Source organism: Amblyomma mixtum, chromosome 4, assembly GCF_055824585.1.
Source record: "Amblyomma mixtum isolate Tamu chromosome 4, ASM5582458v1, whole genome shotgun sequence".
Taxonomy (NCBI): Eukaryota; Metazoa; Arthropoda; class Arachnida; order Ixodida; family Ixodidae; genus Amblyomma; species Amblyomma mixtum.
The window spans coordinates 138,821,689-138,964,916 of record NC_143015.1 but is presented as its reverse complement, the minus strand read 5'-3'; the positions used below and the strand labels follow the sequence as shown (position 1 = coordinate 138,964,916).

The 143,228-nt window shown below is 48.4% G+C and overlaps 4 protein-coding genes, 3 long non-coding RNA genes and 1 other non-coding gene across 8 annotated transcripts in view; 3 read left to right on the top strand and 5 right to left on the bottom strand.

Moving 5' to 3' along the window:
• Positions 1-464, top strand: part of LOC149348455 (uncharacterized) — a 1,451-nt gene extending 987 nt beyond the window's left edge. The window contains exon 2 of the long non-coding RNA XR_016292253.1: positions 288-464. This is a non-coding gene — a long non-coding RNA (uncharacterized LOC149348455). The remainder of the gene's footprint in view (positions 1-287) is intronic.
• A 20,304-nt stretch (positions 465-20,768) lies between these two features.
• On the bottom strand, positions 20,769-24,828 carry LOC149348454 (uncharacterized). Its single transcript, XM_089588108.1, has 3 exons — positions 24,702-24,828; positions 22,641-22,853; positions 20,769-20,890 (listed from the first exon to the last, which is right to left on the bottom strand). Exons 1-3 carry the CDS (start codon positions 24,763-24,765, stop codon positions 20,769-20,771), a joined length of 399 nt encoding a protein of 132 aa, XP_089444234.1. The 5' UTR covers positions 24,766-24,828.
• A 5,545-nt stretch (positions 24,829-30,373) lies between these two features.
• On the bottom strand, positions 30,374-40,919 carry LOC149348453 (uncharacterized). Its single transcript, XM_089588107.1, has 4 exons — positions 40,732-40,919; positions 34,999-35,199; positions 33,392-33,580; positions 30,374-30,570 (listed from the first exon to the last, which is right to left on the bottom strand). The coding sequence occupies exons 1-4, from the start codon at positions 40,793-40,795 to the stop codon at positions 30,422-30,424; spliced, it is 603 nt and encodes a 200-aa protein (XP_089444233.1). The 5' UTR covers positions 40,796-40,919; the 3' UTR covers positions 30,374-30,421.
• A 19,912-nt stretch (positions 40,920-60,831) lies between these two features.
• Positions 60,832-65,478, bottom strand: LOC149348452 (uncharacterized). Its single transcript, XR_016292748.1, has 3 exons — positions 65,319-65,478; positions 63,009-63,326; positions 60,832-61,055 (listed from the first exon to the last, which is right to left on the bottom strand). It is a non-coding gene; the product is annotated as an uncharacterized LOC149348452 (long non-coding RNA).
• Positions 63,180-109,564, top strand: LOC149348449 (uncharacterized). The gene is made up of 7 exons (XM_089541765.1): positions 63,180-63,206; positions 67,717-67,819; positions 77,286-77,327; positions 78,798-78,818; positions 106,677-107,585; positions 108,301-108,411; positions 109,286-109,564. Exons 1-7 carry the CDS (start codon positions 63,180-63,182, stop codon positions 109,315-109,317), a joined length of 1,245 nt encoding a protein of 414 aa, XP_089397891.1. The 3' UTR covers positions 109,318-109,564.
• LOC149348451 (uncharacterized) lies at positions 81,818-89,460 on the top strand. The gene is made up of 3 exons (XR_016292747.1): positions 81,818-82,360; positions 83,621-83,728; positions 89,334-89,460. It is a non-coding gene; the product is annotated as an uncharacterized LOC149348451 (long non-coding RNA).
• On the bottom strand, positions 95,097-97,287 carry LOC149348450 (uncharacterized). Its single transcript, XM_089585829.1, has 2 exons — positions 97,205-97,287; positions 95,097-95,743 (listed from the first exon to the last, which is right to left on the bottom strand). The coding sequence occupies exons 1-2, from the start codon at positions 97,266-97,268 to the stop codon at positions 95,118-95,120; spliced, it is 690 nt and encodes a 229-aa protein (XP_089441955.1). The 5' UTR covers positions 97,269-97,287; the 3' UTR covers positions 95,097-95,117.
• Positions 109,565-119,209: 9,645 nt separating the features above from the next.
• LOC149348448 (U1 spliceosomal RNA) lies at positions 119,210-119,372 on the bottom strand. The gene has a single exon (XR_016282617.1). It is a non-coding gene; the product is annotated as a U1 spliceosomal RNA (small nuclear RNA).
• Between the last annotated feature and the right edge of the window lie 23,856 nt (positions 119,373-143,228).

Here is a 143,228-nt window from a genome sequence, read left to right as displayed (position 1 = left end):
TCTGATCGCAGTAATGAGGTATGTGATGTGGTCACCCACGGACGCCTTACGCCCCCTGTTGGAGCGGACGACAACTGTTTTATTAGTTGTCGTGTGCTCCAAAAGGGGGCCCGTCAAGCATCCTGGGTGACCTCATTACTTCGGCCAGTCTGACGCCATAACCATTTCGACGAACCGAAAAGCGTGACAACTCTTCTGGCAACCTTCCGTCGACAACGATGGGGCATTAAAGGCTCTCGCCTTAATAAACGAGCGCTTTCACAACCACACCTCTTCTCTTTCCACAGATGAACCGTACGCGTTGAGCTCTGTCAGCGGACTGCAAGTCGGCCTCAGAGTGCCCACATGGCCGCCGCACCATCCCTTGCCTGCTCCCCACCACCGCAGTCAAGGGTGGCTGTGGGTTGACAGAAGCCTCTGAGATACTTTCAGACATCAAATAAACGTCATGTGAAACCAGAAAATGTATCGCGCATTCTGTTTCTCTTATCATACCCAACGATTCCGGGCAAAAGCATTTTTGAATGGGAAGGAGCATGAGCGCAATTTTTTTTCCTAGTTCCGCAGATTTTACCATAAAAATCAATATATCAGATCGTCCGTCGGCAGGCTTGCTTTGTTTTTGCTATGAATGTTTTTTGCTATCGTCAAAAACCGTTAACCAATGGATTTCTATGGCAGTATCAAGTGCTCGATGCGAGGGATGGAAAAACGTTAAAAGAAAAATTTTGCTACGTATCGGAAGAGTGGGCCACTAACTTTAATATGTCCTAAAGTACCTTGCAATTTTCCAGTATTCAAGATTTTCGACCAGGAATGTTGGATGTTCTGGCTAAAAAGGAAATACGAACTTGACAGGCACGGCAGCTAAGTTGTCTGCGGACGATGTGTTTTTATGCTTGATGATGATGAAAACGTTTATTTAAAGCCACAATGACTTAGATTAAGGGAAGGCTGATCGGGTCCCTAGTCCGGGACACCGTTTGTACAAGCCGCTGCCCGTACTCTGGCGCAGCATCTTTTTTGTTGTCTGAGACTAGAGGCTTTTGCATTTGTTGGCGTTTTTTCGTTGAACGCTTGGTCGATGGCGTATGTTGAGCATTCATAACATTCCGACTCGGCTGCACCGGGTACAGGTGGGTGATGGGAGGTGGCGGGACCGGTGAAGGTTGCAGATGCATCTTTAGCAGTCAGTGCCCGGATGTGCGCTCACCAGTGTGTGCATCTAGAGTGGAGGCTGCAAGAACGCACGCACGCACGCACGCGCGCACACACACACACACACACACACACACACACACACACACACACACACACACACACACACACACACACACACACACACACACACACACACGCACGCACGCACGCACGCACGCACGCACACGCACGCACGCACGCACGCACGCACACACACACACACACACACACACACACACACACACACACACACACACACACACACACACACACACCAGATCTGTCTTCTGTAACGAGGAACTGTCATGTTTTTTGCAATGCCAAAGACAGTGTCAGCGATCTTAATTCCCGTAGCCAGAAGCGTAGCGTAGACAGTATAATGTGCCCGCAAGATTTAAATAAATGCTTGACAGAGCACTCAACAACTGCAAGCGTTTTGCACTGTTAAATCGGCACGCGTAAGGACGCTACGTAAACGTGGAGCGGGTGCCTAGACGTTTTAAAGTCACCGCCGTAGACCACATCCGAACAGAAGCTACACAATTAGGGATTCGGAAAGACTCTATTCAGACAAATGCAAACAGTGCGATAGCAAAGCCGATCTAAATCATATGATCTGGAACTGCCCACAGTCCCTACCCGCGAGTCAATTCATTACCGACTCTTGGTTGGTTGGTTTATGGGGTTTAACGTCCCAAAGCGACTCAGGCTATGAGAGACGCCGTAGTGGAGGGCTCCGGAAATTTCGACCACCTGGGGTTCTTTAACGTGCACTGACATCGCACAGTACACGGGCCTCTGACCATTGGGAGGCTCTAATGCTCAGATCCGACCCGGGGCGCCGATCAACCTCCCCCAGCTAGCTGGCTGAAGAAGTCGCCGATGCCCAAGGGATAGCGGCCGTCGGTTAAGTGGTGGGCGGCTTCAGGTCCCTCCTCTGTATCCGTTGGTAATGAAGTTTCACCAGCTCCACCGCCATGCACCACACTGAACTCGTGAGGCTACAAGATCTCGTAGCCACTTTCCTTGTCCCATATGCACTGCTGCCAACTAAAGAGATTGACATATTTACTGCAAGAATTTCTGTTCCACAGAAATTTAGTTTTCTTCCAGCAGAGATCGCGATATGCGGTTTTGTGAAATTGCAAAGGCGGACTTTTCGACTTCCTGTGACGTACCATTTTTTCCCCAAGAATACGCAGCTTTTCATGCGCAGTCAAGGCCTATTCCCTTGTGCCTACACTTTTGCCCATCGCAAGAAAACTTAGCTGAAAAAAAAGTACACTTGTGTCATCAGCATACAGCAACACCTCTCCCGCTGAGGAAATGTTAACGCCCTCGCGCATGCGTAGTAACCGTGGTAAACAAGCGGCTGCAGGAATGAACAAAGGCGCTTCTAGTGAATACGGTGCTGTCTTAGAACGGTGCTTTGTAGACATGTACTGGGGTGTCCATTCCTTTCGGATGTACACCAAGATATGAGAGACAGGCATTTCCCTTCCTTAAAACCAATTTTCATTTCATTTCATTTTCCTTAAGGCCCTTACGGCGCGGTTCGGGTGTCTACCGAGATATGAGAGATCGTCGTTTCCTTAAAAGCAATTTTCATTTCATTTTCCTTCCCTTACGGCGCGGTTCGGGTGTCCACTGAGACATGAGAGAGAGCTGTCGTTTCCTTTCCGTGACGTCATTCGGTCGCGGCATACGGCAAACGTGAAGCTGGGCTCCGACCGTCGTAGTCAAGCTTTTCGCTTGAAAACTACAATCAAAAAGCGACCGCAGTCGCCAAACACGCAAGAAAAATTCAAGGGGCACTTTGGCTGCCTAAAGTGCGTAGAGGTGAAAGCGTTTTCCGCACCACTTCGATTGCCTTTGTGGCACTGGTGACGTCAACACTCAACGACGCCACACCTGATTACTGGCTAATTACTCAGTAATGACTAATTACTAATTAATGACGCTTAAGCTTCGCCTTTAGGAGTGGTACGCGCCAGCGTGTTCCGAGGCTGCTTCCAGGGAGTCCACGGAACGCCACCACCCATTCGGCGCGATGCCTTGCCCGTTGGAAATACCATTGAACGCAACACATTTGTGAGGAAAGCAAACGGCGCAATAATTCTCTGTCATCTCGGTGGACACCCGAACAGCGCCATAGAGGAAGGGAGGAAGTGGGAGTGAGTAACTGTCTCACATATCTCGGTGGACACCCGTCAGCTGCGTTCGCTGATGAGACTACCTAGACACTGGATGTAACGCCGGCGGATGGACGGGAAATTAGCCATGAAAGTCTTTCGCCTTAAAAAAAAAGCTGAGGCTTAACTTGGTTAAGCCTGGAGAATGCGAAGCATCATCGTGTCGCGTAATTTGGAGGTGCACAACCACAGCGACGGCGCGAGGTGGGCCCCCGTTTCTCCACTGTCGTGACGTCATCGTGTCACGTGGTGTGACGTCATGTATCACGCGATTTGGAGGCGCACAACCACAGCGACGGTGTGAGGTGGGCCCCCGTTTCTCTACTGTCGTGACGTCATCGTGTCACGTGGTGTGACGTCATGTATCACGTGATTTGGAGGCGCATAACCACGGTGAAGGGCTGAAGTGGTAGCTAAAGTAGTATGCTGCGCATAAAAATGGCTGAGGCTTAACTTGGTTAAGCCTGGAGAATGCGAAGCATCATCGTGTCGCGTAATTTGGAGGCGCACAACCACAGCGACGGCGCGAGGTGGGCCCCCGTTTCTCCACTGTCGTGACGTCATCGTGTCACGTGGTGTGACGTCATGTATCACGTGATTTGGAGGCGCACAACCACAGCGACGGCGCGAGGTGGGCCCCCGTTTCTGCACTGTCGTGACGTCATCGTGTCACGTGGTGTGACGTCATGTATCACGTGATTTGGAGGCGCACAGCCACAGCGACGGCGCGAGGTGGGCCCCCGTTCCTCCACTGCCGTGACGTCATCGTGTCACGTGGTGTGACGTCATGCATCACGTGATTTGGAGGCGCATAACCACGGTGAAGGGCTGAAGTGGTAGCTAAAGCAGTATGCTTCGCATACAAAAAGGCACGCGCAAAGCAGTCTTCCAGTTCAGCGCAGCATTGACAACTGTACAGCGACCTGCCGTGCCGGTTGGCTTGGAGAGACGCTCACACCATCAAACGGTTAGGACGCAGATGCCTGTCCAGGTGGGCGCAGGTTCGTGCTGGAAGTACCTAGAGAAGGGCACTTTAATTCAGTTAATAACGTGACGACAAGGAGTCAAATGTTAACGCTAGGGATGCTTTTATTCAAGCTTTTCTTGTTTTTCTAGGGTTGTCAGAGATCAAGCTATATGCTTGCTGAAAAAAAATTCTCTGCCTCTCCCGTAACCGAGAGTAGAGTAAGCATGAAATGTTTACGGGCATAAAGCGTACGCAGACACGACGAGACATAGGCCTGACAAGAATGCATATGCAGCGCGTTCGAAACTGTCTAAAAGTACGTAGAGGCGAAAGCGTTTTCAGCTCCACTTTGCCTATGTGACACTGGTGACGTCACCACTGGATTACATCATACATAATTGATGAAGAAGTAATGACAAATTACTAATTAGTGACTAACTACTGATTAATGACTGAATAGTCATTAACTGCTAATTAATGACGCTTAAGCTTCGCCTTTAGGAGTGGAACGCGACAGCGTGTTGTAGCGCTGCCAGGCAGTCCACGGAACACCACCACCCGATCGGCGCGACGCCTTGCCCTTTGAGCGCGACGCTTTTTGAGGAAAGGAAATTACGCAGTAATTCTCTGTCATCTCGGTGGATACCCGAACCGCATCGTACAGGAAGGGAGGAACGCCACCAACCGTTCGGCGCGATGCCTTGCCCTTTGTACGCAAGGTTTTTTTTGAGGAAAGGAAAGGGAGCAGTAATTCTCTGTCATCTCGGTGGACACCCGAACCGCACCGTACAGGAAGCGAGGAACGCCACCACCCGCTCGGCGCGAAGCCGCGAAGCTACCGGCGCTTGTATGCTGGTCCTGTAGGAGGGCTTAGAGAGTCTCCTTAAATCTCGTACGGTGCCCGGATGCTCTCGTTTCAGTGCCCGGATGAGTGGAATTCAGTGCCCGGATATTGGCTCCCGGTCTCGGCGTGACGTCACCACACTGCCGACAACGGGAGCTAAAAGCATTTCATGGTTAAAAAGGGTCATGGCGCCTCGATTTGCCTTCCTATCTGAACACAGTACACAACAGCCGCGCTGCATGTCCAGTGACGTACTGGGTTCGGGCGAAATTCTCTGAGAACTGCGAATATCCTTAAGTAGGCGATAATTACTGGATTCTTCGTGAGTATGATTTTAAAACTGTGCTCTAAATAACTGCGGGCCTTAGAGGTTAAGCAGATTCCCGCATTACACAGGTACATCAACCTTGCTTTTCAACATGCAGCCACCTTAGTCTATTTTAGTGAAGGCGGCGAACCGAATTATAAGTATGGCAGTATCCTTTCATGGGGAATCACTGATAATCATCAAGTGCCAATCACTGCGGTGACCTCTACACGCCTCCTTACAAACCCCAGCTAAAAAGACGATATGACTCCATCAGCATATGAGACATCCATTGAATTGCATTAATTATCATTCTTATGAATGTCCGCTTGCATACAGTGCCCATCATTAATAAACTTTTATCTCCTACTCGCGTAGCTGGTATTATATTCGCCGCAAACTATTTGAAGTTAATGTCGTGACTGTCACATCCCGCAGTTCGTCAGGCTAATAAGGGACCCTGACTGGGAGATGACAATGGCGCTATTGTAGTGAAAAGTTGTGAGCGAAGCGATAGCAAGAAAACAGATGCCGCGCCGCGAAATAGCCCTCCGTGGACTTTAGATCCCGCCAGTTCATTCTAGACACGTGCATCCTCACCCGTACACGGCAGTAAAATTTCTTGCTTATCTGAACACGCGTCTGGAAGGAGCGATCACTGGCGGCGGGTTTCCGTCAATTCCAGACAGAATTAGACCTGCGAAACAATGGGCGCTATCGCCGAAGACGATACCAACGTCGGCATTTATGGGAGCAGAGCGTCCTTTTTTTTTTGGTTTTGATTTTTTCTCCAGAATCACCGGTCATTACAACAAGAAGATCCCTCAGGCGGCTGGAGACCTTAACTACAGACCCCGACCCCGTTTTTCCGAGAGCCTTCATCCTTCTGAGGAAATAGCAAGTTTTTCAATCAATCAGTCTGTCGTCGCTTACTGCGCCAGTGCAAATCGATAGCAGGGTTGTATTTAAGGACAGTCAACGTCAAATGCTCGCGCTGGTGTCTCCATCAATGCAGTAGGAGAGGAGCCAACATGAAAGTCCTCGCCGTCACTGCCGCTTTGGCCCTGTTTGCCCACTGCTGCTTCGCCCAGGAAGGTGAGCTTTTTTTTAATAGGTTCGCTTCTTACGGAATCGTTCTCAACTTATCAAGATTTGCTTTGTCGACCCACGGCGTTTCGATAACTGGGGCTGGCCAACATCGCGTTCTTGGGGTATTTATTAGCATGGAGCGCTACAGGGCATAATGAGAATTGAGTTCTGCGACGTATTCAAAGGGCAGCAGTAACAAGGCTTTAAGTCCAAGAAGGAGCGACGCATTCAAACGCGTCCCCGAAGGTCGCATTAAAGATAGGCATGAACCTTACATACGCCCAGGTCCATGGAATCGAAAACCGCCGAACATTTGGACACGGCAGACGTCTCTGCGGGTTTATTAGAATGCACTTGAAGGCATATGCAAGCGCTTCCAGAATACTCGTCTTGCACAGACCAAGTCCGGTCGCCGCCTCTTGGACCGGCTACACATCAAACACGACTACCACATTGAGGAAAGGGAGAGAGTGCCAGAACCCTGGAGACGCGCTCTCCGGGTCCGACCCCTTCCCCGCAACATGTCCAGAGAAGACCATAGCGGTCGTCGCCAGGCGCGCGCGGAAGCGTTGGCGCAATACTATGGTAACCAAGAACATGTGTATTACTTAGACGTTGCCGGCCCACACCGCGGGGGGTGGTACACGGCCGCAGTCGCACACAAGACAAACACAGTTAACGGGCTCACTTTCAAAGCCTACAGCGCAACACACGCGGAGCAGATTGCCATTGCTCTGGCGCTCACGAATCCCAAGCAAAACACATCATCACCGACTGGCGAGGGGCCTGTCGGAACTACGAGTTGGGCTGGGCTCCGCGGCTTGCCTGGCGCATACTGGAATATAGCTGTCGATCTGAAGATCCAACTCCACGCAACCTGATTTGGGCCCCCGGTCACCGGGGACTCCAGGGAAACGAACAGGCCGATCAGGCCGCCCGCGCACTCTCTCCCCGGGCTATCTCCCTTTCCTTGGAAGGGTACTCCCAATCAGACAATCTGGCCCTTACATTCAAACAAATCACCGATTACTACAAGGAGGAGCACCGGCGCTACCCGGACCCTTGTAAGGGTCTGGATCGCGCTGACGAGCGCCTCCTCATCAAAATTCTCACTAACACTGTACTGTGCACGTGCCCGGCGGTGCTTAAACATTTCAACACATCCTTTGATGGCGCGTGCCAGTTCTGTGGGGAGGTGGCTGACACCTTCCACATGGTTTGGGCGTGTCAATCTAACCCATCTATCCTCCCCAACCCCAACCCCACCAGAGAGGACTGGGAGGCGGCGCTGCTCGGCTGTCAAGACCTAAAGAGCCAAAAGGCCTTGGTTCAACGGACGCGGGCGGCGTTGCTTGCCAATGGGGCCCGGGAATAGGGGCTCCACCTAGTACTGTGCGGGGAAAGGGCCAATAGGGTCCTATCCCAATCACCTTTCTGTAAAAAAATTTAATTGCCCATAAATGTTTTTCACTACCACCACCAGAATACTCCGCTGTGAGCGCCCCTACGCAGTGAAAAAGCCCTTGACAATGACAAAGGGGATCGTCCTAGGCGCAGACTTTCGATGCAGCGCTGGCGATTCCTAGCGGAAAGCCCTGCACACATCTTGCCTGGTTTAAACTAGTGACGTTTGTCAAGAGAGACATATTTGAAGCTGTGCCAATGTCACCATTCGCCACATGGATGTAGGGACTGCGCGTGGCCATTAGATAACTAGATGCCCTCAGCACTGCACTTTTTCTGCCTTCAGTGGTGGCCACGCTGCCATGATGAAGGGTTTTTGGTGCGGGGAAAAGTTATCCACGCAGTTTTTCGAAGCGTTCTTGCTTGCTAGCAGTGTAGTTGAAGCTGTATGGGGCCGTATGAATGTCTGCAGTGTGCAGAAGCATTTGGAGTTCTAGCAACACCGTGCCGACCATACTACGTTGCTTGCAGAGAGGCGCAAGTGTCGATTGCAAAGCGACTATTTCCAGAAATGCGCGGATGGCTGGCGAGCACTTACGAAGAGCACACTTATGAAAACCGTGCTCTAGCTCTCACAGCTTACTCACAGAAAGAGGAGGAGGAATAACATTTATTTCCGCCGAATATGGCGCGGCAGCCACCTCCGGGTCCGCACGCAGGCGTCCGGGGAGGCAGTCTGTCGCACCGCGGCCGGAGGACATCCGATCCCGTCTAGGAGAAGAGGTCTTCAGCCTCGGCCGGCAGGCGAACGGCGAAGCGCTGAGTTTTTTCGTCGGAGCTTCTCAGCGTGGTCTCCCATTCATCGCTAGTTTTAATTGCGTTGTGCCCTGGGGCACGAACGCATCTCCAAAGTATGTGATCTAATGTTGCCACGTGGCCGCAAAATTTACAAATTTCGGTTTCTGCACCGTCCCTCTTCCGCCCTCTGGCACCCGTCCAACTCCTCCACAGGTGCGAGAAGAAATTTCGAGCTTGGAGTCTTCTCCAGTCGTACGGCTCCTTTTTACTCAGGGATCTATCCGGTGGCGGATATATCCTCCGGTCTTTCTTTAGATTTTCGGTTACATCCCTAAACGTACCAATACTTTCCTTGCTTTTAGATGATGTTGTGGAGGCGTCCGCAGCACCCCGAGGCAATGAGGAGCGGGCGAGCACGTGGGCAGCCTCGTTGCCGGCGAGACCGGCGTTTGCTGGGGTCCAGATTATAGACACGCTTTCGGTGAGAGACGACTCGTTCAGAATTTTGGCAGCACGATTGCTGATTCTACCCTTTCTAAAATTCCTAACCGCCGCTTTGCTATCTCTGACGACGTGTTTCACGCTTGGTCGTGCAATTGCAATGGCTATTGCAATCTCCTCCGCCTCTACCGGCGGTAGATCTCGGTTTCTTTCGATTCCTATGGTGATCCCGGTGTCTAATAGGGCGACTGAGGTTACGTCGCCTTCTTTCCCGATCGCTGCATCGGTGTAGGCGACCGATCCCGGCTGGAGTTTGTCCAATTTGTTAGCGAGGTGCTTAGCTCTGCTTTTCCTCCTCTCCTCGTCGTGTACGGGGTGCATGTTCTTCGGTATGGGGCAGACGTATATATGCTTTCTGATTTCTCGATCTATGCTTTCCCTGACACTTCCGCCTTCCCCGGGCGCTAGTAGGTTTACCCAGTTGAGGATTTGTCTACCTGACGTCGTTCCTACGAGTCGCTCTCTCTGGGATATCCTGACCGCCTCAGCCAGCTCTTTCCACTCATTATGCAACCCCATGCTCTCTAGAATGTCGTTAGAAGTAGTTATGGGGAGCCCTAGAGCGCACTTCGTGCATCTCTTAATTATGATGTTTATTTCCCGTTCTTCGCTCTTGTTGATATTTAGGAATGGAGTCGCGTAGGAGATTCAGCTCGTGACAAAAGCTTGTACGAGTCTGAGTCTACTAGCCTCCGTGAGGCCACACCTTCTGTTGGACGTCTTCTTAAAAACTCTGACCACGAGCTCCGCCTAGTCCTTTAATTTCTTAATCAGGCTTTTGTTACTACCCCTGCGGTTGATAATCATACATAATATTCTAATAACAGTGGCAAAAGTCAGAGCGGAGCTGCACGGCCTAAAGAGACGATCGGCCGCCGGGCCGGACCTCGTTAATAACAAGATGCTCGGCAATCTAGACGACGAATCGATCAGAGCCCTAACCGGATAACTAAATCAGGTGTGGGAAAGTGGTCAAGTACCCCAAGAGTGGAAGAGGGCAGAGATCACCCTAATCCACAAGCAGGGAAAACCACCGGGCTTAGAGAATCTCCGCCCAATATCACTAACCTCCTGCGTAGGCAAACTACTAGAGAAAGTCATTCAGAGGAGGCTAATCACATACACCGAAGAGAATGATGCGTGGCCGGCTGAATTGGTCGGATTGATGCATGGCCTCACAGCAAGAACTTGTGAGATGGAGTACTTTAGACCATCGTAATGCTTAACTGCACTCTTTCCGTCTCCGTTCTTGTACCTCCTTTTAACCTTACCTCGCTGCAAAAGCCAGGCTTCGGGAAACAGAATGATTCTTCTATTTTATTCATTCTATTTTATTCTATTTTATTCATGCCAGCTGAAAACGCAGTACGACATGATACATGGTTATGACATGAATTATTGGCTATAAAGGCATATCGCGAGCATTCCTCCTCATGATTGATTTAGCAATTAATCAATCAATTACAGTCATTTCATTAACTCGTCATCGCCTATCACACACGAATCAATCATCAATCACTAGAACTACAAATTATCATGATGCGATTTCTTTACGCAGCCCCTGATTATTTCCGACACACGGTGCCGACTACTATTACGCCGACGGCTTTTCGACCGAACGAGCTGTATACGCTGCCGCGTAATAATAAGCAACTTTTTCGGTCAGGGCGACTTTTTTCCGACGTAAGCGCCGTAGTGGAATTTTACGCAAGTTGTGACTAGAGTTCCTAATCGTCTTTTGTTGAAGAATGGGCGCGCATATCTATGAACTGAGCTCTTGTTTTTGTTGGTTGCATCTTTCCTATCGAGTAGATATCACTTATAACTGGTGCTTTTCATTTTCTCTCAGAAATTAAACCTCTGTGAGACAGTACAAGTAAGACACAGAGACAAAACAAGTCAGAACGAAAGTTTGGACATTAGGGGCTTTTATTTCAGCGCAGTAAGGGTAATATTTTGATTTTTTCTCCTATCATGCATGTCCATTGGAACTTTCCCTATTGGCTAAGATATTTCTTCATAAGGTTACGACTGAGCTTGGTTTACCATCAACAGTTACTGCGCCACGGCAGCCATTGATCCGATGGTACAGTCTTCTGTCGCAGAAGGTCAGAGATAACCAAGTCTTGTAGAAAACCATTGCGAAAGCGTAGAACTTGTACTATTGCCTGAATAAAAATAAATTATTATCTGCATTACATATTTTCGTTTCATTTCAAGCAAACTCTAATGAAGTTAACGCTTTCGTTTGGATAGTCTTAGCAGAGTGATCTCTCTTTATGTCCGATGATTTTTCTGCGGCAGAACGGCAGAGCTCGACATCCTCGTTCCTATGCTTGCGTCGCTCACTATTATTCATTCTCTGTGTTACAACATTCTTGCGCTCTAAAACAACGAGCCGACGGATTGACCTACAACGCGAGTTTCTATGGGGAAAATAAATGTTCTTTCTCTCTCTCTTCGTGCAGATGTAGTTGAATTTCTGCCATGGGCTCCCGGGTCATGGGTTTCCGTGTCCGGACGCACCCTGCCACCATTGTTTCCTCCGTGGCCAAGGCCACCACACCATCTCGTTACCCTGCCACCAATGTGGACTCCAAAGCCACCACACCAGCTCATTACCCTGCCACCAATGTGGACTCCAAAGCCACCACACCAGCTCATTACCCTGCCACCAATGTGGACTCCAAAGCCACCACACCAGCTCATTACCCTGCCACCAATGTGGACTCCAAAGCCACCACACCAGCTCATTACCCTGCCACCAGTGTGGATTCCAAAGCCACCACACCAGCTCATTACCCTGCCCCCAATGTGGACTCCAAAGCCACCACACCAGCTCATTACCCTGCCACCAATGTGGACTCCAAAGCCACCACACCAGCTCATTACCCTGCCACCAATGTGGACTCCAAAGCCACCACACCAGCTCATTACCCTGCCCCCAATGTGGACTCCAAAGCCACCACACCAGCTCATTACCCTGCCACCAATGTGGACTCCAAAGCCACCACACCAGCTCATTACCCTGCCCCCAATGTGGACTCCAAAGCCACCACACCAGCTCATTACCCTGCCACCAGTGTGGATTCCAAAACCACCACACCACCTCATTAACAGGCCTGAACCAGTTCGCTCTGTGCGCCCGCCTACTCCCTGGCCTTATCCAATTGAATCCTGGGCCAAAGGTAGGTGGTTCGCTTGTGTGGATCTGTTACGCGTACCAGGAGTAGATTAAGGCCTTTAACGAGAATGTGAATCCTGAAACGAAAACAAATGCACTCAGTACCGTAAGGACTGAGAGGAAGGAAAAGGTTACATGTGCTTTGGCTATAGGTCTCATCCGCGAACAGCTAGCTGTTCAACAGGCTTGTTGACAACGTCGCGGATGACAGCAATTGTCAAAAGGGCAAAGAGAGAACCATTATGCATGTGGTCAGGTCAGTCTTGAAGCAATGCAGGGGAGATTACATCACGCCTACATCTCACTCCTGTCACGCTTGGATCGAAAAAAGTTTGAGATCACTGTGGCGACCCGCATTGGAGCAATGGAAAAGGAAAACGTCCACATACAATATCTACGCCTGTGGCTGTTCTGACGTAAATGTACTATATCGACGACCGTGGCTATTTTGACGTCTAATTGTACTTTTTCGAGTTTTTTCGCGTTTAATTAATTAGATAACTACACCTCATCAACCGAATTTTTCTTGCCCCGCCGCGGTGGCTCACTGGTTACGGCGCTCGGCTGCTGACCCGAAAGACGCGGGTTCGATCCCGGCCGCGTCGGCCGAATTTAGATGAAGGCGAAATTCTAGAGGCCCGTGTACTGTGCGATGTCAGTGCACGTTAAAGAACCCCAGGTGGTCGAAATCTACGGAGCCCTTCACTACGGCGTCTCTCGTAGCCTTAGTCGCTTTGCGATGTTAAACCCCAATAAACCAAACCAAACCAAACCTAATTTTTCCCACGGCAACATTTTATGACACAGTATCTGTCCCAATCACACTTTCACACATTTATCTTCACAGAATGATGTAATCGTGTGAACAAAATTTGCGTACCCATTCTGCGGGAACTTTTTGCTAACGCGAAGCCATATAATGATTTCGCATTAAAAGAAAGAAGAGCCAAGGCCACTTATAAGAAGTTATTCTTCAGAGTGGTAGCAGCGCCAAGTCAGCTGGACTGCGTAGTTGGCAGGACCATCTGCTCTTGCTGGTTGGTTGGTTGGTTGGTTTATGGGGTTTAACGTCCCAAAGCGACTCAGGCTTTGAGGGACGCCGTGGTGGAGGGCTCCGGAAATTTCGACCACCTGGGGTTCTTTAACGTGCACTGACATCGCACAGTACACTGGCCTCTAGAATTTCTCCTCCAAAGAAATTCAACCGCCGCGGCCGGGATCGAACCCGCGTCTTTCGGGTCAGCAGCTGAGCACCATAACCACTGAGCCACCGCGGCGGCCCATCTGCTGTTGCGTAGACTAGCATGCGTAGACTAGCATGAAAAGAAGAGCGAAGCGAATACTCTCCGCCATGGAGAAGTTGGTGAAAGGACGCTCACGCGTGTACCCCTCAGCTCCACACGGTGATGTTCAAACGAACAAGCTTACAGCGAAAGCTACACTACTATAGCTGGGAGGCATTTCGATGAGAGCCTACGAATGACCTTGAAACGACCTTGAGATAAGTCATGGATTGTGTTGCCAGGCACATACGAGGTCTGTTAGAAAAGTATCCGACCTTTGGCCGAAGAAAAAAAAATGGCATAACTGGAGCGTTGGAAACCTAATTACCTTCAAAGTAGTCTCCTTGGGACTCCACACACTTCTCCCAGATGTGCTGCCACTGTTGGAAGTATTCCGAAAAGGCCTTTTTCGGAATGGAGTTTAGCTCAGCTGTCGTTGCAGCCATAATGTCCTCTCTTGTCTGAAATCGCGCTCCTTTCAATGGCCTCTTGATTTTCGGAAACAACCAGAAGTCGCAGGGGGCCATATCGAGAGAGTAAGGAGTCTGCCGAATTACAGGAGTCTGGTTTTTCGCCCAAAAATCTGAATCAAATGCGAGGAATGTGCAGGAGCATTGTCATGATGGATGCGCCAATTTCCTGTTGACCTCAACTCCGGTCTCTTGCGCCGCGCAGCATCGCGTAGGCGACGGAGGACACCCCTGTAGTACTCTTTGGTCATTGTTTGACCCTGGGGCGTGCGTACTCGTGGTTTGCCACTCAGCGAGAGTCCAATAAAGCAGTCAGCATCACTTTGACGTTGCTGAGCATTTGGCAGGCTTTCTTTGGTCTTGGGGACGTGGAATGCTTCTACTGTGACGACTGGGATTTGGTTTCCGGGTCGTACCCGTACACCCAAGTCTCGTCACCAGTGATTGGGGTGTTGATGAAGTCGGGGTCACTGTTTGTGGAGTCCAGCGTGTCCTTTGAGACTTCAACACGAAGCTGCTTTTGCTCCACCGTGAGCAGCTTCGGCGCGAATTTCGCCGCAACTCTCTTCATGGCCAAATCTTCGGTGATAATGGGATATGCAGAAAAACTACTGATGTTCACCTCTTCCGCAATTTCTCGGATAGTCACACGACGGTCCCGCATCACCAGAGCGTTCACTTCGGCAATGACCTGGCCATTTCGGCATGTTGATGGCCGACTGGAGCGTGGCTCGCTCTCCACCGATGTGCGGCCATCTTTAAACCAGTTGTACTATTGCTTAATTTGTGTGCTGCTCTAAGCATCATCCCCGAAAACCGTCTGAATATTCCGAATGGTTTCCACTTGGCTGTCGCCCCGTTTTTGGCAAAATTTGATGCATTAGCGCTGCTCCTGTCGGACCGCCATTTTGCTTGCACTAAAAAACCGACGAGAGCACTGCGCACTACCTCACTCAAACGCTGCCTCCCAGCGACTGACGCTATCGGCAGGGGGAAAAAATTCGTGCATGCGCACGACGGTTCAAGGTCTGCTGGTGCAAGCGCGCGTATTTCATATCCATCAGGTGTTCGCAAAAAAAAATAAGGTCGGATACTTTTCTAACAGACCTCGTATACCTAACCATGTGTGGTCCACTTAACGGACCACCTTTGACCTTGAACGTTGACCTTCAACTTTGACCTAGATCTTTGACCGTGAACTTTGGCATTGAATTTTGACCCCGAAGCCGGCAGACGCAGTAAGAAAGCCACGTGGTATTCACGTTGTGTCACGTGATTTAATTCACAGCTGTAACGTCAGGTGTGGGGTATATATAACCAGAGCTGTGCGCTTGACTTAGACGCTATGGAGGAAGGAGAGCGCGTTGAGGGGCGCGCGTATTGTTAACTACATCTTGGAACATTGTGGCAAGCCGCTTCTGACCATGCGGCAGACATCGCTCGCTTATGTAGCTTTCGCTACGTGAAGCTAGGTTCGGCAGCGTTGAACCACTGCCTAACTTTTACAGCGATAGCCGTTAAAGGCGCGCTTCCAAGTTCTGCAGCGTTGCCGTAAAACTGCGCCGCACTGATTGGGCGGTGTGTATACTGACGTCACGTATGACACCTCTGCAACGCGACATAACGCGCAGTGCTGAGCGATCTGAAAACTGAGAATGTAATGACGACTACGCACTCTATTCTAGAAGGAGGCAAATCAAAATCATGTTACACTTGTTTCACTAGCCACAAACAGCGATCGTCGAAGACCACGTCATACGGTGGTAACAATCCTGTGAGGTTTTTTATTGGTGTTCACTTATGTGTCGCGGTATCATTTCACTCTGACGGTCGTTGCTTGGAATGGCCTCGACTTCAGGAACGCCAGCAGAGACAAGAGATAACATTCCCCATAAATAGTATCCCTCCAGGCTATGTGAAAGTAAACAAGTGCATTTCGGCCAAACAGTTTTTCCGTGTGTAGTTCTAAGCTGAAAGTAGATGTCAACTTTAACAAGAAGAAAAGAAGAGCACCATGAGCACATAGCTATAGTTTTCTTTCAAAGTTAAGTAGTGCTTCTTTTGGCAGTCGTGGTGGCTCAGTGGTTATGGTGCTCGGCTGCTGACCCGAAAGACGTGGGTTCGATTCCGGCCGCGGCGGCTGAATTTCTTTGGAGGAGAAATTCTAGAGGCCCGTGTACTGTGCGATGTCAGTGCACGTTAAAGAACCCCAGGTGGTCGAAATTTCCGGAGCCCTCCACTACGGCGTCTCTCATAGCTTTAGTCGCTTTGGGACGTTAAACCGCATAAACCAAACTAAACCATCTTTTGGCAGTGATTGGAAAGAACGTCATTATGTTTTTAACAATAATCAGGGATACCGACCTGGCAATATAGGCCTAGTATGCCACTCATTATTTATGGAGACTCAAAAGCATATTATGTTTGCTTTGATTGCATTCAGTGGTTGATTCGAGCCCTATCAGCTCTACGAACTAAAGGTGACAGACGGAAGTGATGGAATGGGCAGACCAGAGTCGGTTGCGCACGCGCACATATTTAAACATGCAATTTCACAACAGCACATATTCTGTTTCCACAGGTAAATCGGATGCGAAGAAGACCGCCGAACAACAGCAGCAGCAACAACAACAGCAACAACAACAACAGCAGACAAGTCAAAGAAAAGTCCCTTACTTTCGGCCCCAGCGCCTTGCGGACCGCGAAAAATTTAATTGGGTTTACGCTAAGTGACGCTTGTTTCCTTTCCCTAACTTGTCCCCCACCTTTACCCTCTCTCTAGGCCGTGGAGTTAGAGCCCCGAGCAACGCTGAATTAAAAGCCACGTAAAACCACAAAATGTCTCAGGCATTCCATTGCTCTTATGGTTTAACCGGGAATACGAACTTCACAGCTACGGTAGGTAAGGCGATCGTGGTTGCTGTCTTTTGACACTAAAAAAAATAACAGCTTCTCGTGAATAGTGAAGGATTAGTGTGCACGCCTCCGAGGTGATGGATAGGTGTGTGTTCGAGTGCATGTGCGTGTTTAGTGGAGGAATGTTTTGGGGGAGGGATGTTTGTGCCTTGAGGGAAAGGATAACGGTAGTGCAAAGGGAAAGAGGCAGCTCTGAACTTTAGGGCGCCTGTGCTGAAATTTTTGGGCCTATCACAGCGCTAAGACCCACAGCCTAGTGAGCGGAGGAACAAACAATGTTCCACTTTTACGGCGACATTGGCCGCGCATTTTTTCGGGGTTAAAGCGACAGCCATCTACCGTGCGCGCCGTCCAAACTGGAAGAAAAGCGGCTTATAGCGTTGGCTTCTAAATTTGTGAAAGGAGCTAGGGGAACCAAGAGTACTACCCAGACCAAATTAGCGAAGGAAACGGCACATCCGGCGGGCCAAGGACGAGGCCAAAGCCGTAGTGCTATTGCCGCCATCTATGAGCTGTCCTAGAATACGCAACACTTTTCCTATAACGCGGTTCAAGCTTACACCTACTCTAGACAGAGACAAGGACTGAATTTTTTTACAGTACCAGCCATGATGGGGGAGTTATTGAGGCGTTCCGCTACTGAGCCGGAATACCCTGGTCCGAACCCGGCCGCGGCGGTGGCGTATCGATGGATCGATGTGCGTGCGTGTGAAAGCGGCATGCTCATTAATAAAGACAACTTTACCAGTAACTAAATCTGAGTCCTGTAATTGTAAACATTCTCCAACACAGATATGCTAATAAATCCAGTTGATTCGAAGTCTAGAGTGAACTGCACTTTTATCCCGAATTAGACACCATACACCTGAAACCGTCGAACAAATGATAATCAGCTGAAGTATCCAACAGTGTAATTTACAGTAAAAGCAAGAAATACGCTCCTTTTAAAAACCTAACAAAACTATGCCATTACCACATTCACCAACGGAAACAGCCTTCAAACTCTTAGACCATCTTGGGAGGGGGGGGGGGGGGGGTCGTTTATATCACAACCGCCGCTTCAAATCTTTCTCAAAACTACGAGGAGCCACATAGACAATAAGACAAGGAACAGTCACTCGAAGTTAACAGCCAAGTAATTTCCAGCCAAAAAACTGGTTTCTCATAGCACTCATTATTACACAAAGTGATGGGGACACATAATCTTCCTTAATTTTTCAGATCAAACTCCAGTCGTGTGCTACCAGTGACGCAAGAGACGGAAGCAACACTCAAGATTCTCAACTATCATTTTCCCTCCATCTTTTTGAAATTTGAAATTCTTTCGCGTGTGCCCACCAAGAGCAAGCATACCGAAGCGCGGGCTTCTCATCATGCTTATTATATCTCTTAATTATCATTAGCTATGCCATCCCCGCAAAAAGTAATTACTTGCCTTTTCAATAACCCTCCTTTTCAACAACCATTCCAATGGCTTTACATCTGAGAGTACCAGTAATTTTTAAAATCTTTTTTCCTGTTTCTTTTATTTTCTGCTATGCAAAATTATCTTTATTATTTGTTATTTTTCTACATCGTATTGAATTAATCCAGTTATACCTAATGGCACGGTCCAGAAAACTTTTTAAACCATTTTTCTTACTCCCATGCACTGCAGTATTGGACTTGCACGGGACGTACCTTACTCTTTAGGCTGGAGTACCAGGACAGTACCCGCAAGTTTAAGGAAATCCTTAACGTTCCTAATCATCTACGAGTGACATACACCGTCTCACTCATCACGCGGCACATTCATCCATAACTCCACCAAGGGAGTCGTGAGACACGAGTCCGAACCACGAGAATACGTAGCGCTGGCGGCCTAGGCTACACCTACGTAGATGTGGCCAGCTACCCCAACCACGGTGCGATGGTGGAAACGGTCATCGACTGCGCTTCTCAGGAGCTCACCAGTGCCACCCTAAAGGACCGCAGCGGTGGTCTAATGGTTTGAGCATTCGCCTCGCAAGCGGGAGGTGCGGGGTTCGATCCCCAGCGCCACCAGGTACCCACCGGTGATACAATGGGTACAAGATTTCCCCTGGTCTGGTGCTGGGCTTCTTTGGGGTGAAATGCTTGGGAAGTGGGTCTTTGATCCCACCTTGTGCAATGGAAACTACCTTGTGTGATGGCGCTGTTTGGCACACACACACAAAGCTGCCCTTGGGCCATAAAAATGCATCATCATCATCATCATCATCATCATCATCATCAAGGAGTGTACCATGACTGAAACCGAGGAGGTGACCATCGCTCTCGCAATCACTGGCAGCAAAATACGGCACATATCTTTGACAATGATCAGGGATTTGCAGAGAGCCTGTCGTAATTGAACAAGCGGTCATCTCAGCAGGAAAATTTTCCAAAGATTGAACCAAGAAGGCAGGAACTGATAGCAAAATACCATCACATATCCGCCATGACCGGCAGGGCTTGACAGAGAACCAAATCGCAGACGCCGCAGCTTGCTGCCACAATAACCCAGCGGCGGTCGACGAAATGGGAACCGATCCGGCATCGCAAACGTATGGCGGCATATCGGACCACCTGAGGGCAGCAGCAAGCGTTTTCCTACCTTAACAGCATACATAGGGTTGTTCGTTTTCGGGTAAAACTCGATTTTACCCGATTTTTGCACCCCGAACGTGTTCCTAAAATATCGGTAAAACCTGATTTTTCCCGATTTGTGAAACAATTGTGCCCATGGAATTGTGGAAACTGGGAGCCGTACTCGATCCGTTCCAGAAGCGGCTGCTGAGTCAGTCGTTTGATGACTACCGACCTCTCTTTATTTCCGTGATGGACGATGCAGGCTCGCTTCGCGAGGAATTTAACCCGTAGTTGCTGGAAGCAAGCCACACAAATGAAGGTGTTGAAGTGATGGACTATTGGAACGACGCAACTGGGCGTTACCCAAGGCTAGCAAATGCAGCATTGTCATTGTTGTGCATAGCTAATGGCAGCTGTGACGTTGAGCGAATGTTCTCTCAGCTAAGGTACCTGCAGAGACTAGACAGGTCTCGGATGGGAACCGAGATGTTGCGCATGCAGATGATTATGTATGTTAATAAGGACGTGTAGAACGTCGATGGCCAGCCCTCGTGAATAAAATGTTTATTTTCTCAAAACTGACCGTTGCCTCTCACTGCGAGTAATAATTACTTACCAAAGAAACGCCAAATTTCGCTATACTTTCTTGAAAGCAGCCCAAGATATAGCCCTAAGTGTTATCCACCGGTTAGAGCAAATCGAATGAATTATTAGTTTGCAAATTTAAGTCTATAAAACCTGAATTTGGGAGTTTTTCCACGAAAAACCCTATTTCTCCCCTATAATCAAGCCGAAAAATAACACCCGATTTTTACCCCCCGAATTTGGAAAAATATAAAACCCGGAAACGAATAACCCTAAGCATACAGCATTCTTAACTTAACACCATGCTGTAGCTGTTGAGTTTTTATTTGCTTTTAAACGGAATAGAAGCCAGGGTGTCATAATAGAAATGAAATGCCTGATACATTTCGTTGTTTTACGTGATTTTTATTTTACTTTCTTAAAGTAGCGGGGGCCCTTTCTAAGCCCACGGCCTGGGAAAAGGGTTGGGGAAGGGTCTGGGCCAGGGTTTGGGCCAAGGAAGAATGGAGCGGCGTTGCCTTGTCTTCTGTTCTTCACGGGCGCCCTTCGTGTCCGAATGACCTGCGGGAAGAGAACGTGTGTTGCGAAAGCGCAAGTTTGTTCCGCCGGTCCGTTTTAGTGTCTTGAGCTAATAGGCCTCGAATAAGTCATTAAAGGCACTCAGCAGAAATATCAGTGCTTCCGTTTCGCCCCAAGTAAGCGGGAGCGTACTATATCTACATTGCCTGGTTGGTGCCTCCGGTTATTGTTAAAAAGCCTCTGATGTTCTTTCCATTTACTGCGAAAAGAAGCATTGCTAGCTGCCATTAACTTTAAAAGAAAACGAGTATATCTACGTTCTCAGAGTGCCCTTGTCTCATTCTCGTTAAAGCTTTTCGGCATGGTACAGCTAAAACCTGATATCTACTTGCCGCTTAAAACTGTACTCACGGAAAAACAGTTGAGCCGTGATACAATGGCTTGATTTTAATTGGTGAAGTAGCCTGTAGTGAAGCTGTTTACGATGCACGTTATTTCTTGGCTCGGCGGTTGGCGCCACCGTTATCGCTTGTCCTGAAGTAAGGACAATGTTTAAGCCACAAAGGTCTGAATGAAAAACTTCGGGCCTTCTTAACGACATTATTGAGGAGGAAAATGCTGTATCATTTAGGTTGCCTGCTATTGTGTCTAAGAAAAGTGTCAAAAGATTCTCTTCCAATTTTCATTCCAGAGCTCCTTTTGGAACCTGTTGTACTGCCCTTTTTTGGTATGCATGAATGATCACCTTGTAGAATGTTGGAGTTACTTGTATTGGATTATCATACGGGATTATACTTATTCCAGCCCACTAATCCACGATAATCCACCCACTAAATTCCACTAAACAACCTTAATTCATTTTCTGGGTGTGCCTACGTCCAAAATTTTTGGGAGTCCTTTGGAATTTTTGGATTCCTCAGGTTTTCAAAGTTTTCCGATTTTCAGACTCAGATTTTCATAGTGTTCCTCGCTAGCTGCAGGCCTGTATGTTTGCCATTTTCTGTGAGGTTAAGCAGGGTCAAGAACTCTGAAAACACGACTGTTACCCAAAGTGCGACTTACGACCAAAAAGGCGCAAGGCATCTACATGTGGCTGATATGCTATAATTAGTGAAAGAGCCTGCTCAGGTTCTTGCCTGAGGATAATTTACAGGACGTTTATAGTATACAGCCACCCAAATTATGCCTTATGCCACGTGTTATAATTAAGAAAAAACGTCACTGAATCTCTACTGCATGGCTTCAAGGCTGGTGCTATCGCATGCATAACGGTGGCCTTCTTGCCTTTAGACAACGGCTGTCGTCCCCGAATCGTCAACAACCTGATTTAACGGCTGTTCAAGGACCAGAGCTAATCGCCGAAGCAAGCGTAAAATTTTTAGTTCTGTCAGTCTTTATACGGCAGTGCGCTTATTTGCCTTCTTTACAGCTGCTTTCTATGTGTCCAGCCTCTTGGTGTTCTCGCTCAGTGCCACAATATCCTCCTGGTACACATAATAGACACATGCAACTGAACCAGAGCACAGCGCAGCTTATGTCTTTTGATCACAAACACAGGGCACTCACATAGAGGTGAAGATCATCGGTCCGTGACCACAACAATCGACTGCCATCAAGGCTTACAAGGCCTTGATTCACAGATTGTGACTGTGTTTCCAGTTCCTTCTCTCTTCCCTCTTTAATCCCCTCATTCCCTTCCCCTGTGCAGGGTAGCCAACCGGAATCCTTTCCGGTTAACGTCTCTGCCTTTCCCCTCTCTCTGTATCTATCTATCTACAACTGAACCACCAACCTCTGAGTGCAAAGCCAATTGGTTCAGGCCAAGGACGAGGAGGGAAAGGCTGAGGCCATGGCTCAGGCATGGGTTGAGGCCAGGGTTGAGGCCAGGGTTGAGGCCAGGGCTGAGGCCAAGGTCGAGGCCACGGTCGGGGCCGGGGATCCCATGGGATTGAGTTTAGTTCACGAATCAGCTGGGCATTTTCTAATGGCCTGGCTTCGAATTCGTCTGTGGAAAAAGAGAATAACAGCGTTTGTATTCCACATAAGAAATCATGTTTGAGGTCCAACTTGTGTTCGTAGTTTTAAGGGCCATTACGAGTGGCGTCATCTAGGAATGGAGGATGACAAGATGCCGTTATGTCATGGAAACGATCTTTGTAAGAAAACGCTAACTTAAGAAAGTTCAGCTTCAAATTATATGCAGATTTGTAACGCAGTTATTTATTTTCAATTTAGACGAGATGTACAGTCTTTGTCAAAAGTTTAGAGCACAGGGGGTTTGCTTCTAAGCCTTGTAGTGGGACTCCTGAAGCATTCTGGGAAGTCCTACCCATTGGAGGAGGCAGTACCAGAATCTTTTTACCTTCAGGAAATTTGGAGCGCTGGAGATGCATTGCGAACCAGACAGTGTGCTTCAGAAGAAAAGTCCCTGGGCTCCAAACTTTTGACAAAGGCTGTACAATAATAATAATGCTTTTATTAACTAAAACCTTCGAACATATGCAGGCATGTTGAAGCCACATGTGGGCTTGAAGGGCAATGTCCGTCAGCGGAGAGCATCAATTAGCAGTCATGATAAATGATCACTGATCAGGAATATACGAGCATAATTAAACGAAAATTAACTTGCAGTAAACCATGAAGAAAAGGTTGAGAAAGCAGGCAGAAAACGAAAAGGCGGCCAGAGATAAAAATACTAAGCGTAAGCTGTTTCTTCTTAGCCACAGAAAAAGTAGCATCTGGCAGTCTGTTTAATGTCATATGGAAACATTGCCCGGGAAGACTTGGCTTTAGAAAAATAGCATTTTTGTATCGTTTGTGAACTGCCGGCTCTGTGATGTTACTGAAACAATTGAACACTGCTCAATCAATTGTAAGGATACAATTATGTTCAGGGATGTGTTGCAACAGACCTCGAAAGAGCGAATTTATTTGACCTCACACCAAACGATACCTCACCGGTGTGCAATATGCTGATGAACCGCTTTATATGTTTTCGCAGTTGGACTACACAGCTTATGGAAACTTACCATGATGTACCGGCACTGTGAATCAGTTATTTTGACGAAACCCCATTTCTGCCAAATGATAGTTGATCTGAAGCCAGTGTATGGACAGGCAGACTTTAAACCGTAGTGGCACTCCCTTTTGGTGGCATGCTCACCCTCACCTCCCGTCTAGTGCTCTGCTGCTCTGCCTTTTCGAGATCTCTTTCGTGCCGTTTCTTAACAGGTTGGTTGGTTGGTTTATGGGGTTTAACGTCCCAAAGCAACTCAGGCTATGAGGGACGCCGTAGTGAAGGGCTCCGGAAATTTCGACCACCTGGGGATCTTTAATGTGCACTGACATCGCACAGTACACGGGCCTCCAGAATTTCTCCTCCGAAGAAATTCCTTATGCAAAAAAAAAAACAGCGCGAACAAACGGGGACGAGACGAAGAATACACAGGAACAAGCGCTGTGTATTCTTCGTCTCGTCCCCGTTTGTTCGCGCTGTTTTTTTGCATAATGTATCACCAACTCGCCCGCTTATCTATCCTGTTGAAAGAAATTCCGCCGCCGCTGCCAGGATCGAACCCGCGTCTTTCGGGTCAGTAGGCGAGCACCATAACCACTGAACCACCGCGGCGGCCGTTTCTCAAAAGGTTTATAAATAGTTCATGCAGATGGAACAATATTTCAGTGTTATAAAACCATGGTTAAAAAAAAAACGGTTTTGTGACCTACAGGTTCTGAGCTCGCCCCACAGTGTGAAAGTCCTGGGTTCCAATTCCCAGCACTTTCGGAAGAAATAATCTGGCTACGCTAACTGAGAACGATTTCAGGAGAACCGAATCGTTTCAAGAACGCTCACCTTCTTCGCCGAAGCCGGAGTGGGCAAAAAGGACCAATGTGGCTATGACCACGAGGACCTTCATATTCGCTCCTGTCCTCCTGCGCTGGAGGAGGTGTGAGTACGACAAGCGTTTTCTCCTCTTAAATACAACCCTATTAGCGATTTGCACTGATGCGATAACGGTTCTGCTGAGGCAGCAGACGCGACGACTGAGTTATTCAAGTGCCGTAATAAGCTGCGTTCCTGGAAAAAAAGATTTGCAAAAACAAAGAAAGGCCGCTCTGAGCACATACGTGCCTTACGCTGGTATCGTTGTAGGGCGACAATGGGTATTGTTTTGCAAATCGAATTTTATCTGAAATCGACAGAAGCCCGTCGCCAGCGATAAGGGCCTTCGAGGCACTTTTTGAGTTGAGCAAGAAATTTTATGGGCGTGTACAGACGAGGAAGTACTTGTCTGGAACAAATTGCCGACGATCTGAATTAACGTATCCTTTTTTTTTTTCGACATGACAGCCATGTTCTTGATGCCATGGCTTTCACTTTTTTCTTTACTGGCACGGCGACGTTGCCAAAGTGTCACTGAGGGTCCCTTTGACTTGACGAATTATGGGACATGGATAGCGTCACGTTAACCTGCGGAGATATGCGTTGATTGTAATGCGAACTACGCGAATAGGAGATAAAAGCTGAATAAGGAGTGCACTGTATGCAAGCGGACATCGACCTGGAATTGGACGAATGGAATGCGATGGAGGCACGGGGCACTCCACTTTTATCTTGAACACGCGAGAGGTGTGGCTGCGCTATTCGGATGGCCAGTGAGTCCAACATGGCCACGCATCACAGCAAACTGGCTCAGGCGTAGGCGTCTTTGCCAAAAGTAACCGGGGAACGGGGTTTGTTTCACAGTCACGTATCGAAGTACTTACGGCAGCCCTTAAGCTATGAATATGTGTAAAGCAAGGTGAATCCTTGTTCCCACGTTTTGGCACCTTTCGGTGTTTAAGGGTGGCTAAAGGCTCCGTTGTGCTGCTGGGAAGCGAAAACCTGTTGCTTGGTTATTTTTGGTAAAGGGGATACCTAGAGCTGGTGCTTGTCGTCGTCTGCCGCTTCGCTTTGATTCACAAATGCAACGGACATACATGCAACGCGTGTTCCAGCTAGATATGGACGACTCTGTACCAAATGCTCATGGAGTGATGCTGTCTTTTAAGCAGTACTTCTGCTACGAGAGTCAGGGGTAGCCAGAGCACCCTGCACTTGCTGGAGGGCCTTGGACATTGTTAAGATTTTTTAATACTTGAGTCAGGAAAGGACTTCGTCATATTTATATTTAGTTTTCCCAGTTTCTATAAAATGCATTCGAAGGATGCATGTCTAGAAACGAGACCACTTTTCCGTGTCTAATGCGTTTGAGGAGCTTAACGGTTTAAGCGTGCAATCCTTTCGTGGGCAGAGTTAAACAGTATTCAAGCACACTCACATAATATCTACGAGTTACCGCTTACTCTCGGACAAAAACATTCTCAGAAAATTCGTCCGAACATAATAGACCGCTTGGTTAGGAGCGCGACTGTAGTTGATATTTTTTCTCTTGAATGACGGACCGGAAGTGTGGGAAGTTTGGCTCTGATCATATGAGCACAACAGAATGGCGTGATGGGCAGTGTAGGTTCTCTAACGGGTAAGGCAATGAGTCTGTGTTGGCCTCTCTTCTTGTATTCTTTGCCTGCACACTTTTAGCGTTTGATATAGAGGAGCAACTTGTGTGAGTACGATATCCGTATTTCTCATCTCGCGGAACTTTGACTTTGAGCCGCTTAGCAACAGCCTTAAGTTAAACGTCAGATGCCGAACCAAAATTGAGCGTGCCCGATAAGATGGCGACCTCCGAATTTAGCCGGAGTCATTTCCAAAATTTGGCCCGGGCCACCTCCAAAATTTGAACTTAGCCGATTTGGACCAAACTCGATGTCCAGCCATAATAGACGATATGCGAAATATGCTTCGCCATATCTTGGCATTCCGAGAACTAGGTCCGCCATACTGGTTTTGTTAAGGAACCAATCCAACATGTTTTGACCCAGCGTTGGGTCAAAACAGCTACGCTTCGTTTGAAACTTGAATTGCTGTGCATTTTTGCGTCGCGCTGTGCACTCTGGGAGGATACTAAGATGCTCGCGGGAACAAGGTACGTTTCAGTTTCATCATCATCATTATCAACCTGACTACGCCTACTGCAGGGCAATTTTAATAACACCAAGTGCCACGTGAGGTATCGTGTCAGCAAGCCGACCAGTGCACAGCTTCAGTTTTTTTGTGCGTTTTTTTTCACAAAGCTTTAGAGGAGATTTGCGTTTAAATTAGGATACGAATCAGAGTCCTAGTTGTTCCTAATCAAAATTAGGAGCCGACTTCGTGCATTTATCAACTCTCCGATAGCGGATGGCTCGTCGGACGTGAACATATCGACGCGTACTTGAACAACGAAGTAGAGGAGGCGATGTTTTCCAGCCAGGCTATGCCTGTGTTACTCAGGCATGTAGTCCAGTCGCAAAAAAGCGCTTTCATTAATTTGCCGGCAAATCATGGCCATGGGCACTGAGTGGGCTCCATATCCAAACCTAGATCTCTCGTGCTGTGGCGAACTAAGTATACGTACGGAGCGATGCGTCGATTGCTGCTTAGGGTTCTACGTGTTCAGTTGAGTGTTTCTTGTGTTCGGTAGTTTTATGACATGTTTTGACCGTCGAGTTGTTGCAATGTACCATGCACTGTTTTGCTCTAATAGCGCACGATCGCGTCCGCATGTTATCCACGTTAACGCTTCTTTGTGATGTAATACACACTATGTATGAAAACAGTGGAGCGGATAATTTATTTTTCAGGATTGCTACAGCGGATAATGTAGCGGATAATGCAGCTCTTTTATTGCGAAGGAGGGATGCATTTCATAGTTACCAATTCCGATAGTGTGCTGAAAACTCTTCCGTCCATCTGATTTTATTATCGCTGTGGCAAGCTGCGATAGTTTGCTCGTTGACAACAGATTTACCCAGGTTTACGAGCAAGCCAGTTAAGTGCCGGAAGCAGCCAAAGCGTGTGAGTTGCAAACCTTCACATTTAGCTTGACCAGCGCATCGAGTCCATGCATGCACCTACTGGTGTGGTCGCTTTCTTTAATCAAGCGCGCCCTTCGTGGCAGCAGCGCTAGCGTCAATGCTGCTGTGTACAGAGGAGTTCGGGACCTCTCAAGATGTTTACACAACTTTTTTCCTGGCTTTCTTCCTAACACCATGTTGCAAAATAAAAATACAATTCAATGTAATGTCGAAAGTAGGAAATCTAAAAAAATTGCGTCGAACTGGCTTTAGGGCCTGAGACTCGGAGAAGCATCAATTTTAATGCGAAACCATTACTAACCCCATTACGAGAAAACTCGGCGGTGTATGTGTTAGGCTACTCGCAGATGGTACAGAAAATCCCAGCGAGGGCAAGAAAAATAGAGTGAAGGCATCAAGCCATCGTATCACGCACACAACAAGTTGAGCACCGCCTCTCCAAAACAATCCTATACATTGGTTGGTTGCGACTGAGAGAAGGATGAAAAGGAAAGTGCACGGGCCTGCCTAGTGGGTCAAGCCGAGCCACCACCGCTGCCACGTGCAGATAGGAGAGAGAGTAAAGACGCGCGTCGCAACAACCGCCTCCGCCGGGACGGACACTGGCTGAAAAAACAGATACACGGCCGCAGCAATGCCATGCCCTTCATCTCTATATACTCCTCCCTCGCCGACCTCCATGTGGCGCTAGTTTTCCCGACATTCGCACTCAAAATTCTGGCGCAGCCATTGGTTGTAAAGCGTTGCGGCTGGTGTCATACAATTCCTCAGTGCATACCGCTTACATGTGCCAGTCACGTTGGAGGCAAGCTTGCGACAAGGATTCCAACCAACGACATATGCACCTTCCATTGCATGCCTTCCCAAACTTTCGTATCAAAACTGTGATGCAACCGTTCGTCGTACAGCGCCTGTGTGTCGGTGGTGTGACACATCGTGCTACCAATAGGCAAACACAAAGAAAAGAATTTTAACGCATGCTCAAAGGTTACGCGCAAACAATGCACCCAGGGACAGTAGCGGTTTCGCATTCCCCTACCTAAGCAGTCTTAATTGTCTCTGTCAATTTTTTATTTAATTGGGACGATTCTCAAAAACCCGCAGGAGTTTTTAGCCGCATGGCTTCACTCTGTTGGATCATCATCCTGACAAAGCCCACTGCAAAAATCAGGATCTTCCATATCTTACCAAATAACTCGGCCCTATGCCAGCTGCAGCCACCGTATCCGCACAAACTACTAATCTCAAACGACTACCTATCTTTCTGCCGCCCCCTGCAAAGCTTGCCTTCTCTTGGAATCCAGTCCGCTGCCCTTAGCTAGCATCGCTTATCATGCCTTCGCACCAGCCCATTTCTTCCTCTTGATGTCGATTAGGATGTCATGGACATCGTTTCTTCCCTGACCTGCTTTAGATGTGATTTCTTCCTGCATCTTAACGTCAAACCTGTCATCTTCTTTCCAAGATGGCTGCGTTGTCCTCAATCTAAGTCGAATACAAGTGGTCGACACCTTTGAGTTAGCCTTCGTGTTTCGGTCTCATGTGTGAGCACCACTATAATACAGCTCAGGAATATTTTGATGAGTTTCACTCTCCTAACTGTAATCAACTGCACCTTGAGGAGTTTGTTTAAACACAATAGATTCGCGTTTGTCTATATAGAATGGATTATGGATGGCGAGGAAAGGGGACATCTTCAACTCTCCTTAACGACAGAAGGCAGCGGTAACGTTCCCCGTGGCTTTTTGGCTTTTCTTGCGTTTGCTGTTAAACTCGCATTGCTTTGCAATACATGGAGCTTTAACAAGCTGGTATGGCATGAGCCAAGCGGAGTGCTTGGCTCACGGCGTACGTGACGTTTCATTTACTGTCTCAAATTAGCCAGTGGCCTCTACTATGCCAACGGCCTATCGGGGTTGGGAAGTGTCTCATTGGTCAGGGTTTTGTGGACCAGTGAAATCGCCGAGCAAAGGACGACATTACTGCGGGCCGCGCCGGTTTTTTACGAGCTTTATGACAGACTACGACGCCAAATTTGTTCTGTGATGATGCTTCTAAAGCTAATGTATTAATATGCACTGTGGAGAGAAGAAGTGGTGCATAACACAAGCTCTTCGATTAGATCTGATTGCCGTGCCAATTTCCAGCAGCGGCTACTGTCCAGATAGACTAAGAGATCACTGTTTTCATCCAGAAGCATGTCACTGCGCTCATTTTGGCCCATGACACGTCAGTTTGACGTAAACGCTGAATGGAGCCACAAGAACCAGGAGCCATGCAACTGGAAGTGTACACCACTTTTGCACCCGACAGTACAACCACACCAGCAGAACAACTAATGACAAATGGGAGTCGAGGACCGTTCTTCGTAAGGAACGTAGAAACGGCCGTGTTCTAAACACATCAGAAGAGGACTTTTTTTTTTTTTGCAAACAAGAAAAGACGGCGTCCGCGTCACCTTAGCTTTCCTCGATGTTAAGCTCTCCTTGCTTTCAAATGGCTTGGAAGTTCAGCAAGCTGGGTGGGATATCATGAGACAAAAGGAGTGTCTGAGGCATTCTGTAGTTCTAAATGAGGTTTAATTTATTATCTGAAAGCAGTTCGTGGTAGTTCTTAAGCCCACGGCCTGGGAATAGGGTTGGGGAAGGGCCTGGGCCAGGGCATGGGCCAGGGCCTGGGCCAGGGTTTGCCCCAGGGAAGAATGGAGCGACGTTGCCTTGTCTTGGGCTCCTCATCGGCAGAGTGCTTAGCTTCTGGTTGACCTGTGGAAAGAAACACGTATATTAAGAACGCGCGCGTATATTTCGTTTGCGCGGACCGGACAGCCGCTGTTTGCTTTTTTGTTTCGTCGGTTGTTGTGTTATTAGCTGAGCTGCTAGGCCTCGAAGAAGTTATAAATTAGCACCCAGTCGAAACATTTCAGATTATAATTTATCCTAAATAAGGAGGGGCACACTCAGCCAATGTTGCCAAAATGCCATCTAATTTCACTGTTGAAGTCCTTTCTAGTTCTCCAGATTCACTGCTAAAGAAAGCATTTCTGGGTGCTGTGAGATTTGAAGGGAACTTCTATATCTGTGCGCTTCTGGAGCTCTTCTTTTTTTCTCGTTAAAGCATGTCGTTGCAATGCTTAAAAAAATGGCGGACGGTTTAGCGTGGTTAGGCCAAATACGAATTAATTGCACTAGCACTTCGGTTTCGGTACGAGACTCAGTTTTGAAGGTTACGCAGGCTTCAGACGTAGTAAACGCGTACGAAGGTCTGCGAAATCGCACTTAAGATTCGTATTAGTGGATGATGCACTAGCTTTAATGAGTTAACGCCCATATATGCGGAATCGGCCATTCTTTAGTTTAAATTAATAGACCGCTGGGAGACCGCCGGGAGTCTTTATACCATACCTGGCGCATTGTTTAAGCGGTTAAGCGATTCGTTGCGGTGGGCACGTTATGATTACCCACAAGGTCACGTAGGAAGGCTTCGGACAGGCAAACATCTGCAAAATCTGAGATTGAGTGTTTTAGTGCAAGCGCACTGAAAAATATATCATTATCCTTCAGAATAAAAATGTCGCTAGTTTACATTCACTTTGTGAAGTGCTTGTAAGGATACTGCTGATGATGGAGGTTATCTCTCGTCCTAACTTTGGAGCCAGCGTTTTTGCATGTTCGGAGATGGAGGCCATGCTTAATACCTTTGTCGAGTCCTAACATATTCGTACTTACAGCCACAGATTGACTTTACGAATACCGACATAATATCCGGTTGTATATTAAGCTAAGTTGCAAACATCCTTTCCCTCCTAATTGCAAGCAACGATTTTTCTCTCCTCAACATAATCTTCATGCTTTGTCTCGCTAGTCTGAGCATGACCGGAGTAGTTTCTGGATCATTAACTTGGACTTTAAAGGCTCTGCTGCTGTTTTGGAGGAACAAAAAGTGGGGTAGGCTGTTCTATTTACTGTTTATATCTGCTATGGGCTACGTCATCTTCATTACCCTGACTGTACCCATTGCAGGGCAAAGATCTCTCCCATATCTCCACAATTAACCCACCCTGTTCTGAGCCAGCTGCGGCCAACCTATCCACGCAAACTTCTTAATAAGTGCCTTATAGATGATTGGGCTGCAATTTTTCAGGTCCTTGAAAACTGTCGGGACGTAAATGTCAGGAAGACTCCACTCTGTGGCTCGAAGCCTTCTCTGATCACATGAAGAGTGGCAGTGTATTTTGGCTTTCAACAACGGCTGTCTATCCCGACTTCGCTAACAGTCTTGCTTAAAGGCTGCTCGTAGATCAAATAAAACAAAATAAAATTTATTCATCTTCATTTAGTAGATGAGTTTTCCCGTCCAACCTAAGCACAGCGTGCTTGTTGGTTGTTCAGGCAGTATGGTGAATCACCGAATGTGTACAAAAAATTACCCACAAAACAATAAATTTAAGAACACTAGTACATGCGTATTGTACAAAAATTATGTATGGATATTGAGCAAATAGGAATGCAACTCGAGAAAAACGAAAACAAACATGAACAGACGTCATCATAACTTGAAATGAGCCATATCTAAACAACTCTAAAATCTGAAGCAAAAACAGGGAAAGTAGATTATAGTAGATTATAGATGAACGCTTAATATCCGTACTGCATACAACGTTGTCTTCTGGTCAGTTCGTACGACCGTGGACTCATTTACGCTGAGCGTAGCAGCAGCTTATATCTGCGGTCTACTTGCCTTTTCAGTAGGGGTGTGCGAATATCAAATTTTTCGAATACGAATCGAATACGAATACTTAGTTGCGAATATCGAATCGAATATCGAATAATCAAGGACATACGCGTTTAATCACTGAAAAACATTTGTTTGGGCACCCAAGAACATCACAGTTCAACTATCGATGATTAAATGAACACAAAAGGTGTGTGTGGCGGCACAAAAAGTATCAAAGTCTCGAACATTATTCTTAGAAGAGTGGAAATATCAGAAAAGATGGCTAGTACACAGCATTGATTAAGGCTAGCTTGCCATCAGCACAAAATCGCGTTGCTGGGATGACGTAAAAGGTTGTCGTGAAGGAAAACCAGCTGCACCACATGGTCAGGCAGAAGTAGTTCCCTTCTAACTGAAACGACTCCTCCAGCCACAGAAAATGCCCTCTCACTTGGCACTGACCTGGCACGTATTCCAAGGTACTTCGTGCACAGCTCTGACTATACCAGCTTCGCAGGTATAGCCACAAAAAAGCTGACCAGCGCAGTCAGCTACGGCATGGCCCTTAGAGGAAGAAAGAATTTTTCTTCAGTGTAGGCGCCGCCATGTTGTTATGTATCTGTCGATAGGGCTTACGGATCGAAATGAACGCCGGTGCTCGCAATGAATATTCGGCTAGATACGAATATTCGCGTCGGGTCGAATATCCGAAACAACACGAATACTTGTATTTCGAATCGAATTCGAATACTAAAAATATTATATTCGAAATATATTCGAAAATTTCGAATATTCGCACACCCCACTTTTCAGTCATGGACCGCATATCTTCTACTATGCGTAATAGGTCGATGCGAGCGAATCACTTACCACTGAATGCAACGACCCTAGGTTCAGGCCAGGGACGTGGCGGCAAGGGCCCAGGCACGGGCCATGGCTGGGGCCACGGCTGAGGCCAGGGCTGGGGCCACGGCTGAGGCCAAGGCTGAGGAATCCATGGGTTCGGGTCTAGTTCTCGAAGCAGCGGGGCATTTTCTAGCGGCCTGGCTTCAACTTCGCCTGCACAAAAAGAAGGCCATGCTCTTAGTCAGGCTCTGGGGGTCGTGGTTTTAATGTGCCCGAATGTTGGTACAGACAGAACCAGCCACACGAGAAACGCCGGCGGTGGACTAAAGGGCGGCAAGCTGCCATTCTAGACGAACTGTTTTGTCAGGATAGTCAGGAATAAAAAGTCAGTTTAATAAAGTTCAGCTTACTGTAAAATGCAAGTACCTAACAAAATTACGAATTTTTTTACAGGCAGATAAGGTATAATTTAGACGCAAGCTCTAGGCTTTCGCAGTGATTCCGCGCTTGGTGCATCGGGCAATAAAAAACTGGCTACCTCTGAGGCTCCTTTGAAGCTACGTGTGTGTTGAATGGTGTCGACGTTTCTCCGAATAGAACGCTGTGTCCTGGGATCAGTGTGGCACCGTGACTAGGTCACCGTTGGCGCCTTACCAAGTTATCTCATAGAGTTGCACAAAGCTTTCGTTACTAGTATGAAAACATTAAAAGAGCCTCATAAGGGGAAAAAAATATATTAACGCCATGGCGTTAAAGGCTCCGTTCCCCAAAATATCCGGTGTCGGCGTTGTGAGCGAGAAATCACGGACATGTATCTGGCAGGTGGAGCCCAGAGAGCAACCTAGGAGGAGGCAGGAGGGCCACCTAGGTCACGTGACCTTGTGACGTCATCACAAACGGCCAACCGTACAGTGAGAAAACTGCCCACCGTGGCAGGTGGCAGTTATATTTAATGATTGGTCGCTCGGGAAGAGCGACCTGGGCCGCACAAGGCCCATCGATGGGAGCACCTGCCATCGCAGGAGAGTGGCGCATCGCTGAACCGCTGCACAACTGCGCCAGGAGGTGTATGAGCGCTCTCAGGGGTCTATGAATGTAAATTCGAGAAAGACCTGCATATTTGGGAATTAACGCATCACGCTGTTGCGTCACACTCTTAAGGCGGAGCTTAAGTGTCCACTCAAGACTTTCACACTGTACTGCAAAGAAATAAGATAAAATGCCCTTATACAAAATTGCGAGGACATTCTCTCTGGCTAGTTGGTGCATAGTTTTGCGGACTGTTAGCGAAGAGTGACAAGGACAACATAAACGAAGGATGTCCCATCCTGTGTCTGTCTCCTTCTTCAGCAGCTTCTGGCAGAGCAAGTGTAAGTTACGAGAGTGAGGCGACGTCTTCCAGAAATGCACACCGGCGCTGGTTGTTGGCGAGCGTGTGAGAGCATGACACTTGTAGAAGCAGTGTACTCGCACTCTTAGCTTCAACTCCACTGTGAACAACGTATGAGATGTAGCGTAGACCCGAGCGGTGCATATAGCCGTGGTCAAAGGTCTCTGAGCAAGAATCTACATGCCTAGCGTACAATGCAGAACTTATGGCCGTAATAGGTGGATGCGAGCGAATCACTTACCACTGAATGCAAGGTCCCTAGGTTCAGGCCATGGACGTGGTGGCAAGGGCCCAGGCACGGGCCATGGTTGAGGCCAGGGCTGGGGCCAAGGATGAGGCCATGGCCTGGGCCACGGCTGCGGCAGAGGCCGAGGAACCCATGGGTTCGGGTCTAGTTCTCGAAGCAGCGGGGCATTTTCTAGCGGCCGGGCTTCAACTTCGCCTGCATAAAGAAGGCCATGGTGTAAGTCAAGTCCTGGGGTCATGGTTTTAATATTCCCGAATGCTGGTACGGATAGAACCAGCCATACGAGAAACGCCGGCTGTGGACTGAAGGGCGGCAAGCTGTAATTCTAGACGAACTGTTTTGTAACGACAGGCAGGAACAAAAGGTTAGCTTAACAAAGTTCAGCTTAATCTAAAATGCAAGTACCTAACATAACTATGAACTTTTTTGTTACAGACAGATAAGGTAAAATTTAGACGCAAACTCTATGCTTTAGCACTGATTCCGCGCTTGGTGTATCGGACAATAAAAAAGGCTGAGGCTTAACTTGGTTAAGCCTGGAGAATGCGAAGCATCATCGTGTCGCGTAATTTGGAGGCGCACAACCACAGCGACGGCGCGAGGTGGGCCCCCGTTTCCCCACTGTCGTGACGTCATCGTGTCACGTGGTGTGACGTCATATATCACGTGATTTGGAGGCGCACAACCACAGCGACGGCGCGAGGTGGGCCCCCGTTTCTCCACTGTCGTGACGTCATCGTGTCACGTGGTGTGACGTCATGTATCACGTGATTTGGAGGCGCATAACCACAGCGACGGCGCGAGGTGGGCCCCCGTTTCTCCACTGTCGTGACGTCATCGTGTCACGTGGTGTGACGTCATGTATCACGTGATTTGGAGGCGCATAACCACGGTGAAGGGCTGAAGTGGTAGCTAAAGTAGTATGCTTCGCATAAAAACTGGCTACCCCTAAGGTTCCTTTGAAGCTACATGCGTGTTGAATGGTGTCGACGTTTCTCCCAACAGAACGCTATCCTGCGATCAGCGTGGTGGTGGTGAAAACTTTTATTTTGTGAAATAGAGTTTGGGAGCCACAGAGTGGCCCCGCTACATGGTCGGCGTCCCTAGTCCGGGACACCGCATGACGAGGCCCCGTCTCTCGCCCGTTTCACCAGAGCCCTTTGGGACTAAAGCGAGGAGCAGTTGAGGAGGGCAGTCTCGCAGCCTCTCTGGAAGGGGTAGGGGAAGGGGGGAGGTGGGGATTTTGAGTACATGCCCACACCATGTGGAAGATATCACAGGTCCCCCCACAGTGTGGGCATCGTCCATCCGTGTTAGGATCGTAATGTTTTATGATTGAAGGACAGAGTAGAGTACCTGTCTGCAGGCGCCTTAAAGTTCGCTCCTCCGTCTTGCTCAGCCCTTTTGCAGGGGCCGCGAAAAGGCGGTGGTTGTAGCTATAATGTGTTAATATTTCCCTGAATCGCAGCAGCGGCTGGTTAGTCTCCGAGCCAGAAGAGCTGGGATGAGGAGCCCGGTGAGTAAGCGCTCGGGCAGCCGCGTCAGCGGCCTCATTACCTCGTAAGCCCTGGTGGCCAGGAGCCCAAATGATTCGTTTGGGTGTTGGATCAGTGGCAGTCCGTCGTAGAATACAAGCAGCTAAGGGGGAGATCTCCCCTGCCAAGTAATGTTCACATGCTTTTCGGGAGTCCGTGATGATTATTCTCGAATTGGCGTGGGCGGCAGCAAGCGCTTTCGCTACTTCCTCGGCTCGCATTGAATTCGGGGCTAGAAAGGAGAGTCCATCAACGTGCATTTCCTGGTGAACGACAGCGGCCTAGTAAAATCCCGTGGGCGATGGTGGCACCATGACGAGGTCATATAGTTCACGTCTTATCAAGTTATTTCATAGAGTTGCGTTGAGCTTTCATTACCTGTATGAAAGCACCAAAAGAGCCGTATAAAAGAAAAAAAGACATACTAACACGACTGCGCTAAAGGCCCCGTTTTAAAAAAATACGGTGTCAGAGTTGCGAGGTTGGTTGGTTGGTTGCGACTGAGAGAAGGATGAAAACGAAAGTGCACGGGCCTGCCCACTGGCTCCAGCTGAGCCACCACTGCTGCCACGTGCAGATAGAGGAGAGAAAGATATGAGGAAGGATAAAAAGAGAGAGAGAAAAAGACGCGCGTCGCAACAACCGCGTCCTCCGGAGCGGACGCTGGCTGAAAAAAAAAAAAATACGCGGCCGAAGCCGCGCTCGCTCTACCTCCTCAAAAAATCATGGACATGTATCTGACAGGTGGCACCTCCTGTCCCTGCTTAATAAATGATTTCACCAACCCCCGAGAACAACCTGGGAGGCAGGTGGGATACCTGTTGCCTGCAGGGTTCAGAGGTGGAATAATTAACAAATATTTCAATTCGATTCTAGTTCATTGGTTTCGTCCCTTCCCGTGTCGACTAATTCATGAAGGCGGAGCGAAGGCGTTTAGGCACTTGAGGACTGATGAGGCACCAAAAAGAATAAAATTATAATCGAATCGTCAAATTATTCCACCCTAGGTGTACACCCAGGGTGAGGCAGTCACCACACTTCACCTCAAAACTTTACCGCTACGCACAAATTGTCACAACACAGTAGCGGGAGCAGCAATCGACCCCGAAGTGGGGATAGCGTCTACAGCAGCTATTGAAAACGGCCGAGGGGGTTATTCTACTTAAAATGTTTCGAAATCTTCTCAGTATAACGCCACTAGGGTCCGTTTGCCGGCGTTCGTCGAGAACTGAACCGAATATTTTGACACAGCGTGCATTAAAAATCACGGGTGTTTAGCGTGTTGCACACGAAAGCGTGGGAGCATGATCGGATAGTGGTGCAGACATGTTAGCAGTCGACGTGGTAATCTTGACGGTAGTGGCTAGCGCCCGCCCATGCGCGTGGGAAGACGGAGGAGCGCGCGAGCGACGGTCTCCGTTTTTCCCGCCCAGAAAAAACTGCCACAGAGAGTGGCCAAGCGGCGCGTAAAGGTTCGCGGCGGACAAGCGACGCGAGCTATATAATATAGCGGCGCGCACACCGATGACCTGATGATAAACGCGCGTTCCGACAGCGACAGGCGGAAACGCGCTGCTACCGTCAGGCGTCGCTCAGCGGTCGCTCTCAACTCGGTCCACGAGTCGCGGGCTACCTCCCCCGAGGAGAGGAACACGACTCCAAGCACCTTACAAGCAGTCGCCGTCGTGTTCTTGTTTCATAGCTTGTTTGTACCGAGCGACACTAGTCGCTGCCTTGTTGTTTTTGTCTTTGTGGGGGACTATGGTCCCTTTGTATGAATAATCAGTCCAATAAACTTCTCTTCATGGCTAGCGATTGCGGTATCGGTACGGAAAAAAATGCACCTGCGAAACACTGCCTGGGGGAATACCGGCTATACTTCAGGTGGGTTCTTTATGTCACACAGATGCTGGCTTAAAAAGAATTACAGGAATCGATGCACAGGAACGGGAGTTATTCAGTGAAGAAATTTCAAAATACAAGCAAACAAAACGCTGCCCTCAACTCGATTTTGGCGGGGCTTCCCACTCCTATTTCGCTCTCCCAATGACGGCACGTGGCGCAACCAATCAAAACAGCCAGCCAGAGCACGTCGCGGAAGTTTGTACTCCATGGTTGCCTGCTCTCTGTGAGACTGGCAGCGTTGTTTCCATGCCAGAGCGCCCCTGGTGGTGTATTTTTATTTTACTTGCCTTGCAGGGCTTTTATCTAAGACAAACAAATTGTCTTTGTTGATATAATATAAAACGCAGACAGGTGACAAAATGTTTCTCTATTTATTCACACAATTTGCAGTATATTTACTGTTTGTCCGGTCATCAAGCTCGCGCCAGGTGATGTCATATCCGCTGCTAAAAACCCGCCACTGTGTGGCGACACCATCAGAGCCATGAAGTTGTTTTTGGGGGGACATTAAAATATTAAAAAACGGAATATACGCGGTGTTACCGACGCTAATAGCACCATTATAACTCACTGTATGCAATCAACAGGCAAAACAGTTAACTAAGATTGTGTTTATGGGCCCCTTTAAAGCCTAACAGATTTCTCTACGAGAAACGACAAGCGTATTTGGAACATTGCGCTCGCGGAACTGCGGCCATTGCATTTTCGGAACCACACTGTGAGTGTGTGTACTCTTTCCTTTTGTTTTTTTTTTCGTTGACTGTTGAAGATGATATATTTGCACCTTTTTTGCCCACCAGAAAAAAAAAATCGAATGAGCCCGCAGAGACGTTCGCAGCCCAGGCATTCGGTGGTTTGCGAGCACAGACTCGCCCTATATATGTCAGAAGAACGCCAACTAATATATATATATATATATATATATATATATATATATATATATATATATATATACACACACACACAGAGAGAGAGAGAGAGAGAGAACATATATTAAGGCGGAAGCCTTTAATGCCTCATCGTTGTAAGCAGGAGTTGTCGACAGAAAATGTCACGCTTTTCAATTGGTCGAAATGCTCGTGACGTCACAGTGCGCGAATTTCAAATCGGGCCAATTGTACTTTGGCTAGTAACCATGCAACCAATCAAAGGGATCGTATAGTGATGCTGCAACTAAGTTGGACTGAGTTTAGTTAATTGCTTAATTAATCAATTAGCCTAATTAATCTAGAGGAAAATGAAGAGGTCAGAAGAAAAGAAACGAAAGACGCGCGCCGCAGCGACAACAGCATCCGCGGAAGGAGACGCTGCTGAAAAAAAAACATAAGTACGAAGCCGCGTTCGCTCCACCACCACGCATTTCCCCACTCAGTTCGACGTTGCTCGTTTCATATACGTTGTGTCGAACATCCTAGACAGTTCCAAAAATTGACAGGTGAATGACAGAACACGATGGATAGAAATACAATAATATAAATATGAAATGGCCTAATTAACCTTTCTAGTTAGACCGCATAAATCAATAAAACCGAGAACGAAATTGGTCGAGTTGGGGAATCGAACCAGGGTCTCCGGAGTGCGATACGAGCACGCTAGCCACTCCGTAATGCCAGCTGAATGGTTTGGAATGAACAAAGGCGTGTCTAGCTAATACGGCGTCTTCGTTCACTCCCATCTTCCCCCTTTCCCTTACGGCGAGGTGCAGGTGTCCACCCAGATATGCGAGAGAGATACATTTCCTTTCCTGAAAAAATAAATTTACCGTCCAGCAAGGCGTACAGCCGAATTGGCGATGGCGTTCTGTGGACTCCCTGGCAGCGTTGCAAGACGCTGTCGCGTTCCACTCTTACAGGCGAAGCTTAACATGTTAACCACACATCAGTAACACACGCAGACAGCCAATGGACGCGTCATTCGCTGGCAGCACTTGAATCAAAATTCACAACCACATTCGTGACAGAATGCTGTACTAAGGCTTTCGCCTTGCACCACTTTAGTCGCCAAAGTGACTCCTAATTTTTGGGATATTAGGTCGCATATATTCGAACGAGAGCTCAGGTAATATTTTCAAATCAGCCGCGCGTTCTTGTGTTGGATGCAAGGCAACTGCTGGCTTTTCAACACATCACTAAAAGCAACTGTAATTAAGTGCGATAACATTCCAGGCCAATAAATACCGCAAGTGCGCCACGGTTCTCAGCACGGCGCACAGCGTCAGGTGTCAACACAAAAAAGTGTTGAAAACCAACTCCAGCAGAAGCCAACATCTATAGCAATGCTCACTCACCTTCTTCGGCGAAGACGCACTGAGCGGCAAGTGCCAATGCGGCAATGACCGCGAGGAGCTTCATGTTCCCTCCTGTCTTCCTGCGGTGAAGAAAACGCTGGACGAGCAACTTTTCCACCCTATAAATGCAGTCCTGCTATCGGTTCGCACCGAAGAGATAACGCTTTTGCTCAGATAGCAGAGACGACGACTGGATGCCCTTCGTGTTGTAATAATTGGCGTTTGTGAACAAAAAAAAAGGGAAAAAAGAGCGGCCGTTCTGTGAACACGTGTCCGAGGCTGTTATCGTCCTTGGCTGCACTGTGCATTGTTTTATCGATAGAATTCAGTTTGTAACCGATGGAAGTCCGCCGCCAGCGATCGGACAATCGGGACGCGTGTCGAGATAAGCATGGCATGCTATGGGCGTGTACGGCAAGGAAAACACTTGTATAGAATGAATTGCCGGGATCTAAAGTCAACATAAGGTTTTTCCGAGGCATTAAATGTGTTTTCCCAATACCAAGATTTTTCGCTCTTTCTTTATTGCGGAAGCGCCATTGTCGAATGCCCTTTGACGTGGCGAACTGGTGGGCGTGATAGGAGACGCGTTAGCTGTGGAAATACGCTGTGAATACAATACTACCTACGTGAATAGGGCAGTTCAACCAGATAAAACTTGATTAATAGGACACTGTATGCAAGTGGGCATTGGCCGCAATGCCGATGAATGGAATACAATGGGTGTGCCACGTGTTGATGAAACGATTAGGGCTTTTTAGCGGGGCCTTTTCTAGGAGGACCAAAGGTCGCCAGAGTGTTTTGCACTTGTTAGAGCGTCTCACGCAATGTTAAGGTTGTTAAATACTTGATTCAAGGGAGTACTTTGCGATAACAACATTTCGTTTTGGCAACTCCTATAAAATAGATTATGGGAGCTACATGTCCAAAAGCGAGATCATTTACTGTCTAATGCAGGCGGACTGAGAAACCTTGTAAGCACACAATTCTTTTGTGTGCGAAGTTTTCAAGTTTTCGCCAGCTGTCAATAGACAGGAGGCCGTCAACAGTTTTCAAGCATGCTAACTAAGAATCCAGGAGTTATTGCTTAATCTCGAAGACGGTGGCTGTTGCCACAACATCTAGCCCGAACACCGCCCGTCAGCGAACAAGGGCCGCGACTATATTTGTTATTTGTTGCCTTGAAGACAGTATAGAAGCATGGGAGGTATGGCTTTAGCTGTATGAGAACAACATGGCAGCGCAATGCGCAGTGTTCGATTGCAAAGGATTGCACTATGGTCTGTAGCGGCCTCTCTACTAACATTAGCTACCTGTGTACTATTTTAGCGCTGAATTTAATTTAATATTTCTTTAACCTTCCGAAACTCTAGCCGTTTTCAGATAAGTTCAGCATTTTACAGTTGCCCTCTGAAAGCGTGCATAAAAGAAAGGAACTGTTCTCAGTATACGCTGACAAAAGCTTCTTCGGGCATATTAGGTAGCGCAAAAGGATACAAGGACATGTGAGAGGCCGACGGAACTCAAGCTCCCGTCCCGTTGCTTCGCTTTTTTACCGTTCTTAATACGCCAGAATTGTCGACGACCAACTAGTAGAGGTAAATGCAAAAGATCCTTCATTTATTTTCGCATTAGTAAAAGGTGCCAAGATTTCCTGATACGTCTACATCCCAGTGAACAGTTTTATTCATGTGCAGCAGAGTGCCGCTAGCTGTTCACTGCTCTTCAGACCAGGGCCTTGGCAAAGGACCAGGCCTGATCCGGTTCCATAACCTCCGTCTCGGCTCTTTCCAGGGGAAGACGGAACGATGCAGCCTGGTCTTTGCCTGTTCGCCGGCAGTGATGCCCTCTTCCAGCAAGTCTACGTGAACAGAACAATGGCGATGCAATCAAGTCTAAGTCAAGAATATGCATGCACCCTCCACTCTTCCATGGAACCCGCCCCCCTTTCATTGTCCCATGCATGTTTAATACTGTTCTGTTGAAGTCAGGTAGTCCATGCAAGCTGCAAAGAACATTGTGTGACGTCATAATGAGAGCCAAAAAGCTCAGGATCAGCTGGGCTGTACGTACCCTGCAACGGGCGAACAGAATTTCTGAAGCGCTCTTTCACACGTTTTGTTTGCCGTGCTGTTTCCAAGTCTCCGAACCCTTTGTGCTTTCCACACAACTGCATTGCTAGAAGTCAGGGGGCAGGCCTCACGTAAGCGCTGGCAGTGCAAGCACTCATTGTTCAACCATGTCCAATTGTTCAGCGTACTTTGCGGTCTTCCTTTTTCGAAGGTACTCTGGTAAGTGTGCAGTATTTTTCTCTTTCACAAGGAAATCAAACGATGACGGTGCGTTTCTTCACTAGCGCAACAGAAGGAACGGAAGGTGGTGATTCATTTAAAGAAGCGCTCGTAACGGGCTGAGAAGAGTGCCTCAGGGGCCGGACAATTATGGGACTGTACTTGAGAAGTGGAGCAATCATTGTCGACTGTGTCAACCCTTTAATGTCTGAGGAATGAATATATCGTAATAAATATCTCAACTAGGCGCATATTGTAGTTACTGGCCACTACCGCAACGGAGGAAATGGTGGTAGATTTAATAAAAAAGAGCTTAATCGGACAGCTCTAATTCCACGAGCGCAAGCGTGGATGAGAATGCACCCCGGCAACCTGGTGACGCGTACAGCAAAGTGCCCTTTGAAAAGTATAATAATTCATGCACTCCCATGTTCCGGAAAACAATTGCAGTCGAAAAATCGTGATGGAGCTCTTGGAGCATAATCTTACCCATCGCTTCACCCAACTTCAAACCCCCTCCACTCCCCCCATCCTACCTCCACAAGCACAAAACACCTTCCCTGAGCCACACATACCAATTGACACCCGTCTTAATACCCTCCTCAATCCCCCCACCATCCAATATGGCGGGTGGGAACACTAATTATCTTCCCATTATAACTTGGAACTGCCGCGGCTTCCGGGCAAAGCGCGCACCTCTGCAACTTCTCCTTCCCACCATCACACCCACGCCCCACATACTTCTTCTCCAGGAGACTGCACACCGAGCAACCCTCCCCAGCTACACATCTACACACTCGGATACCACTAACACGCCCAGGGCGTCCACACTCATCCACCGCAGCCTCACCTACAAAACTCATCACATTACGTCTGAGACGCCCTGCGTGATCACGGAAATAATACATCACACACATTCACTTCCTTCTATATTTATAGCAAACATATACCACCCCCCGTCCCTGCCGATGGCCCCGCTAGAATCACTTCTGCGAAAGCTACACCATCTAGCAGGGAAACATCCCCTACTCATCGGTGGGGACTTCAACAGTCAGCATACTGACTGGGGATACACAACCACGACACATCGAGGTCGCAGGCTCTGGCTGCTCCTGCAGAACCTCCAACTCACTGTGCACAACACGTTTCAGACGCCTACGCGGATCGGCAACAGTGTCAGCATGGACACCAGTCCGGACCTGACGCTGAGCCGCTGTATCCGCGGCGTTACCTGGAACAGAACACAACATACACTGGGCAGTGATCATTACATTACACAAATCACTGTCCCATACAAACCACCCCGTCACGCAAATATGACACACGAACTCATTAACTGGGATGCCTTTCGCGCTGCACGCACCGCCCTCCCAGACACTCCCATCGCAGACATCGATGCATGGGTGCAATCACTCAAGCATGACGTTCACCACAACACACGACACATTGAAACTACAACCGAAACACCGACCCTTGACACACGCCTAGCCCACCTCTGGGAGGCTTATCACAGCATCCTGGAACGCTGGAAAGGCAACAAACACAACAGAACGCTTAAAAAGCGGCTGGCCCCGCTGCAGACACAAATCCAACAGCACTCTGAGGAGCTCTGTCGATCCAACTGGGGACAGATATGTGACGGCATCGCCGGAAACCTGTCCAGCAAACGAGCATGGCAACTCCTCCGACACCTCATTGACCCCACACGCACCAAATCAGCAGCACAGCACCACGTGACACGCCTCACACATGAACACATTGACGATCCCGACACCCTTCTAGACACACTTCAAACCATGTACACATCTCCAGGCGGCCCCATACCCCTACCGCACTACACAGGACAAGCAAATCCAACACTCGACACCGACATCACGGAGACGGAAGTCAGAGCGGCCCTCCTGACTTTCCGCGCCAACTCCGCACCTGGTGCAGACCAAATCACAAACTCCATGCTCCGTAATCTGGATGACCAATCGATCACCCACATTACGAAATACTTCAACCAGTGCTGGAGGGAGGGTAACCTCCCGCAGTCCTGGCGCCACGCGACGGTAATATTTATACCAAAACCCAACAAACCACTCACCATTCAAAACCTTCGCCCGATTTCGCTAACCTCATGCCTCGGGAAGCTCCTCGAGCATGTTGTGTTAGCGAGACTCACAAGTCACATGGCGGACAACAATCTCTACCCGCATAGCATGGTGGGATTCCGCCCTCATCTATCCGCACAGGATGCCATGCTGCAACTCACACACGACCTTTTTGACCCGCTTCTTCCAGGTCACACCAAGGCAGTCTTAGCTTTGGATCTCTCCAAAGCTTTTGATCGCATTGAACATCAGGCGATCATGACTGCTCTATCCCCATTGAATGTGGGTGTGCGCACGTATGCCTACATTCAAGCATTCCTGACTGACCGCACGGCTGAGATACACTTCGGGCCTCTGTCTTCCACCTCCTACACACTTCAGAGTATCGGCACCCCTCAAGGGTCCGTCCTTTCCCCCTTTCTCTTTAACATAACCCTCATACCCCTCGCCCGGAAATTGGCAACTATTCCCCACCTCAAGCACACTCTTTATGCCGACGATATCACCCTGTGGACCACCCACGGCAGTGACGGCGACATAGAGAACACCTTACAGGAAGCAGCCACCCTCACCCAAAATTACGCACGGACCATCGGACTGTCTTGCTCCCCAGAGAAGTCCGAACTGCTCCTCATCCGGCCTAAGAACCACCGCTGTCCCCGCTCCCCCATTGCCATTGAATTGAATGGTTACCCGGTACCTGAGGTTGGCACCCTCCGTGTATTGGGCTTGCACATCCAGAACGATGGCAAAAACACCACTACCCTCAAGAAACTCAAGCAGGTTGCAGGCGCGATATCGCACCTCATCCGCAGGGTTTCGGGACATCATAGAGGCATGAAGGAGCGCGACCTATGTCGCCTCCTTTAAGGCTTTTGTCCTCAGCCGTGTACTGTACACTGCCCCATACTTACAACTGTCCAAACATGGCATAAACGCTTTGGATGCTTTGATTCGCAAGGCATTCAAGGTAGCACTTCATCTTCCCCTCAACACACCCACAGACAGATTACTAGGCCTGGGCCTCCACAACACGATCGGGGAACTGGTGGAGGCCCACCGACAGGCCCAATACATCAGGCTCAGAAAAACTTCCACAGGTCGGTATATCCTGGACTCCCTGGGAATCAAAATACCGGCCAACGACCCAACCCTTCTCGCCATCCCACGATCCCTTCACCGAGAGCTTCTCATCAGGCCGCTCCCGAGGAATATGCACCCGTCCCACCATGAGCAGCGCCGCAGAGCCCGTGCGAAGGCACTCCATCGAGCGTACGGCCCCCAGCCGGACGCCGTATGGGTGGACGCTGCCTGCACGGGTGATGAAGCGACAGCAGCTGCGGTGGACTCCTCTTCATCCACCCTCCTCACACTACCTTTCCCTCCAGATACGTCCCCAGAGGCTGCAGAGGAAGCCGCCATTGCACTTGCTATAACCCGCACGGAAGCCCGGTATATTTTAACTGACTCTAAAACTGCGATTCTAAATTTTGCTCGAGGCCGAGTTCATGTCCCTGCTTTTGGCATACTGGACTCGCCCGATGCACCCTCGCCCCGCCAAGTGGAGCGGATATGGGTGCCTGCGCACTCCGGGAATCCCGGAAACGAGGCCGCCAACCTTTTAGCCCGAGGTTCTTTAAACCGGGCTCAGGTGGCCTCGGATCGGGGATTCACGAAGGATCGCATGCACTCATTCAGTGAGCTGACCCAGGCATACAGAGCCTCTCGCCAGCTCTACCCCCCGCCCCACCCCTCAGTAGATAACAGACACGCAACACTCTGGCGCAGATTACAAACACATACTCTCCCCTCGCCCCTTACCCTAACCCACTATCATCCCTCCTTCCCCACTCCTGCTTGCGCCCTATGCCCAGAACCCTTCGCTTCTTCCCTCCACATCCTTTCCCTCTGCCCGGCTGACCCTCCCCCGCGGGACCTAGAGAACCTCAAGACCTGGGAGGACTGGGAGACCCTGCTGCATTCGGAGGACCCGGCCGTGCAGACCATCGCCACCGGCCGTGCTGCCAGTGTTATGGACCTCAGGAACATAAACACTTGAGTGCAGTGGGGTCGTGCGGGGACCCTGGGGCGTGCCCCGAATTCCTTTGTAAATAAAGTTTTCTCTCTCTCTCTCTCTCTAAAAATCGTAAAACAGGAAAGTCAAAGAAGCAATTGAAGCCGTTTACATGCTGACAATGAAAGAAGAGAAATATGAGAGCAGCCTGTCTATCTCACTGACCAAAGAACAATCCTGTTATCTGAAATCAAACAGCCAAGACACCAGAGATAATATTTCCAACAGTCCGCCCACGTTATTAATGGAAGAAAAGCGATTATGTGTGCACCTTCCTATCAAAGCATAGTTACTAGCATGAAGCAAGCGCACACACTGTTAGTCTCTGTCATTCGCCCAAATTTGTCAAAGCCAGTGCTGACCTCTTGGACTTGACGTACCGGCTAGCCCTAGTCATTAGACTTGAGAGTAAAATGTGATTGCTGCGTAGTTAGAACAGCACATTGGACTAATTTCCGAACGTCTAAAAACAATGAAAGTGCGCACATGTTCACGAGCATTACAACAAATCTCTAGAAGAATTAAAAATCATTACACCCGTTTGAAGTTGTAGGTTGCCTTGCCGGTTGGGTTAGCTGTTGTAGTCAGTGAGCTTTGAGTAAAAAATCTGTCCTCCCGAGTGACTATTCCTTGCCGGGAGGACAGTGTTCGTGTGAAAGGTGCAAGTTTCATCAGCACCATCAACAGCATTAAGCCCATGACTGAGCAAAAGAATGTACTGTGGTCTTCATCTACTCTGTCCTGTTGATGCCGCGGCCTAGAAGATTTCCAAAAGCTGTCATTCCGTCCGGGTCTCTGCTGACCTCGACTGTTTCCTCTACTTCAGTGTCTAATTTGTCATTCCTTGGTAACCTTTGGTTGTCTGTCCCGCGCGCTATATATCCTGCTAACAGAGCTGACAGTCGAGCTGGCTGTGAAATCGAATGGTTTATTGGACGAACTTATGCCCATAAAGAGAAGACAAGTTGGCGACGACGACAGGAGAATTGCACACACCGGTCATCGAGAAGTGATCAACCGGCACTCCCAGCAGCGTTGAATTCAAAAGTGACGATGAACTTTGGAGATAAGGGAGCTAAAACACTGACAACCATTTCGAACATTATGAAAAGAGTTAAATTCAGAGATATCTGGTTGTCTCTGGGTCGCCAGAGTGATAAGGCTGTGTGCCGGTGGCCTCGGACAAAGAACATCGAGAATGAAACATGACAACGCTTCGCGGTAAGAAATTTTTGACGGCCGCAAAGCTAAGGGTGTTATTTATAACTTCACCTTTCTAACAAAAGTTTTGAAGACAAAATCAGCTGGAAGTAATTCCCTTCGCCGCTATACCCAAAAAGTTTAGCATGCAAAAGCAACTGGTTATAGTGTTACAGATACTAACCTTTGTCAGCGTATACGCCCTGTGCGATGATTGCGAAAGCAATAACGAGCTGCATAACATGCATGATTACTTCATGCGCCTTCCAGGCCTTGAATACTGCGAGGATAGGCAGAAACGCAAGCCGTTGCGATACTCCAGCGAGCTCTATCCTCGGCAGGGTTCACTGACGGAACGCTTATTTAGATGGGACAGATAGTGACAGGCTGAGCGCTGGATGTGTCATACGGTAGCTTCGCAAAAAGCGCAGAAGATTAATTCTGGTTCCGTTTTCTATGCAGGCACGCGAGGGGAGCTTTAGCCGGTAACCGCGATATGTTATCGCCAGTGATGGTATTCCAGTTAACACAATCAGCGTAAACACGTAGCCCGCCAGCCCAGCACGCAGGGACCCACATACAGAAAGACCTCCCCTCACGCACCCACGGATGTGTACCTAAATGCCTTTCAGGAAGTGCTGGGCCAAAAACAAGTCGGTTAGCCTCGTTGAATTGAGCAACATAGTGTAACGCTCGCTGAAGGGAGAGATTGCACTGATTCTAACTAATGCGGGTCTCTGAAGCACCGCTTATTGAAATTGCGCACTACCCGACTTTCCGACGGAGTGTCACTAAAGTGATGAAAAACGTCCACACATTTATTAAAGCACTTTCACGCGGGTTTTTGAAGCGTTGTTAAATTAACGTCGTGGATAGTTGTTAAAGTTGTTGAAGCACACGTTGATATTGTTACGGATGGGATGGGTTTATTTACCGATAAAAAGAAGTGCATGCTTGTGAGGGGGACCGTACGGAAACAAGCTGATGTCCCTCACACGTACTCCACCTCTTTTTCGCCCGATACAATCACTAATTGGCGTGACAATTTGGTCGTTGAATTTGCATTCCTTTTTCTCTTAACGTACAGACTTGACATCTAAAGCGTCCTTTTGCCGGCTCTCTCGAGCAGTTATGCGAAACTCGTCTGCACACTTCTTAGTGTATTCACTTTCTGGCGTTCATAATGGTTATTTTGATAACCTGTTTTTTTTTTTTTGGTCTACTGCGGACGGAAATGAGTATCCCATAATTGTCCAGGTGACTAAAAGTCTGTTGCAAGCCTCAACTAGTGCCTTTCAACTATTCTTTCGGAAAACTCATGTCCATGTGCAAATTACGCAGAAGTACATAACTGAGTGCTTTTCGGCGAAATAAGTACGTAAGCCATTCACGACACGGATGTTCCGTTTTCAAGAATGATAACATATATCTTAGTTATATTTTAATAGTTTAGGGGAATGGTTTGATGTGGCCTAATGTTTGTGCATTAAACACAGCATGCATTGTTGGCGGAAGAGCACTTTTCAGATTGATTGAAGCATATTTATTTCGTCATTCCGTTGCCACTAAGATACTGGGACTAATCATAGCTTAATAGAAGAAAATTCAAGTGCAATATCATACCTTGGGATCAATGTAAAGTTACTGAAAACGCTATGTTTCTTTCTCTACCAATTTCCTTATCTGCGGGTTTTCTAAGATACCATAGGTCACCGTTATTATGCTCCCTACAATAGTAATTATTTGCCACCTCTAAATTCGTGTCCTTGTAATGATAGCGCATAAGCGAAGCTTCAGCGCGTTGACACGAGCGAGTAATGAGCTTACGCCGCTATCAATACATCGCCAGACATCAATAAGGCGCGTCTCTCTAAAGCAGAACGGGGAAAAGGGCATATAAGCGCCGCCTAGAGTTCAGGATGTGCATCGTCTACACAGATGGCGGTAGTTGCTATCTCACTCATATCTTAAGACTCGGCACACGTTATTCTTGCTCAGCATCATGGCGTCACTCTCGCGGCACTCAAACGCCGAAGCGAACCGTGGGTCATGGCGCAACACAAGGTTTACACGGTATTCGGCTGGCAGCCGGTACCCCTGGTGACGCCGGTACACCTCGTCGCTCTTCTCGCAATTGTCCAGCGCGTAGTACACGTAGAAGAGTTGGCGGAAGGAGAGCTGCGGCAAGGACCGGAACCGGAGGTCGAGGTTCCAGATGCGGTGGACATCCAGGAGTTCTTCGAACGCTCTCGCCGCCAAAAGGAGCGCCGTCGTCTGATCCAACATGGCGTCGATGAGCGGAGACTCGGAAGTCACTGGTTCGCGACCTCGAAGCGACTGTGGACTTTGCACGGCGTCACGTTTGAAGCAGGACCTCACTGCGGTCAGTCGGTGTTGGTTTTCGTCTCCCATGCTGAGCGGAGCGTCATGTTCGTAGACGTTTTCGAAGAGCAGCCTGACCAGACCGCGATAGTAGCGAACAGCAAGCCGTGGCAAATGGAACGCGAAGAGAGAGTCGTTGCCGGGTACGGACTCGCCGAAGAGGACTGCCGGAACGTGAACCACGTCCTGTGCTGCCAGGTAGCTTGCCATGTTGTTGAGATCGGAGGCTGAGACCCGTTTTAGGATACTTTCGTCGGCCCTGAATATTCCGCGAAGCTTGTCTTGTTTCTGTAGTGACGCTGCTTTGAGGTAGGACAGCAGGGGTCCGGCATCAGCCTCAAGGTCGAGGTCATCGCAGATGGTTTGTCCCCTGGGCCCGAACTGTGTAATGGCTTGTCTCTTGAGCCGATAGCGGATTATGAGAGAGGAGAAGTTGCTGATCCACACGACGTCTCGCGCGTGGCGACCGAAGGCACTTTCAAGTCTAGACAGCCACTCGCGCCCTAGTAAATCTTGACCAACTGACTGACGATACAGTTGGGACGCCTTGGCAAAACAGTCCGGTAGCGTCCTTTCTACAAGCCATGCGCACGGTAGAGATCTGCCTTCGATGTCTTTTAGCGTGCGGCCCACAATGCTTAACGAGAACAGAGTTCGGAGGCTGCGAAGACTGCTGCCGACGTAGGGTGCCACACGAACCAGAACAAGAAAGCCCATGTAGTCAAGCAAATCATGTACCGAGAGCCGGTTCAGCGCTAGTTCAAGCTCCATCTCCAGATACTGGGGGCAGTGAACGACGACACTGCCCTCTTCTAAGTAACCGACGTCACGAACAAGTTCTCTGAGAAAACGCCGCACTCCCGCTTTCAGATCGCTGAGTGCCACTATGCTCTTATGTGCGGTCTCTGCGCTACGGCTAAGAACAGTGGGTCTCCAAGGCACAGAAGAGAAAACTTCCTGGGCTTTCATTAGCCTGTCCACTAGGTCATTCGACTCGTCACCGCCTATGCCACCGACTGCCACCACGCTATCCTGAATGGCACTCCGAAAGAGTGCCATGACTTCGCTGGCTTGCTGGTCCGACTGGATGAACAGGAACTGCGGCTGATCTAGCTCCAGTATGGCTTCTTCGAGCTTGAGCGGGTTCGCTCCGATTTTCACGTCGAGGAGTGTTGAAAGATCAAGCTCGCGGCTGAGTTCGGCAGCGAACACCCAGACGTCATCAAGGGACGAAGAGTAGGAGAGAGGCGTCGGCCATTTGCCGATGCTCCAGCGTGCGAACATCTTGTTCAGCTCATCGGATACATGGTCTGAGCTTGGCGAGTCGGCGCAGGCTGCGTACAGGTTGGCAACAGCCTTAACTTCTTTGTGCTGGCTCATTTTCAATAACTGAGTGACGCGATCGATAATTTCTTCCTGAAGAATAGTGTCTCGTGACAAGAGCGTCCAGATGCTTGAGGGGTCGTCTGGGTGTCCTTTCGACCAACCGCTGCAAACATGTTCGTAGAAGTTAACGCACGGCGCTGTAGTAGCCCCAGAAAGGATTGAATTAAGGTACGCACCCTCTCGAGCGCAGAATTCTGCTTCGCAGTAGAATACCTCCGAAGGCGTCGCCATAGTGTGTGTGGAATGTCCGTCTGTTGAGGCCACACTCGAGGTTGTCTGAACAGGCGCAGGCGGGCTCGAATTTGCCGTTGAAGTCGTAATAGGCGGCACCGTATAGAAAATAATATTCTGGTAGAATAGTACTAGCCCAAAAATGATAAGCAGCAATGTAACAATGACACCGCTGAGCGAAAGGCACAATAAATTGGTTGGGCTGGGTGAAATGGCAGAATCAAAGACCACTGATGTCTTCGGCGACTTCATGTGGTCCCCATGACCATCTTTGCGGCCCTTGTCCCGTTTTTCGTGTCTCCCGCGCTCCCGATGCTTCCGCTCCGGTGAAGATGACGGGGATTCACTAGTTTTACTTGATAGCGCCTTACTGGACTTTGTCTTCTTCGTGGAAGATTTGCTGGAGGCCACATGCTCTGATCGTGATTTCTTTAGTTTTGCTGCACTGCCCGCAGGGGACTCTTTCTCGCGACGTTCGCGCTTCTTGTCTCTCGATGGCGAAGACGACGATGTTGGCTTTCTGTGTCGGCGTTTTTTTCTGTGCTGATCACCGCGTTTCTTGCGTCCTCTTTCTTTCTCAGCCGGTTCCCCGGATACCACGGACTCTGCCGACGACGATGTTGGCTTTGCGTGTCGGCGTTTCTTCTTCTGCTGATCGTCACGTTTTTGTCGTCCCTGTTCCTTCTTAGAAGCTTCGTCGGAAACGACAGACCCTGGCGAGCGCGCAGCATCCCCGCCTTCTTCCTTCTTTCCGGCTTTCTTACTACGCTGTTTTTTCTTTTTGCGATCGGATTTCTTGGATTTCCTCTTGTCGCTTCTTCGGTCACTCTTTTGGCTGCTGCTGCGTGACTTGGACCCGGACTTACTTGTTTTAGTGGTGGGGCTTGATGAGGCAGCCGTCGCCTGGGGAGAAACAGCGCTCGGAGATCCCGTGGCGCCTCCCGGCAAACTTTGCGGCCCATCGCTGACCACATGCGCAGCACCTGATTTCGCGTCCTGGGGCTTCGAAGCCTCACCGGTCGATCCGGCGGCGTCTCTCTGGCTCTCATGGCGGTTGTCTGCTTCGCGCTCCGGTCGTTCTTCCGGTGGTCCCGCCTTGTGCTCGATTAGAGGAGCCACAGTCGCTGACGGCTCAGACTGCGCCTTACTCTTTTTTGCGCCCTTCTGTCGCCTCTCTTTGCTCTTGGACTTCTTCCGATGTTTTGCTTTCCGTTTCCGTCCTTCGCTACGTTTTTTACGCGGGTGCTTGGGACGACGGTGCTTACCGTCTTCGGACTCTGGGGCGTCACGAAGCAGGCGTGCTTTTTCATCACCCGTTTCGGCTGGCGTCTTAGTCGTCGAACTCGAGAAACTCTGGGCCAGTGCTGTGCCAATGGCCGCTCGTAACGTGCTCCACTTAAATTGGCGTTGGGCTGGCCAGAGGTTGGCAACGCTTGCCGTGCTCCACTTGAATAGGCTGGAAGAAGTCGCCCCGTCCCTGAAGGTTATGGATGCTGAATCGGCCCCGGAGTCGTCCTGTCCTGACAGCTTGGTGCGGCTCACTAGCCGTTTCGATGGCATTGGGAGAAGGCGCTTCTCATCGGCAGTGCGGAGTTCCGGCCTTTCTCCGTGTGCGGCAGCTGTTGTGGGCGGCTGCAGTGCTACACTTCGTGGCCCTGGCTGGGGGGCAGCTTTACGATCTCTAACCCCTGCTGTACCATATTTAACATTGGTCGTAGGAACGCCTTCTGTTTCCTTCGCCACTGATTCACCAGGTTCTTCGGCAGTGGCGCCACCATCTTTTGCCTGTTTTGGTGAACCCAGCACTCCTCGTATGACTGGCTTATAACTGACAGCAAACCGGAAGTCACAGAGCTCGCCATCTCCTTTACGGCGGCTCACTGCCTTCCTAACACCTGAGGCTCTGTCGTCATGTTTGCGTGAACGACGCTTAGAACGTTTGCCCTTTCGTGACTTGGAAGACTCTGGTTTTCTCTTTAGCGACAAATCTGAGGACGACCGCTCTTCGCTTTCTATCTTTTTCTTAGCCTTTCGTTTCTTGCTTCGCGACTTCCTCTTGGACTGTTTGGGTGGCGATGCCTTCGAAGGTAGAGGCTTTCTTTTCGGTGGAGACGGTGATAGGGACTTGTCTTTGTCGTATTTCTCTTCACGCTTCTGTCCTTCACTGCGTTTGGAGGTTTTGAGAGGTGGTGACTTTGCGCTGTGGCCCTTTTCTTCTCGTGGCGATTTCAATATCAACGATTCATCACTGTATTTATCCTTTTTCTTCTGCCTTCCGTTTCTTTCAGTTCTAGATGCCTTCGAGCCTTTAGGCTTTGCGCTCTTGCCTGGTTTCTTGGTTGCTGGCTTGGACTTTCGAGAACCTTTATCTTCACGCCTGGATTTTTTATCTTTGCCTCCAACCTTTCCTTGCTTTGTCTGTTTTTTTCTCTCTTTCCTTTGCTTACTCATTGCTGGCCGCGAGCTTTGCTCTTTCGATCTGCCACGCGATGGTCGCTCCTTACGACGTTTCTTTTCGATGACTTCTACGCTGCTGCTTGCGCTCACTGTACTCTGTGTACTCTCTGTCGTCTCGTCGAGCAGAGATACACTGGTCTGCGATGCCTTGTGCGCGATTCGCATTGTGTGCCGAGCTACGCTTTCGCCGCCACGTGTCTGACTAGCCTTATCGGCAGAAGCAGCTCTCATAATGCCGGCTCTCACATCATCTTCCGTAGCTGATCTGAGGCTTCCAGCTTGAACCTGGCGCTTCTGTGGCACGTCGGTGTCTCTTCTCACGGGGTCTTGCTGGAGAAAGAGGGTCTTTTTGTCGTCTGCGGAAACCATTGCTGCGTTGCCAACTGAGTCTTCAGAAGATCTCTTTCGGAAGATACCCACACGCGACGGGTCTCCGGACTTCTTCGGAATCGTGGTTGGTGGTTCAGGTCCCCACTTCCTGCTTACCAGAGTGTTTTCAGCTTCTTCAGCTTGTGCTGTGTTCGCCGCACTGTTCTTTACTGTCCTTCCGCCGACTCCTTGTGTGTCTATAATTGTTGTTCCGGGTGGCCCTGGCTGCTTTTGGCGGCTAGAACGCCTTGATTTAGGCTCATTGAAAAAGGGCACGCCTGTATTGCCGGTGGAAAAGGGTTCTTCCCTATTCGTTTGCTGAGGAATCTTGGTTGCTTCCATATCCTCTTCAGACATGGGTGGCGCGGCGAGCCAGCTCTTGGGTAGCTTTTTCTGGATGATTATTTCAGGTACTAAGTGAGCTTCGCTGTCTTTGCTATTATATTTGAATTCCGCGTATTGAGTATTCCAGCTGCCCTTGACAGCTTGCTCTTCTTTTTTCTGCTGTGCAAGTACTGGCACTGGTCCTGATGTCAAGCTTATGGCCGATATGTCGAAGGCAGGGGACGGTGCGCTATCTTTCGTCCATTGCTGGGAATCGAAGCTCTCGCCCGCAAACGTATGCTCTGTTCGGCTTTTTGCGGTTTCCAATGTGTCAGTCCCACTTGGAAACTTCGATTCGAAGTTTTTTCCGACGGTTGTGTCAATAGTACCTTTGTTTTGACCAGGCTTAGCCGACATTGGCGCTTGACATGTGGCCTTGACGGAGTCTTTTCGTTTTTTCCCATGTGGCAGGTCGGCCATAAACTCCGAAAGGTCTTGGTCGTTGGAAGAGTCCACAAGAAATGGAGAGGTGCCAGTTAAATCACTGAAGCTCCGGGTTTTTGAGTTACTGGTTGCACCACTGGTGCGACGTTCATTGTGGTGGTGCTCTGTGACGCCAAATTTTGGCAGCTCTGTGTTATTTTGATTCCGTGAGAAACATTCAGCATCTTCACATGCTTTTGGCAAGTCAGGTTTCTCCGGAGTAATGAAGCAATTAAGCCCATTCCTCACTGCCTCCCCTTCCAACGCTACCAAAGCACTATCCGTATCTTTAATGCTTCTCGGGCACCGCGGTAGGCTGTCATCGCCGGTAACATTGTTTGGCTTCCTCTTTTCACGAGAGAACGGGTCTGGCTGCCGACGTTTGTCTAAGTCGATACTTTCTTCTTTCGTGGTCTCCGACCCTTCCGAAGTCCCCGTTTGCGGCTCACTAGAATTTGCAGTTTCGGTTTCTTCCGACAGCTCAGAATCAGAAGGCTTGATCTTCAACGGGGGTCTTTCAGATGGCTCTCCATGACACGACTGCTGGGGCGAAGGCTGTTCAGCATCAGCGAACGCATACTGAGCGCTGCCGGCGTCTCCAAGTGTTCCAAGTCGCGTCGCGGTCATAACCCGCTCCTCGGGTTGAGTTGTAGGGACGAGGCGAGAAGGGTTATCTTTGCACAAGAACTGCGTCACCAGGTTGTGGAGAGTCCCTGTGACGGTATGCACGAGCGAATCATCGCGTCGATGGCATGACCTGTTCGGTGTTATTTCGATAGTGATAGACCTCTTCCGCGAGGATGGCTTTCTGCGCGAGGTACTGACGGCTGGTGTGTCCCGTAGGTGCGTAGCTTCGGTGGTCTTCACTTTGCGGTCTTTCAGAAGTGGACGCGTTTTCTCGCATGCTGTGCTCAGTTCGCAAGGTTGGTCGGAGTCGTTACCTGCTGTCTTCCTTGAGGTAGAGACCCGGGGCCCGACACGGACGTCCCGGCACCGCCGAGGCCGCTGGCCGCGCGTCGCCGCATCTTGGGGTACGCAGACGAACGACGGATCTTCCAATGGTCTTCGCTGAAGAATGGGGCTCACAGATCGGTTCCGGCTTGTTTGTTTGAGCTGCGTTGCGCTCGAAGACCATTGGCGAGCAATGTGGCTGGACCAGGCGTTAGAGGTGTCGGAATCTAGATGTGATTGAGATGGAGCTCGGTGCTTCTCCGGTGGGTTCCGTCTGGATGAAAGACGCGTCGACGTCGTGGCTGCCTTGGTCGTCTTCGGGGCAGGCGCTGGTAGTGACGTCCTGGCCCTCTCAATGTCGCGCCGTACGAGTGCATCGGGCGGTGCGCTGGCGAGTCTGGTGCGACGTGGCCGGGAAGTCGGAGTCGATGGCCTCGCTGGCCGCCGACGTGGAGTTGAACTTGCGGTGGTTGCTCGACTGACGGTTGTTGCCGGTTCCGAGGAGTCGGACTTCGAGCTCGAAGAATCGTGTCTACGCATGGCGACGATGTCTGCTTCTTCGTCTTCGTAACCTGTAGTTCTTAGCGTAGCGCGTGCCTGATGCAGGGCTGAAGAAATACATTCTTTTTCGGACGTCGGGAATTAGGGCCCAAAACTGACACAAAATTTCTTGTCTCATCAGTAGTGATTTTTAGTGTTTACTGGCGACTTGTAATGCACACTATGAAAAGTAGTTTTTTGTTGCCTGTTATTTGTGAATCAGATTTCTATGTGATGGTCAGCAAGCTATTTGAATCTTGTAGGCTAAAATGCTTGCCCTAAAACTACAACGTTAAAGTTTTTCGTGTCTTCATTCAGTACGGAAAGCGTCCTTGTGACAATTGCGTCCCGAACAAAAGGACAAAAGAGAACCGCAACTGGCGTTATGGACAACGGGGGGCGCTGTCTGCTCAGGGGAATAAAAGACAAGGGGTGAGTTGAGGAACGACCCTCTAGCAAATTGTAGACAGCAATTAGTTAAATGCAGCGTTAGCGGTAACGGGAGACAAGTTCAAGGTTTGTAGAGGCTTCGTCGTGGCTGGAAGAGGAGAAGCTTGGTAGAGAAGGGTAGGGTCGCGTTTGTGTTTATGGGAGGAGATGTTGGTGTGTTCTATTCTCCCATCATTTCTGCCCGCGAAATGCACCTCGCATTTAGGATGTTTAAAGCTTTAAAATTTTTACAAACAAATATCTATGGCGGGTTAGCGGCTTGACGCTAAACGGTTCTTTAAAATGCTTCTCTCCACTAAAGCAGAAATGATGCTTGCTCGTTCTTTTTCATTGTCTTGTGATGAATCGAGGAGACTGAATATCAGACATGTGCATTTGGGAAAGAAAATATCTAGGTGTGTGCGCGGCAGGGATAGCTAGGAGTGTAGGTTGGCATAGAGCAGGAGCACCACTGCGCCGGTAGGTGGCTGTTTCAAACACCGCCATCAGTGGAGCATGTGAGAGCCGTGTTGCTCTTCCCGAGTAACCTCTCGCGACAAATCATTAATTGAACTTCCACCTGCAACGGCGAGTAGTTTGCTTGCAATCCGGTGGGAATGTTGTGATGACGTCACAAAGTAACGTGATCTAGGTGGTCAACCTGCCACCTAGATTGATTTTCGGGGAATTTTTCACGCCGCCCCCGATGATGACGTTGATGTAGGGCTGGGGCTTCCGCTCAACGGGACCGTTAAGGCTACCGCGTGAAAACTGACTATTCAGCCAAGAAAGATGCTACTCGACCCGTTTTGGCATTTCTAGGCCTCGCTGATTCCCACAGAAACTACAAGGAGTGGACACGCCTTGAAGAGAAGTTTATTGGACTTATTATTCATACAAAGGGACCATAGTCCCTCACAAAGACAAAAACAACAAGGCAGCGACTAGTGTCGCTCGGTACAAACAAGCTATGCAACAAGAACACGACGGCGACTGCTGTCGCCGTTTACACAAAATCATTCACAACACAGAATGTACACGCGTTCCAAGCGAGAACTGTTAACATCGCAAAAAAAAAAAATTGAGGACACTTTGGCAACTAAAGTGTTGAGAGGCGAAAGACGAGGACACTATGCCGTGATGACTTCCGGTGGATGTGACTTCACACCGTTCCCGTGGCTATATTGATGCCAAAATTATATATCTTTCGGGGATCTTAAGTGTTAATTACGCCTAATTACACATTTTCCCATCAAATATGACACAAAACCGAGGTTTTTTCGACCATTCTGTGACAATTTTCGCTATGCTGTGACAGCTTTCGGTGGATGTGACGTCACGCAATTCCCGTGGCTATATCGACGTCCGCGCTATTTCGACGCAATTTCCACATTTTTTTCTATAATTAATTAACTAATTACTCTACAGTCATCAAATATGGCTAGTAGGTTCATTTTTCCTCCTCTATCTAAAGCAACCATTGGTTTTCTTTATCTTCTTTATTTCATGAGTTAAACGCGTGTGGCAACCTTTGTTAACGGACGACAGTATGAGCCATTAAAGGCTTTCGTCTTAATACCAATCGCAGGAATTTACAGCACTGCGAGCGAACACCCGCGAGCGGAGACAGCCTTTTGTTTCAGGGTGCCTGCTTTTGTCCTTTGGTCACCTAAGCGGCATATCGCTGCTAGTTGAGCCCATGCAAAAGCCTAGCTTTCCCGCTTGAAATGCGACAGCAAATGCAGACTTTCGATTTGTTTTGATCAATCCAGACAAGGAACATGCCAGGATGCTACGTACGAGAAAAGATATAGCGAAATGCCGCACGACGTGCGCTGTTTGCCGTACTTCGGAAACACATGCGGTATGAGCGTGCTGTATAGCCATCTGACGTACAGTATGGAAAAGTGCCCAGGATGAATTGTACTCCGAATGTCCCATGAATCTCTTCCCCACACTTCCCGATCAATTAAATTTTTCTTCTGGAGGCTAGGGTACAGCGCCATTTATTACAAAACGGTGGAAACCAGTCCTTCCGGCGTTACACAATAAGTGTTTGAATCGCGCTACGGGAAAGTTGTCAGAATTCAATTTTCTCAGTCGTGAATGCATCCTTCGATGCTGAAAAAACACTAGCATACCCAATAAGAGTCAGATCCCATTTTTTTTTCTGTGAACAGTAGTTACACGAAACTGTCCTCAGTGCCCGTTTAACATAAGAATTAAAATGCGTTTATATGCACAAAAACAATGCAACGACTGAACATATCAGTGTTCGCTATTTTTGGACAGGTTCGGTACTACTGAGATAGTTTTTGCTAATATTAACAAAAAGGAATGGTAAGATAAAAGCAACAATCTGACAGATTGGTAGGTTCAGCGATATTGATTGAGAGTCCTTTATTTTAAGATAAGGCCAGTGCGGGGGGGGGGGGGGGGGGATGGGGAAAAAACGTTAGTCACACTCTAGGTCCGAGTCGTTGTATTGCCCATTTTGCTATTGCTGGACCTGATCAGAAGGGCTTTAGTAGGCACCCTTACACCGCCCTAATCAGGCCACTTTGGCTCTCATATGCAGCAAATAGAAGCTGTGCGTCGGTATCCGTGATCAGCGTGGTACGATAATCTATGTGCTGGAGGGACTGTATGGCTATTCTCACGGTTTCAAATGCTATACATTTCTAGAGTAAATATGTAAGGTCTGCGCGGCAGGGGAGCCCGCAGTGCGAGCGCGTTAAGGCGGTGATGTCAGACCGTCGTCATTTAGCCAGAGTATATGTGGTAGATGGGACTACGGTACCTGTGCAATCGTTATAAATATCTTCCAATATTTTCACATAACACTCTTCTACACCCAGATTCCGCAATGCCTGCATGACAGCTGAAGTTTTCACGGAGTCAGCACAATCTTTATTTCACTTATAGAAAAAGCTCGTTCCGCCTTGTCTCATGCCATCGGATAAAGAAAGCAGTCAGGGCATGGTGTTGGATGTCTCGGCGGCAGTCAGACCCATCGCGGCCGGGCTGGCCAACGAGGCAAATAAACAAAGGCTTGTCCCAACTGCTTTGTGTTCAGCTCCTCGCCGACTTTGTCATCCGCATACCACACATCTGTGAGAAAAGACAAGTAATCGCAAAGCGTTCAGCATTCCCTAAGTACTACAAGACGCTCTACTTATGACTTCTTGTGGTGCTATTCGAGTCGCAATGAGGTGGAGCTCGCACATAATCCAGCATTTATAACAAGTAGCATGGCTATGTCCGAAGAAGCAGGAAACTGGGCAGTTCATGAAAGGCGACCATGGTTGACTTGGAAAGCGTGTGAGGCCGGTTGGTTTTGTACACGCAGCCCGTTTTTCATGTAGTTGTAAGATGTCCCACATGTCATATATTTCAGAAAACGGCTTACTTGTTGGTGCAGAATCTGAACGTCTACATGGCGGGCGACCCTGAGATCACTTGGGCGGCAACAGAAACCTCCTGAAATTGCTCGAAAGTTCGATTGTGAGTCAGCATAAATTCAGAAATCGGCAGGCTGATTGTTAGCGTAGTTACAGTTCGGTAGTTATGTAACTTCTGCAACGGCCTGTGGCAACGCAATCAAGAGTACGCAATTGCTCCAAAGCTATGGTAAGAGTTACGATGGCCTCAGGAAGCAATGTGATAATTAACTGGTGCAGAATATGAAGCTCCGTAGGGCTGCAAGTTACCACGTCGCTTGCAGCAGTGAAGTACACAAAAATAGTCTCGAACGCGTGCGTAATAGTTAGGATAATTGATAATTCAGCTCCTGGACGATGCAGATACGTGCTGACTTACACAAATTGCGCACATAGGATGACTTTACTGGAAAAGGGCTGAGTCGGGCTTGTTGGTTTAACTTGAGGGATGCGACGTCAAAGCGCTAACAGACGTGACGGGATAGAAGAAACGCATGAGTATTTCTTCTCTACCAGCCCGTCTGTAGGAGCTGTTACGTCGCATTCATAATGATGACGTCATTGAACTTTGTCGGCGTGACGAAATAAGGCCAATCATGACTTCTACACTCATTGACTGCTCTGTTCAGATCAGGGAGCTTCTTAAAATAGGGCAAAGATCTCAACAAGACAGTGCCTTTGCGCCTTCTGAGCGCAAAAGGCTTTGTCAGCTTAGAACTGCAACTCCGAGCAGCATGCTGAAAAAAAATTTTGCTCCATCGTTTCCCCGTATCGGACTTGTAGCTCATCGTATTGCTTCCCCGAGGCATCACTTCCAAGATACCCGAGAGCCTTTATGGCACTTGTGGAAAGAGCTACGAATTTTTTCTAGGATCTTTTTGTTGAGCTATTGTGGTATTCAAACCCATAGAAAAAAGTGCTCTGCAAACATGCCCCGGCCGGAAAGCAGGGAATAGTTATTTGGAGCTTATTTCATTCGGCGTGTATTGTGTACGCACTTACTCAGCCTTTTCTTCATGCTTACACATCGAACGCGGACTGTTGATGCGAAAATAGTTTCACTTGCTTGAAGCGCTGTTCTGAAGCATACTTCCATCTACCACCGGCACTAGCCGCATGGCGTTGTTCTGCCATGCATAAAAGAAAACACAACTAAGCAGGCTGGAGAACTAATAACTCGAATAAGAGCTTTCAACCACAATTGCAATTCAGGGTCTCTGTTCTTGGTATGCAATTGGTTGCGGGCAGTTCAGCTGACCTCTCGAGGACTAAGTTAAACCGGCCTAAACTTCGTTCTCACTTTGCCGCGTTCTTCACAGCGGCAGTTCAGCTCGATACCAATGTCTTACTCTTTCTGCAGTATTTCCTCCTTGCTGTGCGTGGCAACGGGATAAACCATTTTTTACTTCCAATAGTTTAGCTGCTCGCTGGCGAATAATTGTAGCGGATAGCAGTTTCCTCAGTAATAGGCGCAAGCATCTAAGGGGTGTCCCAAGCTTAGCAGCTTGTACAGAAGCGGTGAAAAGATTGTTCTTAATTAAACTTGCATATCCTGTCGGGCCTTTCCCTCTGTTGCAATTAGCCATAATTTGTTACAGCTCCGATAATAACGCATTTGCACAACCTGTGTTCTCGATTGTAACTTCCAGAGGCAGAGGCTGGGCCGTTGAAGTCACGGGCTTGGATCTGGGCTTCGGCTGGGGCCACGGACGGTGCCAAGGCCATGGTTGAGGCGAGGGCTGAGGATGCGGCTGAGGCCACGGCCAAGGCTGGGGCCATGGTAGAGGTCGGGGCCATGGCTGAGGCCACGGGCGGGGTCGAGGTATCGGCCCTGTCTCTGGTCTAGTCTGCGGCCAAGGCCACGGTACCGGGCGCCACGGCCGCGGTGTAGTAACAACAGGTGGTTCGATGCGCTTTGGCGCGGGATGGGTTGTGGATTCCTCTGCACAAGATGACAATGCTTGGTAGGGGCTTTGGAACACTGGTGTGGAGTGCGGGTCCAATTGCCTATACTTAAAGGTGCACTAAAGAAGAATCTGAACTCGTCTTTTTACCGCGGGAACTCGATCTATACGTTCCGAGAATTCTTAAAAACTTCAAACTATTATCCTGCGCGGCCGATTTCCGTAAACTAAATCGGATTAAACTTCCCAGCTCTCGCCTTTTTTTGAATTCACCACGTAAGTTAGGAACAGTCAACTAACGCGTGAAGTGCCTTTCAGGCAGTCGCGTGGCGGCTTTACTTTCGCTTTTATTTTTTTTTAGGTTTACGTGAATTAATAGATCCAGTCAGAGACTGAATAGCCGCAAATTAGGCCCACGAAAACAAAAATACGCGTGGACTCTTTGCTTTAGCCGATCGCTGCGCATCACTCCACCGATGACAGAGCGGCAAGCCGCCACGGGACTAGCTGAAGGGTGGGTTGACTCCTACTGTCAGCGGTGAGTTAAAAAAAAAAGACAGCAGGAGCCAGGACATTTAATACGATTTAAATTAGGGAAATTGGCCGCACAGGGCAATAATTCGAAGTTTCTAAGCTTGCTCGGAACGTGCAGATTGAGTTCCCGCGGTAAAAAGACGAGTTCAGATTCCTCTTTAGTGCACCTTTAAGGATGGAAGTAACTCTACGATCGAGTATAGTTAGAGATGAGAAAAGTCGCAGCCCTCGACTCAATGCATATTTACGGTTTCAGAATCATCACTGATCAACTGCAACATCTTTTAGACATATGCGTTTAGTCTGGTGCAGCCATCAAAAGAAGCGTTTTGCGTGAGAGGAGTGCCTCTGGAATACGTTGCTGATATTATCCATAATAAGAAAATTGGCACCGCAAACTTGAGAGTTGTAGAGGAGATTTGTGAGCTAAATGATGACATGAGACACTATTAAGACCGTTAAACAGTATGAATACAGGAACAAAGAAGTAAAAATTTCAGCGCACAATAGAAGACAAACACAAACAATCAGTGCCTTGAGCGGGAACAAACGTCAGAAGGTAGCTCTTAGAGCTACACAAGCTTTTGAGGAAGGGCAGGACTGCAACCTGCAATATAAAATAAAGTATAACGTGCTGATACAAATTCTCGAACAAATAATGAATTACGCTTCGATGATTTCATGATGTATTCAATGTCTAGACTAAAAGCAAGTTGCGAAATGAAGAATAAAGCGCAAACGAAAATTAGGAAATCGTATGACTAAATATTGGATTGTTTCGGCAGTCTATGTTGTAATAATATGTCTCCAAAAGATCAAAAGATCAAAGTGAGCGTTTCTGACAGCCATATAAAAAAGGCCATGGTATTCTGTAAAGTTATTGGAGCTTGACTGGAACAGGGAACCTGGCTTGGCGTAGCAGTTATATAGCGCAACAGTCTCAGCGTCACAAATCCAGAATACAGGCCAATACGGACCTCTTAATGGAAAGACAAAATGCCAAACAGTCTCTTGCTTATCCGTTTTTGTACCTTTCGCATCGGCAAGTTTTTGGCTTGGCCCAAATTTCCAGGCTCCCATACAGCTGCTGTGGAATGGAGTCAAACCAGCGATCTCGTGGCCAGGGGCTCCAACTTAAGATCTACCGTGCGCACCAATGTCGATCCTTGTTAAAGTCGCACTGGGTATTTTTTACAATATTATTTTTCGCAAAGAGCTGTATGTCGGCTCGGCACAAATAACGCTCTTGCCCTAGTCTCGCAGTCTCGCATAGAGGCATTGCTTTTAAACGCTTTGCTTGGCCGAGGCGGTTGAATTTCTTTGGAGGAGAAATTCTAGAGGCCCGTGTTCTGTGCGACGTCAGTGCACGTTAAAGAACCCCAGGTGGTCGAAATCACTACGGCGTCTCTCATAGCCTTAGTTGCTTTGGGACGTTAAACCTCATAAACCAAACCAAACCTTTTCAAGGGCGTTCGTAAAACTTCGTCAGCGCTCACCTTCTTCGGCGAACACAGCCTGGGCGACGAACGCCAAAGCTACGAAGACAGCAAAGAGCTTCATGACTGGTTCGTCTTCAGCTCTGGAATGACTTCTTGAAGAGAGCAATACCCGTCAACTCTTAAATACTACTCGCGTTCTCGCTCTTATCTGCGGGTATCGGCGAAAGATATCGAAGTCGGCCCAAGAGGTGACGCCTTAGCTTGAGCTGTGTGTGTGTGTGTGTGTGTGTGGGGGGGGGGGGGGGGGGGTAAGGTTTAGAGTCCCTGGAAAAAACCGGCGGTAGTGAATGATTACGACGTTCCATGGTGCACCCATCGGATTCCGGTTGTGTTACGCTGGCGCTGGCAATATCTATTGTCCGGCGACGTAAATATCCGCGTGGCCGTCCCCGCCGACGATAAGGCGGGGGAGACCAAGCCTGACGTAAGCAGTTGCACCATGTTTCCTGGCATTTTTGGTCGTAAATAATCTGAGAAACGCTTGAAAAGTTCGTGAACAATTCTCTCCAATTACCCAGCAACCTTTGCAGCCTTGAAAGCTCCGATTGTTTGCATTCGTCCAGAAGTGTCAATTTTGTTGTGAAAGTTAATACGCTGCTGCAAACAAGTGTGCTGCGTAGATTACTTTTTTTGGCGCAGGACTTTATGTCGCCTTTGTTGCTGATAACGCTTGGAGTAAACGGAGCTATTATCGCGGTTACACTTAGACTAATGCGTTATGTTTTGTTTTGTGGAGCATAAGCGGCTGAGGGTATCACGCGCCGCCAAACGCATAACAGGAAATGCGTATTACCAATTACTTCTGCTGTATTGCTCATGAGCAACCAACCCCTTGTTTACGCTAACGAACCCAATACTCTGGCCATGAGTGAACAGGAGATCTTGTCACACGCGTACACCTCCTTCCCGAATCTTACGAGTGGTTTTTCAGTGGCTCCCTTACAATTCTGTTTGAAATATGTATCTATGAGGGACAACTCCTGCGAAATCCGGCAGAGAAGTGGATCGATAGGCAAGGAATAATAAAACAAATGTACACCGGTTACCATACTAAAAGCGTCGTTCTACCTTTCAAGGAGATTTTTAACGCTGTTTACGCCATATAAATGTAAATGTGGTATAAAAAATTGCTTGTTCTAAACACTGCACTTATTCAGTTTACAACAGTAATCGTCACCTTAGCCGTCGTCACGAGCGCTCACCGTCATCATCATCGTCATTCACTTTTAGTAGACTCCCAGTATGCTCCAAATACCTATTATTTTGAGCCATTCGGTAGCTGCCTGACGTCTGAAATAATCTAAGCAATAGCCATCTTTGAACTGTTATACGCAGGTGCGAGCGACTGAGGAGGGCGCGAGCGTGAAAAATTCGCCGTAAAGGGCTCGCCATCTTTCGCGCGTGTTTATGGGTTCTCTGCGGCGTGTAGAAGTGTATTATTTGGCTCAGGTTTTCATGACAACAAAATCCAGTGATTGAGCGAGGTGATGTGCTCTCCTCCGAAGGTTTTTGAGAGCCCCTTTAATTATATCCAAAATCTGAAACTTCTTTACTGAGCAATTCGAGTCTCCTCTTCTTCGCTTGGTTTGGACGATTAGGAATTGTTTATTTCACTGATTTGGATGTTATATGCAGCTAAAAGAAGAAATAAATTAGAACAGCACAGAGAAAAGTCATAAGCACTTTTATTTGCTTTTCAATTAAGGTTCCTCACAGCTGGCTTCTATAAATCCAAGGTCAGAAGCTTCCTCCTGTGATGAAACAACCTTGCCTTGTCTGGAGCTCCTGCTAAGTGGTGGGCACCGTGTCCTGGAGCCCTGTGCACACCCAAAGACAGAGTGCAGAGAGTTCTGTTTAGGACGAGTCTTGCCAATCACGAAGCTATTACTGGCGTTGATAATGCAGTCAAACTTTTTGTTTAGTTTTCGGTTGGTTTTGCACTTGGGGAAGTTTGTACTGAAAAATGCGTCATATTTGATGGGCAGGGAGCACTTTTAGCGAAATAAATGGCGAGAAGCCAGTGACTGTCGGCCTTGCTGGCACTGCATAATCATCCTGTCTTTCCTTTTTTTCTTTGCGATTGTATATGTTGTTCGTTTGTATGAACGATTAGAAGAGAGACTATAATTTTGTTGCTGTAAATTTTTGGTGTACACACTGAGCAGTGTATGGACTGTTGTGGCACACTGTTGTGGCCTGTTGTGTGGACACTGTGTGGACTGTTGTGTGGCCGCAGTACATAGGCCTTTTGTCCCTCACTAGAACAAAGTCTGAATAAAGCAATATCTTTCGATATACAAATGAGAGCAACATAACGTGGTTCATACCGTTAACGCGTGTTGTTTTTACCTTTGGGCGCCAAAGGCTACCAGGGTACAGGTAGTGGCCAAGGTAGCTGAACGGGCACGCCTCCTGGTCGAGGCCCCTGTCCAGGTCTGATGACAGTGAGCAGTGCGGCGTCACCAGGTTGACCTGCGGAGGGACCGTCGGCGAGGCAGGTAAGTTGCTTAATCCCCAGTAGCATAGATAATCAGCTCTTTCCATGGAAAGAAATAAACTGAATTGAATTGAATGGAATTGAAATATTGAATATGTATTGGCAAAGGCAAGTCCTACAGAGGCCCACAGTGAAAGCATTAATTTCCAATATTGGGCCGGCTACCTGTGCTGCTTGGAAAAATTCTGAAATGAAGAGTGACTTCGCGGCTTGGAATGATAAGCAACTTTTAGGGCTTTCTTGGAGATACGCAGAGACGGGGACAAAAGTCTCTGAACCGCGCGCTACGTAAAGAATCTGATAGCTCTAATACTAGCCGCTGGCTGGAGACCACACATGCTTAGGTCAAAGCTGAAATCCTGTTCTTTCGTGTCCAAAAGTCTGACCTCCTGCCGGAGGTTAATATTAGAGCTATGCGCTTAATTTACGGAGCGTGCGGTCCAGATACTTCTATACAGAGAGAAGTCTATACAGAGAGACGTAAGTGTCCTAGGACACTTACAGTAGGTTGACATAGACTGTACGTCCTTGACATTCAACTTGACATTCTGTCATGCACAGCCAAAAAAATATATAAACGTGCGGTTAGTCAAAGCAGCTCAACGAAATGTATATAGAAGAACACAGGGAACATGCGTGTTCCACCCGTAAGAGCTAGTGCCCGCTGACTGGAAATTAGGGGCAGTCTGAAGAATTTTTTTTTGCTACGTGCCCGTATTAACGTACTTCGTACATCCTTTGTCAAAAGTTTGGAGCCCAGGGGGTTTGCTTCTGAGCCTCACTGTATGGTTCGTGATGCATCTCCAGCGCTCCAAATTTCCTCTGGGTAAGAAGATTTCTTGTTCTGCCTCCTTAAAGGGTAGGACTTCCCAGGATGCTTCAGAAGTCCCACTGCAAGGCTAAGAAGTAAACCCCCTGGGCTCTAAGCTTTTGACAAAGACTGTACGTTAATTACAAGTACGTGCAGCACATACTTGCAGAGCGAACATATGCAGCAATCATGCGAAGAAATGAGGATATGCTGCACGGAAGTGCAGGGAGCAGATGCAGCACTCACATGACAGTGTTGCACATAGTGAGCGCTGGAGCGTTTGCTGGCGATAAGAAGAAACTGCGCTGCTTTCTGCGGACTTTAGAGAAGCTTCCGAAATGATGTCAAAGGATTACGAAAGGGAACTGAGTCCAGTCTTTTCTTCTTAGCGATAATGAATGGCTTGGCCATTCGCAACTGTTCTGGTGATTGTTCCGCAAGCAGAATAGTTAATTAAGAAATTGAAATCCGAGCATTGAGTTTGCGTTGGCTCATAGTGCGTTGTAGTATTTCTTGTCGTCTTCCGTGTGAGGTAAAAAGCAGACTATTGGTTGCGAAACTGAAGTTACCTAATATTCAGACGCGTTGTTCTGTTTTGTCTTCTATGCACAAAAAAAAAACACACAAAACGTAAGCAAAAGATTTAACCGAGCGTGCTGTGAATACATCCAAGTACTCTGTGTACTCGAGTAGCTCTCGGGTAGCACTAGTGTTAAAGCATCCCTTAACACGAACATCAGAAATGCGACCGTTGTAGCCAGGATGACGGTCTCTGCGCGCAGTTTTCAAACACAAAAGCAAGTGTGCCACGGTCTAACTGAGCGTCAGATGACGGTCACCTGCATGAGCTTGTATCCTTGGTTCGATCGGAGGCCTGCGCCACGGCATTGACCGATGTTGCTGGTACGGCTGCGACACTTGTTGGGGAAGCTTCCTTTTTGGGATAACTTCAGGAGGTGACCGCACCTCAGGCAGGGAATGAACTGCTGCCTTACCTGCACGAGAAACCCATAGCCACGTAGGAGTAGCGCCTCTTTTAGGAACACATACACAAAGGCACGCAGAATCACAAGCAGACATCACAATCTGTAAGACCAGAAGCCAGTGTTGGGGATGATTAGAACTTAATATAAAGAAAATCCTTACTTGTACCATACGAATTACTGCAGCTCAATACACTGAGATGCTCAGTAGACCGGCATTCACAACTCAATACATAGGATGCCTGAAGTTACAACGAGCACAGATGCGCTGGTTAGGAAAACGAATTAAAGCAGGATCGCATCAAGAAAAGCAAACTCTGGTGAACTGAGGCGAATAGGTGATGTATATAGACAAAGATGCCGCACTTGATTTTCCATGAAACCAACGCTATGGTATCAGTTCATGCGTTTCTACGACGGAAAATACTTATTTTAGCCGCTGTATTATGCATACATTTTCTCTCCGTGTAGTAATTACTTTCCTATCGAACAGTGTTCTTATAGGGAAGTAATAAACTATTGAAGTAGCTGTATTTTTCAGCACTTGTTCACCCGATACATTCGCCCAACTACACCGTTCGTCGCTACCGTCTACGGTGCTACAACGGGAGCAAGTATGCAAGCATCAGGTTTTGTAGGAGCCTGACTGATGACAACAACACCAAAGAATAAGTCGGAGAAAGAATCTTTGCTAAAATATTTCGCCTCATTTCCGTAAGTACTGTTGTTCTAACAAAGGAATGTAAATGATTGCGCATCCTGCCGGGGGCAAAATTCGACCTCAAACGTCTGCATTAGCAGTGTTCGAATCGAGGTTCTTATACAAGCACTCACCCTCTCCAGCGAAGACGACTTGGACGAAGAACGCCAAGGTGACAATGAGTGGCAAAACCTTCATGGCCATTTCTGTCTAATGGCTCGACGTGGTGTCGAAGTGGGAGCGGTGCTTTCACCCTGCAAAAACTGTCTCTGCGCGGCACCTTATCGTGAGTTGTCACGACAAACGCTGTGGTGAACAGTTGCGATAATTTCCACCTTTCCATTTCGAGAGGAGCGGAAAACACCGAGATAACGGTAGATTGCGCCGCGTTCATGTTTTCCCCCTTTTCTGAACTCGGGGGTTCAGGGTCTGAAATAGTATGAAATAGGCTCTGTATCTTTGTAGGCATAGCCCTAAAACTGAACATTTTGACAGATTTTCCTGCCTGGTTGGGTTTGAAGTCTTATAATAAACTCTTACGCACCTCCAGCCTTGGAGAGGCGTAAGAGTTAATATAGTTATAGCCCCGACTGCGCCCTCTTAGGTCAATGCGGCGAAAGAGCCCACATCTTATAGGCTTGGCATACTGACCTTCCTAAACCAGAGCTGCAAAGTATTTTGAGAAGTGGGAAGCGGTTCTGCTCAGCTCGAACCTAGCTGTCCAACATCGGGTCCTCTAGCGGGTCTCGGGGGTCATCACGAAGCGACGTCTTCAGATCACCTATAGCGTCGACGTCAAGTTCCGTTTCACCTTTTTCTTTTGGAACTAATTAAGTCTTCCTCCTTCTTCACTGCACATATATAAGGGATTGTAACACGTCAACGACTTGTCGAAGGGGAATGGGTCAAACACCCTTTTCCGAAACATTTCACCTCTGAAAATCCGGGCAGGCCAGCGTAAAGCTTGTACTCATTAGAAAACCAGTCAGTACCCGGCGGCACTGGTGATAGAAGCCTGCACCTGCCGATTGCAAGGCGAATGCTCAAATCACTAGGCCACCTCTTACACTTTCGAAGCACCATCATCTCCAGATCCTTCAGACACGCCGGCAGGACTGAAATAAATCGAATAAATGAATAGAGCGGGAATGATTAGATTTGAATGCGCAGTTTTCTTGACATTCATGAAACACACATAATAGTGTAGATAGACGTGGCAGTTGTGTGTAAAGCCAATGCTGTTGTCCTCGGTTTACAGAGTACAATCCTTTCTTTGCATTAGCTACTGAGCAAAAAAGCTTTGCGCACGCGGTGCTGGAGGCGCTCTCTCTCACACACACACACACGCACACACACGCACACGCACACGCACACACACACGCACACGCACGCACGCACGCACGCACGCGCGCACGCACGCACGCACGCACGCACGCGCGCACGCACGCACACACACACACACACACACACACACACACACACACACACACACACACACACACACACACACACACACACACACACACACACGCACGCACACGCACACGCACACGCACACGCACACGCACACACACACACACAAGCTTTAAGCCCTTAGCGCGCCAAATTGGTGCCGCGATGTTGGCGTTAATTACCCGCGTATTGTGACAGCAATGCTGCAGAAAATTATGGCGGAAAATGTCTAACGTCCTGCGAGTTGCGGTCTTTTGACGCATAGTCTAGAACGTTGAAGGCGCACACCCATGAACGCAGAACCTCCCCCCCCCCCCCCCCCCCCCCCCCCCCCCCCCCCCCCCGACGCCTTTGTTAAGTAATGGTAGATTGTACATTCTCGTCTGCAAAGACACCGACCTCGATAGCATTCGTTGGTCTGGGGTGAGGTCGAGGGATATCGGTTATTCCGGAGTAAGGGGAAAAATCTGTGGCTGCATAGTTTTTATAGAGATAAGATCTTAAAACGCATAGCTGAAGCTAGCGCACGTGTTGTAGGCTCCTGCTCCAGTACGCCTCTTTTACGCAATGCCAACATTCTTCTGTGGCTCGGACGTATGAGCCGCGTATCGCATGCGCTCTCCGGTTCTTGTTAGTTCATCAAAGATTTTATTTTACATCCCTTCTGTATCTGCCAATAACAATGCGAATGATTTCTGGGCAAAATGAGCCCACTGCAGTGAACGCCCACTTATCAAAGCGTCAAGCTTTCAAATCAATAGTGGTGCTTGCAAGGAAGGAAGCAAGCAACATAACTTGCCTGCTATTATGCACCTCAACTGTTGAGTTTCATTACGTTATTTTATTTCTGCTTGTTCCCTATTAAACTTTCAATTTTAGAGCCAGTGTCGTTCTCTTTATTCAGCTCAATTTGTATGAGTTATTTTACAGCTTAATAGCAGCAGCTGCGCTAACATTCCCTGCCAAACGAGTAGCTGCAGGCAGCAAATGGAGAGGTCGCCCGCAGGAGACAGTGAGAATGATTTCAAGCGCGGATGACGCGTGCCACACGCCTCTGAAGAGTCGGCAATTCAAATTACGGAGCACGGAGTTAGGGAAACGGAAGGTGTCAGTGTCGAAACCTTTTTATTGATGAGGCCGACAAATGTTATTTGTCCGTTCCAATACTGTTTAGATATATTCGTTTTTAATTTCTCTGAAAGTGAATGCAGGTAACGGAGGTAAATATTCAACTGCGCTGAACGTTTCGGCACTTTGGTACACTCTGTTGCACTAAAGGCTTCACGAATGCTTTTGGCTGCGCCAACTCAGATACTTCACCCCGTGAGAAACAGTCACAAGGCAGGTCCGGCTCTTATAGACCAGCGACCACAGCCAATGATGAAAAAGATTTAAGGGAGGCATCACCCGCCGCGGTAGCTCAGCAGTTAAGGCGTTCGTTACCGAGCCGGAGTAACCGGGTTCGAACCCGACCGCGGCTGCCGCGTTTCGATGGAGGCGAAACGCAAGAGGCGCCCGTGTGCTGTGCGATGTCAGTGCACATTAAAGATCCCCAGGTAGCTGAAATTATTCCGGGGACCTCCATTAAGGGAATCCTTTCTTCCTTCGCTTCCTTTTTTATCCCTTCCCTTACAGCGCGGTTCAGGTGTCCACCCAGATATGCGAGACAGTTACTGCATCATTTCGATTCCTCAAAACCTATTTTTAATTTTTTTTCAGCACAATACTCTCTATGAATTTCACGATACAGTGCATGGCAAGAAAACACTACGAAATTTATGAATCATGAAGATTTAATGTCCCAATGAGAGACGCTGTATGAAGGGCTCCGGAAATTTTGACCACCATCTTGAACGTGCATCGACATCGCACAGTACATGGGCCTCTAGAATTTCTATGGAGGCGAAATTCAACCGCCGTGGACTGGATCCCACTACGAAGTTGAAATATAAATTACGTATGTACATAACATTCAGACGTATACAAATTAAAATATAAATTACGTATATACATAAGATTAATATGTATACATATGTGGGCAAAGCAATTATTGCTAAATACATATTTAGCAGTACATACTTGAAATGTTCAAATAACTAAGAAATTTCTGGGTTTTACGCTGCCTTTATTATGCATTCTTCAGCCGCCCTAAACAGAGAGCAGTCATCCGGAAGATGATACTTCTTAAGAGCTTCCTCGGATCTTCGGCCCGTGTGCAGCATAGTTTCGTTGCGGCTTTAATGAATGCCATTTCACCCCTTCATTAGGTCTTCTCTGCTTTTCGAAGCTGCAGCTGTGGGCTTGGTGATCAGGAGGAAATTAAGCAGCCGCAGAGCCAATAACGAGCACTGCCCCCATAATGCGAATACATTCTGAGCAAGAGGAATAATTGCGCGCTCATTTGAAGGCCTCTACTGCATCTATTACCGGCCGACAAGAGGCGGTATGTATTTCCTTGAGTGCGAAATGCGCCTTATGTGCGAGATAAGCGCGCCTCTTTGATCATAATCTAAGTGTGCCACAGTCACTGCCTAGAGAGTTAAAGTGGCCAAAGTCGTTTAAAAAGCGAAATCTCAATATCGATACAAGCACTTAATTTCCGAATCTTGCTTGACGTCGTACGCGTGTGCCTAAAAAAAAAATGGCAATGTCGTACAGGTTGCGCAGGGATTTTCGAGCTGTGCTTTCGCATCTCCCCGCGACTGTAACCGTCTCTGCTCGATCGACGTGCATTACGTCCACAGCAGGTACAATCCGAGATGACTGTAGGTTGTTGTTTAAGCGGTGTTCACTGCCTGAGGGCTTAAAAAGTGGAAAGTTACATGAAAGGAACAGCTTCTTTTCCTACTGCGATGAAGTCCACACGGGGCTGCATATGTGGTACCAGCGTCTAAGCCGAAAAGGACGCAGCAATGCCTATTGAGGGACCACCTTCTGCCATCTGGCGGATTCCTTAATCTTGAAAATGGCCGAAAAGAGGTAGTGCTGAGTCTTGATTTTGACGAAATAAAGTTCTATAAGTTATCCGTATGATGTGATGTTGAAACAGAGCTCTTAATACTAGACATATGCAGGTTCACAACACCCTCGCTGAAGCAACTCCCGCCGAAATACTCGCCGTCAGTGGCGCCCCCTATTTTGACGGCTCTCGCTCTATAAGCGCTCGCGCCGTGAAGCAGCGCCATGTGCTTCCTATTGTTTCAGGAAAAGGCAGTACTAGAATGAGTGGTCGACTCTGCGACTGACTTGCTGAAATGCAGTCGTAGCGCGGCTGCGATGACAGCGACTTTCAGTTTGGTTTGGCTTGGTTTATGGGATTTAACGTCCCAAAGCGACTAAGGCTATGAGAGACGCCGTAGTGGAGGGCTCCGGAAATTTCGACCACCTGGGGTTCTTTAACGTGCACTGACATCGCAGAGTACACGGGCCTCTAGAATTTCTCCTCCAAAGAAATTCTAGCCGCCTTTCGTCCAGTCGCAAAGCGACAAAAATCGTAGTGTTTTGTGCTCAAACTCGCACCATGTGAAACCGCCTTAAAGCCACGTTCTCATCGGCGGGTCACGTATGCCATGCGACACTTCTGTTGGCCACTGCCGTGGCGCAGCCCTGAACAAGTTGCGAGTGATTTATTTGTGGCAGTCACGCTCTGAATGACTTGTACCAGTGAGATAGTTAGTGGCGCAGGGAGAAACGACACTACGCTATGTCTCATTTTGCTTAAACCTGGCCTTCCGACACGGTGGCCTGCATTGTTTGCGCCTGCGACCAGGTCGCATTTTGTTTCAACCTGACCTTGCGCAACGGCGGTCTGCATTGTTTGCGGCTGCTGCAGCAGCGCCCTCTGATATCGTTAAAAAGAAGGCCGTTTTTGCGTTATGCGATCACTCTGCTTGATGAAAGGTCTACTTCTGAAGGAATTGAGGGGTCTCTGCTGCGGCATGCATGTTGTAATACATATGCGTATTGGGTGTGCAAACAGACCACACTAGTCTACTGAGCAGATTACGCCTCGGTGACCGAAGAACCGAGTTTTATCTAGGTTCATAGTATGCATAATTGATAGCCCTTATTAGTGGTCGCGTGCTTTATGTTTCAGTGATCAAGGAATAATATTAAACACCACTAAAATTTTATTGAGAGCAGCCCACTGGTCTGCAAAAGCGCGCCTGACGCCTCAGGCCTCCTCGAATTCCGCAGAAGCAGCCGATGTGAACATCTGTTCTCACTCGTTACTGATTTAATGCAAATTGCCCGACCTTGGGGCTTCGACGCTTTGAACGCCCCAGCGGCTTCGAGAAGATATTTTATTCACCATAGCGGCCGTATTTTGCTTGCATGATATCGAGCTCTTTAAAACTCTACACGGCCATATGCGTCGCAGCTTTTCGGGGAATTAGGTTCTGCATATTTAGAAAACCAGTTTTGAAAATTTTTGCCGTTTTATACATTCAGAACAGCAGCCGCTGTGGCATTGTCAGGATAAAACAGCCCTAACCAAACTATGCAATTGTTGGGACGAGAGGACGCACCTAAGATTGATAAGATCTGTTTGGGTAAGTAGCATGGTCTTGTTTGTTTAGTATTGATGACCTTAAAATTCAGTTCGCACGCGTGAGAGCTTGAATATACAAGTGCAAAACCGGCCACCCTGCTTGTAGCTTGGGATAAGCGCCCTTGCTGCGTAAAAGCGAATGTTCTTTGCGCACTTGCAGATGTTGCCGCGCCGGTTTGTCTTAATTACCTTCAACGGGTCAGAATTTGAACGCATTTTGCTCGATGCCTCAAATTTTACTCCCATATTCAAGCCGTAGTATGTCATACATAGTGCTTCGTTCGCCATTCCTGTTTCGAATCAATGCGGTATGCATGCAGACCAATACGTCACTGCTTTGTAGTTTTCGGAGCAAGCACGGATCATTATTCAGGAAGCCGAGCTTGCATTGAGTTTCAAATTAAAGTTATGGTTGGAGAAATGTCACAGTTTAACTTATCAAATCCAACTAGACAGGGAATCTGTCGAAATGTATAGTTAGCTCTGCTTAATGTGCATATGCCTCAATCAGTGAATAGGTCGGTAAGGATGTGCTGCGGTGCACAGAGCGCATAAGTCTCGCGTAAAGCTCTCAAGCGGTGTGTTGCTCTAAAAAACAAAATGTTTCCTTACCGCAGCTGCTAAGTTCTAAAGGAAATGCCTTTACAACTTAGCAGAGGCACACAGTCTAAGAAGCTTAAAGGAGGCACACAGTCTAAGAAGCCAAGCTGTATGAACACCCAGAAACGACGAGGCTGTATGGCCTACGACTATGTATTAGTATAAAACATGATTTTATTCTGAACTATTAAATCACAAGGCATGCTTTATTGTATAAAGAAAAATGAAGAACCAGCACTTGCGTCTAGGGCTAAGAACCGGCAAAGACAGGTACGCCGGATTTCCTGCGCTTGCCTTATGAGAAAAAAATAAAAAGGGAAACGATGTATGTGACGTGCATTTTGACATTTTCGCTTTTTTTTATTTCAGGTTTCAACATTCCGGCTTGCATCCTAATCATAATTCTTGCAGGTAAGAGTTTACTCCCATACCCTGACGCCTGTGAAGCCTCGCGCACCATGGGCTACCCTATGTTACATGCGGCGTAATTAAAGCAGCTCATCCCCTAGCATTAAAAATTAACATATGCAACATTACTCCGACCAAAGCTTGCATGCGTGTCAGCTATCTGGAATCCATCGCAAGGACATTTCGCCGCTGACGTAGAAGCCATTAAAAACCGCGCTGCGCGATTTGTCACCTCAACCTACTCAATACGATACAGCGTCACTTCAATAAAAAGAAAGCTAAAACTGCCATCGCTTGCACTGCGCCGCCTCATCTTTTTTTTTCCTTCTTCGTACGTTTTATTACCGTCCAGGATCCAGGCCCGAGCTGCTAACAACGCCTCTTAGACCATCTTCCCTTTTAATTTTTTTGCCTTATAGGTCGAAGCCACTCGTTTACACACCTCCCTTCCCACACCCTGTAACAATGAATGGCTAATTCTTCCCTCACACAATAGCATTATGCAATTCCGTGCCGGAAAACATAATCACGTGCATAAATAAAAAAACACTCCGTGGGACTAAAAAGTCGGTTTAGTTAATATACTATTCCCTTTGACAAACTGCACCTCTAGCCTTTTTTTCTGATTGTATGTTTTTGTTCTCGTGTTCACTGTTCATTAGCTTAGTGGACACTAGCTGAAACGTATATGTTATTCACGACATCATAATGACGCTTTCCAGTAGACACGTTTGCTTTATTTTCATGTTTTATACGTTATTTTTGCTTCTTTTGATCTTGCTTCCATGAGCGTTGTATTTTGCTTACTCTTTTTTGTTCAGCATGTTAAAATAACGCTATACATCTTAATCTGCCTCGCGTTATGAAATGCTCTCGGGCCATTAGGGAGAACATAAATGCAATGAAATGTAGTAATCAAAAATATGGCAGTGCTTCAAATTTTTCTGATACGACGTACGCCCACTTTTATTGCAAGCTTGTGTGACAGGCGTGAAATAATGCCTAAAATACACACAAGCAGTCAGATCTTTATTCTGATTAATTTTAATAAATCTCGCTGTTTAACATGTTTTGGGTTCTCGAAATGAGACTGCAAGCATAGGTTGACACATAGGCATGGCGAAACAGACGAACAGCTAAAAGGGCGCTGATGCATTGATGCATGATGTACGATGTCGACGGTGACGACGAACCAGTTTATATGAATAATGTCGGGAATGCTAGAAAAGCATTCTTAGAAGCAAAGTTCGGAAATAAGAAAAGCAGCGGGAACGATGAAGTGTGGTTCCTGCCTGTCTCTGACGCTCTCGTACAATACGCGTGGTTACGCGCGGTTTGAAAGCTACGTTAGATAGCTAATTAAAAATTTTAAGCTTACTTTCTACTTGGAATACACCCTGCACTTAAACAAACGCCATATTTGAAGTTCCTCCGAAAGACCATTTACACTCAAAAATACGTTTTATATTTCAGGAGTGCAGGCGTCTCAAAAAGGTAACACTTTTTCTTTGCCTGTCTGACCTTATATGTATGTTCACAAATGCATGCATCTTGCCCTAGGACGACAGAAATGATAAATGAAGTTAAATAGGAGTACCCTATTGAAAAAACTCTGCGTGAGTTTGCACGAGAACAGTGATTTTTGTACGATCACGTTCATTTTGCACACGAATGCGCAGAAATTGTGCATTACCTGTACGCATTCTGTGCGTCCTGTGTGTACATGATCGCGTACTGTGAGCTGAAAGACGTACACGCACACTCTTTGTGTGTAAAAAATCGTGGACTCTCGTGGACAACTCTCTGTGCGTGGACATCTGCGTGCTGAGAGGGGGCTTGCCGAAGCTGTGCGTGCTTATGTGCACACTGAGCAAGCTCAGTGAGGCTGCGTGTGGCCATGTGTGCGTTTGCTTGCTTAGTAGCAACTTGTCGAGACTGTAAAGGCCCATTTAGGGTGAAAGCAAACAAAGTTCGAGCATTCAGTTAATGATTACTTCTCAATAATGAGCAATAAGCTCACGTTTTGCTGTTTTATAATTTTCGTCTTGGCGTAAGTACCCATTAATCATTTTCAACTTCAGCAAACAAATAACCAAAAAATTATCTTTTAGTGCAAAATGGTTCCCTTCGAAACTGCAGGGACCTGTACATGACAATATGCACACTGAGCAAGAACTTGTCAACATTGCAAGTTCATTATAAAATAATGTAAAAAACAAGCTTCTAACGACTCTTACAGCATCCTTCAGTTCTTCCTTTAACCAATTCTGAAAGTTACAGATATCTTATAGATGCATGATGAAAGCCATCCAGAGCATTTATGTTGTCGCCCGTCATGCAGACAGCCATATTTCGAAATCAGAAGCAACACAACCATTTGTTGCTTGCACTCGAAAGGAGTCAATCAATGGAATAACTCTGAAAGGGCAACAGTGTCTGTTAGGTGCAACAAACAAGCTTGGGGATATAATCAGGTTCAATCAAACATGACGTGCAGAAAGCGAATTGTGAGCTGTAACAGGAATGTTACGAGGCAATTTCTAAAACCATTTCCAAAGCAATTTCCAAAGTCATTAGCATAAATTTACATACACGTAAAAAAGCCATGTAAGCCTACATGAAAAGACAGTTTTGAATTCACAGTTGGTGTCAAAAGTTCAGAAATTAGTGCCCTCTCTCAATTTCAGTGACAAATCACAGATCGATTAATTAATTCCCAGTATGGCTCCAGAACAAATCCAATGAATCTCAAATGTGCGAAGTATATATACCACACATGTTGCCTGATTAGCACCAGCATTGCATGATGCATGACGAAGTATCACACTCTTCATTCTTCTTCAATCTGTTTTGAAATTTGCACTACCACAAAGACCATCTGGATGGACTATGATTCCATCATATTGCTGAGAGTCACATTTGGAGACCAAGAGCAACACAACAGTGTGCTGCACATGAGTGGATATAATGCACTGGGACAACTGTGCACAGTAAGGAACGCTTGTAAGGCGTCAGGTATTTGCTTGGGGAATGTAATCAAGTTCAGTCATGTTTCATGTGTAGAAAGGAAGATAAAAGTTGTAGCAGAACTATGAAATCCAACATCCAATACTGAACTTCCCCACGTGATCTACACACACATAAAAAGCACGAAAGGATAAGCTCAGCGGTACTGTTAAGTTTGATGCCCTTTGAGGTTTGACTTGCGCGTCTGTATGCAACCATCAAATACCATCTTGAAGTTACCAGAATGCCCAAAACAACTTTGTTGAACTGTTCTACTCTAAACTGAAATACTTTTCCTTAAAACATTTTTTTTGCAACATGCTGAGTAGCTAATTATAAAATAAAGAAAAGAAGCTGATAAAATTTTCTCATCTCAAACGTACTGATAAGTACACAAATCTGAGTGCTTTCAAGAGAGGTGACGCACCCGGTATTCAGTGTCCAGAAGCATACATAATGCTGCAGAATCCTATAGCAAGAAAATTTCTTTTAGTTGACAAATGGCTATGTCTGGTCACAAAGTCAATACCAAGTAAGGCGCATATCCTAACCTGCAGTTACATGAAGCTGCACGTGCTTCATAGGCTGTAACTCCGCCAATAACTGCTACATATTTCCCACCTCTAGCACGAGTGCGGAATCAATATACAGCATGGAAACAGCAGTTTTGTTGCTTTAGCTTCTTTACTATGCTGTTTAGGCAAGAGACGAGTTGAAATATTTGCATGGGCAGTTCTAGATTGAAGTAACGTAAAAAACATCCGCACTCCTTTCTGCTGAAGCGACTGGTGGACCACTTTTGCATGTCGCATCTCGTATGACTTGCTAAGGGTCCAGACTGACACACGCACTTCGTCAAACCTTCACAGAAAACGCTCTTCGCTTTTGCTATAAGCTCCGGCCACAGGCAGTAAGTGTCCCGTCACCGTTCACATCGCAAAAGAAGGCAGCGCTCGCAGGCGGTCAGTTTGAGCTGACAGCGACAGGCGTTGCAGGCACACCGCCGACTAAGTTTCCAAGGAAGCCACACTGTAGAAGGGCGCCGTCTTGTAATCGAAACACACCACAGAAACAATGGCCACTGTCGCTGCTTATGAGCCAGGCATTTTTGCAACGAAGTTAGCAGAGCAATAGGCCGAAAGGTTCGACTCATCAAACGACGGCACCGCACTGCTGACCTCATTATCGTTGTCGACCAGACAACCATAACACATATGCCCCGACGGATCGCTTAATTGGGAGCTGCTACTACTCTTGGATGAGAGCGCGCCCACCGGCAGCACACACCGGTAATCCTTCTTCTTTTGCGATTCCAGCACAGTAACAGCGGCGCACAAGACCGCCCAGCAGCAGCACGAGAAAACAAGCGAAGCTCACGGCGGTGACCTCAGAAACCATGCAGCATGTCGGATAGGCTTTGGATTTGACGCGCTAGACCATGCCCACTCACGCACGCACGCACGCACGCACACATGTACCGACACGCATATTCATGCGTCCACGCGTCACAAATTTCTCAAGTTTTTAATGCTAATATGTGCACAAGAACTTAATTATTTTTGTAACGAAAGTTTCATTTGGTTTTAATCCTTTGCTATCGCACTGCCCAAAAGCATAGAGCCCGAAAGAGACGACCTGGAGGAATGCCTGGAGGCGATGCCTTTCTAAACGGGCCGAAGGAAGCCGGAACTGGCCGAAGCGCTAGCCAACGAACGCAGCGTCTGGGAAGGGACAGCATGGCGGACAGCGTTGCTACGTTTGTCGTGGTCGGTCGTGGTCCTCCTTTGTGGTGCCGAGGGCGTGAACCATCGCTGGAATGAGCATTTGTCACTCTTCCGATATGTGATGTGCCGACAGCAGTGAAATTCGCTAAACCTGTGTTTATAGCGTGCGTCAGCGGGCTCGACGGATAGCGCGTCGTCCTTTGCGCGCCTTCACTGGAAACGCTATGCTGACGGCGGGGCTCATTTCCTCCATGGCGGAGCAGCTGGTGGGAGACCACTACCCGGGTGACATCTCGCATCTTGGGGGTAAGTTAATTTTCTTCGAACCTGTTCATTATTTCAAAGCCTTTGCGCACAACTGGCCACGTCAACACAGCTAGTACAGAGACGCGAAGACGCAGTGCCTATCGCGGCAGCACGCAGCGCTGAAAGGTTGTTTGCTGGCGGCACACGGGCATGAATGCGCGTGTAGTGTCAGTGGTCACACGGTCATGGTCAGTATGCCATGCAAATATGCACAGCTGATCCGATCGCGGGGTGCACGATATCGGCGCCGTACTGCCGCCGTACTGCCATTCATCTCTCGCCGAGAATGGAATATGTGCCCGCGAATAGATCTTCGGCCCGGGCTTTGCATTCTCGCCGCATGTTACGCTGTAATTGAAGTAACAGCGCTCGAGCAGTATAACTACGTAGACTGCGATTCAGCTGTATGCCTTAGGATTGAGCTTCCTCCTCTTTCACTTGTATTTCACTTGTACTTTTATAAATTGTGTATTTAAGGTACGAAGCTCCGTATGATCCAGCTGCGTTCGTACTTATAGCCGAGCCAGTGTAGTCGAGCCTTGAATAGCAGAACGGTGAGATAAAAACAAATTGCTCTGAAGTTTTTCGCCTCTATTTTGGCATTCGCTTTTTCATACTTTGGCTCGGAGCTGAAATGGTACAAACAACTGCAAAATGCACACAGGTGCCCTAGCTCCATTTGGCCTAAATCCCGAAGTTGCAGTGAAATTTAAGGGTAATTGAGCCTTTAATATGTACGAAGAATAAACTTAATTGTTTCATGATTATAACCAATGGCGCAAATAAATCTGACTTTGACTTAAATATGCTGAGGTACCTCTCCAATACCTTATTTGATGTTAAAGGAAAAAGTGTGGTTTTTCTGCAATTGGCACTATTAATTCATCATACCTGTGAGAATGTGAAATCAGTGCTAATCATGCCAGATTTCAAATTGAGGGACGCATGCAGAATTTGAAGCAAACCAGCCTTCTACTGAAAATATCGTTCTGCTGTGGTCTGTTCTTTTGAATGGTGGCATGTATTGTAGAAACGATGCTGGATATCGATATGCAAGTGATGTCTCGTCTGAGGCTAGCTTGTGAATGACTGCCGTGGTTATGAATTTCTTGTTGCCTGGCCCACTTCGAAATGTGGTTAAACAGTCGTGTTCCATTCTGCGACCGGCTCCTTTTTGTGCCTTGCATTTTGCCTTACATGCTTGATTCTAGTCCATTTTTTGCACTGTGCTGCTGTTAAATGTGTCTTTTTACCTTGCAGCAAGCTCCACATAGCTTTACCAGCAATGCCTCTTCCAAGCTCTCCAGTATAGCTGTGCCAGCCTTTCACTTGGTGCTAGGATGCCCAGCAAGCAAGCAGGCTTTTGAGGTAAGCACTGAAGACATCTTCCGACACAAGTAGCTTTTATTTTCCTAGTCCACTGCTACTTGTGTGACCCCTCGTTATGTTGATTTTTGCAAGTTAGGTTGCCTATTAAGGGCTCTCTTTTGTTTTTCACCTGCTGCTGTGGCCTACTGCATTGGTGTTCGGCTACTGAGCCCAAAGATGCGGGATTGAATTGTGGTGGCTTCGTTTCGACAAGGCGAAATGCATATTTGCTCGTGTGTTATGCAATGTCAGTGCATGTTAAAGAATCTTTGGTGGTCGAAATTTATGCACAGCCCTCCTCTATGAATGGAGCTATTGTTCAACTTTGAGGCATTAAAAGGACACTGATGGCAAGCTGAAGTTGACCTGTGATGATGAAGTTCCGCATCCTAACCACAAAGACGACACTTTTTCTGAAAGTGGAGCTTTATAAGCCAGAGAAAGCAAAATATACAATTGTCATCAGCACTGGCTGATATCGGAAATAAATTGCGATGCGCTGACTCCGTTTTTTTTGGCACAGATTCCAGAGGCTAGGCTGAACTGCCATTCACCTCAGAACGGTTATCATGGAGTCCTTTGTGTAGACTTCATGAGTTCAAATCAAAGTGTCGGGAAAATTTTTAAATGTAATTTTTGCGCCAATCATTGTGTCGATGGCCTTTGCGCTGCTGTTAAAACCCGGGATAGCAGTATGGTATCCCATAAAACTAGGTTCAGGACTTGCAGGAAGTGGTTTATCACATTCCGCTAGCTTGTGCAAGAAACTACTTCAGGGATATGTGCAGGTGTCTTTAATGTGTTCCTGAGTGAGCACTAACTCGTTAGGGGGAAGGCAGCTTCTAATCTGGCACTACAGTGCCAATGTCGTGAGTGTAAATCATAAGATGACCCATCAGTGTGTACGCCTGATTTCTGTGACACTTCAGTGGTGTATAGAAGTGGTAAACAAATCTGTAAGGTATTTGATGCATATCTCCAAGGCAATGGCTGTATGAGTAGCGAAGCCATTAGTCAATCTTCAACGGAAAGAATTTTCTCTTTTAGATGACGTGCTTGTATATCAGTGACAGTTATTTGTTGTCCTGCCTTTCGCTGGTGTGGGTCATGTGTGGCGCATCTTCATGCGAGCCTTCTTTTCCTTCACAAAAAATTCAATTGATAGTCCAACCTGTTTTCTTCTCTTTTCCTGTGTTGCATCTTTTGGCTGGTTTTAAATCTGTAACTGAGCTCAGACCGTGATAATTACAGACGGAAAACAGGGCTACTGAATGTGAGCTTGGCATACATGCGTACTGTATGTGTGAAAGTGCAGTTTACAATATTCAGAAATGCTTGATAGCCTTACAAGAATCTAAAATTTTGTTGGTATTCCTATTTGTTCTCTGTTCAAGTGTCGAGAGTTTTTCCGCTTCATCGTGTGATTAGAGCCACTTTGGTACTTAAGCTGAAATCTTTTCTTTAGCCTGCATGTTTCTCACTTTTGGGACAGAAATGTGGAGGCTAATTAAAAGAGTTCAGCTTAAAAGAGTATAGACACCTAATCTTGGTGGCATGTTTTCTTCTCTATAATGCTGCGGAAGACACTACTATGCATGAATCACCATCTGGTATTCGCGTGAGACCGCTGAATAATTTATAATCAACTTTTTCTGCCATCCTGTTTCGGTGAACAATTTGACTATGGCTATGACATCAAAGAGAGGTTATAGGTCACGTGAGGCGTGGTAAAACTGCACTTATAATCGCTGCTTCATCATTTTAATTCGCTACAGCGCTGACACCAGCATTCCTTAAGAGCCAGAAGTACCAATTGTATTGCAGTTTTTCATGCCTCACGTGACCAATAACCTCGCTTTGACGTCACAGCCATCATTCAGCTGTCGAAACCGAAACAAATACAGCAGGAGAAAGAAATTTGATTATAAATTATTTAGCGGTCATAGGAGGATGCCATGTGGTAATTCATGTATAATACTTTATGCCTTATTACAAAGAAAAAAACACGTGCCAAACAATAAGGACAGCAAAGTGTGCTATGGAAAGAAAAATGATAAGTCTAACATTACGAGACCAAAAGGGGGCGGAGTGGGTGAGGGAACAAACGCGGGTTAATGACATGCTACTTGAAATTAAGAGGAAGAAATGGGCCTGGGCGGGGCTTGTAATGGGAAGACAACATAACCGCTGGTCCTTAAGGGTAATGGAGTGGATTCCAAAAGAATGCAAGCATAGCAGGGGGCGGCAGAAACTTAGATGGGCGGATGAGGTTAAGAAGTGTACGGGGATATGGTGGCCACACCTAGCAAAGGACAGGGTTAATGTGGAGACATGGGTGAGTCCTTTGCCCTGCAGTGGGCCTAGTCAGGCTGATGATGATGGTATGTGTCGCACCTGCTGCTTCGTGCTATCAGCTGGCCCATGCTTGGCCGACCAGACTAGCCAAATTTGTGATGTGGGTTTTCTATTGCACCTGCATTTGTGTACACAGAGGACTTGAATGGTAGCAGGCGATCCTGTGCATGTGTTCACGCCACAGCACACATGACCCACACTGAAAGCTTCTCTGCCTTTAGTAAGACAGCTGCATCAGTCTGGGGCATAACGTATCCCAGTGCTAGAGTATGAGTAAATTGCTCTCGAATCTTAATCTGGTATCAGGTAGCATAGCGCAAAAGAAGGCTAGCGCGGCTGCCTAATATTCTCTTGGGCAGCTGTGTTGGATTTTCAGTGCCTGTTAGTGTAATCCGTGAAAGTTCACTGTAAACCATTCGTTTCGATGTAAATTAGGAAGTCCTTAGAGCCCTGTACTTTTTAATGATAACAAGGTAATGCAGTAATTCAATTGTACCTGTTCTCTTTCAACACAGTAAAGTGCTGCTGGGTCGAGTTCACAGTTTTACTTTGTAGGTGTGCTCAGGCTGTCATCATCATCATCATCATCAGCAGCAGCAGCCTGACTGCACGCACTGCAGGGCAAAACCTCTCCCATGTCTCTCCAATTAACCCTGTCCTCTGCCAATTGTGGCCACCGTATCCCCGCAAACTTCTTAATCTCATCCGCCCACCTAATTTTCTGCCGCCCCCTGCTACATTTACCTTCTCATGGAATCCACTCTGTTACCCTCAAGGACCAGCGGTTGTCTTGCCTTCGCCTTACATTCCCTGCCCGAGCCCATTTCTTCCTTTTGATTTCAAATAGGATTTCATTAACCCGCGTTTTTTCCCTCACCCACTCCGCCCGCTTCCGATCTCTTAACGTTACACCTATCATTTTTCTTTCCATAGCTCGCTGCGTTGTCCTTGAAATAAGCTGAACCCTCATTGTTAGCCTCCACATTTCTGCCCCATAGGTGAGTACCAGTAAGATACAGCTGTGTTAGACTTTTCTCTTGGGGGATATTGGCAACTGGCTTTCACGATCTGAGAGAACCTGCCATATGCGCTCCACCCCGTTCTTATTCTTCTAGTTATTTCCCTCTCATGATCCGGATCAGCGGTCACTACCTGCACTAAGTATACATATCCTCTTACTACTTCTAGCACCTCGCTACCAATTGTGAACTGCTGTTCCCTTGCTAGGCTGTTGAGCATTACTTTGGTTTTCTGCGTGTTCATTTCTAGCCCCACAATTCTGCTCTGCCTGTCTAACTCATTCATCATGCTTTGCAGTTCATATCCTGAGTGGCTTAGCCAGGCAATGCCATCAGGGAATCTCAAATTACTTAGGTATTCTCCAGTAACTCTTCTCCCCGACTGTTCCCATTTCAGGCCCCGGAATACCTCCTGTAAACAGGCAGTGAATAGCATTGGTGAAATCGTGTCTCCCTGCCTGACACCTTGCCTTATTGGAATTTTATTGCTGACCTTATGGAGAACTATGGTAGCTGTGCAGTCGTTATAAATATCTTCCAATATTTTCACATAACACTCTTCTACACCCTGATTCCACAATGCCTGCATGACAGCTGTGGTTCCACCGAGTCAATTGCTGTCTGGTAGTCAATGAAGACTATATATTGGGGTTGGTTGTATTCTGCCCATTTCTCTATCACCTGATTGATTGCATGAATGTGGTCTCTTGTTGAGTATCCTTTATGAAAGCCTGCCTGATCATTTGATTGATTGAATTCGAAGGTTGTCCTGAGTCTATTAGTGATTACCTTAGTAAATACCTTGTAGACAATGGATAGTAAGCTGATCGGTCTGTAAATCTTCAAGTCCTTGACATCTTCTTTCTTATGAATTAAAATAATGTTCGCATTCTTTCAAGCTCCTGATACGCTCGTGGTCACGAGGCAAGCGTATGCAGGGTGGCTAGTTTCTCTAGCATAATCTCTCCTCCATCCTTCAACAAATCTGCTGTTACCTGATCCTCACCAGCTGCTTTACCCCTTTGCATTGCTCCTGAGGCTTTCTTTACTTCCTCCCTCGTTACTGGCTGGTGTCCCATTGCTGTGCTCTACTGCCTCTCTCTGTAACCTTCTGATTACATTCACTACTGTAGAGATTTGTGTAGAACTCTTCGGCTACTTTAACTATCTTATCCATATTGCTTATGACATTGCCCTCTTTGTCTTTCAGCGCATACATCTGGTTTTTACCAGTGATTAGTTTTCTCTTCACTGATTTTAGGCTACCTCCATGCTTTAGAGCATGATAGGTTTTCTCCATGTTAAACTTTCTTATGTTGGCTACCTTGCACTTATAATTAACTTCGATAGCTCTCCTAGTCCTATTCTATCTCTGAAGTTAGACGTCCTGATGCTTTGGCGTTTCTTCATCAGATCTTTCGTCTCCTGAGATAGCTTGCAGGTATCCTCTCGAATGATCTGACCACATACTTCTGCAGCATGCTGCAATGAATTTAAATATGTATTTAAAGATAACAGTTAAGGTGGGAGATTGAGCTTTGAGATTTGCACTTCAACTCGGGAGTTATGCCGCTGCTACACAGAATACTTGATCGCCGTAGAGATATTTCATCATCTCGCACCAAACTGCTGTGGAGCCACTGTCACAGTTGATAATTTTGCTGGGAAGCTGTTGTAGCACTCACGCAGTTTTGAAAAGGTGGTATTCATTGTTTTTGTGCTATTGGCAACAGTGATAATACGCTTGCTGCAGTGTTTTGTGGCCAGCCTTCTTTTTTTTCAGTGAAATAAGTTGTACATTTCATGTTGAGTATTCTTTCAGCGATTAAATTCCTTTGATTTTATTCCTTAGTGTAAGTTGCGAGTGCTCCATGTCTGAGTGCAAATTTCTACCACTGAAAAGCCTTCAAAATCTTGATAGATGTCCACACTGTTCTAGGGACTCTGTGGCTATTGGAAATGCCCATTTAGCTGCATTCAAGTGCCACTGAGTTGATGGCCATTTGAAAGCCTTCAAAATGCCTGTGTGACATGGTTATTAGATTTTGTGCAGGTTTGATGCTGAGCAGCCTGCGTGCTTGAGTCGGGTTTTCCAATGTCTGTATTTCAAACCTGATACTTTTCGAAATCATCATTAGTTCATTAATGGAAGAACTACTTGTGCCCTTTTCTGGAATTTCGAGAAAACAAATTAACTGAATTTTTTTGCATATACTGCTACCTTTTTGCAGGTGCTGCATAGTGAGAACCTGGATCAAGACGCCAACCTGCTGGACTTGGAGAAGCTGAAGAAATTGTTTAGCCACTGTGTGGCACCCGTCATGAGGGATGTGGCATTAATAAAGCCAGTTAAGGTGACCTTATCTATGTCCTTTTGCAAGCATGCTACACACATGAGAGTCATCCCACGAAGCACCATTGCTGCAAAGCTTGTTATCTCACAACATGCATGCTGAATGAGGCAGTGACAGACAGGTGAGGAGGCCTTTAGGTAGGGCATTGGTGTAACGTGTTGAGCAGTGATGTAGGAGCCTTGCAGCCATGCAAGGTATTATCGGTATCATGATGGTAACTCCATTTGACACTGTCTAGTGCTCTGTGAGCCAGACAAGGCTCTTGAACATTCTGGGACTCACCCTTGGCTCTCGGACATTCTGGAAGCCCCACCCGGCTTGCGCATATCACGCGAGGATGTCTCCTGCTGTACGAGCCTTACGCGGCTTGCGCACTTTCTGTGACAGATGTGTCGCATTTGCGAGCTTGCTCGGCTTGCGCAAATTGTGTGAAATATGTCTCGCGTTCTGCGACCTCGCTCAATCGTCACAATGTGCGTGGCAATAAACACGCAAAGATAGGCACGCAGAATCCACGTTCAGTATTTTCAATAGGGTAAGCATGCACCACACTTACAGACTTATGATGACGTTGATCTATCGTAATCCCTGTCATTTTACTTTGTTTACCGAAAGAGCTATTATTGTTGCTGCTACTTTCAAAGCCTTTTAAGATACAGGTTATAAAAGTTTGATGACTATTACGGATTAAAAATTGGAACACTAGTGTTTGTGATTTTTTTTGCACAAGATGGAGTAGTCTAGCCTATAACTTTGCTCGCGTGAATGGAAAACATTCAGTCCGCCTTCATGTAGCTGATATCTAATGTGGGAATTTCTCCGGTTCGCGGTTTGTGTGAACACTAAAATCTGAGTTGGGCATGAAATTAGGCCCACTCTAATGTACATACAGGTGCCGTCAGAAGTAAATGGAAGGCAATAATAACGAAAAAAGTTAATCACCCCGCCGCGGTGGCTCAGTGGTTACGGCGCTCGGCTGCTGACCCGAAAGATGCGGGTTCGATCCCGGCCGCGGCGGCTGAATTTCGATGGAGGCGAAATTCCAGAGGCCCGTGCACTGTGCGATGTCAGTGCACGTTAAAGAACCCCAGGTGGTCGAAATTTCCGGAGTCCTTCACTATGGCGTCCCTCATAGCCTGAGTCGCTTTGGGACGTTAAACCCCAATAAAGTTAATCATTGCTCCCCCCCCCCACTCCCCCATTCATGCATCTTTGAATACATATGTGCAGCCTAATTGCGATTGAGCGAACTGCACTTTGCACCAACAAATATGGACCATTATGCTTGAGATTTAAAGAAATTATTTTTTTTTTGACAAAGTCGCCATCCATTTACTTTTGATGGCGAGTGTACAGGTGAAATAGCACGATGAACGTGGCCCTTTTTGAACTAAACGTAACAAGAAACAACACGTTTGCCTGCGTAGCCAGTGGTGGCATCTTGTGTTTTACAAAGCTGCTGAACTGTCTGTAGCGCAACTGCAAAAACAGTGAAGTTCTAAGGGTAGTTTTTTCGTTGGGGTTTTAAATATACAGAATACGCACACTCGGTCTGCCTTTTTTCTTTTCTACTGGAATCGTAACCTTTGTAATTCCTATATTTTCCGCATTCTAACACCCGCCTAATGCTTCTTTTCTAAAGTGCACGCTCCAGTTAAGCAAGACTGTAGATACCACCGGATGCTAAACCATACTGTGCGGGCCCTGCAGCGCGTGAAGCTGAAGAATGTCTTCTTCAAAATACGAAACCCAAATGACACCAGCGCACTGCCTTATACATTCAACTTGACCAAAGGAAGGCTTACAGTTAGGTGCCCTAACGAAGACTTGGGGTACTCAAAATGTTGTAACTTCCAATGCGGGATGCATGACGGAAGTGACTACTGTTTTCTTCCAACCGAGGGATCATACGCCACGTACGTTGGACATGCATGGGGCCCACCAAATTTCTTTGAAGGCTTCAGCGTTGTTGTATTCTTTTTAGAGGAGGAGGACGATCCGAAAGGCTTGTTTGTTATTTGGAAAAAATATGCTAATACAAGTGAGTACCTCTTTGTTTCATGAGCTTGCAAACCGGGTAGGTCAAAGTCAGCATTCTGGTGTCTTTGCTGTTTTCTTAAGGACTTTGAAATCTTTCCGCCTCAAACGTTGATTTAATCTTGCTTGGTTTGTTTCATATCAGGAACCGTTGTATGAAATAACCTGGTTCCAAAAGCGCTAACCACAGCATAGATATGGAATTAGACCACACTAGATGCGTTGGGCTCAAGAGTTTAGCTACAAATCTATAAAATTATTCAACGCATATGTCTGGAAGTAGCTAAGTGCTCAGATAAGTGCTGAGCAGATAAGTGCTCGGCAATTGCATTTTCGAGGCGCGATATTTCGCGATACGTGTTGAATGTTGCTAGCATCCCAGTGCCATGTGGAACACAAGCCAGAAAATTCTAGGTGTGACCTTTGACAAGTAGCTCTCATAGTCTCCAAATGTACGACCGCCAAAAATCAAACTCTGCCCATACGCCTCTATCTTACATATGCTCTCGACTATCAGGGTGTTGTAAACATTCATTAGTACGGCTTTATAGAGCGCTCTGTGAAGTTCTTCTGCCCTACACTCTCCCAATTTTTCAGGGTATCTCGCAAACTAACATCAAACTCCTCGAAGCCATGCAAGTTAGAGTACAATCCCACTTGATAATCTAACGAAAGGTACTCGAACAATTTGAAAGGTGCTGTCTCATGCACAACATATGAGGGCAATGGAAGCGGTTTCAATCGCAATTTTGACAACCTAAACGCTACTGCATTTTCATCTTTAAGAATGTGGTTAAGGAGGCCCGCAAGGTTTCTCTTACTTGTGGTGGCGTTGAACGGAAAATTTTGTTTGCAATGATTTATGGCTGAAAGATAAATGATGATAAAGTTGAAGAAAAGCAACCACACTGCCCCGGTAGTATCCGAACCCCGCGACCTACGAATTTTGCCTACGGTGCTCTACCAACTGAACTAAGGCGACGGCTGTCCTATCTTCTACTTTCGTATGTATCTATTTTGCGGGTAACTTAACATTCGGAGTGTACACCAGCGCCACCCTCCCATATAGCGGTGGACGTAGTAGGTGCTGTATTACAGCAAGTGTCAGGTGGAACGTGATGGAATGGGCAAGATGAAAGTTGTGCGAGAACCCTCTTATGCTGTGTAGTTATGCGAGTATAACACCGTATTTAAAAATGCTGATGACGTCAGTACCGCTGTAAACTAGCGTGCTACAGACGATGATATCACGCTAAATGGGCTCACTGCTTGCAATGATATATCGAAATTTCTGCGTTTCAGATAACTTTGACACAACCGTTACAGCCACTGAAGCCGACATGATGACATTTCCACATCTCATGGCTCTTGATATGTTTCAAGATGACTATGAGCTCGCCGAATACATGTGGTACACCTTCAGTGAGAAAGTATTAGAACTGGTTGTGCGAAACTCAATAGAAGTAATAGAGAAGAGGTATACAAAAATTATTAAATTGGTATTGAATGCTCCGTGATCAGGATTTTTTTTGGAAATGCGCTCATTTCATCTGTGATCAGTAAACAATGACCAAAAATAAAGAGCGACCTTTTATGACTGGAGGACAATGTAATGATGATGATATCTGGTGGCGCCAGGGCGTCTGGCCGGAGAGCGCTTTGGTACAAGGTATTTTCGTTGCACCAGAAGACCTAAATCCAAGCATTTAACTCCCGGAGTCCAATTATCATTCAAGAAATCAAATAAACAAAATAAAGGCGAGAGTAAGCCTGAACCAAAGTAGAAACTCTGACAGGCATAAGCAAATTAAAAAGCTAAAATGGGGCAAAGCACACAAAAGTAAATTTCATAAAAAACCAATTGAATCACATGCTGCGTGATGATGGACTGACAACAGATCAATCCAGACAATATTCCTCTTCGCTCTGCTGACCGCAGAATGCTTCAGGAAAAACTAGTACCTGTGCTGTAACGAAGGCGGCCCTTCGCGTGTCGAATAGCTGATTCTGATGCGTAAGATATCAATGAAAATGTAATGACATTATCGACATCACACCCAACAATTCTGGATAAAAGCATGTTTGAACAGGAAAGTGTCTATGAACGCATTTTTTCATTTAATGTAAGGTTTCACTGAATTAATCAATATATCTGCTGATCTCCCATCCACAGGCTCACTTTTTTTTTTTTACTATTGACGTTTTTGCGATCGTCAAAAGCGTTTCCTATTGCTTTTCTATGGCAGTCTTGACTGCTGTATCCGATCGATGGAAACGCTTTAAAAGAAAGATTTTGCTACATATCGGAAGAATAGACTATTACCTTCAATATTTTTTCATAACAGTACCTAACAAAAACGATGGACATGATCGTACTCTAGAAAAGCTTTTTGGGAAGGCCTCTTGTGGCTTTCGTTCGATTTAATCTGTCATGAGTGCGGAGGACTCCGAGGGAAGAATGTTTTGTCTGCTTGCGTTGAACCAAAAAGAAAAAGAGAACCTGAAATCTGTTTTCTGGCGCTCGTTCTTCTGATGACCGAGATGAGCAAACAATAATGAGCGGGTTCTTGAGAGTCTCCGAGCTTCATCCATTTGTTCAACGCTTTACACATGGCAGTGTGCATCTTTGATTGACAGATTGTGACTATGTTTCCCGCTCCTTCTCTCTTCCCTCTTTAATCCCCTCATTCCCTTCCCCTGTGCAGGGTAGCCAGCCGGAATCCTTTCCGGTTAACATCCCTGCCATTCCCCTCTCTGTATCTATCTATCTACCCACGTGGTACCTTTGTTTATTTCTGTAGTGTGCGGTAGCAGATGCCACTTGTAGCTTCCGCTTCAGAGCCGGCACATTAATGCCACAGCATTAAAGCCGTCGTCACAGGAAAACCCCGCCGACATACGAGCTGAAATTCCCTGATTGATCGAGACAATGATGACGTAACAGGTGTCATATGACAACGAAGGGCCTATCACAACACTACACAAAGCTTCAAAACACATCACCACTGGAAGAATTGGTGTTGTTGTCAGAAAGCTGGCTTAACTATCATGTTCTCCGAATAAAATTTCAGTTTTCAGCAGCGTTAGTGTTGGTGCCTGATTTCGTACTTGTTTCCATTTGATAGAGGGATTTGTACCGGCTAGCTTGACTGAATCGTATGGAAAGAATTTACGTAGTTCCACGCCCGCTAAAACACCATCTGGGGGTAAGCAAACCGCGTTGTCGAGGGGTTCATATAAATCGCGACAAAATACACCTCTATAACTATGCCGATATTTCATTTTTTCGCCTTGGTCATAACGCGGCCACCTAGACCCGAAATGAAGTCCGCGACATTGAAAGAAGTAGTTCTATGTCAGAGCAGCTGAGTTTGGCTTGGAGGGAAGTTAAAAGGGCGTTCTCCTGGCCTTATCGTTAACTTGTTCGATATCATGTAACAAAAAATATAAGGCTTGCTGAAAGGAGTAGCAGTGCTTTATTTAGTTTTCAGTGAAAATTTTTGCTCATCAGAATTCTACGGTGTCGGAAATAGGCGTCGCTTTGGACATTCAACCTGAAGCTGAGCCTTGGCGAATCACGGGCCAACGCTGCACTTGTGGTGGTTGGAAAGGCAACGCTTGAGGCTAAGGGAACGGCTGAGGTATAGGCTGAGGAAAAGGTTGAAGAAATGGCCGAGGGTAAGGCTCAGGAAACTGCGGAGGATAGGGCTGAGCCTGTGGGTGAGGGAAGAACGGTGGTTGTGGCGGGGGATATAGCTGTGGGTAAGGCTGAGGGAGTGGTTGCGGGTAGGGATGAGGGAGTGGCTGCGGGAGAGGTTCGGGCTGAGGGAAGGGTTCAGGCAATGGCTGAGGGATAGGTTGAGGCTGAGGGAACGGCCCAGGGAATGACTGAGGGAAAGGTCCAAGCAACGGGTGAGGAAAAGGTTGAGGATGGGGCTGAGGGAACGGTCCAGATAATAGCAGAGGGAAAGGTTGGGGCTGTGGGAATGGTTGAGGAATGCCCAGAGGGTAAGGCCGTGGGAAAGGCAGACGGGAGGACTTAGGCAGTGGCTGAATTATGGGCTGAGTGAACTGCCCAAGAGGGAGAGGCTGAGGGGCGGTTTCGGGTAAAGGTCGACGCCAGGGCTTGGATTGAGGCTGCGAGCAGGATTTAGGCATAGTTTTCGGCGGAGATGAATTCGAAGGCCTCCTTCCCAAGGTTTGGTTGGCAAGTGGCAGAACCCCCTTTGCTGCAGGCTGCGTCGTCGGGCCTGGACAAGAAAATGAGATTTAAAGACGCGTAACAAAGCATCAAAGAACCACGTGGCTTGACTTAGCGATGACTATAAATAAAATTTAAACCACGCATCTCCCTCCGCACCGGCCATCAGCAGCAAGTGTCACGACCTCGCGCCCGCACCACTACATTTTCTTCATCATTCTTCCCCCGGACCGCGAACGACTGGAACGGCCTTCCCCGAGAACTTGCTGCTATCACATGCCAATCATTGTTCATCGAAGAAATCACGCGTGTACTTGCTCAGTGATAATCTTATATTTGTATAACTTTCAACTTATTTGTTAGTCATTCTGTTTTTCATTTCTGTGTGCCCCACCCCTTATGTAATACCCTCTAACGAGGGTCTTTAAGGTATTAAAGTGAAGTGAAGTGAAGTGATATGATGAGTTACAGTTCCTAACAGCTTTGAATGTTATTCATTTACTGGAAAATTTCCTTCATAACCGAAAAAAGGACATAGTCTGCTAATTTGAAAAGAGTTGGCTTCAACGTAGGAAGGTCAATAGTTTAATTTTGCATATTGAAACAAATTGCAAAACTTCTGAAAAAAATATTTCGGAAAAAAGGGACGAGCTATTCAAACTTTGTGCTCTCTGAAAAATGCTGTCCTTCCATTTGAAGTGTCTCATAGAACGCTGTCAGGCCATATCAATACGCCGATGTTTGAAGCAGTGATCTTTGGGGCCGCTTACGTAGTAAGTTTTCATTTCAAAATTACAAAGAAAGTAGAAGAGTTTAAAAAATTTCTTACGAAAGACAGAAAAAATATACTAAGTTCTGACTTGCTTCCATACAGTGAGTTCTGTCAGCGGCCAGTACCTGTACTGTCACTGATCGAGTAAGTTTTATCGCAATTAATGCAAGAATTACAGGGCCACTAAGCTAAGCTTAACTCAGGAGTGACGGCAATGCGCTAAAGTGCTAGCCGCTGTCCCTGCATGTCGCAGCGGACAGATAGACGTAATGTTGGCCAAGCAAACGAAAGGCATGGAGTGAACAAACAAACAAAAACGAAGAAGCATGCAGTGCAAATGAGCACACATGAAAAAACAAACATTAACCAAACAACGCTGGTCGAATTACTTGCCACCGCCTCACTTTTTTGTCTTTTGTACAGTGCAAAAAAAATTTAGCTTTTTGTCTTTTCCTTCGTGTTATGCAGAAATGACATTTCGCTGCCGCTTGAGAATTATGCCCAACTCTATCCACCACAAATGAAAAAGACCCCTTGCAGGCGAATATTAGTATTAGAATGTGTGCCTTGCGTGGATTTCTATATTGCTTTAGCAAGATGTATGCCGGCAATTTTTTGTAAGATTAGCATGGGGATGTTGTTTAATGTGAAAAAACGTTGACGAACTATTGGCGCCATACGGACTACGCGGACAGATCAAGAGAGGGACACACCCCCTGACATGTTTATATCACTTACCTTTCTTTGCAAAGCCACTCGAGACGGTGACAGCTATCGTTGCGACGATCACGAATATTTTCATGGTTACTGGTCTTGGCACTGAAGCTGTAAATACAAAGAAAATAATTCACAAGTTTTACGAAGCCTCGTCATCTGATTGGTCTGCAATTGCAGAGATGGCTATTCTTTAAATGGCATGAGTGTAGATTACCCCTAGGAAAAGGAATAATGAACAATACTCCCGGTTCCTGTTTTATAAGAAGGCTCTGAATTAGCGGGCATGACAGGAGAGTAAAAATATTTAATGTCAATCATTTTAAAGCAGTCTAAGCGAAACCAATAGCATGGTTTTGTCTTTATATTGTTTTATGCAAATAATTCAATTCTAAACGCTGTATGCATCTTGAGTACAATCTGTTCAAGCTTTCCGCCGTGGTTTGAATATTTGTTCGCTCTTTTCTCATTCATAGCAAAAAACAGAAATACTGATTCCAGGGCAGCATGCTAGCTTTAATTATTTACAGGTTGAAGAAGGTAGCAAAAAAAACATAGCTCGCTTTTGGCGACCTTTAGCAAGTAGCAAGCCTGAAATGTTAAAGCTTTGTCACTGCAGTCAGTCACCGTTAGTCCAACAACGTCCACAGTGGGACAACGCCCTTTCTCGCCGACCTCCAATTAGCCCTGTCCTACTACCGCCGCGGGTACTTTACCTCTGCAAAACACTCCCCCCCCCCTCCCTCCCTCTGTCTTCCCCTAACCCTCCCAAGCAAATAACCCACCCTCACTCTCTCTCTCTCTCCCATTTTTATGAATCCATTACCTTGGTATCCACTGCGTTGCCTAAACACACCACCCGTTTTTGGCTCCCTGCATTACGCGTCCTGTACAGATGCAGTTCCCATTTCATTTTCGCTGGGATATCAATAACTGCAATTTGTTCCGTAACAAACGGTACAAACGGTGCTAACAAACAGACAAGCATGATTTCTAGTCGTACAGAAGCATACAATTGCAAAGGCTGCTTGTTTCACATGAAATCTCAAGTATTTATCGGACCAGTCATCCCAAAATCGCTTTTGTGGTGAACAATACTGCCTCTTCCACCCCTCAAAGAAATATTTCGAGTAGTATAATCAACTAATGAAAAAGGCGCGCGAAAAATAGAGTCAAGTTGAATTTTTCGGCTCAGTTGCTGAGATAAGTTGGCGCACCACTTCCAGACGGGCGCATGCGCAGTAAGGCGCTAAGCTGTTTCGAAATATCTTCAGTTCAGATGTATACGTCGAGCATCGGAAGAGGACTATGCGCAGTTCGCATTTTTTTTTTCAACCACTGACTCTGCAAAATACTGACTAAGAACGACCGGACGAAACGTAAGCGGCCCGATAGCTGGCACAAGCAGGCCTTTTTTCTTAATGCGTCCCAAGTATCGCGGTCTGGATTTTGGCTCCGCCCTTCAACTGGAACATCAGAGAACCGGCGCGCACCTCACACACGGTCAGCCATCGTCTGCGACAGACAAAAAGGTGGGCTGTTAGTCGCGCCCTTTGGAAATAGACCGTGTGAACCGGCTTACGCATACCTAAGGGCGAGAACCTTGACTGCGCTGCCGTGAGGGCCGGGTAGACCGACATTGCCGTCATGATGGTCATCGTAGTCTTCGTTGTTTTGCTGCGCTTTGGCCTGGACGGCAGCTTCGCCCAGCACGGTAAGTGGTTCTGGCACTTATATCACACACGATTGTTCAGAACAAGAGCGTTAAGACTGCTGAAGGAGGGGGTGTCGCAGAGAATGGGAAAAAAATGTGCTCACGAACTAACGTGCGACTTCGACCGTCACTTGTTGGTTGACGTTTGCATGTTTGCATGGTTGCTTTGCGGTCTTCACAAGGAAAACAGCAGGCACAAGCGCAGAGAGAAATGGTAGGAATACGCGACGTAGGAATTGTTGTGAGCACTTCGATTCAGGCATTCTCTGTGAGCGTTATATCTTCTTACAAGATGTGAGCGTCTATATATAGGTAGGCGGTGATGGCTACCAGTTCAGTTCCTGATGAGTGAATGCTGTGAGGTTTGCTCCCGCCCATTGGCTCAGTAGTTACGGGGCTCGGCTGCTGACCTGAAAGACGCCACGGCTTTCGAATTTCGATGGAGGCGTAATGCTAGATGCCCGTGTACTGTGTGATTTCAGTGTACGTTAAAGAGCACCAGGTGGTTGAAACTTCCGGAGCCCTTCACTACGGCGTCCCTCATAGCCCGAGTCGCTTTGGGACGTTAAACCTCAATAAACCACCCAAACCTGTGAGGTTTGCTAGTTTTGTAACTTAAATGATTTAACAAGACAAGGAAAGTCTAATTCTATGCAGTGCTGCTTCCGTATTTCAAGAGTGGCTGGTGAATTTCAAATTTTATCCATTTTCTGAAAATAGTACTGAGCTTCCATTTGTCAAAATTTTTTTCGCGGACGTTTTTCGGGCAGTATGGTTGAATTCTGCTCCTGCGTCAATACGCAGTTAGAATGAATGTTTACCTTCCATCGGGTATCAGTAACAGTGAATCATTTAAGTTACGTGTCTGCTAGAGTAACTACTTTTTTTGCAGAAGTGTACTGCGCCATCCACTATTTCTGAGATCTCCTTGGTATATAAACTGTACTTACATCGCATTACACGAAAGGAAGCCCTAGAGAAGAGCCGCGTGATTGTAGAGATGCAGTCTAAGCCGAGAAAGTGCCAAATCCGGGGAAGCGCCCATGTTTTTAAGTTTTGTGTTTGTGACGGTGCTATGTTTCCCAACTTGTACCAATTCTAAAAACCAGACTAGTGCCATCCCTAAGTCTAAATTGGTTGCTTCCTGAAATTCACGCCACACGAACTAACCTTGGACGTTCAACCTTCGATCCACTCTGATCGAGATGTACTACATCTTAAGCCAAGGAATACGCGTGACCTAAATTTGTGCAATTTCTGTAGGTCAGAAACTAGATTGTACAAGTGGCCGCCGCGGTGGCTCAGCGGTTATGGTGCTCGGCTGCTGACCCGAAATACGCGGGTTCGATCCCGGCCGCGGCGGCTAGAATTTCTTTGGAGGAGAAATTCTAGAGGCCCGTGTACTGTGCGATGTCAGTGCACGTTAAAGAACCCCAGGTGGTCGAAATTTCCGGAGCCCTCCACTACGGCGTCTCTCATAGCCTCAGTCGCTTTGGGACGTTAAACCCCATAAACCAAACCTAAACCCTATTTATTTATTATTCCTCAAAGGTCTCTTTCGGGACATTACATGAGGGGTGGGGATAACACGGCAAAAAAATAAATATTATACATTAATAACAAAATGGACAAAAATTACATTGATGAATGGGCTTCCTCGATGGTGGTCTTGAAAAGTCGGTGAATCATGATGGTGGCCACTTCAGCAGGGAGGTTATTCCAGTCACGGGCAGTCTTTAAAGGGAGACTGAAGCACTTTTTTTGAAAATCCGGCTGGCAGCGGCGACCTATAGTTTTTCATGCTGTATGCTCGAATATCGCATCCAAATAAAGCAAAAACAAGCGCGAATTGCCTTTTTTAGCAGAAATATGCGGCCTGTGCCGCGGGGCACGCTGCGCGGCGCGCCGCCGCCCGTGATTGGTCAAGCGAGGTCGTGACGTCATTTTGAGGACTGGAGAAGCTGCCGATGCGGATCCGGCGCTGCGCTGAGTGCAGATCGCAGCTTTCCGTGGCGTTGTAATAGCGAATATGGTGACTATTTTTTTTTTTACTGACCTCCAAAGAAAAGGATACTACAGTTAGTTCATTCCACGTATCACCTGAAAGCAAAAAAGACACGAGCAAAAAATTCTACGCCTAGCACAAGCATACGCTAGCGTGAAAGACACGTACGCAGATCATGCGTAAAAGGTGCCAGCACAACCTCGGCTGATATTCTCGGAAAGGAAGGGGTGCGAACAATACTCAAGTCAATTACCACCTCCGGACGCCTCCTGGCTCGCCCGAAAGAGCGTCATCTTAAAGAAAAGGCCCAAAGCGCTGTGTACAAAACATCCTATTCTCACTACCCGGCGTAGGTTGGGGCAAGAAAGTATTTCATGGAAACGATGAAGCAGCACAAAGCTGATGTCAAAATTAGCGAAGCGCAGTGGCCAAGCACTGCGAGGCATGTGACCACAGGATATTGAAGGAATCATTGTGCGCTGGAAACCAAGCTAAATACGCGCACAAGGCTGCTGCTTCACTCGTGGCGCGTTCAGCAAATGCCAGAAAATATTAATCGCTGCCTCGGAAACGTTCGCCCTTCCTAGATTTGCAGTTTAGGTTCAGTGAAGTAGTGGCCAACTATATGTGTGTTTAAAAGCCAAGCTAGCTGCAACTCGTTGGCTGCCACAACTTGAAGAAGAAACCGACTAAGGTTGCGAGACATGATGTTTTTTTGCAAAAACTTGATTGGCATTCATTTCTCTGTTAAATTTGCATCCGAAATCAGAACGTCGAACGCTATCATTTTAATCGCTTAGATACGATTAAACGAGATGCCGCATATGAAGAGCTTCAATGCTTGCTTGCTTTGCTTTATTGTGTTTTGCTTTGCTTGCTTGCTTGGACACGTCAAACCGAGTACAAAATCACTAACCGAGCCTTGCTGAGCACGCCTCAGGTGGTCTGGCCGCACCTATAAGCTGAGAAGAGCAACACATGCTTGAGCATCTATTAGGTTTCTGCAGGGGCGTGTTTCAAGTGAGCATATTTCTGCTTTTAGAAGAGGCGCTTCTTCGAAATGGTGACACGCCTCTCATGCGCGAGGAAATGAAAGGAACTGCGTCATGGTTCAGCCGCGACCGAAATCTACAGAGATCACATTAGGGACAAGCTCTGCATGTAGCCGGTCTCACGAAAGTGCTTCGAGCAGAGTACGCTTGCTTTGGTCGGCTTGAATTCTTCGTCAAAGCAGCGAGCGCTTGCGCTGCGAGCGTATGATCTTGCGGAAACCAGTGGAAGACGACACAGTCGCGGGCGTAGTTGTTCGTGGACTAGAAAGCAGAGTAGTACCTCGTGTTGAATCTGATTCTCAAGGTCGGCTGACACGCTTTGTACGTCACAACGCAAGCAGTACGAGGAACAACGCATGCAGCACGAGAAACAACGCGCGCTGAAAGCTCTCTCGGGTGCGCCGAAGTATCCCAAGCTCCTCAACGTGACGTCACGTTGGCCGACATGGACGAGGTTTCCCTCTCCGCTGTTCTCCTCTCCTGCGGTCGCGCGCGGCGCGGGAGATTTAAACATCGCGTTTTTAATTTGTGATTGCGCTACTGTTCTGGACAAAATCTAAAAAATAATTACACAGACGTGATCAGCAATGACACTACTTCAAAACCCTAAAAAATTAGCTGATTCGAAAACCGCCTCAGTCTCCCTTTAAGAAAAATGATTGCTGGAATGTGGTGGTATGGGCACGTTCAGGGTAAACAGCGTTCGGGTGGTTATGGCGGGAAATGCGATGGACACGTGGAATTAATTGGTTGGCTTCTGTAAAGTTGTGGAAGAATTTGTGAAATAAGCAGAGACGTGCTGTGTTCCGACGGGTGACTAGCGTAGGCAATTGCAATCGTGATTTCAGACCTGAGATGCTGGTATGATAGGAGTAGTCAGATGAGATGAACTTCACGGCACGATTCTGAACAGACTCAATGGTATTAATTAGGTTAGTCTGATGGGGATCCGAGACAGAGTTAGCATATTCAAGTTTAGGTCTGACGAAAGTCTTGTAAGCGAGCGATTTGAGAGAACTTGGTGCTAGAGCAAGGTTGCGCCGAAGATACCCAAGGACACTGTTTGCGGAGTTATGTTGGTGATATGGAGAGTCCAAGTTAGATCACGAGAGATATGGACGCCTAAGTATTTGTAATGATTGACCGAAGAAATTGGGCAGTTATTAATAGTGTACACAGGCACGATGAAGTTGGGGCGACGGTGAAAAGAAATCAGTGAGGTCTTTGAAATATTAAGAGACATGAGCCACGTGATACACCAATGTTGCACATGTGAAAGGTCTTCTTGAAGAGCGACGATATCTGAAGAATTTGTTATGGGGCGATATATGACACAATCATCAGCAAACAGTCGGACGTTGGAAGAAAGACTAAGTGGAAGATCATTAATATATATTAGGAAAAGAAGGGGACCTAGTACACTTCCCTGTTGGACGCCAGACTTCACAGGTGAAAGAGATGATGAGTGACTATTAGCATAGACGAACTGATGACGGTCAGTTAAAAAGGCACGAATCCAATTAACGATGAAGGGGTGCAGATTCAGACGGGAGAGTTTGTGTATTAAGCGACCATGAGAAACTTTATCGAACGCCTTTTCGAAATCAAGGAACACAGCGTCACAATGAATATTACGGTCTAAGTACGAGTGTAAATTGTGTACGAAAAAGGCAAGCTGTGTCTCACATGAGCGGCCTTTAAGGAATCCATGTTGATTAGGATGGAAGAAATTTACAGAAGTTAAAAAGGCAGCAACATGCGAGTACAAAATATGCTCCATGATTTTGCAGCAAACGCAGGTGAGTGAAATCGGGCGATAATTTAACGCGGATGAACGGTTACCTTTTTTGAACACTGGAATGATTTTGCCGATACGCCAGTCACGTGGTAAAGATCCTGATGATAGCGATTGCTGAAAAATGAGCGACAAGATCACACTGCTAATATCTTTAGTATTCTTCAGGACTTTTGAATTTATGGCATCGATACCTGAGGACGAAGTATTGGTTAGCGAGTCAATAATTTTTGCAATGCCTTGAGGTTCAAATGATATGTTTTCCATGACTGGATGATCCAAATTCTTTTCAATCTTTTCAAAAAAAATGGGATATCGGGAAGGTTATCGGCAGGTTCATTGGTGAACACAGAAGAAAACGCAGAGTTAAGGACACTCGCCACATCAGAATCATTAATCGGAAATCCGGAATTATCACAGAGCGTAATGACAGAAGGTTCATGAGGCATAATGGTTTTCCAAAATCGCTTGGGGTTATTTTGTAGCATTGATGGTAAAGTGTTGGAGAAGAAGGTACTTTTTGCTTGCGCTGTTTGCGTGTTGTAGTGTTTTTCGGCGCTGTAATACTTCGTCCATGCTAGGGGAGAGTTAGTGAGCTTAGCCTTTCGAAATAAGCGTTTTTCTTGTTATTTAGTCGTTTTAACGATACGTTAAACCATGGGGAACCAGACAAGTGGCTATGCTACCGCTGAATTTTAAGTTGTATTCATTAATTTACAGCCATAACATAGTATAGCAGAGATCATTAAGTAAAATAGAAAGAAAAAACAAATCCGCCCACCGTGATTGCACTGGCACATGCGCACGTCTTGGCCATGCACAAGCGGAAAGCGCATCATCAGTTTTGTAACCACGGCGGGATAGGGGATATTTTAAGTATAGGTAGGCTACCCCTGCCTTTACCTACTGCGACAGCCCGTGGTAATAATTCACTGGCTGTCATTCACGCGACAAGGGCCAAGCAGATTGCGATAAGTTCTCAGATTGTCTGGTGAAAAAATGATCGTGCTCTTTTTTCATCAATAGCTGAAGTTGCTCGGAAGTATCTTTTTCTAAAGGTGTGGCGACAGTGCTTTTCAAAAACTGCATCGAATCTGAGGAGTTACTTTGGTACCGAGTCGAATACGAATTGAGTTGTGAAATAACCGAATTAAGTCCGACCGCCGTGCTGGCCCAGTGGTTATGGCGCTCGGGTGCTGATAATACAGCTGTTTTACCTGGACTGAGGGATGCCTTTCAAAGTTAGAGGGTACGACAGAGTGCTGAAAACACCCAAAACTATTCGATTCTATTACAGTTGTGGCAAACAGCAACAGCATGCTCCGCGACAAAGCCGTTCCATCTTTTTTCAGCTTTGGGAGTAAGCCATTTAACTTCCGAGCCACCGCGTTGGCCCAGTGCTTCTGGCTGTAGGCTGCTGACCCGAAAGACGCGGGTTCGATCCCTGCCGCGGCGGTCGAATTTCGATGAAGTCAAAATTCTAGAGGCCCGTGTACTGTGCGATGTCAACGCATGGTAAGGAAACCCAGGTGGTCGAAATTTCCGGAGCTCTTCACTAAGGCGTCCCTCATAGGCTGAGCAGCTTTGGGACATTAAACTCCATTGTGTTGGCTGGCGGCGAATAACTTTTAGAGGCCGCCCGTTGTTTGACCCTGACTGAAGAAGCGAGCTGTAAGATTGCGCGAAAAATCAAACCTTCTGACCACCAATTCCTTTTTTGAAAGATGAAATGAAGAACAGAGAGAAACATTGATATAATATACCAATTTTCATAAATGCGAAAGGAAAATTCACAAAGAGTTCAAGCGTTTGTTACACTGCGAGTGGGCAATCTCAGCATTCACTAGAACACGATTTCATACTGTGACAGAATAGATGCTAGGTAATGCATTCGCTGCCACTTTGCAGACCAATATTATCATGGCCGCTGTAATCTTGGCTACCGTTTATTCTTCGTTCACAGGTAATTTGTAACGAATTGCACGAGGTTACTGAAGTCGAGAAAAATCTTCCATTCTTTTGCACACTTTCTCTGAAAGAAAAATCAACTTTATCATCATTACCTCTCCGGTGTCTACGATGTTGAGCGCAAACACTGGCTTTCCTGTACGTAAATCCCAAAACTGTGTTACAGAGGTCATGATATCTCATCATTAGCATAGTTAGTTTCCTGATCATTAAGTACAAAAAGCTTGGCTAACAAATGCTATGGCCGTTCTATCGTACTCCATGGAATACGTGTCTGTTGCAGCGTGTTGTGTAGCCGTGCACACAGATCAAGCATTGTCAATGAAGGGCCCGTGGTCGGTTCTCTGGCAGAAACTCTCAAAGAAGCCAATGTTTGGTCGTTCTGAAGAGATAACCACTGCGTGCCGATTGCGGAGGATCGCCCAAGACATACCCGCCGACTTACAGCTGCCCAAAAGCGTTTTTCACGGAAAGATTTGAATGAAGATGGTCAGAACAAAAATAAAAACAATTCAGTTCCTAATGAGGCCATCTTCATCTTCGCCCGTCACTTCACCTCCTTCTTTCAACTAACCTGGTTAACACGAATAACCTATCTACCTGGCTACTTGGACATGTATACAGCTGCGCCTGTGAATGCATCGGTGCTCTTATAGTTTCGGAGGTGCAATAGGCCAGGGTAAATATTCACCTCTAATAGCGGACGTAGGGAAGTGCCCGGTCTGTCGTATCATGCATTTATTTCTCGTCCGGAGTCTGATAGCGCTGCTGCTCTTAATTACTGAAGGACGACCTAATATGTGTGGTACGGCACGCAAATGGCATAGTGCAACTGTTAAATGCATCAAATATGTCATTTTATTTCAATAACTGCATCAGAGGTGCCAGGTTATTCGTGGCGGTTATATCACACACTGCGTTGTATTGCTCATATCAACCATTTGCCCTTTCTCCCAGCGCAGCCTCAACAACCGAGGAGCCCACAACTCCCTCCACAGTATACCCACATGCTTCCGCTCCCGGGTCCGCTGCTAGCCCCAGCCCCTGCGTCGTCCCAGTGTATATACCGTGGCCTGTGCCATTGTACACACCTTATCCGGTTCCCTGGCCCGAGTCACGACCGCAAGCACCCGGAGGAATCTGGCCTTACTACCCGGATCACCCGGCGCCAGAACCTTGGCCTGCTCCTTGGCCGCAGCCTATGCCCGAGCCGTGTCCACCTTATTGTTACCGACCATTGCCCGACCCTGGACTTGGCCCGTGGTCCCAGCCATCAGCCAACTACTACCAGCCTCCCATTCCACAGCCGTCCGAGCCCGCAGCTCAGGACTCGCTGTGGTATTGGCCGGCTCATCCAGCCCAACCGTCATCAGAGACTTCACCGGGACCCGGGTTCTACCCATCTCAAGAGTACTGGCCCAACTCTTATCCTCAGCCGAACTACCAATTCTGGCCCACGCCCGGTTTCCACACGCTGCATCAACCTTGGCCTGTGCCATCGTCCTTGCCATCACATCAAGCCTGGCCACCATCCCAACCCCAGCCTGCCCCATATCCCAGCCAATCCTGGACCAACCCTTGGTCGCAACCCGTTTGGCCTCAAGCCTGGCCCATGACTTGGCCTCAAGAGCCGTTGCCCCAGCCATGGAACGCTCCTGCTTACAACCCTCCTCCCAAACCATGGCCGGTTCCTATGCACCAGCCGCCTCCCTTCCAGCCTCGACCGTTTCCTTGGCAGGACACACCCGGTCAGCCTTCTCCTTTACCCTGCCCACTGCACGGACACAGGTCTATGCCTGGTCCTGCGCCGCCTAATGAAGCCATGGGGAAACTTGTACCGCTTCCAGACACAAGATTTCGAGCGTACAGAGGTGAATGGCAATCACTTTTCATTTCGTGTTGTAGAATTAACCGAAGTGAAGAGTAGTGCCTCCAAAAAGAAGTGAACAGAACGCCAGCAAGTGTAGTATGGTGACAACCACTTCTTTGTTTTTGAAATGCTTGGCTTCCTTGAACGTACTCCGTACGGATAAGTGATATACTTGTAATAAGGGAGTAATTACTCAATGCAATCCACCCAAGCGCAGCCATACGGCTACAAAGGAAAGCTATACAGCTTTCTCAGAAACTTCGTAGCTAAAGAAAAATTAGTCCTGGTCCGGGGTTCGAACCCGGGACCACCGCTACACCGGAGCAGTCGCTCTACCAACTGAGCTAACCGGGACGGCAAGCTTATGGTAGGGCGAGAGCGACCAAGTGATATACTTACAGGAGGCGACCCATCCCGTCCCGGAGCCAAGTAAAGTGAACTGATCTTTTTGGAGAGGCATACCGTCTCTACTTTCATGCAGGTTAAACGGGATAAAGAAAGCTCCGTCTGAAGAGCTTCTCTTCCGCAGGAATTTGGCCCCAAACTATCCTGTAGCTTGCAAGGAAACAGTAATATGGGCGATGGATGTACAGGCAGGATGCTGCGTTAATTATTTGACAATGTTTGCTGCCCAATCCTGGTTTCAGTAGACTTACTAGTTACACGCTTGCTTGACAAACTTGATGGCTTGTTTAATCAGTTCCTGTTTCCTACAGACCCATACAGGCTCGACGATCGGCGAAGTAGGTTATACCCTTGGCTGCATCTTCGAACCAGTGGGACGCCATGGCAGCAGCCGATGACCGCCATGAATAGGCCATACGCAGGTATATTGTACCCGCTCACTTTTTCATGCAAACTGGCTATGAACACCAGCTGTATCAGGTCAGTTAATGTGGTTCTAAACGACAGGAACATAATAAGATGAAACCACATACGGTTTCCTTGCTGCCCAAGGAAATAAAGCGCGAAGCTTGTGGTGAACGCTACGCAGCAGCAAGCACCAGTTTTCCTTTTTGTTCGACTTACGCTACAGGAACAAAGCTCGTGTCGTGCACTTAGTATAAATTCATACAAAGCAGTTAGGAATAAAAAGAAGCCGCGCTTGGTCTTAACTTGTAGGTGAGCGCGATTAAGGTCTCCATCGTGAAACGTCGCGCTAGTGTGTTGCGGTAGCGCTCTCTATCTGTTCTATAATGATGTTGCTCCCTACATCGCTCGTAGTTTGGCTTCATGAAGTTGTAATGCCAATTTGAGTGTTCTACTTGCTGCTTCTACTTGCTAATTACTCCTTGAAATCACTCTGTTGTCTGACTGTGTAATTTGCTGTCGTGTGCGTTTTTGTCAGCATTCTTCATAATTAGGGAAAGCGTCTTAAAAAATTGCAACCTCAACAGTAAATGCAATGAAATCTGAATGTAATCAGATTTTCTTGCGCTACAATGTTCAAGCCTCGAACAGATGATGATTACGCGCAGACGTCGGCAGCGCTCGGATCAGCGAGTTTTTGTGAAGTGGCTAGATACACTGAGTAAACACATTACACGAACTTTAGAACAAATCCGCGTTTTCCACACGCTTTTCTTGTGTAACGGCTTGCGTTGGTTGCTTACGCAGTGTTGGAGCCGGAATGTTCGCATTTAGCAGAGAAGGAATTATTTGCATCTAGTGAACAAACACTGTTTGTTGTGGTTCGTGCAGGTGTGGATATGAACACTGGGCGCTGGAGGTAACTACCGGACAGTCCATGCTCATCCGATCCAGTCATGGCAACGACCCTGGTACTGACTTAAGATGTACTCCTAAGGATTGCGTCTCTCCCTGAATTTTTAAAACCGACCAGCGTCGTAACGCCGTTAGCCGTAAAATAAATTGTTTGTTGACCTCCAGAGTTGAGAATAACTATGAATTTTCAATTGTGGTATAATGCAGAACGCATTTAAGACCTGCCCTCCAAATTTTTCTCTCCCGAGTCTTTGAGAAAAAATATCGGAAATCAGAAAAGGTGTAGGCAACTACGGCATTCACATTTGAGGAAAAAAAAATCTACCACCTTCTGGTGCTGCCCACGGACAATGTCACTGGCATCAGCAGGATTTGTAAAGGAATATGCAGCTTGGGGCAATGCAGTACTGGTGCATCTGGGAGAGAGCTCAGCTATGGGGCGAATTTTTTTTTTCAGGGGGGGGGGGGGGGGGGCTGGGGGGGACTGCCTTTTTCACAAAGAGGACAGCTTTTAAAAGCAGCTGATACAAGTTCCCAACGTGGCAGCGGAAACAAAATGGACGGAAAATGTTCTTCGGAGCATTTTGTATCGCGAAATAACGCAGCATTACAGGCTAAAAAGGCTAATCTTCCCACCTTCGCACAGAAACTTAACCAAAGAACATGAGGTACTGTGGAGACAACTCCAAACTTAAAACTTTTCCTAACCCCGCTGTCCTAAGCCATGTGTACCCGGGTAGATCTAAACCGGAGTACAGCAAATGCGGCGGCAAAGCCGCCGTAAACCACATCTTCTGAAACTGTGAGATCTTTCGCGAATATCGCTTCAGAGGCTCGCGCCCCCGGGCCGTGGGAGACCTTGCTTCTCAGCTCCGACCTGGAAACGCAAGTACCGGTCGTGACAAGAGCCCAAGAGGTCGGCGCCAGTCTCCAGTGACGGCCACCTAGCGAGATGAACGAATCCATTTATTACTCAAGCCGATAAAAAAATTCCATTCAATCAAATTGGAACGTTTGGTTGTACATGATCATGACCCTGAATAATCTGGCTTATCTTACAATACTTGCTGGGCGAGCTGGTTCATGGTTTTAAATTGACCGAAAATTGCGTTGACAAAGAGACACAGTCTGCCTTGTGCCAATTCGGGCCAGTTGTTTCAACCTAGTCTCCTATGTCTTTCTTGTGTGTTAGCGATATCCGTTGTGAATTTAAAAGACTGTTCTACTACGGCTGTACTGGAATATCTATTTGGCGCCTTTCGACGCTGGTATTATCAGCAGTGCGCCCGCCTGCACTAGGACTAAGCACTTGAAGCGGCAGGAAAAAGGAAAATAAACGTTTTGCATTGTAGCAGGAAGCATGGTAAGTGATGGCGTTCCAGCCACGCTGTTCGTAGCTAAGAACCCGGAGAAGACAAATGATACACAAAATGAATGGACACTAACATCTCTCGTAGCCTCATGGGCTATGGTACGCCACTGCTTCTACGTGGAGTTCCAACGCCTGCCGGACTGCGAGTGCGGAAGTGTTCTCGCTTGAAGGACTGAAAAAGCAAATTTCATTGAGATGGCTCTATGCCCTGCCGGAGCTCTATTACCCCGGCCAACTATACAAATAGAAGAAAACACTTATTCCGGTATTCTAGTCACGTATACAGAGATTCTACAGACTACAGACTAAGTAGGAGGGAATATACGCTACCGGGCGAAGAGTTAACGAAGACACCAGAAATAACACTAAGAAAACTGCAAATAATATATTCGTTACTCTGAAAAAACTTTATACCCACACTGTCCATTGTGCTGGCAGGTAACGGACCTATACCATAGGTCAGTGTACGTTGAAGAACCCCGGGTGGTCGAAATTTCCGGAGCCCCTCACTACGGCGTCCTTCATAGCCTGAGTCGCTTTGCGACGTTAAATAACCTTAAACCAAACCTATATCACATAATAAAGGCTAAGAAAGAACAATTATTAAAAGGTTATGCTGATCCAATAGTCTTGCGGAGGGAGGGACGCTGTCCCTGGACCCTGGAGTCAAGCTCCAACTGGCAGAAAGGGCAAGGGCAGCGGCAGCAGCCAACAACCTTCTGGACTATAAAGATCGTGCGCCACTGTAATCTGTGCTCAATAAAAATGTTTATCATCGTCTTCATTCCTTCCCCGGTTATCTGGATGCAGTAAGGAGCGGCGAGTTCATGTGCAAGCCGGCACTTACGAGCTTTCTTTGAAGACTGTCCAGTGAACGGAAACGAAGGCGAACTTACGGTATGGTAGGAAAGCACCTGCCACACGGATTTGTATGAGAGGAAAAATTGTGGGGACACTTAGGCTCCACCTTAATATGACATGTTGACCTCGCAGACACGTACACTTTCGTTTTAAGCATGAAATGCTTTTAGCTCCCGTTGTCGGCAGTGTGGTGACGTCACGCCGACACCGAGAGCCAACATCCGGGCGCTGAATTTAACTCATCCGGGCACTGAAACAAGAGTATCCGGGCACCGTACGAGATTTAACGAGACTCTCTAAGCCCTCTTACAGGACCGGCATACAAGCGCCGGTAGCTTCGCGCCGAACGGGTAATGCGTTCCTCCCTTCCTTTACGGTGCGGTTCGGGTGTCCACCGAGATGACAGAGAATCCTTTCCTCAAAAAGCGTCGCGTTCAAAGGGCAAGGCATCGCGCCGAACATGTGGTGGCGTTCCGTGGACTGCCTGGCAGCGCTACAACACGCTGTAGCGTTCCAGGCCTAAAGGCGAAGCTTAAGCGTCATTAATTAACAGTTAATCAGTATTTAGTCATTAATAAGTAATTAGTCATTAATTAGTAATTTGTCATTACTTCGTCAGCAATTATGTGTGGCGTAATCCAGTGGTGACGGCGCCAGTGTCACATAGGCAAAGTGGTACAGATAACCGAGGAATGAAAACAACGATTACAAAGATGAAAGGAAAACCGAAACCAGATACAGCTGACGAGGCAGAGCGGAAGAGATTCCCCAGACACTCACAGGAAACGATTGCGTCCACATGGACCAGTGCACAGTATGTGTGGTGTGTTGAACACTAGACCCATTTCAAGATTTCCACTAGTACCATCTACAACCAATGTGTTACGCCCGTAAATATTTCATGCTTACTCTACTCTCGGTTGCGGGAGAGGCAGGGATTTTTTTTCATTTTAATATGTTTTATTTTACTATCGATAGCACGCAAGAAAAAAATTTTCGGAACTGACACAGTATTTACTCGAGGAAGAAAAAGCAGTAGCGCCGAAAAACACACACACAGTTGAAGAACGACGTATGACAAGCGCTCCTACGTCATTCCTACGTTACAGGACAAGCGCTTGTCCTACGTCGTTCTTCAGCTGTGTGTCTGTTTTTCGGCGCTACTGCTTTTAGAGCGCAGCTCTTTGGCGTCCGTTCCTGGGTTTCGCGTCGTCGTCGGCGTTGTCGTCGGCCTCGTAACCAGCTCTGGTGGTGGTGGTGGTGGTGAAAACATTTATTTCGAATGAACTGGAGGTATGTTTGGATCAGCCCGTAAGGGACCGATCCTTACAAACACTAGGTGGAGGTCCCTAGTATGGGACCCCAGTGGCGGTTGCCGCCGCCCGGGCGCGCCCGACTAAGGCTTGTTGGGCCTGTAAGTCGTGGCAGCCGAGCAGGGTCGCCTCCCAGTCCTCCCGGGTTGGGTTGGGGATGGGGGGAATAGCGGGGTTGGAGGGGCAGGCCCACACCATGTGATAAGTGTCAGAAGACACTGCACTACAGTGTGGGCAGCGGCCGCTAAAGGAGGGGTCAAAATGTTTTAGCGCTGCCGGGCAAAGCAAAGTATTGGTGAGAAGGCGGAGAAGGAGCCGCTCATCCGCCTTCTTCAGGCGTTTACATGGGCTAGGGTAAAGGCGATGACAATTTTGAACATATGTTGTAATATCTTTGAATGTATAGACCGGATTAAAATCGGGTTCCTGATCGGATGGGGAGGAGAAAACAGCCCGGTGAGAGAGCGCGCGGGCGGCTGCGTCTGCTGCCTCGTTTCCTGCCAACCCCTGATGAGCAGGGGCCCATATGAGGTAACGGTGTGCGGGGTCCGTATCCCGTATGCAATTTTGATATATTCGATAGGCTAGGAAGGGAGTGCAGCCTTGTTCGACGTTCCGACAGGCCCCTCGCGAGTCGGTGATTATGTATTTTGAATTGGAATGTGAGGCCGCGAGAGCAATCGCGACCTCTTCTGCTTGTGTTGCACTGCGAGCTCTAAAAGTTAGGCCGTTAACTGTGTTGCTGTTGTGAACTACCGCGGCCGTGTACCATCCCCCGTGGTGAGGGCCGGAAGCGTCCACGTAGTATACACCTGTTTTATTGCCATAATATCGGGCTAGCGCTTCCGCTCGTGCCAGGCGCCGACCATTATGGTCTTCATGTGACATGTTTGCTGGAAGAGGCCGCACGTGGAGGGCACGTCTCCACAGTTCCGGGATGCGAAACCTGTCTTCCATTGGAGGGGTGTGTTGGATATGGAGTCGAGCAAGAAGGCGGCGACCCGACTCCGTTAGCGACAAGCGCGTGTACTGGTTTGTAAGGTGCGCCTCCCGGAGCTCCCGGAAAGTATTCACCACCCCAAGAGCCATAAGCCGGCTGTTTGAAGTAGTGATAGGGAGGTCAAGGGCACGTTTAACAATTTTGCGAAGGATGACCTCAAGGGCGTCCTCCTCTTGTTTCCGTAGGTGGAGATAAGGAGTCGAATAGAGAATTCGACTAGTTACGAAGGCGTTTGCCAGCCGCAAGGCATCCTTACTTCGTAACCCTCCGCGTTTGTTGGAAACCCGGCGGACCATGCGGCCCACCTGGTCCCCCACCTTACGGAGTTTGGCCAATGTAGTGTCTGGCCGCCTGTGTTTGTGGATGTAGAGTCCGAGTACCCGTATCTCATCACTTTCGCGTATGGGACCACTCTCAAGAGAGAGAGATATTTTAGTTGTGCACTTCTGTGAGGGGCGGAGGTGCACAAATTCCGATTTTTGAGGGGAACATTGAAGACCGCAGCGGCGGGCGTAGCGGTCTACTATCGTCGCCGCTGTTTGCAGGCTGGTTTCAATGTCTCCTGTGCTGCCCTGCGTGGCCCACAGAGTGATGTCATCAGCGTACAGGGCGTGCTGCACGCCGGCGACACCACTCAGCTGGGCCGGCAGGTGCATCATGGCCAGATTGAAGAGCAGCGGGGAAAGTACCGCGCCTTGAGGGGTTCCCCGCGTGCCGAGTAGGTAAGGACCATGGTCTCTATCTTGAATTCGAATGTAGGATTGACGATCCATTAAAAATTGGCTTATGTATTGGAATGTGTTGAGGCCGCAGTCGGTGTGACTTAGGTTAGTGAGTATGATCTCATGTGTTACATTGTCAAATGCCCCTTTAAGATCCAAGGCGAGTACTACCCGGTCATTATGGGGGCATTCGAGGGGGTCAAGGACTTCCCGATTGAGTTGCAGGAGGACATCCTGTGCGGATCTGTGTGGGCGAAATCCGAACATGGTGCTCGCAAAGACTTGTTTGTGTTCAAGATATGTAGATAACCGATCCCGCACCATCGTCTCCATTAGTTTGCCCACGCATGAGGTGAGAGAGATGGGGCGGAGGTTATCTGTGTCAATTGGTTTGCCAGCTTTAGGAATAAATGTGACCAAAGCCGTTTTCCATTCGATTGGCAGGGGGGTGTCCCCGCGCCAAATCGCATTTACGTATTCCAGGAGGGACTGGTATGCCAAGTCGGGCAGGTTCGTCAAAAGCTTGACGGTGACCTTATCCCGTCCTGGCGCAGTGCCCCGTTTCATTTTGGCGAGAGCCGCCCGCAGATCATGGAGCTGGAAAGGTTGATCCAGCTCCGTGTTCTCTCTGCCTGCATAAGAGTACGCAGATCCACGGGGGTCTTGGGCTGTACACAGATACTGGTCCCGAAGTTTCTGTGCCAGTTGAGTCGTGTTGCCAGGAAAAGCGTGCAGTGCTCGCTGCAAATGTTTTTGTGTTTCGGATCGTGTTTGGGTTGGGTCGATTAGGGCTCGAAAGAGACGCCACGTGTTTCGGCTGGACATTTGTCGCGCGGCCGTGTTGCATCTATCTACCCAGTTGGAGTCGGCGAGTTGGGCCGCGTACTCTGCCGCTTTCTGGGTAAGCTCGGCAATTCGAGCTTTAAGCTTTCTATTGTGTTTCTGCCGTCGCCAACGGCGGACGAGGCTGCGACGGGCTTCCCAGAGGTGTAGAAGGTGGTTATCCACGTCCGTGACCGCCTCTGAGAGCTGGATGTGTGTTTCATGCGAGGAAAGGTGTGCCAGCAGCTGTTGGGACCATGCTGTGTAGCCTTGCGCGGAAATGGGTGTATTATCAAGTGAGTTAAAATTTTGCCTGAATTTCGTCCAATCTGGGATATGGGCTTGTGTTCTTGGACGCTTGAGGGGGCGTGTGCGTAGTGTAGTGTTAATGATGCAGTGGTCGCTACCGAGGGTCTCCTCGGTGTTGAGCCAGTCTGCGTGTCGTATGTTGCGAGTGAAGGTTAAGTCCGGACACGTATCCCGTGTCACGGAATTTCCTAGCCGGGTTGGGTGGACAGGGTCCGTGTGGAGGGTGAGGCCCAACGTGGACGCAAGCTCCGCCAGCTTACGCCCGCGCGACTCCTCCTTGCGATACCCCCACTGCTGACTGGGAGCGTTAAAGTCGCCCACAATCAGCAGGGGATCGCGGCCCGCTACTCTTAGCGCGCGGCTAAAGAGGTCCGCAAAAGTCACTCGCTTTAGTTTGGGAGAGCAGTACACGTTGAGTATATGCAACGGTGGGTCCCTGCGGCGGACTGGTAGGAGGGTCACCATTACATAAGAGTACTCTAGTTGGAGGTCGAGATCCACTAGGTTGGCTGTGTAGTTTTTGTGAACGAGAAGACAAGACGCGGGGTCTTGTTGGAACGTCGTGTAATTTGAAATTGTGGCGCCCAGGCCTGGCTCTTGGAGGGCAACCACGGCTGGTAAGGACTCGAAAGTTTCAAGGTAGAGGCGGAAATTGGCCCGCTTAGTGCGGTCCTTAAAGCCTCTACAGTTCCACTGTGTTATTGAAGTTGACACGGCCGAATTGGATATGGCGGAACTCCTTTGATTAAGGTGTCTCGCCATGATTTAAAATTCTTGGGGGGGAGGAGGAGGGATTGGCTGCCTCAGAGCCAGCTACTTGCGCCATCAAGGGGGTGATGACGGAAGGAGCGGGGCAGCTGTCCTCATTGTCCGAATCAATAATCAGACGGTTGAATTTTGAAGGACGGGATACGTCCCTAATGGGCCCCGTCCGACGGAGGAGGCGGGGGTTGTCCAATATGTGTTTTGATACTACCGCGGGGATGGCAGATTTGACCTTGGTCAAGATTTGGTCCATGGCGGTCTCGATCATAGATCGTAATTTAGAGGTTAAGCGCTCCTCCATCGCGGAGATGGCTGTCACGAGGGCAGGCGAGATCTCCGCGTCGCTCTCCATTGCGTCCGAGTTCTGCGGGCTCGGAGCGGCGGACGCCAATTTTGATTCTAAATTTTGAATTTTGTTGAGCAAAAGCTCATTCTGTGCCCGGAGCACGTCGATCTGTTTTTTGTATTCCGCATCGAGTGCGGAGACGATAACTGGGGAGGAGGGGGAATGGGAGGAGGAGGAGGCGATCTCAGCCCAGCTGCTCACCTGTTGTTTGCCGTGTTGAGACGCTGATGCCCGGGCGCCGGCAGCGCCATTTGTCTTGAGCGCCGGGAAGTGGCCAGCGTCCCTGCCGCTGGGCGGTGGCGGTGGGGGCGTAGTCTTGTTCCCGGGTGGTGACTTCACCGAGGATGATGATGATGACGTTTTGTTGTCGATGCCGTCAGCTCCACGCGGCGTTCCGCCACCGGCACCTGAATTGGGATGACTTGCCTGCCGGCCAGGTCGCTGTTTTCCAGGGAGCTCTGGGCGCCTAGTCTTGCGGCCGGGCACCTTGAGCTGCCTGAATTTCCCCGTGCAGTCCCGGGAGTTGGTGGCGTGGGCTTGCCCACAGACTGCACAGGACGGTGTGCACTCATGCGGTGTCTTCACCCCGTCGACGGTCGACACCGCACTGCCACAAAGGCCACACTTTTGATCCGGGCAGGGGCATGTGTCCGCTCGGTGTCCCACGGTGCCGCACCGCACGCAGGCCGGGATTGTTTTCTTATATGTACGCACAAGGGTGACTTCCGAGTTGTAATGAACGTATCGCGGCACCACTTTGCCCACGAAGGTGAGCACCACGACGTCTGATTTTCCAAGCTTGCGGATATCGGCAAGCTCTCCAGCACGCCACTGGATCTTGTTTTGCAGGGACTCACTGGTCTCGTGCTTGGCCACGGTGATGACGCCGCGGCACACGTCACCAGTGAGCTTCAACTGGCCGTACAGAGAGAGCTGGCCTTTCGGTGTTGTTAGTTCGAAGTCCCGCAATAGCTTGTCTGCGACGTGCGGCTCTCGGGTGCCTGCCACGATCAGGTTTTGCTCCCATGTGGGGAGCAGGCTGAGCGATGCTGCGGCCTTGGCGCCCAGGTAGGCCGCGAACGCTGCTCCCAGCTCACCATGTTGAAAGACATCCTTCAGAGCGACGGTCACCCGGGGCTTCAGGATGATAACGATGTCTTCGGGATGAAGCCGCGGCAGCGGCTTTGGTTTCCAAGCAGGTCCCTGGGGCCCACCGTGAAGCGCTGCAGCGCGCGCAGCAGCGTTGTGCCGTGTTGAGCGGCCTGGCGACGTGGCGTCCGCTTTCTTGGAAGCGTTCCGCTTGCGGGAGCGGCGTTCCACTAGCTTGAATAACTTCAAGTTCTCGATGGGCGCAGAGGCCGGGCTATCAGGCGCTGGATTTGCTGGAACCTCGGACCAGGCCATGGCGTCCGGGTCGTAGCCACGTTGCAGGTTTGGCGAAGCCATCTTGCCGCGGGTGGGCGACTCACTCACGGCCGGGCGCCGCCGTAGGCGTTAGGCCTAGCGCCGCCGCCACGATACCTAAGTGAAGATCGGCCCTAAAAGGCCTAAATTTTGCCCCACCTGTGTGCGAGAGGTATGCACAGGTAGCTGACGACTTCGGGAAGCCAGACACGGCTGTGTTGACGGGGTTGCGGTCGAAGATACGTGGCTCCAGCCGAAACTTGGCGGAGCCGATGCACTGACGTTCTCTCGCTCCGCGCGCTCACAGCGCCCCCAGCTCTGCCCCCCTTTCATCCCCCCAGCGCTATCGGCGTCAGCGGCATCAGTCAGTCGCTGCTATCTCTTCCCTCCTCCCTTTATCGTGTTGTCCGCTTGCTGCGCGCGCTTCTGCCCCCATCGTTTGCCGCTGGGTGTACACGCCGCCCCCCTCCCCCCTCTTCCTGCGAGTCTCCGGTTGTCAAAGCGCCGGCTCGAACTTAATTCCTTTCTTCGCTCCTCCTCCAATGCAACCCCTGTGCGGTGGCAATCAGAGAGCCAGATCGGTGGCGGCGGATCTGTATATGTGCACCACCCGAGCCGAAATTGCGAATACGTGTGAAAAATAAAAAAAAAATTCTGTGATAGCGCATACATGTGTTGCTCGATTTCGTTGCCTCAATCTATCGAAAAGGTGAAACAGCTTATTTGCTGCGTTCAAATTTCGCATTAGGAAGTAACGACACAGTAACGTAATCGTCGGTAATTTTTTTTCTTTCTCGAGGTATACAATTAACCATAAGCCGAAATAGAAGTTCTAAACGACACAGTGTTTGTCTGTGAAACGGAGAGAGGTGTGCGAGAAAACTGAAAGAGGAGCAGTATTCCACATACGGGCACCAAGTGTTCGAGCCCGAGTCCCAGAGGAAAACTGCATGAAGAATGTACGTCTGATTTTGGAATTACATAGCAGGGGGCTGGCGCGAACGCCGAACCCCCACTACCAAAAATTATATGCCCCAACTACCCCAGTTTGGGGTAGTGGCGCGCTTCAGCCTGCCGCAGTGCAATGGCAGGCCTCGACACGGAGCCCCGACCTTGCTGATCGCCGGCGACCCAGCACCAGGTAAGTATGCTGACGTCTCTGCTGAAAACGGACGTCATCTGATTCATACCTCTGTTCAGTACCAGTGACCAATGCACTTCTTACACGAAGTTCTTTATTCCGCACTTGTCAGAATCTTGTTGAAAAGCAACTACTGGGCTCGGTGCGACTGCCGACACGAAGGAGTAATTCTAGTTAATCTACCAATTCAATGTAGCGAAAAGAAAGAAAACAAATTAGGTGTCAGATGTTTTTGCACCTTGTAACGAAGTTACACGATCGGCTAGCTGCGAATAGAGTGGTTGCTGCCGCATGTGCAACTCAACTTCTTCACAAAGTGCGATCACTACAAACACCGAATTTGTTCTGTTTCTTGTCGTTACAAGGTGCTCGAAATTATTCCGAGCCCTGTAGGGCGGCTCAGTGGACCATGGCCTCGTCTACAGAGCCGGAGTACCCGGGCTAGTACCCGACCACGGTGGCCGCGTTTCGATGGAGGCGGAACGCAAGAGGGGCCTGTGTGCTGTGCGATGCCAGTGCACGTTACCATGTGGTCGAAATTATTCCGAGAAATTCTAGAGGCCCGTGTACTGTGCGATGTCAGTGCACGTTAAAGAACCCCGGGTGGTCGAAATTTCCGGAGCCCTCCACTACGGCGTCTCTCATAGCCTTAGTCGCTTTGGGACGTTAAACCCCATAAACCTAAACCTAAACCGAAATTATTCCGGAGACCTCCACTATGGCACTTTTCTCTCGTTCTTCTTTCACTCCCACCTTCCTCCCTTCCCTTACAGCACGGCTCAGTTGTTCACCGAGATATGTGAGACAGTTACTGTGTCATTTCCTTTCCTCAAAACAATTTTAGATTTTCAATGTTTATCCATCCCAAACGCCGCGGTTCAGGTCTCCGTCTGGAGTAAGGGCCTCGGCACCTTATCTTTCCGCATAACCGCTGCTCCATCTGGGGAACCCCTCAAGGCGCGGTACTTTCCCCGCTGCTCTTCAATCTGGCCATGATGCACCTGCCGGCCCAGCTGAGTGAAAACGACTTTATTACACACACACAAAAAGAAAATCTTCCAGGGTGGTCCCCTACTGGTCCAGGAGTCCACGGGCTAGTGCTTCACGTAAAGCCCGATCCACTAGCCATTTCTGGCCGGCGGGCTGAGCGGTCCGTAAAGCAGCCTCCCAGGAAGAATGAGTGGGATTGGGGATGGGGGATACTGCCTTTGGGGAAGGACATTCGCAAAGATAATGGAAAAGTGTGGATTTGGGCACGCCACAGGTGTTACAATCAGGAGGAAAGGTGGGATGAAAGCATGAGAGGCGGTGGGGTGAAATAAAGGAGCCTGTATGTAATTGCCGCCATGTGGCGCTGGATAAGGGCGACAAGGTACTGTGGGGTGGTGGTGGTGGTGGTGGTGAAAACATTTATTTCGAATGAACTGGAGGTATGTTTGGATCAGCCCGTAAGGGACCGATCCTTACAAACACTAGGTGGAGGTCCCTAGTATGGGACCCCAGTGGCGGTTGCCGCCGCCCGGGCGCGCCCGACTAAGGCTTGTTGGGCCTGTAAGTCGTGGCAGCCGAGCAGGGTCGCCTCCCAGTCCTCCCGGGTTGGGTTGGGGATGGGGGGAATAGCGGGGTTGGAGGGGCAGGCCCACACCATGTGATAGGTGTCAGAAGACACTGCACTACAGTGTGGGCAGCTGCCGCTAAAGGAGGGGTCAAAATGTTTTAGCGCTGCCGGGCACAGCAAAGTATTGGTGAGAAGGCGGAGAAGGAGCCGCTCATCCGCCTTCTTCAGGCCTTTACATGGGCTAGGGTAAAGGCGATGACAATTTTGATAATATGTTGTAATATCTTTGAATGTATAGACCGGATTAAAATCGGGTTCCTGATCGGATGGGGAGGAGAAAACAGCCCGGTGAGAGAGCGCGCGGGCGGCTGCGTCTGCTGCCTCGTTTCCTGCCAACCCCTGATGAGCAGGGGCCCATATGAGGTAACGGTGTGCGGGGTCCGTATCCCGTATGCAATTTTGATATATTCGATAGGCTAGGAAGGGAGTGCAGCCTTGTTCGACGTTCCGACAGGCCCCTCGCGAGTCGGTGATTATGTATTTTGAATTGGAATGTGAGGCCGCGAGAGCAATCGCGACCTCTTCTGCTTGTGTTGCACTGCGAGCTCTAAAAGTTAGGCCGTTAACTGTGTTGCTGTTGTGAACTACCGCGGCCGTGTACCATCCCCCATGGTGAGGGCCGGAGGCGTCCACGTAGTATACACCTGTTTTGTTGCCATAATATCGGGCTAGCGCTTCCGCTCGTGCCAGGCGCCGACCATTATGGTCTTCATGTGACATGTTTGCTGGAAGAGGCCGCACGTGGAGGGCACGTCTCCACAGTTCCGGGATGCGAAACCTGTCTTCCATTGGAGGGGTGTGTTGGATATGGAGTCGAGCAAGAAGGCGGCGACCCGTCTCCGTTAGCGACAAGCGCGTGTACTGGTTTGTAAGGTGCGCCTCCCGGAGCTCCCGGAAAGTATTCACCACCCCAAGAGCCATAAGCCGGCTGTTTGAAGTAGTGATAGGGAGGTCAAGGGCACGTTTAACAATTTTGCGAAGGATGACCTCAAGGGCGTCCTCCTCTTGTTTCCGTAGGTGGAGATAAGGAGTCGAATAGAGAATTCGACTAGTTACGAAGGCGTTTGCCAGCACATTCCAATACATTCCAATACTCAACACATTCCAATACATAAGCCAATTTTTAATGGATCGTCAATCCTACATTCGAATTCAAGATAGAGACCATGGTCCTTACCTACTCGGCACGCGGGGAACCCCTCAAGGCGCGGTACTTTCCCCGCTGCTCTTCAATCTGGCCATGATGCACCTGCCGGCCCAGCTGAGTGGTGTCGCCGGCGTGCAGCACGCCCTGTACGCTGATGACATCACTCTGTGGGCCACGCAGGGCAGCACAGGAGACATTGAAACCAGCCTGCAAACAGCGGCGACGATAGTAGACCGCTACGCCCGCCGCTGCGGTCTTCAATGTTCCCCTCAAAAATCGGAATTTGTGCACCTCCGCCCCTCACAGAAGTGCACAACTAAAATATCTCTCTCTCTTGAGAGTGGTCCCATACGCGAAAGTGATGAGATACGGGTGGTGGCAGTGTCATGCGGCTGAATTTGTAAAATGTGGTAATTTGGTGATATGTAGAGAGGACCGAAGGGGCTTCTTGCGCAGGGTTGGGTGCCTGATCCTCCGGGGTCCGGGAGGAGAGTTCTCGGGCCAGCGCATGAACGCGCTCATTACCGGGGATCGAGGCATGCCCAGGGACCCGCGACAGAGTAAGCGTTCGGTCGAGAGAGGTGGCCGTGGTAAGAATACGGTGTGTTGCCGGAGTCGCCACGCCCTTTAGGTAGTGGCGGTACGCGGCCTGTGAATCTGTGCAAATTTCTGTTATGTTTTTGTCGATAATGCAGTGGGCCAGAGCAAGTGCGATGGCGGCTCCTTCCGCCTCTGCAGGGTAACCTGCAGGGTAACGCAAGGTAACCTGGGCGACATGGAATCCTGCCTGCAAGCAGCGGCGACCCTAGTCGACGACTACGCGGCCTACTGCGGACTCCAGTGCGCCCCGCCTAAATCAGAATTTGTGCACATACGTCCCTCCCCTCAGGACACAACACCGCTTTGCATCAGTCTCCCCTCGGGACCGATCCGGGAGTCCAAGGAGATCCGCGTCCTTGGTCTCTTCATACACCACAAACGCAGAGTCGACACCACCCTAGCCAAACTTCGCACGGTGGGAGACCAGGTGGGCCGGATGGTCCGCCGGGTCTCCAACAAGCGGGGCGGATTACGAAGCAAGGATGCACTGCGGCTTGCCCATGCTTTCGTAACGAGTAGAATCCTCTACTCAACCCCCTACTTGCACCTGCGCAAACATGATGATGACCAACTGGAGGTCATCCACCGGAAAGTCATCAAGCGGGCTCTCGACCTCCCGGTCACCACGTCCAACCAGCGACTTCTGGCCTTGGGCGTGGTGAACACATTTCGGGAGCTTCGAGAGGCCCACTTAGTCAACCAATACACGCGTCTTGTACAGACCACGTCCGGTCGCCGCCTCTTGGACCGGGTACACATCAAACATGACTACCATATTGAGGAAAGGGAGAGAGTGCCAGCACCCTGGAGACGCGCCCTCCGGGTCCGACCCCTTCCCCGCAACATGTCCAGAGAAGACCATAGCGGTCGTCGCCAGGCGCGCGCGGAAGCGTTGGCGCGATACTATGGTAACCAACAACATGTGTATTACGTGGACGTTGCCGGCCCACACCACGGGGTGTGGTACACGGCCGCAGTCGTACACAACACAAACACAGTCAACGGGCTCACTTTCAAAGCCTACAGCGCAACACACGCGGAGGAGTGAGTGAGTAGAAACTTTATTGATTTATAAGATTTAGCCTGCGGTGGAGGTCTTCTTCAAGTCTTCTCTTCAAGTCTTGAGGTTGCCTCCTAGCCTTGGGTGGTCCCCTAGTCCAGGGCTCCACTGAGTCTGGCCACCTCGCTTGCGTGTGCTATGAGTGCCCTTTGGGCCTCTAGCTCGCAGCTGGTGAGCCGGCTCTCCCATTGCTCCGCACTTGGTGTGTCGTGTTTGTGGAACGATATGTTTCTGTCGCATTCCCATGTTATGTGGTATAGTGCTGGCCTCGCTTCGCACCAAGGGCATGTGGCGCGGTATTGTGTCGGGAACATCTTGCTTAGTATATATAAGTTGGGGAAGGAGCCTGTCTGTAGCTTCCGCCATTTTGCGGCTTCTTCCTTGCTTAGCTCTTTGTGTGGTGGGGGGTATTTGTATCTTAGCCCCCTGTATAAACTTAGTGTTTCAGAGTACCCAGCCCCTAGGCTAGTCCAGAGCTCCTCCGGGGCTTGTGACCCCCCAGCTCGGATAGTAAGCCCTCGAGCTAGTTCGTCCGCCCTTTCGTTGCCCCAGACCCCCGCGTGGCCTGGTATCCAAATTATGTTATGTTTCTCTCTCCTCCCCGAGGGTGTCCCCTCGCTGAGGATCCTGAGTGTCGTTTTGCCTACCCTTCCTTTTGTGTAGTTTCGACACGCTTCTTGTGAGTCTGTTAAAATATTCAAGGGTCTCCCCTTTCTATCCCCCTCCCTCATTGCTAGGGCTATCGCTATCTCCTCCGCCGCTGCTACATTTGATGCCCTGGCCGTGAGGCTCGTTATGTGTTCTCCCTGGTGGTTGACGACTACCGCCACCATTTTATTTCCTCGTTCACCATAGTACGGGGAAGCGTCGGTGTATACCGTGCTGTCCCTGTGCCCTATTGTTTTTTCATAGTATTCTGCTCTGGCTCTCCTCCTGCTGGCATGGAGGTTTGGGTCCATGTTGCGGGGGATGGGTTGTACGCTTATGTTTCTTCTTAGTGCGTCTGGTATGTTTGCCCTGTTGTTCTGATGGTTCTCCGTCTCCCGACCCAACCTAGTCAGAAGTGCTCGTCCGGTTCTTGTGTCGCTGAGCCTTTGAAGTTGTGCCTTTATTTGGCATTCACTCAGCTCTTCAAAAGTGTTGTTTAGCCCTAGTTGCATTAGCTTCTCGTTGGACGTGTTCCTTGGTAGATGTAAGGCTATCTTGTACGCTTTGCGAAGGATAGCTTCTGCTTGCTCTCTTTCAGCTTTGATGGTTACGTGGTATGGTAGTGAGTATGTTATTCGACTGACTATCAGGCTGTTCACCAGTCTGATTGTGTCTTCTTCCTTCATGCCATGCCTTTTGCTGGCTACTCTATTTATCATTCGGCCTACTTGCTCCGCCGCTTTGCGTAGCAGGCTGAGTGTGTGGCTGCATTTCCTGCTACCTTGCAGCCACATACCGAGTATTCTTATCATTCTTTGTTCCGGTATGTTCTGCCCTTCTAGTTTCACCTCGCCTTCCTACTCTGAGAAGTTCGGACTTTTCGGTGGAACACCTTAGTCCCCTCTTCTTCATGTATCCTTCAATGCAGGTGGCTGCCGCTTGTAGACTTTCTTCTGTGCTTCCTAGCGAGCCTTCGCTGGTCCATATGGTGATGTCATCCGCATACATTGCGTGTCTGATTCCTTGTATCTGGCTGAGCTCTTTGGCTAGGATGATCATTGATATGTTGAAGAGCACTGGTGATATCACTGAGCCCTGTGGAGTTCCCCTGCATGGTGTTTGAAAGACCTCGCTTCGTAGGTCTCCCAAACCCACCGTTGCAGTTCTGTTTGTGAGGAAGCTTCTCACGTAGTCGTGTGTTTTCTTTCCGCAGTTGGTGGCGTTGATGCCTTCCATGAATGCTGCGTGGGATACGTTGTCGAAGGCCCCTTTGATGTCCACGGCCATGACTACGTTTTCCCCTTTGCTTGGCATTGTTTCTAGTACTTCTTCTTTGAGCTGAAGCAGCACGTCTTCGGTCGATAGATGTTCCCTGAAGCCGAACATGGTGTTGGGGTACCATCCTCCGTCTTCTAGGTGTCTTTGTATTCTTTTAGTGATGATTCTTTCGAAAAGCTTGCCCAGACACGATGTTAGCGAGATAGGTCTGAGATTTTCTATCTGCAGTTTTTTGCCTGGTTTGGGTATCATAACGACTTCCGCGTGTTTCCACTCTTTCGGAACCGTTCCCTCTTCCCAGAGTTTGTTTAAGTGTTTTGTGAGCTGTTCTACCGCTTCATCGCTGAGATTTCTTATCAACGAGTTCTGGATCTTGTCCGCCCCCGCTGCCGTGTTCTTTGTCGTTGCCCTTATGGCTTGAATAACTCTTGCTCTCACTACTCCCAAGTCGAAACACATCATCACCGACTCGCGAGGGGCCTGTCGGAACTACGAGTTGGGCTGGGCTCCCCCGCTTGCCTGGCGCATACTGGAATAGAGCTGTCGATCTGAAGATCCAACTCCACGCAACCTGATTTGGGCCCCCGGTCACCAGGGACTCCAGGGAAACGAACAGGCCGATCAGGCCGCCCGCGCACTCTCTCCCCGGGCTATCTCCCTGTCCTTGGAAGGGTACTCCCAATCAGACATTCTGGCCATTACATTCAAACAAATCACCGATTACTACAAGGAGGAGCACCGGCGCTACCCGGCCCCTTGTAAGGGTCTGGATCGCGCTGACGAGCGCCTCCTCATCAAAATTCTTACTAACACTGTAGTGTGCCCGGCGGTGCTTAAACATTTCAATACATCCTTTGATGGCGCGTGTCAGTTCTGTGGGGAGGTGGCTGACACCTTCCACATGGTTTGGGCGTGTCAGTCAAACCCATCTATCCCCCCCAACCCCAACCCCACCAGAGAGGACTGGGAGGCGGCCCTGCTCGGCTGTCAGGACCTAAAGACCCAAAAGGCCTTGGTTCACCGTACGCGGGCGGCGTTGCTTGCCAATGGGGCCCCGGAATAGGGGCTCCACCTAGTATTGTTAGGGGAAAGGGCCAATAGGGCCTACCCCAATCACCTCTCTGTAAATATTTATTGCATTATAAATGTTTTTCACCACCACCACCTCTGCAAGCGAATTAGTTCGAATAGTGGCGGCGGCCCCCACTGTGCCGTCTTCATAGGCTGCGACTGCCGTGAAATATCCTGGTTTAGAATTTTGTGCCGCGTCGACATAATGGATATCGGAGCGGTTGCTGTATGTTTTCGTGTAATAGCTCGCTCGTGCCTGCCGCCTACCGTGATGGAGACTAGCACTCATATTGCGCGGTAGGGGCTTCTGATATATGTGATCCTGCGTGCGCAGAGAAATCATGTAAGGTGTAGGACTTGTTGGGGTGGGAATTGGTGGATTGAGACGTAGCTGTCGCAGTAGGCATTGTCCTGTTTCCGTGCGACTCAGGCGGACTAATTGATTGGTGCGTTGAGCCTCTATTAATTCGCTCACTGTATTGTGGGTACCAGTGGCCAGGAGACGTTTCGTGCTAACCGTCCGTGGAAGACGTAAGGCAGAGGTGACAGCCGTGCGTATTAGGATGTCTGCCTGTTGTCTTTGGCGCTGAGTGAGTATGTGGTATGGAAGGTGGTATGTAATGCGGCTAATGATTAGTGCATTTGTCATCACGCGAAAGTGATGAGATACGGGTACTCGGACTCTACATCCACAAACACAGGCGGCCAGACACTACATTGGCCAAACTCCGTAAGGTGGGGGACAAGGTGGGCCGCATGGTCCGCCGGGTTTCCAACAAACGCGGAGGGTTACGAAGTAAGGATGCCTTGCGGCTGGCAAACGCCTTCGTAACTAGTCGAATTCTCTATTCGACTCCTTATCTCCACCTACGGAAACAAGAGGAGGACGCCCTTGAGGTCATCCTTCGCAAAATTGTTAAACGTGCCCTTGACCTCCCCATCGCTACTTCAAAAAGCCGGCTTATGGCTCTTGGGGTGGTGAATACTTTCCGGGAGCTCCGGGAGGCGCACCTTACAAACCAGTACACGCGCTTGTCGCTAACGGAGTCGGGTCGCCGCCTTCTTGCTCGACTCCATATCCAACACACCCCTCCAATGGAAGACAGGTTTCGCATCCCGGAACTGTGGAGACGTGCCCTCCACGTGCGGCCTCTTCCAGCAAACATGTCACATGAAGACCATAATGGTCGGCGCCTGGCACGAGCGGAAGCGCTAGCGCGATATTATGGCAACAAAACAGGTGTATACTACGTGGACGCCTCCGGCCCTCACCACGGGGGATGGTACACGGCCGCGGTAGTTCACAACAGCAACACAGTTAACGGCCTAACTTTCAGAGCCCGCAGTGCAACACAAGCAGAAGAGGTCGCGATTGCTCTCGCGGCCTCACATTCCAATTCAAAATACATAATCACCGACTCGCGAGGGGCCTGTCGGAACGTCGAACAAGGCTGCACTCCCTTCCTAGCCTATCGAACATACCAAAATTGCATACGGGATACGGACCCTGCACACCGTTACCTCATATGGGCCCCTGCTCATTAGGGGTTGGTGGGGTGGGGGTGCTGAAAACATTTATTAAGAAAGGAAAGGAGGTATGCTTGGATCAGCCCGTAAGGGACCGATCCTTACAAACACTAGGTGGAGGTCCCTAGTATGGGACCCCAGTGGCGGTGTCCGCCGCCCGGGCGCGCCCGACTAAGGCTTGTTGGGCCTGTAAGTCGTGGCAGCCGAGCAGGGTCGCCTCCCAGTCCTCCCGGGTTGGGTTGGGGATGGGGGGAATAGCCGGGTTGGAGGGGCAGGCCCACAGCATGTGATAGGTGTCAGAAGACACCGCACTACAGTGCGGGCAGCTGCCGTTACAGGAGGGGTCAAAATGCTTTAGTGCTGCCGGGCACAGTAGTGTATTGGTGAGAAGGCGGAGAAGGAACCGCTCATCCGCCTTCTTGAGGCCTTTACATGGGCTTGGGTAAAGGCGATGACTGTTTTGATATTAGGCTGTAATTTCTTTGAACGTATACACCGGATTAAAATCGGATTCCTGATCGGGTGGGGAGGAGAAAACAGCCCGGTGAGAGAGCGCGCGGGCGGCTGCGTCTGCTGCCTCGTTTCCTGCCAACCCATGATGAGCAGGGGCCCATATAATGTAACGGTGTGCGGGGTCCGTATCCCGTATGCAATTTTGGTATATTCGATAGGCTAGGAAGGGAGTGCAGCCTTGTTCGACGTTCCGACAGGCCCCTCGCGAGTCGGTGATTATGTATTTTGAATCGGAATGTGAGGCCGCGAGAGCAATCGCGACCTCTTCTGCTTGTGTTGCACTTCTGGCTCTGAAGGTGAGGCCGTTAACTGTGTTGCTGTTGTGAACTACCGCGGCCGTGTACCATCCCCCGTGGTGAGGACCGGAGGCGTCCACGTAGTATACACCTGTTTTGTTGCCATAATGTCGGGCTAGCGCTTCCGCTCGTGCCAGGCGCCGACCATTATGGTCTTCATGTGACATGTTTGCTGGAAGAGGCCGCACGTGGAGGGCACGTCTCCACAGTTGTGGGTTGCGAAACCTGTCTTCCATTGGAGGGGTGTGTTGGATATGGAGTCGAGCAAGAAGGCGGCGACCCGACTCCGTTAGCGACAAGCGCGTGTACTGGTTTGTAAGGTGCGCCTCCCGGAGCTCCCGGAAAGTATTCACCACCCCAAGAGCCATAAGCCGGCTGTTTGAAGTAGTGATGGGGAGGTCAAGGGCACGCTTAATAATTTTGCGAAGGATGACCTCTAGCGCATCCTCCTCTTGTTTCCGTAGGTGGAGATAAGGAGTCGAATAGAGAATTCGACTGGTTACAAAGGCGTTTGCCAGCCGCAAGGCATCCTTAGTTCGTAACCCCCCGCGTTTGTTGGAAACCCGGCGGACCATACGGCCCACCTGGTCCCCCACCTTTCGGAGTTTGGCCAATGTAGTGTCTGGCCGTCTGTGTTATGATGCACCTGCCGGCACAACTGGATGGTGTCGCCGGCGTGCAGCACGCCCTGTACGCCGATGACATCACCATATGGGCCACGCAGGGCACCACAGGAGACATTGAAACCAGCCTGCAAACAGCGGCGACGATAGTAGACCGCTACGCCCGCCGCTGTGGTCTTCAATGTTCCCCTCAAAAATCGGAATTTGTGCACCTCCGCCCCTCACAGAAGTGCGCAACTAAAATCTCTCTTTCTCTTGAGAGTGGTCCCATACGCGAAAGTGACGAGATACGGGTACTAGGGGTTGGCAGGAAACGAGGCAGCAGACGCAGCCGCCCGCGCGCTCTCTCACCGGGCTGTTTTCTCCTCCCCATCCGATCAGGAACCCGATTTTAATCCGATCTATACATTCAAAGATATTACAACATATTATCAAAATTGTCATCGCCTTTACCCTAGCCCATGTAAAGGCCTGAAGAAGGCGGATGAGCGGCTCCTTCTCCGCCTTCTCACCAATACAATGCTGTGCCCGGCAGCGCTAAAACATTTTGACCCCTCCTTTAGCGGCAGCTGCCCACACTGTAGTGCGGTGTCTTCTGACACCTATCACTAGGTGTGGGCCTGCCCTTCCAACCCCGCTATTCCCCCTATCCCCAACCCAACCCGGGAGGACTGGGAGGCGACCCTGCTCGGCTGCCACGACTTACAGGCCCAACAAGCCTTAGTCGGGCGCGCCCGGGCGGCGGCAACCGCCACTGGGGTCCCATACTAGGGACCTCCACCTAGTGTTTGTAAGGATCGGTCCCTTACGGGCTGATCCAAACATGCCTCCTGTTCATTCGTAATAAATGTTTTCACCACCACCACCACCTCCATCTGTCTGCAACTTTCAGCAGCAATTTGATTGGTTGGTAAACATTTATTAAAACAGTCAAGAGGCCGAAGGCCCAGATCTAGGGGTCGGCCAAGACTCCTTCAATCTGGCAGCCTCTAGAGCGAGACCGATGAGCGCTCGTTGGTCGTCCAGGGTAAAATTGCGTAGACGAGCCTCCCAGGTATGTTGTGTGGGTGTTGGCATGTGCTGTCGTGGACAAGTCCCCGCCTCTTGGAGGGCAATTATTTCTGAGCGATCTCTGTGTTGCAGAAGCTGTTGGAGGACAGCTCGTTTACGGTGAAGATCCGACAGTTCCACAGCGAGTTGCACAGCTATAGGCTCGCCGCACTCGCTATGATGGCTCAGTGGGTGCACATCATTCGACTGTTGAGCCCAAGCACGCTGGACCAAATCCGGACCCCGGCGGCCGCGTTTCCCTGAAAGTGAAATTGAAAAGGGGTGCCTCTGCCGGACGATGGGAGTGCATATTGATCCCCAGGCTTTAAAATTTATTCAAGCGCTTCGTATCAATCTACGCAGCGCTTTCTTTGAAAAGTTAAACATCCACAGGTAGTCGAAATTATTCCGGAGACCTACACTACGGTACCTTTTTCTCTCGTTCTTCTTTCACTCTTACCTCCCTTCCTTCCCATACGGCGCGGTTCAGGTGTCCACCGACATACGTGAGACATTTACTGCGCCATTTCCTTTCCTAAAAACATTTAAAAAAATTAAGGACTGAGAGGCTCAGTACCTATCATTTCTCTGTGGACACCTCAATCGCTTCGTGAAGGAAGGGATGAAGGTAGGAATGAAAAGACAAACTGAGAAAGATGTCCCGTTGTGGTCTCGAATAATTTCGGCTGGCTAGGGTTCTTTAATGGGCACTGTCCACTCAGAATACGAGTGCCTTTTGCATTTCGCCACGGCCGGGATTCAAACTGCTCAACCGTGTTCTGTGCGGTGTCAGTCCACATCAAAGAATTCCTCTGCGATATCAGTGCACGTTAAAGATTCCCAGGCGGCCTGAATTATTCCGGAGCCCTTCACTATGATACCTCTTATCTCTCGTCTTTCACTCTCGCCTTCCTCCCTTCTTTTGTGGTCTGCGTCGGGTGTGCGACGAGATGTGACGCAATTACTGCGCCATTTCATTCCTAAAAAGCCAATTTAAAATTTTTTCCTGCTCTATCGCACTTGTTATCTCTTCCTTATTTCGCTATCTGTTTGCTTCCTTCTTTCACAGTGCAGTCTGCGTGTTCAACGAGGAAAGATTAGAAAAAGCTGGATGAGGTTCAACCCTGCTGAAGCTAGTTTACCGAGCGGGAAGCTCCATTCAGCATGCTCAGACATATGCATCAGCTATGTGGTCACCACATCAGGCTTATTTAATTCATTCCCTCGAAGCAATTCAGAACCGTGCAGCGCGTTTTATTTGTCACGACTACAATCATCGTTCCAACTTAACAAAATCAAGTTATCTTTATCGCTAACAAGTTTACAGACACGTAGGGATATCGCACTTCTTTGCTTACTACAGAAACTAATATACAGTCGTCACGCGTCAACACTGCCACTTACATGCCTAATGCGCACTTCAATAATCTTAGCTTCCAACGTCTATTCGGCCGAACACTCGTTTAATTCTTCTCCTTTGCCACGTAGCATCAAGTGTTGGAATGGTCTTCCGGATTGCATTGCTACCATACGTGATACATTAATGTTTAAAAACAAATTGACCACCTTTATGCGCCCATGATATAGCGAGAAATCACCGCGCGGATGAGGTCGCGCGAACTACTCTCCAGGATGACGGTTTTGTGTCGATACCCCTTTCGAGATCCGGCGCAGCGGGCAGGCTTCGCGCACTTGTGCGGGACATCACGATTCCCGCATGAAATTCCGGCCAATTTTTCAATTCACATTTAAAATCCTTGGACCATGCTCCGGCTTCCATCCGGCCTACCACGACGTGAAGAAACTTCACTGTGTCGCCTGTGGCTTGGTGTAGCTTTCACCAACCATTACTTTTTCTTGATAGGTATGGCTGATTGTCCTGCATGTGCCATCCGCGGGTATGACGAGACTATATCCCACATTCTTTGTGACTGCCCTGGCTACAGCGTCGAAAGGCAATCTGTCAGCCGTGCGCTGGAGCGTCTAGATCCACGTCCACTGACGGAAATGAAGATTCTCGGCCACTATGAAGATTCTCGGCCACTGGCCGCGGCGATCTTCGGCGGTGAGGGCCTCAAAGGCACTGCTCCGCTTCTTGCGGACTTCTGGCCTGCATGATAAGCTGTGACTTCACGAATGCTAACTTTCATGTGACTTCAATTTTCTGTGACTTTCCTTTCTCTTTCATTTTTTATCCCCTCACCCCCTTCCTGCCGTGTAGTGTAGCAAACCGACTATCCTTCCGGTTAACCTCCCTGCATTTCCTCTTATTCATCCTCCTCCTCCTCTTCCACATCGAACATGGGCCACGTTTCGGAGGAGGCTAAACACAGAATGTATCCTTGTGCTGTGCGATGTCAGTGCACGTTAAACATCCCCAGCTGGTCGCACATAATCCGGAGCCCTCCACTACGGCACCTCTCTCGCCTTTTCTACTTTCGTTCCCACCTTCCTCCCTTAACGACGCAATTCGGGTGTCCATCGAGGTGTGACAATTACTGCGACAACACCTTTACTCAAAAACTAGTTTTCAAATTTTATCTTTCAGTGACATCGCGCAGCACATGACCGTCTTTCGGGTTTCAGAGACGAATGACCCGGGCTGACTCTCGGCTTGGCTGGTAGCCGGTAGCACGGGTGGCACTGATGGCAGCCGGTAACCTCAAAAGGCGTCTGTCAGTAATGTCAGTGCGTGTTAACGATTCCCAGGTGGTCGAAAATTTGCGGAACCCTTCACTACGGTACCTTTTCCTATCCTTTTGTGTTGTTGCGACTGAAGTAAGGATGATGAAATCAAGGGTGTGTCCACTGGCTCGAGCTGCGAGGCAAAATAATCCACCGCCGTGGCTTAGTGGTTAGAGCACTCGGCTATTGAGCCGGAGTAATAATAGTTCGAAACCGATAGCAGCGGCCGCGTTTCGATGGAGGCGAAGTGCCGACTGCGCCCATGTGCTGTTCGATGTCGGCGCACTTCATAAATATTTCCAGGTGATCAAAACTATACCGGAGTCCTCCACTTAGGCCCCTACTCCTCTTTTTCTTCTGTTACTCCCATCTTCCTCCTTTCCCTTACGGCGCCGTTCGGGTGTCCATCAAGATGAGACAATTACTGCGTCGTTTCATTTCCTGAAGAACCAATTCTTTTTTCAATTCAAAAACGTATAATACCAAAATCCCAGTGTGGACTGCTAGTGTTGATCGTTTACGTTAGCACGGGTGTTAGCACTAATTAAATTCTTTTAAATGCTCAGCCCCGACCCGGATACACAGATCAAGCTCCTCCAGCTGGCTGAAGATGCCGCCGCTGCCCCAGGGATAGCGGCCGTCGTTTAAGAAGGGAGCTTCTTCGGGTCGCTCCTCTGTATCCGCTGGTAATAAAGTTTCACTACCACCACTGCTACTTGAACTAACACCTCGCAGTTCTCGGGCTTTTTTTGCACTTCGACGCTGTGCAAAAACGGCCGCCGCGCCCGGAATTCGACTACGTGTGATGCTCTTTATGGTCAGCTACCGAACGGCACATCCCCTGAGCCACTCTGCAGGTAAAATGCAAGCACCAGGCCACGCCTACGGTCCTGTGCGAGCGACTCGTGACCGCGTGAGCAATCGAAGCCTTTGCCTAGTGACTTCAGCTCCTCATTCAGACCGAATTGCAAGTGCAAGACGACAAGAACGAAGTTGTGCTTCCGGCGCGAGCCATTTTCATATGGTGAACAAGAAGAAAAAGAGCGTTCGAACTATACCACTACACCTTGGCCAATCCCCCCACGTGGGTATGTGGCATTTTAAAGAGGTGAAGAAGAAGAACTGGACGCTCTACGAAGAAGACAGAGAACGGACGTTCGGCGGCTTCTGAAGTGAGTTTTCTTTTTTTAGGGAATCTGGTGCGACACCGCTGGTACACCCAAAGTGATTAGCCGCAAATACTCTTTGATCTGTGGTAGCTCTCACCGCTGGGCTTAAGCCACGACGGCGGCTTAGTGCGTTCAGCAGTGGAGGCCAAGGATGCGAGGTGAGATTCCCGCTACGGTGGCCCTGATAGCCTTAGTTGTTTTGGGGCGTTAAACCCCCATACACCACATTTCACAAAGACGTCTCATTGACAATGTGCAGATTTATGACTTTAAACCCGCTATAACATGTCATAAACGACCTGAACGATGTACTTGTCTGATAGTCGTGATTTTGACGTTGTGCAGACGGGCTTATAATGATACGTGAGTGCATTGGTCAGTATGTTAGTAGGCAGGCGATGATTGGAAGCCCGTTCACTCTTTTGCTAGCCGCTCTTCACTACGGCGTCTCTCATAGCCTGAGTCGCTTTGGGACGTTAAACCCTATAAACCAAACCAAACCAAAAATGTGCAGAGGCCGTTCCTTCCTAGGGGTGGGGGGGGGGTGATCACTCCGTTTCGAATTACTGTTGAGGTAGGTGTGTGTGATTTTGAAGTCGTAAGTTTAAAGTCGTAAGTCGTGACTTTAAAGTCGTAAGGGTTGAGGATTTTAAAGGAGACATTGCATGAAATTGGGAACGGCTCGACGGACTCAATACGGCCACGCTTGCTAATGGCAGATTCTAATGGTTTTTTTGTACTGTTAGCTGTTCTGTTTCCTTCCATACAATAATGCCTTTTTTAATGCAGAAAGGCCGACTTTGCCTTCACATCAGAATATCCGCTATCGCGTCCAGAATGTTCGTTTTTGCCATGTTATGCAAGCGTCACTTCAGTTCTCGATATGAAACGAGACTGTTGCTTGGCAGCAGTATTGACGGCTTCATGCCCTAAAGATGCAAAAATGCTTTCCGAAAAGATATTTTGGTGTTGATAAATTTAACCACCGCCTTAGTATGGGAGAGAGGTGACTATGCCCTGCTTTCTTTGGTTTTTACTAGCTCTAGCTTGTAGCAATCGCTTTGACACTTGCCTTATGTCGGTACTATGGCTCCGAAAGGTGTCATGTTATTAACACACAAATCTGTTTTCTTCTTCGCCTCGTACATGATAAGCGTGCAAGAAGCGGCCGGCATGGAAAAGCGGCTAGCAATCCTCGTCAGGAGGGACACGTGGTGTAAAGGCCCGACCACAAGGCAATGTGTTTATTGCGAGACCAATACTACTTGCACTTTCCAGGGTGACCACCATCGTGCCGCGGCGGTGACCATCACTGACCTTCATTTGACCTTGATTGCATTAGTTGCGTTAGATTGGATTACATTGGATTACATTATATTGGATTGAACTGGATTGGACTGGACTGTACTGGATTGGATTGGATTAGATTAGATTACATTACATTAGATTAAAGATTACATTGGATTGGATTCGATTGCATTGGATTGGATTGGATAGGAGTGGATTAGAGTGGATTGGATTGGATTAGATTGCATTGGATTGGAATGGATAGGATTGCATTGGACTGGATTGGAATGGATTGAATTGGATTGTATAACCAATGCATCACCACAAGTCTAACCACAAGCACCACCACAAGCACTCTAACCACAAACACACTACCCGCCGAGGTGGCTCAGTGGTTATGGTGCTCGGCTGCTAACCCAAAAGACGCGGGTTCGATCCCGGCCGCGGCGGTTGAATTTCTTTGGAGGAGAAATTCTAGAGGTCTGTGTACTGTGCGAAGTCAGTGCACGTTAAAAAACCCCAGGTGGTCGAAATTTCCGGAGCCCTTCACTACGGCGTCCCTCATAGCCTTAGTCGCTCTGGGACGTTAAACCCCATAAACCAAACCAAACCAACCAGCTACACTGGTAAGGCGCTCGTCTACCACGCCGGAGTACCCGGGTTCGAACCCGACCGCGGCGGCCGCGTTTCGATGGAGGCGAAACGCAAGAGGCGCCCGTGTGCTGTGCGATGTCAGTGCACGTTAAAGATCCCCAGGTGGTCGAAATTATTCTGGAGACATCCACTACGGCACCTCTTTCTCTCTTTCTTCTGTCACTCCCACCTTCCTCCCTCTCCTTACGGCGCTTTTGAGGTGTCCACTGAGTTATGCGAGACAGATACTGCGCCATTTCCTTTCCTCAAAAACCAATTTACCAATTTACCAAACTAGGCGACTTTGGAAGACGCAGATGTGGCGCGAGGCCAGTTCTCTGCTTCGGCTCCGGAAATAACCCGTAGATGGGGACTGGTGGGGACAAATTACTAAACGCGCATTTGCAGTGATTCCCGGATCAATCCGCGCAGCTGCTGTACGTGACAAGGGCGCGGCCCGTTTCTCTCGTTTCTCGAAGGCCAGATTCTGTTTCGACACCCCTGACCCCCTTGCCCCGCAGTAGGTACCCGTCATCGATGAACAGGACGATTAGCTACGGATAGGGGACAACTGAGGGGCTTTATCCACTATCTCTCCCCACCTCCGTCTGGAGACGCCACTATCGTGTACCCTCATTTTTGCTCGCCCTTTCCTGGGGGTGGTGGTGGTGGTGAAAACATTTATTAAAAGGGACAGGAGGATGTTTGGATCTTAAGAGACTGATCCTTACAAACACAAGGTGGAGGTCCCTAGTATGGGACCCCAGTGGCGGTGGCCGCCGCCCGGGCGCGCCCGACTAAGGCTTGTTGGGCCTGTAAGTCGTGGCAGCCGAGCAGGGTCGCCTCCCAGTCCTCCCGGGTTGGGTTGGGGATGGGGGGAATAGCCGGGTTGGAGGGGCCGCTGAGCGACAACGCCGCTAGGCGAGATGCTGACTAGATGCCGAAGAAACGCTGCCTTGCGTTCGGGCATTAAGACGCCATCAAGAGCTTCGAAACGCTTTTTGAACAGTCTCTGCGCGTCTGTTTGCGATTTATAACGAGACATCAGCGAGGACGCGCAGTCGTCAAACGCCGCCAAATCCTCCGCAATTTCTTTCAGAAGCTCAATGGGCGTCTGTGTAGAAATTAAGTTATTAGCGAGGAACTGACACTAGTTCACGAACATAGAGCGTGGTCGTGTGTAAGGTTTCAGGACAGCTAGAACCTGCTGAAATATTTTAGTGTAAAGACATGGTGGCTCTATAGAAGTCACGGTGCTGTGGTGCGCTACCTGTACTAGCAACTGCACCCACCGCGCTATCGGCTAGAAAATGAAGAATATATAATTGCACAGAAACCTCCACGCAGGTCTTTAGCTCCGATCGGTGAGCTGTCTAGATTCTTCTTAAATATCTCCAACGTGTGAAATGCAGCGAAAAACTCAAGGGGTGGATTGTTGTTATGTGTAATCTGAGAATCCCTTTTCTTGTCTTTTTTTTTTCTTTCCGCACTGTCGGAGCCATTTTAAGGGAAGCTCAAATTAGCCCAGCTTTCCTCCTCTAGTGAATGCCGTCAGTAGTGCCGTCCGCTCAGCCGCTGCGTATGCCTAGCTCTGCTTTGCGAAAATGCGCTTTTCTTTTCGATGTAGACATTCCACTCCGTGAGTCCGTTGCTCGTCATCAACTGCCGTGATTGTAACACAGCATGAAACATGTTTGGAATTGCGGTCACTAATTAATGAAAGTTTTCGCCAGTTCAGAGGTGTTTTGTTAGGTCAGTAATGCGCTCATTGTGAATGGAAAATGTCTGGCTGATGTAATCTTAAAAATTCGTTTTAATGGCCTCGAGAAATGCGCTCTTGATTAAATAAGCTGGTCGAAACTAATGGAGATCCTTGCGCTGCTGAATGCTTCATGGCTTTCGTGTAGCTTTCGAACACTATACTCATCAACCTGTCAAATGACCCAGGTTTAAGAATCGCAAGCAGCACTTCGAGAAGTGACGGATGAAAACACCTGCACTGTTCTTATAAAGGCATCATCGGTATGAACAAAGAAAGGAAAAATCTGCACATTTGGGAAACGTGCTAACACTATTTGGAGTCTAAGGTGAGGCCACAGATACCAACTTTTCTTACGGCATTGACTTAGTGAAGTGGGAGACTTGCAAGAAAAAGTTTACACAAGATTCGTTTTTGATGTGTCGCTGATCAGCCAATATTAAACTCTTTGAATACTGAAAAAATTTCATGAATCGCCGAAGATTGCTAACGAGCAATGAAAGATGTGCCTAATTCACTGAGAGGAAAAAATTGAAGGCTACACATAAGCTCCGGCTTCATGGGTTAAGGACAAGATAGGGGTAATGCGTTAATGGACATATGCGAAGTTGGCCATTTTCTACTTTGCATTCATAGATCGCTGGAGTGGTGCAGCGTTTAAACAATGCATCACTGCCCTGCGATGGCAGGTTGCTCCAAGTTGCTCTTCCCGAGCAACCTCTAGCGACCAGCCATTAACTTAACTGCTAGGTGCCACGGAGGGCAGGCTGCTCAGAATCTGATGGGCAGGCTGTGATGACGCCACAAGGTCACGTGACCTATGTGGCCGACCTGCTCCATAGGTTACTTCTCCGGGTTGTTTCATAGATTTTTCGCTCGCGATCAACAACGCCGACGACGAGAACAGACGCCGGCTTTTCTGCGACACGAGCTGCTTAACGCTGTCACGTTAAAAGAATTTGCAGCAATAACGAACCGGTATGACTTGTTCGAGCTACTAGATACCTTTAGCATAGCGTGTACCGTGTTACCGTTACCGGAGTACCGGGGGCCCACCCACCGGCGGTGAGCGCGCGCTGATTGGTCCCGATGCTGCTGGCGCGTGCGCAGCTGCCGGGTACGTGGCGCCATCTGGCGCCGTCAACATGATTTGCAAAAGCGCATTGGCTGCGTGCGGGCTCCCGGTACGCCGGTACCGGTAACGGTAACACTTTACACGGTAGGGCTAAAGGAGTCTACTGTAACGCGAGCTACTGTAACTCTTCTGGCTCAGTTGCTGCGGTACACGAGGCAGGCTTTCTCTATCATTTTCGCAAACAGGTATCACCTAATCCACTGTGTTTACGCAGCACCTGAATGGCGAGCCTTGGATGTTCTGCGCAACGGCCTGACGGGGACCCGCCGACATGGTTGGCCCGTCTGCGCTACACCAGCAGTTGGTACACCGCGTCTCCCATCGACACTGAGCTGCCCTGCACTGCAACGGAGGACCAAAGCTGCCAGATCTTTGACCACTTGCCCGTGTGGAATGAGGTTTTCTACTGCATCCACTACGAGCTTCGAGCGTCCTCCAGAACGAACGGCCAGCTTTCGCTGGTAAGCCTCGGTCCAGGCCGCCGATGCCGCCCTACGGTCGAAGACTTCATGGACTGGCAGAAGGCGAACTATCTTCTCAACTGGCTTTTGAAAACACACCGATGCATAGACACCCTTGAACTCCTTTACTGGGATGTTTATGACAAGGTGTCCCATCCGTACGACCATCTCTTCTGCGAGGCCTTCAGCGAGAACAAGTGGGTGAAGACACTCAAGATCACCTTTTCCCGAAGTCACAGGCACGAGAAGCTTAGCGCGCTGATCGCGTCATGCGTGCGCCTAGAACGACTCGAGTGCTACTTGTCGCTCCCAGCCGCGCTGTCCTCTGCACTGGCTACTCTTCTACGGACGCTTCTCATTGTTGGATCGTTGCGAATAACTGAACAGGAAGCTGACGATTTCTTGGCCGCGTTGCGTGAAAACCGCACTCTGAAGGAACTCTCAATGGCCGAGCCGTACAACGCAGCGGTTTCACTGCTCAACCGGGCCGAGTTCGCCGAGTACCTAAAGAGCAGCACCACGTTAACGACGTTCAGGATCAGGCCTCTGGAAGCGACTTACTATGAGCGCGAGAGTTGGTGGCTCTGGATCCTGGAAGGCGTGTCGGAGAACAGAACGATCACCAACGTGAGATTCGAAAATTTGGTCGTGGGCCAAGAAAGCTCCCCGCTTCTAGGCAAGATTTTGACGCAGAATACGGTTCTTCGTTGTCTCAGCTTGACGTCGATAAGAAAGCCGGATGATTTCAGAATATCGACAGTGAATCCCTGGTGGCTGGTGGCTTTCGTGCAGAACAAGACACTGGAGGAGATATCGCTGTATTTTCACATGCTGTCGATGGTGGAGTGGGAGATGATTTTCGCATCTGCGTCTCGAAAAGAGAACCTGAGAAAAGTGACGGTAAAAGTGATCCCCCGCGTTCATCACTGTATTGAGGAATTGTACAGGCTGATACGTGAGGCTGGCGCGGAGGAGAAGGTAGTCATTGACGCGGGAAGTTACTTTGTCGGAGATCACCAGAACACACCGGACTGTCAAGCCTTCTCAGAGGTTCGGGGTCTTCGCAGGCAGTGTACGAAACAGGAGATCCGCCGAGCTTTGCAGCAAATTCCATCGCTGGACCACCTTACAAGCTTGCTGCTGCGGATCCCAGCTGTTGACCTCGATGATTCACTAGCCACGGATCTTAGCGAGTGTATCAAAACAACGACCTCGCTTCAAAAACTACGTCTGACCACAACGTGGGGCGATGCGACGCTCAACGTTCCAAACTGTTCGTGGAAAATCGTCGTTTCGTCTTTTCTTGAGAACAAAAGCCTGAAAGAAATTTTTGTAGCCGCAGTTTATATTAAAGACGAAGATATCGAGCGTCTGGCGGATGCAGTCAAGCTGAGCAGCGTCGTCCGTTGTGCAGAATTTACCGGTGAAAACTCTGATAAAGTGGACGTGTTTTATCGACGATTGTCCGTGGATATCGCGGAAAACTACAGCCTCCAGCGCGTCAACTTTCTGGCGCCGGCGAAACGGAACTCCCCGGAGTTCAATGCCTGGTATGCCGTTTGGGAAGTGGCACGTCGGAACTGTGACCTTGTCGAGCTCGCCGCTGTGTTCGTCAACGGCATGCGGTTCGACCGGTACGTACGTCTGATGTGCCGTGTCTTGAAGCGCGCTTGGAATAAGCAAAGCTTCAGCAGATTCGAGAAAGATCGTATTTCTGGCTGAGAGTTACAAAAGTCACGTTGTTAAAGGCTGCTGCGCCATTCCAGATGTTTTCATCGTAACATTATTAACTCTCATTAAGAGAAACCGGAGGACACAGACACAGGGAAAAAAGGTAGCTTCGAAACTCGTAGGCTTAACAGAAGTTAAGTCGTAACGCATTCTGAAGTGAGACTGAAATAATTGAGCTTACGTTCCTTTTTCAAGTGCCTTTCTTCACTAATCTCGGTTTTTTTAACAGGCACGGAGAAAGCAAGAGATAGCTGCCCTTCCTTCCCCTTCCTCTTTTCAAGCAGAAAATTTGCATGAGTAGAGCAGTTCTTAATTTCTTTTTTTTTTTTTGCGAGGATTTCCGGGAACGTGCTGCGCAAATGGCCGCGGACGTATGTTTATTGCGCTTCCCTAGACTGGCCTCTCAAAAGGTGTTCTCCATCCAGCTTCGAATCCTAGTGCCTCAAGTCGATCGCAGAAATCACTTAGAATTCAAGCAGTGGAAAGGCAGCAGCATACACAGTTTTTCGGTAAGAAATTAGCGCTAAAGGAGACACAAAACTGGAAGTTTGCCATGATCGCTACGAAGGTAAAAAGCTGGGACTTTAGTTGAGAATAAAAACGAAATTCAATGAGTCGAATGTATGCAGCTTGTAGCTAAGGCAGTCCCAGTTTTTCCTTTTGCTCTAGCATTTTAAAAGGAGACGTCGTAGGATTTAACCCACTGGGAGATGCATAGGCGGCTTCTCACCTTATTTGGTTTGTGAAGCAGCTCGGTGATGATGTAATCTGAGTAGTAATGCAGACTTCCATTGTTCTTGATTCCCTCGGTTGCATGTTTCGTCGAATGCCGCCAAACAACATGCCAAATAATATAATCGCGATGGGGTTTTGTGTCTTGTTTTGAGCATACTGTCTTGACTTATAAATGTACTGCCCACAATGACGTCATCGTGCGCCGCTGTTACGGCGCTGTGCTGTGCACAGAAGCCTGAGAACTACCACAGCTTTAATCATAGATTACTCCCGTTTTCAAACGCTAGCACAAAAATGATTTCTTTTGCTTCCCTTCCAAGTTTCCCATATTCGATCCTTTTAAGCTAATTGAATTCTCAAAAAATAATATGAATCTGAACTTCTATTGTGGATAAAACAGGTGAAAGTTTCATAGCGCCGGGAATTCTGAAGGAGGTCCTCATGCAGTGGCTTAAAGGGAAAAGGCAATTCAAAAACACCCAAACAGAAATCGACGCAGAAAGCATCGCGCAACTGTGAGACCTCAAGGCGCTGAAATTGTTGCTTCATTCCCTTATGTGGAGTGTTCTGCCTTTAGGTTTCACTCTGGCATGTTTCACCCCTTTTCAGGTGCTGTGCCCAGGCCCTGGAAAGAGTGGCCGGCCACCCAGCGCTGTTGGAAAAGGTTGTCGAGCTGGCATCGGTCAGCGAAGTGGAGGCAGCTGCCATGATTCGCCTAGCACTGGTCCGCTTGGAGCCCATGGACGTGTTCATGCGACTCTCGGGGGTAGTCCGGGAGCGGGTTGTGTGCCACCCACGCGGAGACGGCCGCGTGCAACTGCACGACCTGAACGACTAC

Coding starts and splice junctions, on each gene's coding strand:
- LOC149348454 (XM_089588108.1), bottom strand. CDS start 24,765: ATGAAGGTCCTCGTGGTCATAGCCACATTGGTCCTTTTTGCCCACTCC. Junction 22,854..24,701: donor CTCCGGCTTCGGCGAAGAAG/GTGAGCGTTCTT, acceptor CTTTTTCCACAG/ACGAATTCGAAGCCAGGCCA. Junction 20,891..22,640: donor AATTGGCTTTGCACTCAGAG/GTTGGTGGTTCA, acceptor CTCTTCCCGCAG/GTCATTCGGACACGAAGGGC.
- LOC149348453 (XM_089588107.1), bottom strand. CDS start 40,795: ATGAAGCTCCTCGCGGTCATTGCCGCATTGGCACTTGCCGCTCAGTGC. Junction 33,581..34,998: donor TAGGGACCTTGCATTCAGTG/GTAAGTGATTCG, acceptor CTTTTTGTGCAG/GCGAAGTTGAAGCCAGGCCG. Junction 30,571..33,391: donor TAGGGTCGTTGCATTCAGTG/GTAAGTGATTCG, acceptor TTCTTTCCACAG/GTCAACCAGAAGCTAAGCAC.
- LOC149348449 (XM_089541765.1), top strand. CDS start 63,180: ATGGCTGAGGCCACGGGCGGGGTCGAG. Junction 67,820..77,285: donor AGGGACCGTCGGCGAGGCAG/GTAAGTTGCTTA, acceptor TTTTTATTTCAG/GTTTCAACATTCCGGCTTGC. Junction 108,412..109,285: donor CATGAATAGGCCATACGCAG/GTATATTGTACC, acceptor TGGTTCGTGCAG/GTGTGGATATGAACACTGGG.
- LOC149348450 (XM_089585829.1), bottom strand. CDS start 97,268: ATGAAAATATTCGTGATCGTCGCAACGATAGCTGTCACCGTCTCGAGT. Junction 95,744..97,204: donor GAGTGGCTTTGCAAAGAAAG/GTAAGTGATATA, acceptor TTTCTTGTCCAG/GCCCGACGACGCAGCCTGCA.